Source organism: Labrus bergylta, chromosome 14, assembly GCF_963930695.1.
Source record: "Labrus bergylta chromosome 14, fLabBer1.1, whole genome shotgun sequence".
Lineage (NCBI taxonomy): Eukaryota > Metazoa > Chordata > Actinopteri > Labriformes > Labridae > Labrus > Labrus bergylta.
The window spans coordinates 14,213,724-14,357,902 of NC_089208.1; the positions used below are offsets into that span (position 1 = coordinate 14,213,724).

The 144,179-nt window shown below is 39.4% G+C and overlaps 5 protein-coding genes and 1 pseudogene across 8 annotated transcripts; 4 read left to right on the top strand and 2 right to left on the bottom strand.

Moving 5' to 3' along the window:
- Positions 1–18,900: 18,900 nt before the first annotated feature.
- Positions 18,901–22,835, bottom strand: pou4f3 (POU class 4 homeobox 3). The gene is made up of 2 exons (XM_020649446.2): positions 22,237–22,835; positions 18,901–21,876 (listed from the first exon to the last, which is right to left on the bottom strand). The coding sequence occupies exons 1-2, from the start codon at positions 22,486–22,488 to the stop codon at positions 20,935–20,937; spliced, it is 1,194 nt and encodes a 397-aa protein (XP_020505102.2). The 5' UTR covers positions 22,489–22,835; the 3' UTR covers positions 18,901–20,934.
- Positions 22,836–26,108: 3,273 nt separating this feature from the next.
- Positions 26,109–45,894, bottom strand: rbm27 (RNA binding motif protein 27). 4 transcript variants are annotated; one of them, XM_020649450.3, is made up of 21 exons: positions 45,705–45,894; positions 43,373–43,491; positions 41,862–41,992; positions 41,662–41,741; positions 40,806–41,017; positions 40,024–40,332; positions 39,190–39,423; positions 38,383–38,565; positions 37,559–37,705; positions 37,293–37,446; positions 36,820–36,973; positions 36,121–36,354; positions 35,899–36,024; positions 34,762–34,887; positions 34,498–34,572; positions 34,127–34,255; positions 32,666–32,770; positions 30,865–31,092; positions 30,698–30,781; positions 30,418–30,537; positions 26,109–28,804 (listed from the first exon to the last, which is right to left on the bottom strand). In XM_020649450.3, the coding sequence occupies exons 1-21, from the start codon at positions 45,761–45,763 to the stop codon at positions 28,703–28,705; spliced, it is 3,111 nt and encodes a 1,036-aa protein (XP_020505106.1). In that variant the 5' UTR covers positions 45,764–45,894; the 3' UTR covers positions 26,109–28,702. The 4 variants fall into 4 exon arrangements, with proteins under 4 accessions (XP_020505106.1, XP_020505104.1, XP_020505103.1 ...); XM_020649448.3 differs by having other exon boundaries at positions 26,109–28,801; positions 34,079–34,255; XM_020649447.3 differs by having other exon boundaries at positions 34,079–34,255.
- Positions 45,895–46,105: 211 nt separating this feature from the next.
- On the top strand, positions 46,106–68,107 carry lars1 (leucyl-tRNA synthetase 1). Its single transcript, XM_020649441.3, has 32 exons — positions 46,106–46,260; positions 46,592–46,713; positions 46,926–47,013; positions 47,119–47,199; positions 47,538–47,678; positions 47,803–47,964; positions 48,223–48,335; positions 48,593–48,656; positions 48,995–49,083; positions 49,211–49,436; positions 49,611–49,698; positions 50,564–50,640; positions 50,942–50,995; positions 51,125–51,265; positions 51,778–51,855; positions 52,067–52,152; positions 52,288–52,353; positions 52,556–52,638; positions 53,747–53,885; positions 54,503–54,715; positions 56,031–56,088; positions 56,384–56,447; positions 58,726–58,909; positions 59,275–59,365; positions 59,637–59,777; positions 60,877–61,017; positions 62,530–62,640; positions 63,200–63,310; positions 64,489–64,593; positions 66,348–66,443; positions 66,672–66,804; positions 66,977–68,107. The coding sequence occupies exons 1-32, from the start codon at positions 46,255–46,257 to the stop codon at positions 67,180–67,182; spliced, it is 3,558 nt and encodes a 1,185-aa protein (XP_020505097.2). The 5' UTR covers positions 46,106–46,254; the 3' UTR covers positions 67,183–68,107.
- Positions 68,108–70,500: 2,393 nt separating this feature from the next.
- Positions 70,501–73,818, top strand: plac8l1 (PLAC8 like 1). Its single transcript, XM_020649442.3, has 4 exons — positions 70,501–70,631; positions 71,247–71,479; positions 71,622–71,758; positions 72,176–73,818. Exons 1-4 carry the CDS (start codon positions 70,606–70,608, stop codon positions 72,305–72,307), a joined length of 528 nt encoding a protein of 175 aa, XP_020505098.1. The 5' UTR covers positions 70,501–70,605; the 3' UTR covers positions 72,308–73,818.
- An 18,754-nt stretch (positions 73,819–92,572) lies between these two features.
- Positions 92,573–101,732, top strand: LOC109995638 (5-beta-cholestane-3-alpha,7-alpha-diol 12-alpha-hydroxylase-like; annotated as a pseudogene).
- A 15,741-nt stretch (positions 101,733–117,473) lies between these two features.
- LOC109995644 (glutaredoxin domain-containing cysteine-rich protein 2) lies at positions 117,474–124,686 on the top strand. The gene is made up of 5 exons (XM_020649440.2): positions 117,474–117,793; positions 118,210–118,393; positions 119,725–119,834; positions 121,606–121,833; positions 123,585–124,686. Exons 1-5 carry the CDS (start codon positions 117,737–117,739, stop codon positions 123,756–123,758), a joined length of 753 nt encoding a protein of 250 aa, XP_020505096.1. The 5' UTR covers positions 117,474–117,736; the 3' UTR covers positions 123,759–124,686.
- The last annotated feature ends 19,493 nt before the right edge of the window (positions 124,687–144,179 follow it).

The window sequence follows — 144,179 nt, forward strand, 5'->3', positions numbered from 1 at the left end:
TCAGTGGAAAACAAATCGATGTCTGTACTTTTGGAGAATCTCCTCAAATGTTGCCAGTACCGGAACCTCAATGCGCCCACAAATGTGCCCACAAATGCGCCCAAAAAGAGCAACATCTGATTCAATACTACAAACAACACGATGTAATGGTCTTTCACCAGATGTTAACTTGTATCTGTCTGGTTATCTGATTTTAAACGGCAAACAGCCACTGTAAGGACTTAATAAGACTTGGAAGTAGATAATTAAAGACGGAAGTTGTTGCTTATTTATTTTTGTCATAGCATTTACTCTACTTAATAATAAGCTATGGCTTTTTTTTGTTTGAATGATATATTTATTGTAATCCTCTCCTACAGTACTGAAACAAGTGTTGACAGAACAATAAACCTCGTTGCCAATGAGTGAAGTGTGTATGGATTTGATTCATGTTGTGAGACATGCTACTGAGTATCTGAAAAACACGTTATTTTATCATGTGGATTTTTGTTGCTCTTTTACATACTTCAAATAACACATTTTCTCATTCAGTCTTTCAGAAAACATACCTTTTCAATTTAAAAGCTTTTAAATCATTTTAAAGAAACACATTGTATCGTTCCTTTTCTGTTTTTCTTGTAGATTTGACTTTAAGATTTGAACCATAAACGGGCCTTTTGAAAGCGTTCTGTTCGTTTCACTGCTCTGTTACAAACCATATAAATGTTTCTCAGTAGCAGGCTGCATAGGAGACACAATGCCTCTTTGTATCCAGGAAATCAACTTTGAAATCTTTACAAATAGGTCATTTGCTGATTGATGCTGATGTTAGTCTAGGCCTGTGTAGAACTCTACATGTTAAACCACAAAAACCTCTACTGTCTCTCAGTGGCATCAGGGCACAGTAACAACTGTTAGCCCGGGACTCTGAATTCCTCCCATACACCGTTAGTAAAAAATATACTGGTCTGTTCTTACATATATACTTAGTCAAAATATGCAGTAAGATGAAGTTGGCCTGAGGATAATGACTGTCTTACTTTTAATCATTTTGTTTCTATTCAAGGTTACATATCCTAATTTTCAACCAGTTTAAATAAGGCTCATAGGTCACGAAAACATATCTGTGAAATTTCTTGCTTAAAAAAATCCACTCTGATCCTGCATTGTATCGCGCCTATAAACCCCTCTATTTCAGCCCTGCTCAGAACAGCCTGTGTCTGCAGCTTTGAATGCAAATGAGCTGTGCCTGACCACGCCCCCCCTTCTGGAAGGGCTTGGGTGGCTCAGGCTTTCTTGCACCATGCCTGATTGTTTACGGTGAGAAGGCAGACTCAGAGGGCAGAACAAACACCTATAGCTGTGGGAGTGTCACCCACCTGGGGAAGGGGTTACTGCCCTTTGTAATGTCACAAACGGCCTGTTTGAGCACACATTTCTGAAAAGTAAAGCAAGCAAAAGATGGAGAGGATGGACTTTTCTCATAATTGGGGGGTTTGTAGACAGGCTAGGGACAAATATTATTGATAGAAAAACCTGATAAAATGTATTTTGCATCATATGTGACCTTTAAGTTTAAATAAATGTATATTCTTTCAGTTCATATATTCAGACGCATATTTCTAGAACTTTGTTAGTTAGGTTCTTCCTAGTGTGTTAAGCATTTAGTAGCATGACAGGGAGCATATGTCCTCTATGTTTGTTATTACCAGCATGACCTGGATGTTTCACTGTTTTATTTATTTGCAGTTTTTCACAATAAATTACCAGCCAATCTTATTTGAATCAAGCAAAGTGATGCTTGTGTTTTTTAACTGTATTGGAAAATATAGTGCTCCTTTTAACTTGAACCTGTCCCTGATTGGTATCTTGTTTTACATCCATGAAATATTGATCACAAAGTGTTTGGAAATTATCAAACTAAGTCCATGGAATAGTAACTAGCAGTATTTGTATTTAGAAAAAAAGAGTAAGGGTGCTGGTTTAGCTCAGTTGGTAGAGTAGGTGCTCCATGTACCGAGTCCAAAATCCCTGACTCCGTTGACAAGGGGGGTCGAATTGTCTCCCCCACTCTGTACTCTCCACAATTCTCCTTCAGCATTAAAGCCAGAATGCAAAAAACGTTTATTTTTACTCTGCTACATAATAAGGTTGTCAGCATTGGACATTTACTTGGGTTTCCATTTGCCACTTCAGTTGGTGGCCACTAACAAGTGTGTTGGGGCCCTATAGGTAAAAATTCACAGAGGGCCCCTTTAACCAGCGTTCATTAACATGTTGTTATCTGACCCTAACAAAATAAATTGTATCATGCAAGCATTTTTGCATCATGCAAGTTCACACAAGTATTGTTTTTGGGGCGTCGCTAGCCTAGTGATAACTGCTCGCGCCCCAGGCTACAGTCCTTGAGGCGGCTGGCCTGGGATTGGAATCAGACTATAGTTGCTCCTTTCCCCAATGTCATTCCTAACCTCTCTCTCCCTGATTTCCAACTCTATCCACTGTCCTATATCTACCTTAAAGACAAAAAAAAATAGCAAAATAAATCTTATCCATTTAACATTTTAAATATATAAATAAAAAGAACATTAAAAACCTAGGATTCACAAAATAAAGATAAGAAGACCAATGACAATCAGAACAAACAACATATAATTAAGTACATTTAAGTCAAAATATCGTTGTAAATAGTGCTGGGGCCCCAAGCAGTTGCCTGCCTTGCCTGTTGACAAGCAGCGCCCCTGCAAACAAGGGAAGCAAGTAAACAAACAAAAAGAGAATGATTCTGACTTAAGCTTTTGTTATCAGCTGATCAGTTACTTCTCAACAGGACCAGCAGGGACTGCAAAATATTAGTATATTCTCTTATTTATAAGACAACATTGAGTCACTGGCGCACGCCCTTGTGGAGTCAGTACAGACACAGATTCAAACAGTGTTTTTACCATTACATTTGTGATAAAAAGATGATTTACTTATTATTATTTCTGGGCTTTTTATGAGATGATGAGATGAGATTCAACTTTATTGTCATTACACATATACAAGTATAGAGTAACGAAATGAGGTTTGGCATCTCACCAGAAGTGCAAATAAGCAGAAAGTGCAAGAGTCTGTGCTATGTACAGTAATTACAAAATTTACAGATGTAGACTAAAAAAAGTGAATTATTAGGTATATATGGATGGCTGGATTAATGGGATGCTATAAATATAAATAAATGCTATAAATATAAGTGTATTTTTAGGATTATAATATACAGATTAAGGTGCAGTGAGCATGCTATACTAGTTTACAGATAATATAAAGAATATGGACATATTGTACAGGTCGATAACTTATTGAGGTGATATGAACATACTATAATACAATAATACAGGTGGATGAGAGATGTGTGTGTGTGACCAGGAGGAGTGGTGGGGGGATGATGGGTGTGAGGTGATATGCAGGGGAAAGGGGGGGGTCAGCAGGGGGCGGAGAGAGAGAGGGAGAGAGAGAGAGAGACAGAGTTCAGAGTTTGGGGGGTAGAGTTCAGTAGAGAGACAGCTCTGGGGAAAAAGCTGTTCCTCAGTCTGCTGGTTCTGGTCCGGAGGCTTCTGAAGCGCCTACCGAAGGGCAGGAGGGTAAACAGTCTGTGGGCAGGGTGGGAGGAGTCTTTAAGGATGCCGTGAGCTCGCCGCAGACAGCGTTTTCTTTGGACATCCTCAATGGCAGGAAGTGGACACCTTGTGATGCGCTGGGCGGTTTTTACCACCCGCTGTAGCGCCTTACGGTCTGTGACAGAGCAGTTTCCGTACCAGACTGAGACACTGCTGGTCAGGATGCTCTCGATCACACAGCGGTAGAAGTTCATCAGTACAGCTGAAGACAGGTGGTGTCTCTTCAGTGTCCTCAGGAAAAAGAAGCGTTGATGAGCCTTCTTAACCAGACTGGAGGTGTTAGTGGACCAGGAGAGGTCCTCTGTGATGAGGGTCCCCAGGAACTTGAAGCTGGAGACACGTTCAACAGCCATCCCGTTGATGTGAATGGGGTTGTGTGTGCTTCCTCTTTCTCTCCTGAAGTCCACGATGAGCTCCTTCGTCTTGCTGGTGTTGAGGAGCAGGTTGTTGTCAGCACACCAGGCAGCCAGATGCTGTACCTCCTCCCTGTAGGCTGTGTCATCGTTGTTGCTGATGAGGCCAATCACCGCCGTATCGTCCGCGAACTTGATGATTGTGTTGGATCCATGTACAGGTCTGCAGTCGTGGGTGAAGAGGGAGTAGAGGAATGGGCTCAGCACACAGCCCTGTGGTACGCCTGTGTTGAGTGTGATGGTGGTGGAGCAGGTGTGTCCTGACCTAACATACTGGGGTCTGTTGGTCAGAAAGTCCATTATCCAGTGACGGAGGGAGGTGTTGAAGCCCAGGTCTCCGAGTTTAGTGTTTAACTTGGAGGGGATGACAGAGTTGAATGCTGAGCTAAAATCAACAAACAGCATTCGTGCGTATGTGTTGTTATTGTCCAGATGTGTGAGCACAGAGTGCAGCGCAGTGGAAACTGCATCCTCTGTACTCCTATTGCTGCGGTAGGCAAACTGGTATGGGTCCAGTGTGGGTGGGAGGCAGTTTTTCAGGTGTGCTAGGACCAGTCGCTCAAAGCACTTCATTATGATGGGTGTGAGTGCTACAGGGCGGTAGTCATTCAGGCCTGTCGGGCTGGAGTGTTTCGGCACTGGGACAATGGAGGTGGCTTTGAAGCACGCTGGCACAGCTGCTTGGGCGAGGGACAGGTTGAAGATGTCCGTAAAAACCCCAGTGAGCTGCTCCGCACATGCTCTAAGCACGCGCCCGGGGGTGCCGTCTGGACCAGCAGCCTTTCGAGCGTTGATCTGGCTCAGTGCAGCGTGGACGTCTGTGGAGGTGAGTGAGAGGGGCTGGTTGTCTGCAGGAGGTCTGGTCGTGGTCTGCATCTCCCTGTTGTCTCTATCGAAACGAGCATAAAAGTGATTTAGCTCGTTCAGGAAGGAGACATCTGTGGTTATCGGGGTGGAGTTGCTGGGTTTATAATCACTGATGGCCTGGATGCCCTGCCACATGCGTCTGGGGTCGGAGTTGGAGAAGTGTTCCTCTACCTTCAGCTTGTAGCAGTGCTTGGCCTTGATGATGCCCCTCTTCAGGTTTGCCCTGGATACGCTGTAGGCCATTGCATCATCTGATCTGAAGGCGGTGTTGCGGGCCTTCAGCAGGAGACGCACCTCCTTGTTCATCCATGGCTTCTGATTTGGGTACGTGGTGATCTGCTTCCATGTTGTAACACTGTCGATGGTGGTATTGATATAATCCAGCACAGAAGAAGTGTAGGTGTCAATGTCTGTGTGAGAGCCCAAGGTAGCCTGAGAAGCAAACATACTCCAGTCTGTGTGATGGAACTTGTCCTGAAGTACAGAGTCTGTCCCCGCTGGCCACACTTTAATCGTTGTCACTGATGGCTTCACACGTTGGATGAGCGGGGAGTACTTGGGGATGAGGAACAAAGAAAGGTGGTCTGACTGTCCCAGGTGGGGGAGGGGGGTCGTGGTGTAGGCTCTTGCGATGTTTGTGTAAACATGGTCCAGAGTTTTGTTTCCTCTTGTATTGCAGGAAACATGCTGGTGAAATTTAGGGAGCACTGTCTTTAAGTTTGAGTGATTAAAATCACCTGCAACTATAAATGCAGCCTCCGGGTGAGCAGTCTGTTGTTTACTGATAGCGGTGTAAAGTTCATTCATAGCAGCTTTTGCATCGGCATCAGGGGGGATGTAGGCTGCAGTTACAATAGTGGAGCTGAGCTCCCTTGGCTGATAGAAAGGTCTACATTTAACCATGAGAAACTCAAGGTTAGCTGAGCAGTGTCTCCCAATAATGACAGAGTCTTTACACCAAGCTTTGTTAATATAGATGCACAGCCCTCCTCCTCTGGTCTTACCGGAGTCCTCTGCTGTTCTGTCTGCTCGGAGTGTGTGGTGACCGGCTAGCTTGATAGCATCGTCCGGTACTCCGTTGTTTAGCCATGTTTTCGTGAAGATCATGACATTACAGTCCATAAGTCTCTTACTGTGGATGATGCGAAGTCGTAACTCGTCCATTTTGTTCACCAAAGACCGCACATTGCCTTTATTAAAGACCCAGGACCGTGGATAGAGTCAGAAATTGGGGAGAGAGAGAATAGGAAAATGCGGCAGAGTAGCTAACAGGTCAGATACGAACTCGGGGTTCCCGCTTTGAGGACTGTATTGTCTGTACATGGGCCACCATCGCCCCGTTTACTCCTAACTCTTACATGAAAGCCTAAAAGAAACAGAGGAACAGACAATTACAGAAGTAAGCCTTGTACTCTTTGTGTAAAATCTAGGTCTAAACACAAAAGAGAGGATATAAACCAGGAAGTCCAAGATCATTTGACAGTTTATATTTTAACTATTTTAACAATCTAAGAATTTTTCACAGCAGAGACAGTTTGCTCATCCATCTCTGAGTTATTGTAGTGAGAGCACATTGCAACAATGAAACCTTTGTTGCCCACTAGGGGGATTTGTCTTTCACCGAGAGCATGATCACATAAAAGTCAAAATACATCAACAACTGTACAGGACCAGGGGTGTGTCCTGACTTTTTTGACTGGGGTGGCCGACCTAGGGAACTGGCTCATGCAGGTGTGGCATGAAGTTTGTGGGCACACACAAACAAATTTCATTTTTTTTACCCTTTTTTATCCCTTCTAATTAAATGTGCTTAGAAGTAACACAATTTGGAAACAGACACAGTACATCTTCTTAGCTTGATTCTTTAGGACTTAACAAAACAGATGTTTGTGCAAAGTCACAATTTTTGCTCTCAAGAGTTGCATACAAACTCGTATGAGCCTGTTGAAAACAGCCAGAATACTTGATTTGAACTTAAGTCCTGCCTCTTATTGGGCAATTAGCCAATCCTACATTTGGATTTTGGGGTGACACCTGGAGTGGCCAATCAGATTTTAAGGGGGGCCCATGGCACCTCTGGCCACGCCCCTGTACAGGACAGCCCAAAATAACATAAAACAATATCATTAACATTTTTAATTTTAATGCATCATTATAAAATAAGCATATATGCATGTATAAATATATATATATATATATATATATATATATATATATATATATATATATATTGTTTAGCTTTTTTTAACTTATATGCATGATTACACGCATGTAAGTGAGGTCATACTGCAAGTGAAATAAAGTGAAGAATGCCAAGTTCATACCATATTATCAGAGCTTATTAAGCAGCTGAATGCTCTGTACTTAATGGTATGAATATTTGATCTTATTTTTTAAAACTGGATAAACATTTTATGAAGGGTTAAGTTTAGCATTTCAAAGCTTAAAATCTTCAGTTTTCAAGAATAAAAGTTATTTGGAGTCTGCATAGCTTTAGCTGTTAGATAAAAAGACATCTTCTAACATTATATGCATTGAGTAACCTTCTATAGAACATATAAACTACAGTCCCACCACGATATCTTCTGTAGTTTATGTTGCACCAGTTACATTACTCGGCAAACTCGTTCTCATTGTATTATTGTTTAAACTGTATTTATCATTTCTTCGCCCCTCCCAGAATCATTAAGAGCCGCTCTCGCCAGCGCAACTTCCAGCTGCTGATCATCACCCACGATGAGGACTTTGTGGAGTTGCTGGGTAGGTCCAGCTACATCGAGCACTTCTATCGCATCAGAAAGAACCAGGACCAGAACTCTGAGATCACAAAGTGCAGCATCACCTCCCTCTCATCGTACCTCCACTGAAGGAAAATGACTCTTTGAACTCCTTTTGGATTTTCACTGTAAACTTTGGACTTTCTGCATTCATTTCCTTTATGGAAAATGTCCCAGTGAACACGTTTCAAAATGTTAAAAATACAATAATTTGACAGGAAAAGCATTCTTCAAGACACTCCTTCTATTCTGTTAACTGTTCTTAAAGTTTTAAAGCACAATTTAATCTACATAGTGTGGCTGACAATAATCAACTAAGATTTATTTCAAGTAATCTCCAAAACTGGAATGATACATTTTCATTTTTGATTCACTTTTAGGTTACCTAAACATAATTTGAGGTTGACACTATAACCCTTCCTCCAGTACACCAAGGAAGTTCTTGTTTGTGCTTCCATAAAAGTTCTATAAAACTACAAGTTATGATGCCATTGAATGGCTTGAACAGCCTCAAGCGTGTTGATATACACTTTTTTTGTTTTGTCATTTCGAGACTAACTTTGTTTTTTTTGTCTTTTCAATGTCCAGTAGCTGTGTGATGGCCAGACATGGCAACAGAATGATCTGTTCTGCTAAAAACAATAAGTCATGGTAATATTGCAGTTTTCAGTTGTTTCCATGTTTTCCTCTTGGAGAGCTCATTATGTTCTGTCATTAAATTTCTTGTGAAGGTACAAGCTGTTGCATATTACTGTCTCTCTTTTTACCTGAGTAATCAATTTGTTTATAAGGGACTTTTTTTTTTTTTTTACCTTGGATGGAAACACTTTTTAGATTCAGAGAAAAGTAGCTCAGTTTTGTGAAGTTTCTCATCAGCCACAGCGTTATCCAAACCAATCTTATCTCTTGTAATACTGCAGACTCACTGCATCTTCCTTTTTTGTTATGAGTAAAAAATGGCAAAGGCGTAGTCAAAGCACGTATAAAAGCATGTCTTTCTCAGCCAAGACATCAGAACAAGCTGCAAGCTCACAACTGAGAGATCAACTCAACAGCTTCCCCTCAGAGGTCGACAGGTTCACGCTACAATCATGAAGACGATGATGCTTCTGGTGTTACCTGCTGTAGCTATGCTGATTACTTTGTCGGTTTCCAATCCCACTTCTCCAAATCGTGGGAATATCAACCACATGATCGACCTGGTGAATAAATACAAAGGGTCTATCAGTCCGTCAGCGAAGGTAAGCTAACCTAATAAACAGGCACTTTACTTGCTTGTTTATTCATTGATTATGTTTTTGCATATTCTTGTTGAAACTAACTTAAAACATCTAATTCCCTTTTATGTTGTGCAGAAACTTTTTGTGGAGGATGTGTCACTTCTGGCAGAAGGCGAAGAACCATGTGGGGTAAGAAGTTTTACATACATAAATCTAAAATGTGCTGCATAGTAACTTAAGAAGACAAATTACAAGAATAATATCCATGGTCATTTTCCTAATGAAACATAATTAGAACCGTGGTTTATCTCAAAAGTTCATAGTGTTGTGTGTCTCTTAAAACAGAACAAGTTCTTCTGCAAAGTGCATCAAATCCTGGAGAAACATGAGAAGATCAAAAAGGACATTCACTTTGTGCATGTCTTGGAGACGTATATCAACGAAACCCTCAATGTAAGAGTTCCAGTTTTTAAAGTAGAAGTGGAGGGGGGGGTTAAAAGTCAAACACACGATTCTTAAATTAACTTCTTGTATTTCAGGTAAACTGTACGGAGACCCTGAAGAATGTGACAACTTCAGTGGAAAACAAATGGATGTCTGTACTTTTGAAGAATCTCCTCAAATGTTGCCAGTACCGGAACCTCAATGCGCCCACAAATGTGCCCAAAAAGAGCAACATCTGATTCAATACTACAAACAACACGATGTAATGGTCTTTCACCAGATGTTAACTTGTATCTGTCCGGTTATCTGATTTTAAACGGCAAACAGCCACTGTAAGGACTTAATAAGACTTGGAAGTAGATAATTAAAGACGGAAGTTGTTGCTTATTTATTTTTGTCATAGCATTTACTCTACTTAATAATAAGTTATGGCTTTTTTTTGTTTGAATGATATATTTATTGTAATCCTCTCCTACAGTACTGAAACAAGTGTTGACAGAACAATAAACCTCGTTGCCAATGAGTGAAGTGTGTATGGATTTGATTCATGTTGTGAGACATGCTACTGAGTATCTGAAAAACACGTTATTTTATCATGTGGATTTTTGTTGCTCTTTTACATACTTCAAATAACACATTTTCTCATTCAGTCTTTCAGAAAACATACCTTTTCAATTTAAAAGCTTTTAAATCATTTTAAAGAAACACATTGTATCGTTCCTTTTCTGTTTTTCTTGTAGATTTGACTTTAAGATTTGAACCATAAACGGGCCTTTTGAAAGCGTTCTGTTCGTTTCACTGCTCTGTTACAAACCATATAAATGTTTCTCAGTAGCAGGCTGCATAGGAGACACAATGCCTCTTTGTATCCAGGAAATCAACTTTGAAATCTTTACAAATAGGTCATTTGCTGATTGATGCTGATGTTAGTCTAGGCCTGTGTAGAACTCTACATGTTAAACCATAAAAACCTCTACTGTCTCTCAGTGGCATCAGGGCACAGTAACAACTGTTAGCCCGGGACTCTGAATTCCTCCCATACACCGTTAGTAAAAAATATACTGGTCTGTTCTTACATATATACTTAGTCAAAATATGCAGTAAGATGAAGTTGGCCTGAGGATAATGACTGTCTTACTTTTAATCATTTTGTTTCTATTCAAGGTTACATATCCTAATTTTCAACCAGTTTAAATAAGGCTCATAGGTCACGAAAACATATCTGTGAAATTTCTTGCTTAAAAAAATCCACTCTGATCCTGCATTGTATCGCGCCTATAAACCCCTCTATTTCAGCCCTGCTCAGAACAGCCTGTGTCTGCAGCTTTGAATGCAAGTGAGCTGTGCCTGACCACGCCCCCCTTCTGGAAGGGCTTGGGTGGCTCAGGCTTTCTTGCGCCATGCCTGATTGTTTACGGTGAGAAGGCAGACTCAGAGGGCAGAACAAACACCTATAGCTGTGGGAGTGTCACCCACCTGGGGAAGGGGTTACTGCCCTTTGTAATGTCACAAACGGCCTGTTTGAGCACACATTTCTGAAAAGTAAAGTGAGCAAAAGATGGAGAGGATGGACTTTTCTCATAATTGGGGGGTTTGTAGACAGGCTAGGGACAAATATTATTGATAGAAAAACCTGATAAAATGTATTTTGCATCATATGTGACCTTTAAGTTTAAATAAATGTATATTCCTTCAGTTCATATATTCAGACGCATATTTCTAGAACTTTGTTAGTTAGGTTCTTCCTAGTGTGTTAAGCATTTAGTAGCATGACAGGGAGCATATGTCCTCTATGTTTGTTATTACCAGCATGACCTGGATGTTTCACTGTTTTATTTATTTGCAGTTTTTCACAATAAATTACCAGCCAATCTTATTTGAATCAAGCAAAGTGATGCTTGTGTTTTTTAACTGTATTGGAAAATATAGTGCTCCTTTTAACTTGAACCTGTCCCTGATTGGTATCTTGTTTTACATCCATGAAATATTGATCACAAAGTGTTTGGAAATTATCAAACTAAGTCCATGGAATAGTAACTAGCAGTATTTGTATTTAGAAAAAAAGAGTAAGGGTGCTGGTTTAGCTCAGTTGGTAAAGTAGGTGCTCCATGTACCGAGTCCAGAATCCCTGACTCCGTTGACAAGGGGGGGTCGAATTGTCTCCCCCACTCTGTACTCGCCACAATTCTCCTTCAGCATTAAAGCCAGAATGCAAAAAACGTTTATTTTTACTCTGCTACATAATAAGGTTGTCAGCATTGGACATTTACTTGGGTTTCCATTTGCCACTTCAGTTGGTGGCCACTAACAAGTGTGTTGGGGCCCTATAGGTAAAAATTCACAGAGGGCCCCTTTAACCAGCGTTCATTAACATGTTGTTATCTGACCCTAACAAAATAAATTGTATCATGCAAGCATTTTTGCATCATGCAAGTTCACACAAGTATTGTTTTTGGGGCGTCGCTTCGTCCTTGAGGCGGCTGGCCTGGGATTGGAATCAGACTATAGTTGCTCCTTTCCCCAATGTCATTCCTAACCTCTCTCTCCCTGATTTCCAACTCTATCCACTGTCCTATATCTACCTTAAAGACAAAAAAATAGCAAAATAAATCTTATCCTTTTAACATTTTAAATATATAAATAAAAAGAACATTAAAAACCTAGGATTCACAAAATAAAGATAAGAAGACCAATGACAATCAGAACAAACAACATATAATTAAGTACATTTAAGTCAAAATATCGTTGTAAATAGTGCTGGGACCCCAAGCAGTTGCCTGCCTTGCCTGTTGACAAGCAGCGCCCCTGCAAACAAGGGAAGCAAGTAAACAAACAAAAAGAGAATGATTCTGACTTAAGCTTTTGTTATCAGCTGATCAGTTACTTCTCAACAGGACCAGCAGGGACTGCAAAATATTAGTATAGTCTCTTATTTATGTGTGCAGAAATAGAAATGCAGAAACGTTTAGAAGTTCAAATGATTTCTGAAATATTAATGAATCTTTAAATCATTCAGCCCCTACAGAACTTCTGAAAAACCCTGTTTTTTCGTAGAGTGCACTCAACCAATCAGAAGCCTCAGACATACATGCTGTGTACTGGGCTGTGGTGAGCTGCTTTCCCAGCTGAGTGAGGAGCTCTCACAGAAACATTTCTCACCACTCTTTTCCCCCTTGCCTTGGACAATGTACCCGTCACTCATTGACTTGATGCAAAGTGAGAGCTATGGGGAGGCTTGCTCACGGTGATGGTCGGGTCTCTGTGTGGCGCTCAGCTGTGTGTCTGTGCGCCACTGAACCGTGGCTGCCTCATTACTAAATAAATAGAATCACTCTCCTTTTCAACAGAGCTTTTTATAAAAGCGTTGGAATATTCTCAATACTTTGAGTTACGAACCCTCCCACGGTTTTCTTGAAAGACGTCATGAACAAATAAAACTCTTATCATTTTCCAATTGTGTAATGACAAAATAAACCTCTACATGCTCAATGAGTCACTTCACTGCATTAATACAAAAGACAGATACACAGTAATACTGCAGTAAAAGTAAAATTACAACGTCAAAAAAAACATTTACAAGTTCTAGGGCAAGAATCGTGAGTAAAGCTACTTGCTTATTGTCAGCAAATTATCACATGTAACTAATAACTAAAAAAATCTAATTTTTAAGTTTTATTTACATCATTAATTATTCAATTCAGTTATATCTATCATACATTACAATAAAACATTAATATTATGTGTGCAGGTCAAGAGGAAGCTCATTTAAATGCTTAATTACTTTTATGCTTGACAGTTTACAACAAATACATTTGATGACTTCCAGTTTGCTGTAATGAGAATGGACCAGCTTGGTCTATAGTATAATCTGAATAACAATGATATCAATTTAGAAATCCACATTTTTGCAACAATTTTTTTTTTTTATAGATTGACTTTAGGGGCTTTTGTGCCTTTATTGTACAGAAAGGACAGTGGATAGAGAGAGTGGGGAATGAAATATGGGAAAGGAGACACATTCCAGATTTGCACGCTCCAACAACTACTCCAACTCCCATCCACCTTACTTTAGTCTAGTTTTTCTTAATTTACACGGAATTGGATCAAACTGATTTAGATGAGGGGGGTTTACAGGAGATCAAATCTCAATTTCCAGTTCTCCAAATTGCAGTTCCTGCATCACACTTCCCCTATAGTGGGCGACAAAATCCACACAAAGATCTTCACAGCAGCTTTTAACTTTTTTTTTTTTTTTTTTTTTTTTTTGATATTTTAAGCTATTAGTTCCCTATTTCTGGGGACAACATCCATTATTTTCATAAAACCTGTCTGCCTACTTTATCTACTAGTGCAGCGAAAAAAATTTAAAAGTCCATCATATCAACAGCATTGTAAAAAACTAGTTAGGCCTATGTATGACCGATAATAAAAATTAAAAAAAATCATTATTTCTACTATCCAGTGTGAATTCATTACTCTACAAGGATCAGGATAATCCTTCCCAATCCAAAGTTTTACCCAGATCAAACTCTTGAATTGAATCTAATAATATTTCTTTTTTACCTTCTTTTTTTCTTTTTAACAACCTGTTCTCACCATTTAACTCTATCTCATAGCTCTAATTAGATATTAATTTTATTTTCTAACAACTGGGCCCTTCTCTGCTGAAGTGCCCTTAAGCAGTGCAGCGATCACCACACACACCCCAACCCTCCAAACCATCAACTACAGTAGAATTATTATGTTATCACTTGCTCTTCTGCCTATCATTGGAGAATGGACTGTTGACCTTGGCAAATGTCTGCCTTTTAAATGTTCATCATAACCTTATTTATCATATTAACTGAAGGGAGCCCCACTCCAAAAGTAAACATTGAACCCATTTTATTCACTCTTGCAGAAATACCCTGCAAGACTTCTGTGATCAGTTACAACCTCAAAAACTGAACAGTTACTGTATATTTTGTAGTTCAGAAATAAAATATTACTATTTGTGTGACTAAATGTAAAATGTTGCCACATTAGGAGGATAATATATATGTATATATGTTTTTAACATGTCTACCAATCTATGGGCTACTCCTGTTTTGTTCTTTTACCTGCTCTGATCCAGCAGGTATAACCCTGCATAAAAAACTATAGAATCCATCTCACAGCAGGAGATCCAGTCTTTCCTCACATACCAACATCATGTAAACATGAAGCGTTTTATATGTATCAAAAAACGGATTTGGTTCATTTCTTGTATTTAGTGTAACTTGATAAATATCATTATCTTATAGTCTTCCCCTTGATCTGTACACACAAACGTACACCCTCAGCACTGGCTGCCTCGGCTGCTTCTTTATTGCGTTCCTGGTCGATTAGCCTCGGGGCTATCTTCAGGGCCTGGGGCCACTGGGAGCAGGCGGGGGGGAGGAGGGCGGGTGACTGCATCTGCCAGGGGACCTCCTTCAGGGGCCTCACTGCGGTGTGGCTCTGTTTTCATGTCAGTCTTCAAAAGCACAACCCCGTGGAGATAGAGACAGAGAGAGAGTTAGAGCTGCCATTGTTATAATCCCACGTGCCCTCAGTCAGTGTACGGGTCTTGGGGTGGCGGGGTTTGCCAACATGGAGCTGCTTTTCACTTCCTTGTTTACATGTTTTACACTCAAGGCGTGAATGTACAGAGCAGAAAGCTATACGCTTGTGTTCAATGTTGTAAATTTGTCTTTGTTTGTCTTTCATCATTTGACTTGACGTTTGCAAAATCTTACCTCTGTACTTTAATGTGAGAGGTATTTTGATGCGTTGTTTGTTGCAGTTTCATCATGGCCTAATATTACCAAAGAGAAAGCACAAACAGATCGCTCTAAGGGTATTTGTTTCTGCAGAATCTCAATAGGCTGCCATATTGGTCCACAATACAAGTGTTTGCATCCATCTGTATACCATACTGCAATATCAGAGATTTATATATATTTTCCATGGTGCACAAATACAAAAGAGGTGTAGTTATAGGAGCTCGTTAACTGGAGGTCTTAATGGGTTTGGATTGGATGATGTCCGCCTGTGCAGCAGGATGTTGCCTCCTCATACTTTTCCTCCTGACTGAGGGTCTTCTGGGTGCTCCTGCTGTCACAGGAGTTTAATGTCAGACTGTTTGAGGCCGGCAGGGACGCGCTCACCTTGACATGATCAGGTTGAAAATGAAAAGCACTGAATCCAGACAGTCACAGTGAAGATATGTAAACCATCAGGGATTCTTTCTTTCACTCTTTCTCTTTCACTCTTTTACTCTGTCTTTCACTTTTACTTCTCTTCTCTCTCTTTTTCTTTTTCATTCTTTCACTGTTTCTCTCTTTTTCTCTCTTTCTCTCTTTCTTTCTTGTACTTTCTTTCTCTTGTTTCTCTATCTCTTTATTTCTTTCTCTATTTTTTTGTCTTACCTTCTTTCTTTCTTTCTTTCTTACTCTTTCTTTTATTTCCTCCTTCCCTTTTTTCTCTTTCTCTCTTTTCCTCTTTCCTTGTATTTTGCTTTCCTTCTTTCTGTCTTTCCTTCTTTATTCCTGTATTTCAGGCTAACTTCACCTCCTAGTTTTCTTCTATTTTCTTTTTTCAATTTGTCGTTCTTTTATTCTTTCCTTATTTATTTCTTTTTCTGTTCTTCTTTCTGTTTTTGTCTTTTGCCCTTCTTTCCTTCAACTCTTTATTTCTTTCCTTCTCCTTCTTTTTTAATAATAGGTTTTCCTGTCATTTTGATTATTTTCTTCAGTCTTTTCTTCCCTCTTCCCTTTCTTGCACCTCCACCCTCTTCACTTTTCATTTCCATTTTTCTTACTTTATTCCTCCATGTCCTCTTGCCACCTGTGATCAATCTTCTCCTTCCTTCTTCTGTTCTTCCTTCTTTTGTCCCTCCTCTAACAATCCTCCTCTTTCTTTCTTCCTCTCCTTTCATCATCCCTTCTTCCTCATGTCCTCAGTCTCACTACACTACTAGCACAATTTCTTGGAGAGGATTATTATGTTCAGCAGACTGTGTGGTGATTATACGTTCATATACTCTAATCTGAGTATGTGTGCAGACCTGGACCCGACCGGCTAAGTGCTTTGTAGAAAAAAAAATCACGCCACAGTGAGTTATTTCTGGCTGGGTTCATCTTATTTCTCTGGGCACTTTGATAATGGAGAGGATTTGAATAATGAATGGGGTGTATAATACTGTTGTTCAGGCCCGCTGAATGAATTAAACAAGTGCCTATAAGTGAGTTTTAACTGAGTGTCTCTAATATAGAACCCTGCTGCACCTCTTAGCTGAATCTCTTCAATGTACTTTTCAGTTCATGATCTTCATTTTGTAATTTTGTAATTGCAACACAAAATTCAGCAGTGACGGAAATACTCAAATTAAATATTGAAATTTAAACTTGGCTACAGAAAGCATTTCTTTTCTTTGTATACGTGCTTGCATCTGTACATATGTGTACATGTCTCAATAGTCTCTGCATAATGCATTGGTGTGTTAGTTAGCAGACGACTTGACCTCATACACAGACTCTGAGACTCTCAGTGTTTCTCCATCAACGGCTCATTGCTCCCTGCAGAGCTGGTGTGAAGTCAAACACCAGATTAGGGATCTTGTGTGCTGATATTTTAAAACAGTGAAGTGTTTTTAATAATAAATGATTGATTTAGTTCATTTCCTGACATGAGTCAAAAAGAAATGTGCTGTAGTTTGGATTATAATATTGTTCCATTTCTTGAGAACACGGTTAACAGAAATAGTGAGAAGGACTTTAACCAATTGATTGTAATTGATTGATTTTTCCCCTTTCATTTCATTAGGTCTTGATCATTCGTTTTAATCAGACTTAAATAGTAAACAAAGGCCAAACTGATCTGTCATTCCAAAGCTACAAAGTATACAATTCAAGGTCCTGTAAGTCTGATCTAACTTTAAAAAGTGAAGACTTTGCAGGCAAAATTTACTCTTTTCAGGTTTATGTTTACCACTGAGTTATTTCTATAATATGCATCATGGGCAGCATTATATTGCACTGTGTGGTAGTTAAAGCCATCTTACAATGCTTTTTAGATATATATATATATATTTGTGTGTTTAAAATTTCTAAATCTGCTGAATTAAGAATAAAATTAGCAGAGTCCACACCAGTTTTGCAGTAGAAGTATTTAGCAGTGTTAAACTAAAATAATTCAAACTGCACTCTGCAGTAGACAACTAGAAAAGTGCAATTGGTGATTGTCCAGCTCATACACGATTCATTTTGTCGTTATCGGCTTTGAAACAAACATAATGTGTAATTCACACATCAGAAGTGTACAGAAAAGTTAACAGTAGCTAGAAATGGGCAGCATCTCCTTCTAAAAGACACCCTTCACCCTGCCTCAGGTTTCCTTAGGGTAACACAATCCCACTGTGTGTGTGTGTGTGTGTGTGAGTTTGCATGTGTGTGTGTGTGTCTGTGTTGCACTCAGGTATGTTTTAAGACCTCAGCAGCAGAGTGGGTTGGTCCTGAGCCGGTTAATCTTCTGATGGTAATAGAAAGCGACTAATAGAGAGCGCAGACGAAGCTGTCTTCCTTCGCTCTGGTCACATTCTCATTTGTTGCTGCTGGCGGTGGATGAATTATTGAGTGAGGGGTGTTTCGGGCTTCCACCCCTCCCCTAACATTCCCTCACTCTGCTCTTGAGGATGACAGCCGTCCTGTGTGTGTGTGTGTGTGTGTGTGTGTGTTAAAGTGAGCGAGAAAGTGAGACACCATGTGTATGTGCTTGCATTCTTTTGCAATTAAACAGAGCTTTCATCCTCATTCTGTCAAAAATGTTTTTCCCTGCATGAAACCACCTCAAGCAAACACACACACACACACACACACACACACACACACACACACACACACACACACACACACACACACACACACACACAGTATCTATTTCTCTCAGACTCCTGCACTCTTTCTCTAAATTTCCGCTCCATCTCTTTCTTTCTTAATTGTTTATCAGTTTCTTTATTTTGGAAGTGTCAGACACATTTAACCCCTAAGTTAAAGTTTTAATTTGCATTTTGTTTCCATGAGCTTTTAGCCTTATGTTAAGAATAATAGTCAACTTTGACTTTACACCTCCATTATTGCATGAGAAAATGTAACATACCTGGGAGCTGCTGCTGAATAATTGAGGTAGACTCAGTCACCACATGCCGTGGACGCTCGCGCGCCTTCAGCTCAACTTACCACACAGTGAGCAGCCACGTTATGATATCAATACGGGTATTACAAAGATCAATTATTTACGCGGTGGAGAAGCTCCCTTTTTCACCTCACACGTCACAAACACCTCATTCGCCGCAGAGATATGAGTTCATTTTCAAGTTTGAAAATTGCGCAATCTCAGAGCGTATTATATATATTTTTTAAATTAAGAAGAGTTTTACAAGACGGTTGTAAAATATTTCACAACAGTTTACTTCCTTCATTTATTGTAATAAAAATGTAAAGCACATGAGATAGGGGCCTTCCAAAAAAAAAGAAAGATAGGAAGCCAATTTAATGCCATAAATTATAGACTGGTGTTAATCATCCTGCAGCATCAAAGAGAATATTAATAAGAGCCACTAACGTTTCCGTTAATTACAAAGTATTGATCTCCCGAGTGTTGAAACAACCCTCTGAAAGTCTCTCTGGGAAAATCACAAAACCGCGGGTTAGAGCCTCTCAATGGAGGATTCTGGTGGAAGCTTATCGTGTCTACTGTCTATCGTTATGTTTGTCATTTCTTTGCTCTGCGCAAACACATGGCGGATATTTTTATGGAAATAATGAAATAATCAATTTAACCAATACACCTACAAGGCCTAATTAAAATAAATTCTCCCTGGGGTGGTTTGACAAAAAAAAACAAAAAAAAAACGTTAAACGTCATACGCAGTTAAGTAATTTGTTTTTTAAACAATTGCAAAAATAATGAAACACTTCTTTTTTTCTCAGTTTTTAAGTAGGCTAACAAAAACACCTGTCTTCATTGAAAGGGCCTTACTTAAACGGTCATTCGTGACTTTTCGCCCCTAAACATAACAAAATGACTAAAATATTTTGAAGGAAAAAATACTTACTTTGTCAAACGAAAAAAAAAATAAAAAAAACATAGCCTATTTGTTTCCTCTTTTCCTCGATGCACCTGTTGTGTATCCGGTTTGTCTTTCCCATGAGTCAGCAGTCAGACTTCTCCTCCCAACTCCTCCACATTACTTCGTTTTATATCAATATATGATTAATATTGCATCGTCATTACTTAATAATTTCAAAGCCCATGCAAGGACGACACAACCCGTGACACGCGGACATTTATAATTCAAAGAGCATTAATTAGGGAAGCGCGTGGAGAGTCGCGCGTGATGCGACCTCGCGGTGTGAAAATTACAGAGAGAAAAAGGAAGCCTTTTATTTCCTCTGGCGCTTATATCATGTATGACAATACATATTTAATCCCAGCAGAGGTTCTGGGATTTATAAATAAAACAAGTGAGCCAGTTTCTGAAAACAAACAAATATTTTATCGCCTAATGGTGCTGCTCAGGATCCAGTTTGATTTCCCATTTCGTAAACTTCAAACATTATTGATATATTCTGCTGCTCAAAATGAATTAAATGAAGCTTCAAGCACACAAATCAAGTCGCTGCTTCAGAGAAATTTTAGAAAATTACCAATAATTTATTAAGTTTATACTTCACACATTTGAATCAAGTGAAACTATAGTGAGAAAAAAATAAATACTTAAATAAGGTGATTAAGGACTGTAGACTGTATATATCTTCGCTATATAATAAATATAGCTCACCTGTAATACTCCAAAACACGTTCACAGCAAAATACTAAAATATAGCAGCAGCCAAAGCCACACAAAGGTGCCTCATTTTATAAGATGGTGTCATTTCCTTTTCTAAATAATTCAAGATAAACAGACTCAGTGTGTCATACCGTGTGAACGCGTAATTATTCATATTTGTGCGTAAATGACTATCACACATTTCACGAACAGAGAAAATTAGTTTCCATCATCGACCTTGTAAATGTATGAAAAACAAATTTCGAATGTGAGTCAGTGAAGTTGAGGATAAACATTGATCCTGATTTAAAAAAAAAAAAAATCATAATTCCCTTCTCTTCTTAAAGCCTGGTATAATACCACTGAAAATCAAACAGCCTACCATTGAGGCCATTTTAACTCCATTTTAAAAAGTGAGTTAATATCCCTGAATGTGACAAACTGCCAGGGTGCAAAGTTCATATTTAGTGTGTGCAATAAACACGAGCAACAACATCAAAATCTGCCTCCTCACGGATCAATAACACAATCATTTATCAGTCCGATATTAATAACAAAATCGCTAAAAAGTGCAACAAGGAGTGGGTGACACGAACAGAAAATGTCAAAGTAAAAGTCTTTTGCAGGTAATCCCAGATGAGACGTGAAGAGCTGTTAATAATCCCTGTTAGTTAGGCTACTTAGGCTATTATTAATCACTCGATCAAAAATGTAGTAGGCTATTTTATTCATGATGATGTGTGAAACTCAGTGCACCGCAGAGTATTTCATTCGTTTCTGTTTCTGCCGCTGGTTACAAAACCACACTCGAACCACGTTCTTTTTCAGGTCCAGTTTCTCTGCGATAGCCGCGATTTTTTCCGAGGAGGGCCGAGGCTGGATGGCAAAGTAGGCTTCCAAAGAGCGCTTCTCCGGCGCGGCGATGGAGGTGCGCTTTCGTTTCCTCTCGCTCCCGTTGAAAATGTCCGGCTTACTGCTTTTCTCCCGGTAAGCAGCCTCTGCTTCCTCCAGCCAGGCCTGCAAAACTGGCTTTAGCGCGATCATGTTGTTGTGGGACAAGGTGAGGGACTCGAACCTGCAGATGGTGCTCTGGCTCAAAGATCCCACTCCGGGGATCTTCAGGTTGGCGAGAGCAGATCCAACGTCCGCCTGGGTCACTCCGAGTTTGATCCTTCTCTGCTTGAAGCGCTCGGCGAAGGCTTCCAGTTCACGCGGATCAGACTCTACGTCGTTGACGCACGCCATGCCGCCGTGCACGGACAGAGAGTGAGGGTGCGCCATTGTGGCCATCGCCTGGTGCAGCTGCCCCATGGTCTGAAGGTGGTGATGGGGATGCTGGTGGTGGTGCGCCGACGTGTTCATCCCGGGTGGCTCCGGAGCCCCCATCCCGGTCACGGCCAGGCTGTTGGAGAGATGATCCAGGAGGTCCCCGGCCTCCAGGGTCTGTCCGAGGTGGTGGTGGTGGTGATGGTGGTGGGAGGCGATGGTGGAGGGGACGTGGGAGATGGGCACGGTGGTGGAGGAAGAGGAGGAGGCTGAGGTGCAGGGGACACTGCTCATGGTATGGTAAGTCACGTCTGGTTTGAACGGGTGACTCTTGCCGTGAGAGACAATGCTGTCAGCAGCCGCCAGAGCCTCTGCCCGTGCCAGCAGGCTCTCATCAAAGCCTCCGAATATATTGCCCTGCAGCTGCAAGCAAGAGTGCGCATACTGGAGTCAGTGGGGAATTCTGTCAGGCAGAGCTCAGGATCTAAAAAACATTTTCCAAAGGCAAGCAGCGCCGAGGAGAGGAAAGAACCCTCCTCAAAGCGCAGGTCATAAAAATTAATATGAAAAGCAAGAGCATTGCTCGAATAGACATGTGGATGAGAGAGGAGGGAGGAGGAGGGGGTGTTGGGAGGGGGTGAGGGGGAACACAGACAGGAGAGAAAGGAAGAGATGGGGGGGAGATAGAAGATAGAACAAAGTCCTGTCAAATCAACTTTACAGACATTTTCCAGTGTGATATTTTCCCTCCACTCTCCCCCCCCACCCCGACCTCAAACGTACCTGCGGGCCGGGCAGACAGACTCTGCGCATGCCCTCCGAGCCTGAGTGCAGGCCGGGATACTTTGGCGGCTCGTGCAGGGCCGGGTGCATGGAGAAATGCTGCTTGCCGTTCATGGTCATCATCCTCCTCCCTGCAAGCAGCGCGCGAGCAGTGTGGCCCCTGACATTAAAGGCCGGCCGGAGGGGGGGGGGAAGCGGACGGACAGCCACAGAGCTCCTCTGCTCTCCTTCACCAGAGTGAGCTGTTAACATGGGGCAGCGCCTCCCGGCATCCCTCTCTTCTCCTCTTCCTCTTCCCCCTCCTCCTCACCCCCTCCTCCTCCTCCTCCTCCACCTACTCCTCTTCTTTCAGACTGCCTCCTCCTCCCTTGCTCCACCACTCCTATGCTCAGTTTACAAGTTGCAAAATGTTGGCCTTTGCGCGCAAGCCTTAAACAAACCAAATTAATATCGCTGTAATTTCCTTTTTTTTTTTTTTATCAAACTGATGATATCTTTATTGTGTTGCTATATGGCATCATTTTGCTCAAGAAGAACTCTGTAATTGAAGGTTTGTTGAAGTAGTTTTTCACCAAAATGCTTCAAAAAGTCAATAAAAATTCAACCACTGGTCATATATTTCATTAGTATTTTTCAGCACCATGGACAGCGAACAAGGCGAAACGTGGTGTTGCACTAGTGAACAAAGATAGATAGATTGATTCTATATATGAGGCCTTTAGATTTTTTGTCCCAGGTGTCTTGCCCTCTTCTCCCCTGGACGCACTTCCTTCGGACAGCTTACAGACTTCTCAGGTGGCCGCCTGGTTTGAACTCACCATGCTGCTGTGAACGGGCCGAAAGAGGAGCTGGGGCGGGCAGAGTCGGGCCGGTGACACAGGGGGTCCATCTGATCCTGCAGGCCGCGTCTCTGGTTCCCCAGACGATGAATAATTCAGCAGCATGGTGGCAGGCATCCATTACCACGTTGGCATGTTCTCATTCATTACACAGATTAAAACAGCCCAAGGTCTTTTTTTTCACACCAGGTCAGCCTGTTGCATGTTGGGGGAAAACTTCAAGAGCCCCACGCGGAGAGAGAGAGAGAGAAAAAAAAACCGGATTCCTTGATTTTCCATTTCCATTAACCAACATAGAGCGATGGAATATTTTTATTTTTTGACATTTAAAGATCTCCAATCACAAACTGGATGGTTGATTTATTTGATCTATGGAGTATACTTTATATGTCATGTGCCATTTCAAAATAAGGCCACATGTTGGAAAGCTGTGTCTATGGGGAGACCATTATGTCCCTTTTCTCATCCTCACATCACCCTTCCCAAGCCTTCTCCTTAATAGCTGTTAGCCAGGATCATTCATATTTTAGTGGTCATTGTTTACAACTCTGTCATCTCTGTGCTTTTCATATTCTGAAGATTGCATCTGGCATGTTCTATGGAGAGTGTTGTCATATTTGTCCCATCTGTACTGCACACACACTCCACCACATGAGCCCACTTTTCTTTCCCCACATTCATCCACTTTGTCTGCTATATTTCTCAGTCAGTGTATTTCAGTGAAATTGAATAGCTCAGTTATATATTTCCAGTTTCATAACTTATTATTTCATTATAAGCTTGCGTGATCCATGTGCCTACATATTTAGCAGTATCAAAAATCATGAATGCACTGTATCTCTTAACTACTTGAATGTGATGGTTATGTCTTACATGTACAAGTATCAATTTTTTCTAAATCTACTTAACCCTAACTTCTGTCTGTTCTTAAGAATAATTATTTTCAAAAATTAAAAAGACTTGCTTGAATGAAATTCCTCAAGAAAACCATTAGTGAATACAACAATCTTATGTTTAACTTTACATCAATTACTTCTAATAACTAAACTGGTTGTTTTAGATACATTTAATATCGCTTTAATACTGTATAGCTTTTTTTAATACTGAAGGAAGATCATTAGAAGACTGTGTACCAGACAGCTCCTTGAGGCACTCCTACAGACTGTAAGAGCACTCCAAACTTCAAAACTTCGAATTAGTAAAAAAATAAGTATTAAAATACACTGATTGCCTTCTATCAGTAAAAATGCTATTAGTAGTTTGAGAAAAACCACAACATTTTAAACAAAGTAACATTAGCTCATAATCAGTTATATCAAAAGCAGCAGAGAAATCAAGCATTAAAACACGACTCGACTCTATAGCCTTAAGCCAGTCATCAACCATTTGAGTCAAGGCAGTGGCTGTAAAATATTTTTCTCCATATTAATGCTGGAAAATTAGGATTCAACTATTATAACAAGACTGAATCTTTTCAGACACTTCTTTCCATTATCTTACCCATAATTGATTAAATACGTATTGGCAGACCATTGGAACCAGAGAAAGGCATTTTTTAAAATAAATCTTTAGGTACATTTATGATGTTTTACATGCTACAGTTTATAAAACCTATTGTCATCTTTTGGCCTAAGTAGAACCCACTTCTACCATCGCTGGTTCCTCTACCCACCAGTCAACAAGCCACCATGGTGATCTGCCAGGAGCATTGCACTGTTCAGAGGTTTCGGAATCTCTTAAAGCCGAGGGTCTCTACATTAAACTAAACAGACTTGTTTTCACTTGACTTCCTAAAGAAAGGGTCATGCATTATTCAGTGATATTTTAATATGTCGTAGACGTAGTGTGCTGTAATTACACAGACCGTCAGGAGTCCCTCTTATGATGTGGTAGGATTTGTTTAGGGAGAAGTGGTGTTAAAATGAGATTCAGATTAATGATTGGCTTGTTCTCTTTTGAAAGATGGCACAGTGGATTCTATTGAATCATGTCTACTGTCTTGTTAAATGTACCTGATCATACGGGCTCATATTTTTGCACAATGTCAACACAAGTTTATATCATACCTATATCCAAACACTAGCCCCAATTAACCACCATTCTAAAACCACTGGTCTAGCAACAGCTAACATTATGCTCCCAGAATGCAGGCCTACTCATTTTACCTACAGTCTCTAAATGTACTACAGGAAGTGGAGCCAGCAGTGATCAGGCCCCTCTCCTTTGCAATCATCTACCAGCCAGGGTCTGAGAGGCAGACATTCTCTAACAGTATATCTTCTAGTTGAAGTTGAGCAGCTCTATCATACATTGTTATTCCTGCTAATACTACACATCATTTTACATCTATAACTGGCACTCTACTTTAGCTTTTAATGTTTTATTCATTGCTCAATTGTTGTTGCTCATGGTGGATAAATGTTGGATCTGTAAATAATATAAAAAAGACTAAGATCTTTTATCTCCTCTTTTTTTAAGTGTCTTGAGATAATAAAAAAAATCATAAATTTGTGCAATGAGAAAAATAATTGACTGAAACTGAACTGATTATCTATAAATGACTCAATAAGTAGACATCAGAAATACTTACCTGCATCAGTTCTGATGTACTAGTAAATAGATGTTGATTACTGCCAAAGCTAATATTCATTGTGGTTAGTTTCAACAATTTAAACACGGAAGAGATCTAGGGTTCTCATTACTTTGACCAATCAGTTGTTCACTCATTCAGCCTCTCATCTCTGCCATTTATAAGTGGATGCCAAACAATAACCTTTGGTAGCAACTTTTAAAAAAAACATTCTGTAATCATCAACACTTATTTGTTCTTAAATCAACATTTCTCAGACACTACAGCTGTCTTCAGGTCTGTGAGGATAAGGAAATTCAGCTCACATCTGTAACAGAAATGGTCCAAATACTGACGTAATGTATACCGTTTCAGGTATCACTACTCTAGATCTACATTAACTAATAAATTAGACTTCTATGTTTCGGTTGCACACCATGAAAATAAAAGAGACCACACAAGAGTTTAAGGTTATATTTTCTGGAATGCTTTTGCTCGCTTTTTTTTTTCCATTGCCAATGTCACCTTCTTTTTTCTGGTCAATTTTTTTTTTCTGTAACTAAAAAAATGATCTTTTCTCTTTTTTTTTTTCTCTCCAAGATCCTAGTCAGATTGTGTTTTTTTCTTTTCTTTTCCTTCCTTTGTTGGTTTTACAAGCACCCCATTCCTCCATCTTTATTGGCAAAAGCAAACATGCTAGTAAATTAGAAATCCATTTTTTTTTACAAACAAAATACATGAAGAAAATACATCCACATCCTGCAAATATAAACAGTAACAAATCCAAAACTATTATTCAATAAACATTTTACATGTTTTTACACCATTGTGTGATGGTAGCATACAGAAGATAGTACAAAAAGTGGGAGCAAGACCTTCCTTGAATTCTCATGTACACAAGCAGTATGGGATTTTTTTTGAACTGCCAGAGACTTCATTTAAAGAAACAAATATCTGTGAGGAAAACATCTTAAACTACAAAGTGCCAATGGAAAAATGCTTCAGCTTTCCATTGCATGAGGGCCTCTTTGTGCTATGTCCAAAACATGAGCTGAGGTTTAAATGGGAATATGAGGTCACTGGCAGGGGGGGGGGGCTATGTCAGTCATCAGTCCACAGTGAGATATGCAATCCAACCAAGAGCGCTACTAACAATATAGGTGGGAGGAAATTACATTTTCAAACTGGTCTGCATCTTTTACTTTTGAAGCCAGAGAACAAAGGAGATAATTGGTATTGTAAAGTCTGTTAGTGACTTTCTACACATGCAGGCAAATATCTGCATGTCTGTAAAGGCTGGTTACCAGATATGATCGGTTAAGTTGAGTAATGATGAGCATACATCAAACAACGCTTCATCAGGCTGCATGTAAACATAGTTATTGGTTTCAGGGGAAATAACAGAGATGTCCTCCATTTATATACCTGCACTGAGCTGTTAAAATACAGATTTAATGAATGTGATTCCTCCCACCATTAGTATTCTAAAATACAGTAAATGTAGAGAAGGCAAAAAAAAAAAGTAAAGAAAAGAAGCATTTGTCATGAAATGTGCACATTGTAGGAGTCCTGTCTGACAGTGTTCAGATAGAGGCATAGCTGCACTAATGCACAAAAGAAATGGTGAGGTGCATGACTCCCAGAGTTTTCCATCGCTCAGAGCATCTCGGGAGAGATACTTTGAAAAACATGTGCGACTTTAATCACAAATTGAGTGAAATAACAGCGTGGACTGGCTCAACAAAAAAATAAAGAAAAAATACTCAAAACCTTCCGGACAAGCAGAGTTGAGAGCACTCTTGCTTTACCTTTCCTACTTGACAGAACTTTGCCTTTTAAAAAAAAATGAAATATGTAACGAAAATCAAAAAAACAACAGTAATTTCTCTTTCAAGCATTTACAAAATTTACAAAAGTAAATCACAAATCTTGTAAAAATTCAGCCATCAGCTGATTGTGTAAGGCAAAGAAATTATATTTATATATATTAAAATCAACTCCTCCATGTTACATTCAAACACCTGTCTTTAGATCTCACATTTCTGAAATGGATGATCAGATCCTTGTCCTGTCAGGCCCTTTGGATGACCAGGAGAAAGAACGACACAAGTGGAAAATGTTACACACTCTTAGCAAATGTAGAACCCCTGTGAAGGTGCCAATTGTTACACCGAGTGGGACTGAACATTAACTGAGCGACAAAATACAAGATGGGAAATGTTTAGTATTTACTACAAGACTGTATGTGACGTGAATGGACACTGCCATTTGTAAACATAGTTTGGATTTTTCTATTGCACTGATGTCCTTCTGTACCTACACGGGCTCTTAAATAGTCAGGGTACAGTATCAGGTGTGGCCCTGGTTTATGTAGGAATACAACATGCACAAACTAGCATGTATTCATGCCAGGACAGAGATTGCGCTGTCAAAAATATCTGGATCCTTTAACATTTTGGAGTTACCGAAAGATACTATGAGAGGAAAGTGAAATGTAAAAACCACACCATACTGTGCGCCAATACAGGTTCAGCACAGTGCAATTCTTAAGAGGAAAAATAAATTAATATCTCTCTGGTTGACAAAGAGAACGTTCTTTTGGTGAAGGAATGGCTGTCCCTGAATAGAGGACAAGATTTTTCAAAAACTGGTGAGAAAAGAGCTTAAATACAGTATGTATAAAAATACCTATTCACAGTAGACACAAATGTTGTGCATTACTGATATCTATCATCTGGTAAGCACACTGAAACTTACATAGGGTTTTCTATCTATAAGAACAACTTAACATTTATTCTTCTCAGCAAAAGTGAGATGTTTTAAATAATTGTTTAGTCGAGGGGTACAAAAAGAGTCGTCCCTCCACACTTCTTCTCATGTACGAGACAGTAAAGGAAGCGTTTACTATGATTAGTCTAAAATTACTTTGTTTGAAAATACTGGAAAGGAACACAAAAAAAAAAAAAGAAAAGAAGTGTTGAGCTCTGTTGTGTTGATTTTCTCTGCAGGCGGTGAAAAAAAATGACGACTGATTCTCCTTGAGAGCATTACGACGCCTTCATCGTCTCCAAGAACGACTCTCGTACTCGTCGTCTTCATCATCATCCTCTTCCTCCTCCTCCTCTTCCTCCTCCCCAGGCAGGTAAGAGCTAGCTTCCTTCTGGTTCAATGAAAAATGAAAACAATTAAATATACTGCATGGTATCAAACATTTGGCATTCAAGATGGTTTTTATAGTGTGTGACGTTGGCTTAAAGCAGAAAGGGGATTTAGACGAAAAGGAGGAGTGCTTGTGTTCATGTGTCTAACCCTCCATTAAATGGGAAATGACTTTCAAACTTGTACTAACTCCCTTCTTTAGATTCAGTCTTAAAGGTGTGATAGAGGGGGGTGTTATGAGAAGGTTTAACTTGAGAAACAAGCAACGTCCCAAATGAGCTACAGTCTTAAAGGACGAGCATGTCTGTAGGTGATGGCTTAGTCCGAGGAAAGAATTCAGAGAGATTTTAGACAACTAAAAGTTAAACTGGAACCAAATGGTTTGATGGTTTTGATAAACCGTCTCTCGTCTATTTTTCTTTAAGGCGTTTTAACTGGCTATAAAACACGCTGAAATGAATACTGCTGCCTTTACATGACTTGAAAAAACACAAGAGTCCATCAAGAATAAATTGGAATAAATGAGATTAAGTGCATACAAATCCAAATTGGCCTTATTAAAAAAGGCCATGGAAAAGATTTACAGAGTAGTAAATTTAAACCACAAAATGACATCAGGAGGATAAAAAAATGAATAAATGGAATACTAAGTACGCATGTATAGGACAGAATCATTGAAGAGATGTCCATAGGGGGCGCAAAAATCGACAGAAAATGAAAGTACCTCACAGTAGATTTAAACATGTCATTCAAAGAATGTTGGGTTTCAACAGGTTAAGACTTTATTCTTTTAGCATACTATCAGCCACATGTGTTTGTTGTAGTGTGAGGTTGTCTGCAGACTCAGACCATCTGTTTCCAGGTGATGCATTCATGTACTGTATTCTGGATTCAACCAACCTAACAAACACCTTTTTGATAAAGTGCAATACAACAGGATTTATTCCTGGGGGTAGTTGTACTGAAGAGCATCTGAAAGTAAAGGTGTGTGGGAAGCTTTTCTCTCTGTATTTCCAGCACAAAAGAGATTCAAGTGATAATTTGCTACCAGGGGTCTCTTGGAGAGGATAAATGAGCCCCTAACCCAAAAATATATGAAAGGATTTTACTAAAGGTATTGAAATACAAAGGTGTCTGAGTAGATCAGTTTTCAGAGAGACCTTGCACAACTTTTCTAAGTATTTAAAAATGACACTGAAGTGACCGAATCAGTAGTGACTTCACAAAGCTTTGAGTTGCGTTTCAGAGGCTTTGCACACAAACCTCAGAAATGCATCTCAATGCCTGAAAATACAGTATGAGGATTTCACCTGACAGTAATGCAGTTTTACTCGAAGGGCTAAGATGCTCTTAGTACTGAGAGGCTTGCTCTGATTTTCCACTGGGAGCTGTGGTTAAAAAATTTAGAAGCACCAGAAAGAAATGTAAAAGTAAAAATCTGTGAATATAACTAAAGCTGAAAAAAAAACAAACAAAAAAAAACTTTCCCCCACTTAGAATTTAGGATCTGCTCTCTACATTGACCTTAATTCCTGGTTTCTGGTTGGTTGTACGTTGCTGATGATAAAACATGACTCCATGTTGTACATTATAGTCTGCGTTTGTGCGTCATACCGTATTGTCCTCATCTTTAGACTCCTCCTCCTCTGGCTCTGTCGTAACGGAGGGCGTCTTGGGCTTGTACCAGGAAATCTGCAGAACACGACCTTTGAACTTCGCTCCCTGGTTAGCGGCCTGGAAAACCATACAGGAGATAAGCTGAATGTTAAAACTTCAGTGTCTGCTTCTTTTGTACCAGCAACATTATTGTATCATATATCACAGTCATAACCCTTTAAGATGCTTCATTAAAAAGAGTGCAACAGATGGTGTGAATGAGACTCTTCTGACTTACATTCTCTGCTTCACTTCTTGTCTTAAAGGTCATAATGACGGTGTTTGCATCTTGGTCACGGATATCCTCGATGTCACCAAATTTCTAAGAGAAGCAAAGATTTAACATGTGCACCTCTTGATTCTCCAGAAAAACAATGAAGAAAAAAAAATGAACACAGCTCTCACCACAAAGTGTGGCATCAGCTCTTCCTTCTCCTCCTGAGTGACACCCAAAATAGCCAGAGCTCTAGGTCTGTGGTCGACCACCATGCGGTTCACAGAGCCGCTGCGAGCCATCATGTCCCGGCTGCGTCCCCTTCCACGACCCACGTGCATCGAACCTGGCTCCAGCGCCATCTTACCTCGACCCCGTCCCCGACCGCCAGGAGCCCGAATCAGTCCCAGCCGAGTGGCCTGAGGAAGGACAGATTGGGAGGTGTAACGTTATAAATAGCTAACAGGCGGATGCTTTATTTCAGTACACACTGAGGAGAATATATGAACACAACATGACTGTGTTAAAAAAATCATTACGAGCAGATGTGGATAACAGATTGTGAGCCTTCATGATTTGCTGTTGTGCTACAAGATGTGAAAACAAACATGCCATAAAACTAAAGTGTTTAATTATTAGGCGTCCACAAAAACAAAGATTTTTTTCTCAGCAAACAAGTCAATGAAAAATCCAATAAAACACATGAAGAGACTTTAGAGTTCCGACGTCACTCTCTGACTTTCACCAGTACGTGTCACTCCTCTATATTTTAAGTGACATTTCCTCACTTCCCCACCATTCTGCAACCAACCATGCAACCACTCTCTTCCTCACTTCTCCCACTAATTGTCATCCTGCGAATATCTCACAAGGAACAGCAGCTCAAACATTAATGAGACGGGGCTCCGTCAGCGAAGGACCAGAGTCTGATGTGGCTTCGTTAGCGGCGGTTCCTCTGGGCTTGCTTAAGTGGCTGTAGTTTAATGTGCAGAAGGAGGGCTGGGTTTGGATGGATAGATGGTAGAGGGGGGGAATGCATTTTTAATAACTAGATAAATTAGGACCCACTGGAGTAGATGGGGGGGGGGGGGGACATGCCAGGCAGGGTGTTGCTAACACAAGCTATGTTCTTGTCACAGCTGACCTCGTCTGTGTTTGTGTGCACAGCTAGTTGAGAAAGGAGACAAGATGTGGGGACAATTTGCGCTGCCCACCAGCTTTGGGCTGTGACTTCATTCAAAATAGTAGACTAGTGAATTTGACAGTAAATAGATATTTGGATGAACACATTTACTGAAATCCCAAATACCTGATCCTTAAAATCTAAACAAGACTGGAAAAATGTGCACTGCACAACATTCTACCTTGATTCATATTTTAAATACCCCGTATAACACACCAAGTAAACAGATCACTAAATAACATCTACAGTTAATGAGTGATTGTGAATTCCACTGCATCTTTCAAACTTATACACAGAACAAAACCTAAACAAGCTCAGTACTACTCACTGATTTACTCTCCATAAGCTTAGTATGAGTAATACAATTCAACCATAAGAGTGGCTTCCATTATATGGTTAAATGTATTCCATTGATGCCTATCAGTTTGTATTCTTCACTTCTCTCTATAGGTTTCATCTGTTTGATTTTATGTGGTGCCTCTGTTTCCATACATGTTGTTCCCTCACTTTCCTGTTTTCCCTCTATTTTCAGGCAGGAAGTGCTAAATGACATAGTCCACTGCTATCTTGTATGCTGACTTCTTCTGAAGCATTTCAAACTTTCACATCCTAAGATTCTGATAAGTGTGACGATGCAACCTGTTTGTTTTTTCGGTTTGTCCATATATGGTCAGGTACCACGATACGTGTGTGTGTGTGTGTGTGTGTGTGTGTGTGTGTGTGTGTGTGTGTGTGTGTGTGTGTGTGTGTGTGTGTGTGTGTGTGTGTGTGTGTGTGTGTGTGTGTGCGCGCTACTGCCTGTGTGTTACCTCCACTTGTAGCTGTCCTAGTTTTCTCTTGAGATCAGTTGTATCCTCTCCAGAGATCATCTTCTTGTGAAAGTCTAGCTCAGCATCCAGCAATTCCTTCTGGGCCTGTTGTCATGTCATGTAAAAAAACACAAAAAAACATTTTGTTAACTAAATAGAGAGGGCAATGACAAACTCACACAACTAACCTGCAGTTACAGAGTCTGCAAAACAAGAGCCATTACAGGCAGAAATGAGAAATAAATCATGTCAATGTTTGTCTAACAACATCATTAATGTAGGGTGTTAAAAAATAAAGGATTAAACTAGAATGGATGACAGTTGCTAGTGGGTTGAACTACTCATTGATATTATTGCTGGTTAAATGATGTGTGTAAGAGGTAATGCCCTCCACTGCCCGGGACTTGAACTGCTCTCCCCGCTCTTCTGACTGGCAGCACAGTGTACGGATGGCATCTTGTACGTAAATGGTAAAAAGTAAATGGACTCCAGCTTTGTTTTGCTTTACTAGTTTTCTGACTTCTCAAAGCTCTTTTTTACACCACAGGTCACACTAGTCTACTCACACACTGATGGCAGAGGATCTTTTGTAAAGCGTCCATCAGTATTAACTAATCCATTCATACACCTTCAAAAGCTGCCAACAAAGCAGCCAATTGGGATTAAGAGTCTCGCCCAAGGACACATCGGACACGTGGCTGCAGGAGCTGGGGATTGACCTTCCGCTTGAGAGACGACCGACTCTACTACCGAGCCTCTGCCATAGAAAGTTTAAAGGCATGGTTGCTAATTCTGAAAATCTAGCCAGATTTGAAAAGTAACATCTCCTTAGGGCTCTGTCCAAACCCAACACCCTCCCCCCCACCCCTCCCCTCGGGGCTCCTCGTGACAGAGCTGAGAGAGAACCTCTACATTGTTCTCAACTTCATTCAAATAAGTTTTCTTGAGTCTCATTCAGTGGTAGAAAAACCCCAAACAGTATCAAACTGAATTTAAAAAGCGAGCATGGTTTGGGGGTTCTGAGTAAAATTACCAACCCTACCTTTAAACTGGCAAATAACCAGTACTGGTAGCGTTACCGTCAAACAGCAAACTAATTAGTTATTTTTTTTACCCGCAGAGTGCCATACATTTCAGCTGTGTTTAAAATAGCTGTAGATTTTGTTATTTAAGAATGTGATGAACTGTTTCAAAAAGCAATTTAACACGCTGTATGCAATATGATTTTGGACAACCAAAGCCGTGTTAAATACATTGTGCACAAGTTTGACTGTATTTGACTGTTTTCTTATCTATTAGAGTAGTTGACTAGTCTGAATTTAAATTTTGGTTCTGTTAGCGAGAGAAATTAGATGCTACTAAAATCCCTAGACTAAGTGTTTCTGTGTAAACCCAACAAAAGCTCAAGTTTACATCAATCTTGGTCTTAGGCTGGTTGTGGTTGGATTTTGCGCTGGGGACCTGGGAGGCTGGGTTCATTTCATTCTGCAGCTGTGCGATCTTCTCGGTCAGCTCCTTCAGAGTCTTCATGATGTTGGCCCTCTCCTCAGGTTTCATCCCTCGGTTCTTCTCAAGGCGGTTTATCAAGACCTGGAAGAACAAGGACAGCAGTGAGAGAGATAATGTAAAGGCAGGGACAGAAAACAGGAGAACATGTACAGATGCAAGCATTGGATTTAAGAATAGAAAGAAGCTTCACACAAGTCATTGAGGGATTTTTAGTCAGAAACAATGGATAATTCAAAAAGAGACATGTGTAGAGAGAGTTGTGTAAATGTGGAATAATAAAATGAAATAGATGGGATAGGATGGTGCATTCAGGCCAGTCTTACCTTCTGACACTCAATCTGTGTCTTCAACATCTCTTGCTTCTGCTTTCGCATGTCCTGCTGTAGTTTTAATGCCTCCTAATTGAACAAAAGCAATAAATCAAATACATTTACTAAAATTGAAAAAGACACCATTTGCTGTTGGTGGACGTTTATCAATGGTAGCTTCCCTGTGTCTGGTGGCCCCCCCTGGGAGAAACAAATGGCTAACCCTAGTTCCTATTCTGGTAGCAGTCAAAATAAGTAGTAAAAAATTAAGCAACATGCCTGCTTCTTCTTGAGGACTTCTTGTGCTTCTAGTGCTTTTCCTGTTTTCCCAAGGCTCTTTGAGGAGGACTTATGGGCTGTGGATGAGTAGGGGCCCTTCTGGGCGTTTGTCAGTGTAGGTGCCACCTAAGTGCCACAGAAAGAGAGATTATAATGCATTTAGGTAATCTGAAAGAGTTTGTAGAAAGCTGCCACGGACACCGACAATATGCATTGTCAATTTCCAACAGCTCATGCTTGTCCCATCTCGTGATGCATGAAACAAAAAGCTTTCTTACTGTATTGCTTTCTTCTTTCCGAGAAAAGTCCTCTTATTTTTTCTGACACATACTGTGAGCTATGTGATACTGGGATTTGATTGATAGTTACACTGAACTTTAGATTTCACATCTCTCATCCTATTGTAGATGAGATTTAAACATATATCAGTATATCTGTAAGTCGTATGCACCACTCCCTGGGAATCTCCATACATAGAAGAGGTGCTCTTTGTTACTATAGCAACACCATGAGCTCAGCATTTTTAGGTTTTCCTTTGACATCTAGTTGAAATATATAAATACAATTTGGTATAGACATTCATGTTTCCCGGAGGATGGACTGTAATAACTTTGTCAACCCTTAATGTTTCGTTCCAGCAGCACCATCAGTTCAACATTTGGATCAGACACTTCGGTTTAGGACCAAATACTTGTGACTTATGAATCCCCCCTCAGCCTCAGCTGGAATGTGTGTTAGGTGTTATTAAGTTAGAGTTAGAATGTATTCATCGTCCTAACAGCTACTGCTCAGCACCAAAGTTATCAGGTTTACTTGTGTACATGAAACAATATGTATTAGGCTTTATATTGTTACCAGGTTAAAACATCTCCTTTGCAACTGATTGAAATTTCAGATGCTTTGCTCTGTTTAATCATATAGAGGTTTCAAGATGCAGTTTTTGCTCGTTACGGGCTTTTAACCCAGTTCTTATCAGAATATTTGGCTTCATGCACACAAAGCTGCACAGCATGTTGGCATGGTGACAACACAATAGGCCTTCCCTTATCTGCATTTCTACTGAAGATATAAATAAATGTTTTACTCTAAGCCAACTTTTAAAAAAAATTGATTACTTGAAAATGTTCTCACACTTACAGTGACAGCGTCTGCATTTGGGTTCAGGCTGTCTTGCTTGGTTGGAGCTGTCGGGCCTGCTGAAAGGCGATGCTTAGGTAGAGTATTGTTCAACACGTAAGCAGCAGGATTGTGCTGCTTGATTCCCTGAGGTGTAAATAAGAGAGAAAACAGTTTTACAGTTGGGTTTTAGAAATACATTAAGACAAAAAGAGTCTTCATGCGTCAGCTCCTAATACTGACCTTATGAATGTTGCTGTGCTGCGGCGCTTGGCTGGGTGCTGTTCCAGCTGCCTGACTCCCTGAGCTCTGCTCCTGCTGCTGAGGCCCTGTGGCGTTGGAGCCAGGCTCACGGTGCCAATAGACACGAATGAAGCGGTTGTTGAGGACTGCTTCGATGCTGGATATGGCCCTTCTGGCCTCTTCATTCTTTGTGTACTGGATCAATGCTGCCTCTGGGTCTCCTCCAAACACCACCTGATTTTAGAGTGGGACGTAAAGGTTAGGTTTGTGTATATGGTGGAATAAATTCTTCTGCTGAGATGAACAACATCCGCTTATACTGACAATACCTTCAACTACTTGAGCATTGATGCAAAGGCAAAAAACTGTCATTATAGTTTCACTGTGAGGGACATGTCTACGAGCAACTCAGGAAGATCTCAGGGACAGACTGTGCTGACATTTTCAGGAGTGCATGTTTGAAAAGGGCCATGCTGCTTTCTATCATTCCCATATAAGGCTTACAGAAAAACAGATTCAGTGAATGTGACGTCCCGGTACATTTTCACTTGCAAATGGTGTGAATCCTGCACTGTGCGTCTATCATGAGTAATACAAAAATACCAACTTCAAAAGACTCCCGATGGACTATTAGGCCAAACAAAGTTCTCTGAGCACACAGTCCAAATACCTTTTAAACTGCAAAAATGGCCGACATACCTGAATATTAACGATGGTTCCAAACTTGCTGAAGTGTTCATTCAGCTTGGTGATGTTGTTGAGTTCACGTGGGATCTTGCGCACCTCCAGCTTAGTGTTCACATAGTGATACCTCTTTGGAAAGCTGCTCTTGTGTTGGTTGTTAAAGCCTGGCCTGAAACAAAGGAAGAAGACTGTGTTGTTGCTTACCATAGCAAGATAAATAATTCCCCAAAGAAAATGCTGATTAAGATTTTGGACAAGATCACAAGAAAAAGGGTTCCTGCTCTGAAAATGTACTAAATAAGACCTAAAATTGTTTTTGGTCTTTCTGGTGCTTTTGTGTCATGGCAGGTCAAGACACATCAATGTATTGCATGGACCAAGCTTCAGAGTTTTTTTTGTTTGTTTTTTTAAAGGTACTTTGCCTTTCAAACTTCCACATCTTAATCTGAGGTAAAACTTTTCAAATGTGCGTGTCTTTGAGTCCTTACTTCTCCATCCAGGGTTTTTTAACTGCAGGTCCCTCAGCTGTACTGGGTCCCATGGTTCTCTTCCTGTTGTCCTGCTCTGTGTTGAAGCGGGGCACGTTACTTCCAGGAGTGCTTGCTACAGTGGCAGGCTCTGTCTGGATCACTATGTTGGCAGCTTGAAGACACACACACACACACACACACACACACACAGTCAATAAACACTGGGAACTTTCCTATTACACATCAAGTGTCAAGGTTAGGTAAACAAAGTGTTTGTGTTCTACCTCTGGAGCCTTGTCCTTCGTTGGATGTGAGGCCAATGAGGTTAGAGCGTTGAGTCTGCACCCGGGGAATGAACTGCCGGTACGGGTTCCTACCTGCTGTAGTCAGGCCTGGGGATTCTGGGTTATATCCCTCTGGATCATAGTTATCTAATATCAAAATAAACAAATTAAACACATTAGCAGGTTAATGTTTTAGAGTGAGAATGGAGCATTTTAGACCTTAAACAGTGATGTGAAACAGCTGACCTATAGACAGATAAGATCAAATAAAAAAACACAATGACATCAATCTGTCCTACATTCATTAAGAGGAAGTTTTGGGTTTTCTAAAACACCACAATATACTGTATAATAGTGTGATTAGTTGATCCAAAGTGTAATCACATACAAAGGAGCTTCTATGGTGGTATTTTTTTTTTAATCTGGGTTGAATTAAGGACAAAAATGAGTTTGTAATGAACTAAAAACAGAAACACTCCATTTGAAGCAAACTAAGCTTTTACTGTAGAAATGTGTAATTATTTAAATTAGCACTCAGCACAATAAGATGAAGCAGAGTTCATGCGAGTTGCTCTTAGCTACTCTTTCTCTTAATAAACAGTGCAACCTTCTGGCCAATTACTGTTACTGCACCCGGAGGAAATAAATAACACTCAATGCAATACATTACACACAAAGCAACTTCAAAAGGCAGAAAGGTGATAACTCTAGTCTACATAAATCAATCCTAAATCCTTTGTACTTAAATTCAGATAAATCGTGAAATGAATTCTGCCTCCTCAACACACAGTCCCAATCTGAACAGGAAAAGCATCGCTGCTTACATTCAGACTGGACATATTGGGGACGAAGAGACACAGAAGAGGACGAGGAGGGAGGAGGAGGTGGAGGAGGAGGAGGAAGAGTAGGCGGCAGTCCCACACCAGGTGGTCCAATAGGAGGAGAGGAAGTGATAGCCGATTGGTGGTTTGGGGTGTCAATCCCACTGGTTACTATCAGTGGGGGTCCTGAGGGAGACATAAGCCAAAGCTGATGTCTCAGGTATATCGCAGGTATGACAGAAAGGCTTTTGTCTGAACTATTTAGACTCACATCATTCCACACAGAGAGAGTTTCAACATGACATGCTGGCTGTGACAATTACTGCAATTCTTTACCATTACAATAAAAAACACGTTTCAGATGATTAGCTATGTAAAACCATATTGAAAGAAATATACTGGAGTTTAGGTTTGTTCATTAACTCTGGCTTATGCATCACAACTTTTTTTAATTCAATGAAAAATAAGAGAATATAAGATCTGTCATTTTTTTTTCTTTTCTTATGTGTATAATGATCAAGTCAAACTGATGTCTCAGACATGACTGAGCTGATTAACACGTGAACCAACAAGCTCATCACAACAATGTGAGAAATAGATTTATTAAGTCTGACAAAAAATGTAAAGTTTCAATTGTTTGATAAGTAAACTCAACTATTTCACTCCATATATTCAAAATGTCAAACAGAAAATATTCACTCTGAGTAACTGCAAAGCTGTAAATCTTACTAAAAACATGTTTAGGGGAAGAAAAAGTAGACTTTTAAGTTTAAAAGAGATTAAATATCCCAAATGACTTTTATAACTTACCAGTCATGGGGAAAACGCCTGGTGGTGGTGGCTGGCCATAGGGTGGGGGTGGCATTGAAGGCATCCTGAGGGGAGGGGGTGGCTCAGTGATGGGGGGCATCGGGAGGCCAGCAGGGGGCATAACGGGTGGAGGTGGGAAGGGAATCATGTTGGGTAGATTGACATCATCCACAATGAGAGGATCGTTGCCATGGTCGAATGGACACAGATCTCCACGGACACAAAATCCTTTTTCTGTTTGAGGAGGAGGAACAGGAGTTAGAAATCTGCCCTTTTGAATTGAGATACTTAGGCAGGTTAGAAGTCAAGGACGGCATAATCAGACGTACTCTTAATATTAGACTTTCAAATCTTGAAGGAAGATGGGTTCATTTACAAAAATATGACTTACAGAAAATAAGAACTAGTGACAGAATAGTTTGAATAAACAAACAACACTTCAGATCGCCCAAGATCAAAGCAGCTACGGCCTAAAGAGTATGCATTTACCCAACAGTCTCGTTAAAAAAACAGTTTCCCTCGAGTCTGTGTTTGAGCACTGTGACAGAAAGCTGTGTGCTTCAGGGACAGTGGGTAACTTTAAACCCTACAGTGTCTCTGGAGAGGAGAGGACTGCTTAACAGTGGTCATTAGTGATGAGACTAAACAAGGCAATCAATGACCCTCATGGGAAGATGATGGGAGAATTTACACAATAAACAGGCACATTTTGACAAAGACCATATTAAACCTATACTACATACAATATCAATAAAAACAGTCTTTAGAGGAAGAAAACAGCAGAGATCAATAGAATGCAGGCTTTAGAGGGAAAGATGATTAATATGTTCCTACCATCGTAATCCCTGCACCGCTGTTTGAGAGAAGAAACCTTATTGTTGAATGGCTTCACCACACCATCTTGCCTCTGGGTGCCGTAATAGCCTGACCAGCTGTCTGTGGTGCTATCAGGCAGGTGAGCGGGCGTTGCTACAGGAGGGCCTCCGGCTCCTGGTACTCCTACAGAGGAAGAGGAAGAGAAGGGGTGCGGAGGTGTGGGCAGAGGCAGAAGAGGCGGTGGATGTTGCTGCGGCGGGCCTGATGTTGTTGAAGAGTTGTAGCAGTCGGTGTCCTTACGTTCCGACTCGAACTTTGACTTGAAGTCTGTAAAAGGCAAACAGGTATAAAGGTTTTGTATACAGAACATAACTAAGTATAACAGTATAGAGGTGGACGATACCTGAAATTAAAATCCTGACTTGCTTTCATTGTGCTAAAGATTTTGAGATGAAGATTAACCTTGCGGGTAAAAGTGCCAATCCAAGCTCCTGTAGTTGAATCCCCAACGATGGGATGGCAAAGTAGTCCACATTGTTCTTTATCGATAATAACTCAAATACTGCCAACAGACTTAAAAAAAGTCCTAAAAAAGGACTGCTTAAAAAAAATCTCAAACTTCAATCTCAAGCACAATCAGGACGTCTCCAGCAGGTTGTGTGCATCACTAATGCTCAGCTCAAGTGTTCTGACGGGAGTTTAGGAACTCCTACACGCCCTAATGGCGCTCCCCTGTGCCCCTGTTGTCATTGGTTGTGTGGCTTCCCGTAAGGTAAGGTGGGGTGGGGAAACGTTCTCACCTCTTCCTCCTCTGTGCTCCCTGTCCCTGCTCTTTCCTCGACTGCCGCTCCTGCTTCTGCTCCGGCTTCGGCTCCGGCTGTAACTCCTCCCGCGGGGGCTCCCCCTGCGCCGCTCGTGGCGCTCCCGTTCTCGGTGGGAGTCATTGCCGCTTTTCCCGTGCCGGTCGAAGTCACGTCGCTTGCGCTCATCTCGCCTCCTGTCATCTCTGCTCCTGCGCGGTTGGATAAGAGGGAATATAGCTGAATATTTGTCTTAATAACTATTGGAAATGCCAGAACACATTTTGAAAAGATTCAAGCGAAAGCAAATGTATGTCTTAATAATTATATGAGAAAAAGAAATAAGGCTCACTGTTCTACACACATTTATCAATATGCACCCTTACCTGTACTGAAATAGGCTTTAATTTATAAATCCTACAGTTTTTATGAAGTACCTTCAATAATGTTTCAGTGTGAAACCTCTTTCTTTGTATTTGCTCCAAAGCCTCCTAATAATCTGCTGCTCTTTAAAACACATGTTACACTTCAACTGTTGTTTGAATCAAAGTTCAGCTGGTGCTGTATTCTTGTATTCGTTGTTGACTTGGTGGGTTACAGACAAGGGACTGGCTACTGGTCACCAGGGCATCACCTTACAAGACGGGCTTGTGGGATTACAACTAGCCATGCAAATATATCCAAATGATAACATCCCTGCACAACTCAGCAACGCAACTGACTTGGTTGTTATCAGCAATAACATGTTTGAACCCTGTGAATAGGAAATGCAAGCAATATCTGCATGTGCCTCAAACGTGGTCATTCAAACTGAAATGAAATGAAGTGAAATGAATGTCTGAAGCCGAAGCCATACCTCGGCTCATTGAAGTCGGAGCGGTTTCTCAGAGGACTTCTCCTGCGCCTGTTTTCTCTCTCCTCCTCTGGAGTTTCAGCCTTATGGGGAAAGTTAAATTAAATATAAAGTATAAAGGAGGAGATGTAGAAATACAAAAAAATCACACTTTATAGTTAACAAAAAGTCCATTATCCAAATACATATTCAATGCTTCTTACCTCTACTACTTCAGGTTTGATTGTAAGTGGAGGTTTGATCTCCTCTTTAGGTGGCTCCTTAGCAGGTGGATTTCCCAGGTAGTTCTTGGTTGTCAGACATTCAAAAAGTTTATCGACAAATCCAACTGTATCTGTTACAAGAAAAGGAAATAATGTCAATGGATGAAATCTCTTATTTGAACTAGACAGAATGTTGTCTATTCAAAGCGTCAATTGGCCCCTCGGGCATGAAACATTCAGACATTCCTCCTGAATCCCACAACACCAACTTTTTCTGTCATGGAAGAGCCTCAAGAGTTTAATTAAACAGTAAGAGAATTGTGTTCCACCTCAGAACTTATTGCAATGTTCAGCCAATCATTTCAAAATGGATCTCCGAGTATACTGGGGAACAGGTGTTACATGTCATCAAAAGAAGCAGAGAGGGAAAAGTACAGTATGGTTGATTTGGTCAGAAACAGTCCAACACAAGGCCTAGCCACCTAGCGTTTTTCTTTCCTGTGTGCCGCGTCTTTTTTCAATAAGTAAAGAGCGTTCACAGCAGAAGGCGGTCACCCGGGGAGAAAAGGTGCAGCGTCCAGCGTCTTTTTTACGAGCACTCTTTTCCAATTGTATTAAAATTCCCCGTATTTATGCCTCCTATATATCTAGTACAAATTCTATGCTCCTGACTTCATTATAAGTAGTTAAGGTTTTTGTCTTCACTTTCCTGAACACAACCAACTAGGAGAGGAACCAGAGAAAATATGCTAAACAAAAATGGATCATAAAATATCAAAAAACATTGAATGATCTTATAATGCAATCTCTTAGTTCTAAAAAACATCATCTAAGGGCCGTCAAGTTCTAACAGGGCGTAGTTGCTTTTTCAATCACGCATTGAACAACAGCACATATCATCTTTCTAAGTTCATGTTTGATGTGCAACAGTCTGGAAACAGATGGGAGTACTTTCAAATAAAGTAACTCGCCCTCTGGTGGCCATTTCAGAAAACAACAAGTGGTAGATGGAGAGAACATACAGCTGATTGCATATCTGACTGTAGAGATGCATCACTTTAACTCATGGTAAGGATGACATGTTAAAAGACACCATATATATTTAATATTTTTGCATATTGGATTTTTCATGAAATAAAAATGTTAAAGCTGCACTAACATGCTGACGCTGCCTGTGAGTACAACACTAACTACATATAGTGACTTACTAAGTCTGACTGCCCTCCGGTGTGATTTCGAACCACTACTTGTAACAAAAACAAGAACCCTGGTCAAAAAGGTCCAAATGCCCTTTTAGGTTTATGATTATTGAAAAGGGGATATTGTCTATAGGAGCATTAGGTGAATTAAATAAATGTTTTATTTTTTATCTGAGCTGAATGGTGAAAATCTGTTCTTGAGAAAAAAAAACATCTGCACAACATTCCTCGCCCTCAATACTCATGGTAAATAAGAAAACAGCATGATGCATTCACTGACACTAACGGAAACATTTTGGTTGGAGTTCATACCTTTTTGTAGGAAGACATCAAGCTGATCAGCACAGAGAGCTTTCAGCTCTTTCTCTGGTTTGTCCTTCTTCACAAGAGCCACCACATAGTTGGCTAATGCCGAGGGGTCAGCATCACATCTGCAGGTTAGAATTAATGTTTTTTAACCAAATCAATACACAAGAACAAGGGAAATACTTTTAGTTTAAACAGTAGAGACAAATTGGGAGAAGACGAAAGTACAACATGAAACTTAGTAAAATATACTGCATCACTCAGCGAGATGAGCCGCCAAGATATCAATGCGAGCACAAATTTCCCAACATTACCAAACTATAGTCATTAACAAGCGAGACCCCTAACAAGACCTGCAAGGTAGAACAACAACACATTAAAAGAAGCTTCCTAACTTACAAGTAAAATTAAAAAAAAATAAACTGGCACTTTATGTTTAAAACTCATCTACACCAACAGATCACACGAAAAGGAGGAGAGAGCACTTTAGCATCAATGTGCTAATATATAACTAGCAGCACAACTGAACGGCTATCAGCGGATACAACTGCAACCTCTCAAAATTGCCTTCACTTCCATTCAAATTTAAAAAAGTTTAATTTAAATCCAAATAGCCAGAATACTTTGATAAATAGCATTGGAAAATACTGACTGAAATGATAACTTTGAATTTCATTCAAACTTGCTCTGCAAATAGGAAATTGATCTTCAGATTTAAAAACAACCTGAGTGTCACATAGTGACCTTTGGTTAGAGGCTGAAACAACATAAAAACATTCACACCCACGAGACTCGCATAAAATCACACCAAAGGTTACATAGATTAATAAAAGCACATGTGCAGAGTACATTAACAAGTTTGTATCCTGCCTTGTTTAAAATCCATATTGCAGTGGATTCAAATCTGAAAACTGTAAATCTATTTGAGGACCCTGTCTGTAAAGTGATTGAAGCCATCTCGTCAAACTTCAACTCAGTTCAGATTCATGTGGATTAAAAATGTTCTCTTGTTGCCAGAGAAGACAGTGCAGCAGCTTGGGAGCGCTTGTCAAGAGCATGGTATTAAGTGTGGGACTGCAATAGGTGCACTACTTGAACATTGAGGTTGTGTGTTAACACAGTTCACAGAGACTTGCAGATTTGCCTTTATAGCTGACAGGTAATTTTATCAGCGCTCCGGTGTGCATATTTTAAGTTTACTGTCCAGTTTAACGTACATTTGTGATAGGCTGTTTCAACTCAGTCAACTATCATACTTAGCTATGACTGCTAATTGCTACACATCATTTTACTGACATTGTGGTTATACATATCTATTTCATTCATTGTTTTTCCATCTCTTTTTTTCCCCCCTGCATCTCTCTTTATCCCCTCACAACCCAAACACAGTTTCATCAGATGGCTGTTCAACACGAGCCTGGTTCTGCTCGAGGTTTCTGCCTCTTAAAGACAGTTTTTCTTGGCCTCTGTAACATTGCTAACTCTTGCCCATGCTGTGCTCATGATGAATTATTACTGGTTGGCTCTTTGTGAAGGATATAACAAGAGCACAGTCTAGTCCTGCTCTTTTTGTAAAGTGTCTTGAGATAACATTTGTTTATGAATTGGAGCTGTACAAATAAAGACTGACAGATTGATTTTACAGAGCTTTCTATCTTGAAAAGAAAGCTCTCCAAATAAATATAATTGTTCTATAACTTTACACATCAACTCCTTAGATCACTTTCTTGTGAATGTTTAAACTACAAGTGTGTCTATGACTGTTCTTTGTGGCAATACATGTCTGAAACTTGTAATTATAAAGTCATTTAAAATAATTGAGAGAAGTTGAAAGGGAAGGGGAGGGAAGTAAAAGTATGTTACTATGGTAACTTTACATGTAAACAATTCTCTTTTGTTTTTTTAAACATTTATTTAGCTAATTATAACAACGCTGGCTTAAGTGTTTTGTCACTTATTTATATCACATACTGCAGCGTACAAGTTGGCTATCTGTTGCAGCTAGATGCTCGCTACAAAGCTGTGATAAAGTGACATTATCGTGAGTCAACTATACGTGCCTATGTACCCTAAAATAACAGAGCAACACACATGACACATAGTGGATAACTATCATTTCTTTCGCATTAGTGGTTGGGGGGGCGGGGGGGGAAAGGTCCCACGAACTCACTGTGTTGTGAAACATCAACTAGCCGCAATGTGGTGAGCTAACTCGTGCAAGAATTTACCATTAGATTCTAGCAAGCCCTTCATTGATGCCAAGCTAAACACACTGGCTAGTAAGCTAACGTAGCTACGTAGCATGCAAGCTAAATGTCATTTCAATTCAACAACTCACATTGGCTCCAGGAGTTTTGCCAGCCACGACTTCAAGGCGTCAACATTCTCTATGATCATCGTGAGGAAACCCAAAAATAACTGTCTATAAGATGAAAGTGCGTTTAGATAACCCTACTTTCATCGTCTATAGATTTAAAAGCTTTAAGGCCTTCTGTCTCTCTCTTCACTGGCAGGTCGGACAAAGTGTTTTACGGCATGGCAACACTGGTGGAGCTGTCGTAACGCAAGCCAGTAGTAGACTTGTGTTATAACCATACAGTGTCGGTATTAAAACGATGTTTGTAACTGTATATCTGTGGGGCCTGTAGTTCTGTAATAATATTTAGAGAATGAAAATCAACACCTGACGCGTAAATATCCTATTTAAAAAAAAATATATCTAACAGTACGACGCCTGAAAAATAATTGGACTACATTTCCCAGAACTCCAAGCTGTGTGTCATCAGCCAGGTACCGGCGTGGGTCTCCCTTGTCACACTGGAAACTACTTCTACTATTGCTTCTGTCTTTATTAAAGGATAGCTAACAGCCCGGGGAATTGGGTCAAAATGACGGTAGGGCCAATTATCTTATTAACATGTCTTTGAAGTATTCGATAATTGTTTACAGACAGCGAAAACGTTTTGTCTCTTACATTAACTTACATTAGCTATTAGCTAAGCAAGCTAACACAAGCTAGTTGTCGAGACAGCTGCAGAAATCCACTTGAAAGAAATCAGACTTGGCTGGTGCCGAGAAAGAATACAGATACTTTTTTTTTTAAATAGTTTATATTTTGTATCATAGTCCTGGCTATTTTATAATTAAACTAATTGCGTGTTATGCTATGTTGTTGTACTATTTTTTTTTTTCATATCTAATGAACTTACATTTTTATTCTTGAAGGAACGAAAAGGAACAGCGAAGTTGGACTTCTTAAGAAAGATTGAGCAAGAGATCCAGGAGAAATGGGAAAAGGAGAAGGCATTTGAGATAGATGCACCGACTACAGTTGGGGAAAGCACAAAGTGAGTATATGAAGAGATTTATAACTTTCTCAGGTATGTCAATAGTTGTTTCTGTGCTCCTAACACCTGTTTGTTTTGCAACCACAAACCCATAAAAAAAAAACAAGTTCAGCAACTGTGGAGGGAGCTCTGAACCTAAGTTGTGTGATACAGATGATGACACAACTTATGCATATAATACATTTTCATTCAGCTCCTTGTTTTCCTTTCAGCAAGAACAAGTACTTTGTCACATTCCCCTACCCATACATGAATGGCCGATTGCACCTGGGCCACACGTTCAGTCTGTCAAAGTGTGAGGTAAGTTCTTCTACTAAAGCAGTCAGAGATGAACCTTGAGTCATTTTTCAAGTCTTCGCTGATGATAGTTGTCTAAATGTTACTTCTTTTTTTTTTTCTATGTAGTTTGGTGTTGGATACCAGTCCCTGAAAGGAAAGAAATGCCTCTTCCCTTTTGGGCTTCACTGCACAGGAATGCCAATCAAAGTAAGTATTGTTTTTTTTTCCGTCAGTCACATTGTGTAAACAGAATTAATGACACCAAGAAGTTGAAAGTAAATTAAGATGTGATCATTTTTGTATGCATTGTTACAAAAAATCGTGTAGATTATTTTTTATGTGTTGGCATACTTCAAACACCTTGATCTTAACAAATATAACAATTGCAGAACTTTTTAATTAAACAGATATTGTATTCATCTATCAGTACTGCTTTTTGATTAATATTCTACTCTTATCAAAACAAAGCTTCATCAGCTCCCTCACACGCACTGCAACATTTTGCCTTTCTTCCTTTCTGTTCATTGGCATATTGTGTGCTTTAGGCCTGTGCAGACAAACTGAAGAGAGAGATGGAGCTGTACGGAAACCCTCCACAGTTTCCGGACGAGGATGAAGAAGAGAAAGAGAAGCCACAGACTTTTTCTGATGAAATCATCATCAAGGACAAAGCAAAGGGAAAGAAGGTCAGTATGGGGATGGATACTCCACTGAGTGATGGTCTTTCATCAACTTGAGTTTTAAACATACACGAGGGATGTTTGATTTACATCTACATTATCCACTCGCTTTTTAAAATCTCTCTCTTAGAGTAAAGCTGTCGCAAAATCGGGATCCTCCACTTTCCAGTGGGACATTATGAGATCTTTGGGCCTTAATGACAAGGAGATTTCCAAGTTCGCTCATGCTGAACACTGGCTCGAGTACTTCCCTCCTCTGGCCATCAAAGACCTCAAACAGATGGGCGTCAAGGTAACTAATGAAATTAATACAGCCCAAGCATAAACCTGTCATTGTTGAGCTTGTATTCATTTGTGTCTCTGACCTTTTAGTTCAGTGAAATATAATAAATACATCTATGCTTTAAATTTACATCACTTTAAAGAGTGCAGTAATATGAACTCATTAGCCTTTTTTATCATAATGTAATGGTCCCAACTACTTGAAAGTCTGTTTCAGGGTTATAAACTTGTCATAAACGGTCTTCATCTTGCTGTCATGTTTCTTTAGGTGGACTGGAGGCGTTCATTCATCACCACGGATGTTAACCCGTTTTATGACTCTTTCGTCAGGTGGCAGTTTGTCACACTGAAGGAGAGAAAAAAGATCAAGTTTGGCAAAAGGTGAGATGGTTAAAATGTATTTATGTAACTTGTGTGCTTTTTTTTTTTAGCATGTGTGAAAGAAAGAAGTGCCCCAAATTAAATAATATGTTAATGTATTGAACATAAGTAAAGCTGCAAAGGAATTGACTTGAATGAAAAATTTAAGAAGTCGGCAGAATTATGACATTTACATCTGCATTTTAGACTCAGGGAGATTGACATGATGATGAGGCAATACTTAGAATGTAATGTGTCTCACCCCAACTCCTTTGCAGGTACACCATCTACTCCCCCAAGGACGGACAGCCATGCATGGACCATGACAGGCAAACAGGAGAGGTACAATTACCCAATGTCATCATGTATCGATTGTGAAAAGCAAAATTAGGATTGTGTTCTCATAATTAAGCCACAATTTTCAGTCACGGATGACTTATTGTCCTGCATATAAACAAAACCTCACATTGACAACACTTGTGAGTGGGATAACTTGCGAAATTATTTAATGTAAAATCTTTCTATTTTGAAAAAAACTCCAGTTATGTATTTTTGAGAAGTCCGTTTTATAGATGTACGAGCACAAAATCAGTCCATCTCAGGAAACCTACGAAATCTTTCAAGTCTAAGAGCTGATTTTAGTCTCTTTCTTCTAACTTACATTTGTACTTCATCTGCAGGGAGTCGGACCTCAGGAGTACACGCTTATCAAGATGAAAATGGTTGAACCGTACACCGCAAAATTCAAGTCCAAAGTCTTTTACAGCAGGTAACAGGTGGAAAACACTGACTCTGATACTCTGATCCACCTTTTTTTTTTAATTCACTAAATATTAGTTTTGCATGCATGGACTGTAAACAAGGTACCAGCAATGCTAATGCTATCATTTTCACAGTGGCATGAAGGGCAAAAACATCTTCCTGGTGGCTGCTACAATGAGACCAGAGACTATGTTCGGTCAGACCAACTGCTGGGTGAGGCCCGACATGAAGTATATCGCCTTCGAGACGACCAGTGGAGACATCTTCATCTGTACCAGTAGGTCTGCCAGGAACATGTCGTACCAGGGCTTCACCAAAGAGAACGGAGTGGTTCCAGTGGTCATGGAAATACTGGGACAGGTACAGAGTTTGTTTCTTTTGCTTTTAGCTGCAAAAACATCCCAATTAAATGTTTTGGTTTTATATAAATGTGGCTCAAGGTTGCTGTAACATCAGCCATTGAGAATTTGAATTAAGCAGATTAGCAGTGTGAACATGTGTTGACCCCTGCTCTACATTTTTGTCTCCTTCTAGGACATCCTCGGCTGTGCCCTTAGTGCTCCCTTGACCTCCTATAAGATCATTTATGCTCTGCCCATGCTCACCATCAAGGAGGACAAAGGTAAGTCAGAAAGTCGGAGAAAGCTGCAGAGAGAAAAGTTTATTTAGAGGTCGTGTTTTTTTTGTTTTTTTTTAAGGGTTTCTCTAAAGGCAGATATTTGTCACGCTGTTTTTAAACGTGTTTTTCTTTACCAGCATTGCTCACGGCAGTCAGAATACCTTTGAGTGGGGGCACTAAACTCTCTTTTATTTTATTCTTGAGTTTGAGTGAAAAGTAGCTACTTGAAATGCATCCATTTTTAAAAAAGATATCTTTCTGTGTTTCAAATCAAGATAATTTATTCCTGCTCTTGTTGCTTTAGGTATTACCCCCAGCCAGAAATCTGCACTAAGCCTTATCCCTCATTCTTCCTCGTCTTAGATATGCATGGAGGGTTTATGGAGAAATAGTGGGGAGTCTCAAATTAGCCAAGGTCAAAATAGAATTTAGAAACATTCTGTTTTTTGATGTCAAAGGATGGAAGTAATGGCTGCTCTTTCGCCCTTTGGGAGATCATTTGTAAACATATAAAAGAGATGTTATAGCTCTCAGTGTGTTGCTGCTCTTAAAACTCTTCACGATCTGTTATTATAGACACTTTTGCTTGAGGTGTTCAGTTTTTGTCTCTGTTGTCATCTGCCTGGTTATGACTTTTTTGTAAGTAGGGCTGCCTCAATAAGAATTCAAAATCGATAACAGAAAATCTCCAGACGCCAGAGTGTCCTCCTGGTTTTAAATGTGACTTAAACCAGTGAGGAGCTTTGGTTGCACTCGACATTGAGCAGGTTTAATATGTTTATAATGCAGCTTGCCCTGGACTATAACTTAGAAAAATAGCACTAAATTTGTTTTCATAGATTTTAAGCAGTTTCTGTGTTTTCCTCAGGTACTGGGGTTGTCACCAGTGTACCTTCTGATTCTCCCGATGACATCGCTGCTCTCAGAGACATCAAAAAGAAACAGGTGAGGTCACAGACCTGTCAAACTAACATCCTTTTATGTCACCTTTCAAGCTTGTATGCATCAAATGAAGTCTGCTGCAGAGAAACAACACAGTAAACAGCACATCAGAAACTTTAAATGTATTGAAAAAAACCTTTGAATTGAAATTTCTAAAGCACAATATGCTGTGCTATTTGCTTATGTTCAGTTGCTCTACATTCCTTGTTCCCAAGTAAAATAAACATTAAAGAAATGTCTATTGTGTAAGCATGCATTTCATTTAGCAGTTTATGAATGTTTCTTTATTTTTGTAATCTGAAAGGCTCTGCGGGAGAAGTACGGCATTGAGGACAAGATGGTGTTGCCTTTTGAGCCGGTAAGCTGATCTGCCAACGCCAGATTTTATTCAAGGTTCATGGAACATATCAATCCTAGCAATTAGACCAACTCAGAAATGCTGAATGCAGCCTCAGTCAATGTGTTTGTATCTGTTTGTGCATGTCAGGTCCCTATCATCGAGATCCCAGGCTACGGGAATCTCTCTGCTCCTCTGGTGTGCGATGAGCTGAAGATCCAGAGCCAGAATGACAAGGAGAAGCTGGCTGAGGCCAAGGAGAAAGTCTACCTTAAAGGATTTTATGAAGGGGTGAGTCCCATTAATGGTTAATGAGGTAAATAAAAAGCAACCTAGGTCAGCATAATGCAGCCCCTCTGAAACCCCCCCCCTATGGATTGAATGTTAAGATTTGAAGCGTTTACAATTTATACTGCAGCTGCATACTGAAAGTGATTCAAAGCTTACGGCGGGACTAAAACATTTATAAACTGGCTATGGGCCACCCTGAATTTGTACCACACACACACACACACACACACACACACACACACACACACACACACAGCAGTGGGGTGAAAACTTTTTAAATCTTATTTTATATAACTCTTTTGTTCCCATCAGGACATTATATCACAAATCACATCAACATTTTCAATTCAGCTGTTGTGACTGACAGAATATTTCAAATTTGAATTACTTTAATGTTGACACAGCAGCATATCAAGCTGAGCATAATCCAAAAGTGTACACTGAGTATGTGTTCTCCATCTGAGCATTTCAAGTGTGAGTTCTATATTTATGTGTATCACTTCTTGTCTCAGATCATGCTGGTCGACGGCTTCAAGGGCCAGAAGGTCCAGGATGTCAAAAAACCCATCCAGAAGATGATGGTTGAGAGGGTAAGAAATACAACCTTGTACCTGCTGCATGGTGCATACACAAATAACATGCAGTAGAACTGTGAAAAACGTAGATTTTATTCACGATGTTTATCAAGACTGTGTGTTCCTCACTGTTTTTATATATAACTATATTTTATATATATTTTTTACATTATGCAGTCCTTAAAAATGACCTGTAATAATATTGCTCTCTACCAATCTCTCACAGGGTGAGGCCATGGTCTACATGGAGCCAGAAAAACAGGTCATGTCCCGCTCAGCTGATGAGTGTGTGGTGGCTCTCTGTGACCAGTGGTGGGTGAACTCAGATAGCAAAAACTTTATACTCAAATAAACCTTAAGTGTGTTATTCGGTAGAGAGAAGAAATGCTTTGCTCTTCTTCTTTTTTTTTTGATAAGCCATGTGCTAATGTTTCATGTGTTTTCCAGGTATTTGGACTATGGGGATGCAGAGTGGAAGCAGAAGGCACATGAAGCCCTAAAGCCTTTGGAGACGTAAGACACAATTCCCTCCCCCCCTGTTTTTACATGTGCAGTGTAATGTTTAATGTTTGGGGTTCCTGTGAAGGTCTAGACAATCAAGCATTGATTGTAGAAAGTGAATGCATTGCCTGTCATTAGTATTTGCAATAATAGTCCAAATTCAAAAAGATACATTAATTGATCTTTTACTTTTCTGCTCTCTTTTGCCTCACAGATTTTGCGAGGAGACCAGGAGAAACTTTGAGGCTACTCTGGCGTGGCTGCAGGAACATGCCTGCTCTCGTACCTACGGACTAGGTGAGCGTTCCCCTCTCTGGTTTGTGTTTGTGAGTGATTGTGTGAGGACTGCCTGGTTGCGGCTACAAAAATAATTGTCTTGTGTGTTCAGGTGGAAACATTCTGACACTGTGGTTTCTAGTCTATAGATGGAGACAGAGAACAGTCGATAAAGCCTCTCGCAGCAGTCTGCCTTTCTTTTCAACTGTCCTGGAATAGATACAGACTGAGGGCCAGCTGGCATACAGTACAGTGCAGGTCTGTCTGTTAGAGACTCCGTCTGTGCAAATACAAATAGAAGTTTTCTGACTATGAAGAGCAAGGTTTTGACTGTTAGGTGCCGGTTCTACAGATTGCCTTAACTTTCCTTAACTGTAGGAGAAAAATACTATGCAATGTCTCCCAATAAACAATGGCTATAGATCTAAAGATCAAATGTTAAAATGCAAAAAACATTTTCTTTAAATGAAGATAATATTGTTATTTTTAAGTCAAAATCAAATGAAAGTAAAAATGTTGTTTCCAAGAGTAGATGCTTTTTTGTTTATTTGATATGACGTGTAAACATTTCTCCTTGAATGTTGCACACATCTTTTATTTTTGTGGCTCATGAAAGTGAATTACTTGTGGAGCTCACACAACATTTTTTTTAAATATCCAAAGCTGTTATTGGATCATAAAGGAGGTTCACAGGAGAAACATAATCATGAGATTAGTGCATTGGAGGCTGCATATTTTCATCAATAGTCCCCCCCCCCCCCCCCCCCCCATACGCTTAGCCCTTTTAAATGATCAAATAATGTATGTGAGGAAATGTAGCAATTAAGGGAATGAAAAGTAAGTTAGTGTTGTGTGCCAAAGCAGAAGGTTAGCAAGATTACAGAATAAAGTGCATTACTTATTCTATTGTTGGAGTGATTTTATTTAGCACTAAGATGGAACCAGCTCTAAAAGACGGCAAAAGTAACAATAAGGATTTGTTAGCACAAATACACCCATTCTCTCTCTTTATAATTCAATGTCTCTTTCATCCTCTCTCTTGGATGTGCGTGTTTCTTTCTCGTTCTCACGATTTGTGGCAATGTGTGTGTGTGTGTGTCTGTCTGTGCGTGCCTCCTGGTTACCATAGGGACTCGGCTGCCTTGGGACGAGCAGTGGCTGATTGAGTCACTATCAGACTCCACCATCTACATGGCTTACTACACTGTAGCACACCTCCTCCAGGGAGGCGTGCTCAACGGGCAGGGAGCTTCACCACTGGGCATCAAGTATGGAAACAATACACACAAATGCACGCTACATAAAGACCCACTACACACACACACACACACACACACACACACACACACACACACACACACACACACACACACACACACACACACACACACACACACACACACACACTACAATTAATAAGGATTAAGCCTTAACTGATTGTCTCTGCTTCATGTTTTGCTGCCTCTCCTTCTCTTGTCCTTCTCATGCAGCTGTCGAACAAACCACCTGTGTGGTTCACCAGAGGGAGAAAAAAACTTCTCATTTAATTAATACTTTTGACATTGCACATGACAGGTGTTTCTTTTAAGAGTCCACAAAAGTTGATTTCATTCTCAGTGTTCATCTATTGAACAACAGCAAATTTAATATACACAACGTCCTCTCAAGGACAAATGCTCCCAGTTAAAAACTGTTTTAAGAAAATCAATGTATAGCTCAATACTCATTAAGTATCCCCTAATCTCTTCCTCCGCATGAGAAAAGGAAAGAGAAGTGAAACTCTGTCACACTGAGGCATTTAATCACTTCTTTTCACCTTGTTTCCACCCAATACATCCCCGGTTTTACCCTTCACACTTCTCGTCTCTGTTTTTTTGCCCAACAGGCCGGAGCAGATGACCAGAGAGGTGTGGGACTTTATCTTCTTTAAGACTTCTCCTTTCCCAAAGACCGATATCCCTAAAGAGCATCTGCAGAGGCTGAGGAGAGAGTTTGAGTACTGGTACCCTGTCGATGTCCGTGTGTCGGGCAAAGACCTGGTGCCAAACCACCTGTCCTACTACCTTTACAACCATGTGGCTATGTGGCCCAAAGACAGGTGAGTGTGCAGTATGTGATTGATCACTGCAGATAGTGGGAACAACAGAATGAGGAGCAAGACTGATGGCTTTGTAGTGTGATTTATTCAGGGGATTTAAGAGCTAAAGATGGAGTCTGTTTAGACAAAACATTGTAGAACAGAGATCGATTAGTGTACTTGTAGTTTTAGGAAGAGTGTTAACGTGGAATTACTATATCAGCAAAAATGTCGGATAGAAACATTGATGCCACTTTCATGACTGTACAGTGAATGTAAACCTACTGCAAGCATTAAACATAGTTTATCATGCCATCCAGAAACATGCAGATCGGAAGAATGATTCAAATCCTGACTGTAAAAAACTATGTCCAGGGTTGAGTTAGGCTATCTTATTTACAGATCCTTATCATGAACTGTTCGCTCAATAACTACAACGAAGTCTGTGGCATGATCCATACTTTACCTGAATTCCTGTTCCACACCTAGCACAGCGATAACAATCACTTGGAGCACAATAGTTCCCCATCACCAGTGTAGGACATAGCACTTAACAAACTCCCCTTTCTGCCCGATTTGATTTTGAACTTCGACTGTAATGTTGTATATGTACTTTGAGGGAAATCTTACATGTTAATATGACAATACATTACCCTTGTTTTCTCTTCCCTCTAAATTGTGTTTGTATTGTGATTTAATTTTTGTTGAACTCTTGCACAGACTGTTTTGTAATTAAAACACAACCCTGGAATGCAGAACTTTGTGTCAAACCACTTTTCAATACATTTAATTGGTGTTCTTCCTTTTGGTTAGGTTCAGGTCACTGTATTGTACCCATAGTTACATTTGTCTGCAGGGAGAGTCACATGTACTGAATGAAGCACAGACAATACACAAAACATAAAACGTGCAAATGCATGGTACATTGGTACATGGGTAAAAGTGGGGAAGTTTGCCGATTCCAATCGTACAATTTGATAGACATGTTGATCCGTCAAAGTTATAGAGCTTAGAATGTTAAAATAGATAATTAATAAATAAATAAATGAACCATTAAGCAGCATGACATCAGCTTCCTAGCTCTCTGTACATACATACAAGACCTTTATGAACCAACAACCACATCAAGCAGTTATTATAAATTATACGGATGAGTCAGAAGTGGAAAATATGCCCAATAATGTAATCATAATAACAAGTAATACATCCCCTAAATCCATTTTCTGCTTCAACATCTCATTTAAAAAGCTTGAGCTGCAGTCTTGAACGACCTCAACTTGTTATACTGATGATACTCATGAACTTCATATTAACCCACACATCGTTTGGTCCACAGTGGGAAATGGCCACAGGCAGTGCGAGCCAATGGCCATCTGCTCCTGAACTCTGATAAGGTGTGTCAGATATCTGATTGTTGTATTTACCAGTGAAAATCACACTAATGAATATTTCTACAGATTTGCTAACGATATTACCATTGTTATATTTAGCGGCTGACCTTTTGTAATACCAATGTGTCAGTAATTACCTTGTGTTTGATGCTGATACTTTGAGTGCGTGCTGTTTATTTACACAGGCTTTGACCTGATGGTTGTGCTTTGTAAGGGATTTGTGTAGGAGGTTTCGCTTGAAAGATTCTGCCCGCTAACATCTGTTGTCTCTCTTTTTTTATTTTTATTTTTTTACCAGATGTCTAAATCAACTGGAAACTTCCTCACTCTCACCGAGGCCATTCAGAAGTTTTCAGCAGATGGTACACTCTTCTGATTCTTCTTCTTCTTCTTCTTCTTCTTTTTCTTGATTCTTGATGTATCTCCCGCCTGTGTTCTGTTTTTTTACCTTTCACTCTTGTCCTCTCTCAACATCTCTGTCATGTTTTATTGAAATGTGGAGAAACCCATCAGGTGTCATCTAGACTAGATTGCAATGTGTTTCTATAGTCCATGGATCATTAACCTTGATTAGATTATCAGCATCTTTTTTTTCCCTCGCAGTGAAGATAATAAGAGAACGCCCCATCTTTCTATGATAGGTGAGGTGTTGATATTTGGATTGCTAAGCTAGTGAATGCTACAGATCTGTTATGTTGGTCTGTAAGTAATGAGTTTCTGTTTAATTATTTATGATTAATACTTTAATCAAACTGTTACCTGTAAGGCTGCATACACTCAGCATGATCTTTCTACAAGGAGCAATGCATTAATGTCCAGGAGCTTTTTGATCTTAGTTGAAAGTAAGTGTACCAATCAATCATTAAATATCCTGTATTTATCGGATAGTGCTTCTGGTGTTCTATTGGATAGTGCAACCCATCGAGATGTGTTACCATGCAGCTCTGTGCAGTACAGGTAGCATTATTTGATAGGGGCCATTGGTCTATCGAGATAGGCTTCCTCCAAAATGTTAAATAAATGTTTTATTAGAGAGCATCAAAACATGCTTCACAGTTCCTCACAGTGCAAATGCAACGAGTAGTGGTGTTTAAAAGTGATCCTGCACTGGTGGCATAATTTGATCGGGGATAATTGTCCATGGAGATAAGCTTCCCTGAAACCTTTCTACTAGAAACTTGCTCCCCATATTGTGACGATGCATATGGAGTGAGCGGTTTAATTAAGTTATTTTGTTCTGCTAGCATTATTTCATAGGGGATACTCAAAGCCTCTGCTATCATTTCGTGCGATGGTAATATTTTAAGACAAGGCAGCACATCTCAACGGAATACCAGAGAGGCAGCAGCTCATGTTGGTCTCTCCACAGAAAGAAAAAAAAAATGCAGAGGAAAGAGAGAAGTATAGGCTCTCAAATAAAAAATTTACAGGAACATGTGGGCAAGAATCATCCGAGAAGACCAAGAAAGAGACTAGATGTAAAGTCAGTGCAGGGAACTTGTTTTTTTTAAAGTTATGTAAGACTTCGGATAGGAAATTCATAAGTTACTTAAGATGTGATTTATGATGTGTGGCCATTGTTAACAATATCACAATACATGGATTCTGTTGTATTTGACATTGTGTTGTAGTCAAGACCACATTAACCGAGACCGAGACATTGACTAGAGTGCGCAGAGACCGAGGCAAGACCAAGACCATAAATATCACTGATAAATCCTCATCTTGTATCTTGCATCTGGTGACTCACGTAGACCGTAACACCAGGGAGACCAATTTCTCTTTTTGTTTTCTTTCTTTTGTTTTCTCGCTGTGCTTCTTTGGCCAATTTACTTCCCTTCATGTTTCCCTCATTCGTGTCCTAAGTGCCACTGTGTGTGAAGTCGTGACGTGCTAACCTCGTGATTAAAATTGGCCGGAAATTCTGTTTAGAGCAAAACATTTTTAAATGAAAACATTGATATTTGACACCAGTAACACAGATTTATTGCTGATTTGATTTTTTGTGCGACCCTTATTTATGGAAAAAAAAAACGATAGTTTGGGGGGAACTCTTTGCATTTAATAATAATTAATGACTATTCATTTTAGGGGAATTTGAGTCTTGTGATGTTCATGTCCCAAAGGTAATATGAATTTGTGTCTATGTTGATTTGATGCGGTTGGGACATAGATGCACTCTGCCTTCCTGTTTACCCTCAGGATAAGTCAATACATCCTTTAGTTGTTTCTTTTTTTCTTGTTGTTATTGTTACCCTGTGTTTTTGTGTTCTGAACAACCTGAATAATAGATAAATGTGCCTGTTGTGCCTCTAGAAGATATCCTGTCATGAGAGTAAAGAACTGACAGCAAATAGATGTATTAAGTTGACTTCCTTTCCAAACGCTTGGAGTGATGCCTGCTGGGAATTTGAAGTTTTCTCAGACTGCTGCCTCCACACTTCACTTAGGTGTTGAAGTGTTTTGACGTTGAAAAATGAGCGCTCGGTTCAGTGTTGGGACATGTATACATGGTGTTTGAGCAAATTAAACAAGTTGTCTGTGATCTTTGAAGCATTGGCCACACAAGGCTTTTTCTCAAACTACAACACGTTGCATCTGCAGGGTTGATGCTTGAATTCTCCACATTCCCTCTTCCAGGTATGCGTCTTGCTCTGGCCGATGCAGGAGACACAGTGGAGGACGCCAACTTTGTTGAGACTATGGCTGACGCTGGAATCCTCCGCCTTTACACCTGGGTGGAGTGGGTGAAGGAGATGATTGCCAACCAGAACAACCTGAGGACGGGACCTGCAGACACTATTAATGATCGGGTCTTTGCCAGGTAAATGCAGGAATAAAAGAAGACAGGATGGAAATGTTGGCATTCTTTGATAATGATTCTGTGACTAAAATTGTTGATACGTTTTCAAACAACTTATTGATGTAATGTACCATTTCTATTCATCTTTACCCATTATTTAGCACTGGTCCAATATATGAGCTTACTTAAAGGTTATGTATGAAGTGGCCAGTTGGCACCGAAAGGCAAGAAACAAAATCAAGCAGCTAAAAGTGTGCCAGTCCTTCATAGTTTGGGCAGTTCTCTTATTTGATCTTGACCTTTTTGAACCTGTAATTAACTGTGCTTAAATGTTAATAATCCACTGACCTGGCAGACTCATTTTGTGTGTTTTGTTTACTGTACAGCGAAATGAATGCAGGCATCTTAAAGACGGAGCAGCACTATGACAGAATGATGTACAAAGAGGCTCTCAAGAGTGGCTTCTTTGAGTTCCAGGTAAATAAAATGAGCTTTTATGAAGAAATATTAAAAGGTCAATGCAGTGCGTCAGTAAAAGCAATGATGCCTATCATCGTCCCGCAGCATTAAATGTGACTATTTTATGGATACTGCATGGACAAATCAAACAGAAGAAGGAACATATATTGACTGAGGATTCAAATGCCATCTTGAGCATGGGAATTGTGTGTTTGGGAGAGTTCTAATCACATTGACAAATGAAATGAGCTACATAAATCTTAGAAATTGTGTGTATGTGTGTGTGCAGGCAGCCAAAGATAAGTATCGTGAGCTGGCTATCGAGGGCATGCACAGAGAGCTCGTCTTCAAGTTCATTGAGAAACAAACTCTGCTATTAGCGCCCATCTGCCCACACCTCTGTGAATACACCTGGAGTCTGCTCGGAAAGGTAAGAAACTTAGAATTGTCCCCATAGTGTGTGATTCATGTTGCTTGTGTTCTCTGACTGCAGGTTATATAACAACTTTTGTGTTAATCTTCGCTGCATTCTTTCAAGTAAAATTAAAAAAAGGTAACGTCTATAAAACAACCACTTCATGTCAGTTTGCTGTAGTGCTGTTCACACTGCTCATTTGCGTGAAAATGCCACAAAGGCCCGTGTCCACCCAGCGTGTTTTCTGGGCAGAAAAGTGCTGGCTGTGACCTCGGAAATGTTTGCATGAGAATAAAAGCTGCACCTCCGTTCTGTCATGATGACAAGAGTCAAACGGCCACTGTATGACCGACACTGCTCTGTTGCTTTGTGCTGTATGTTTGTTATTTGAGATAGTTTTTACCCCAGCAGTGATGGAGCTAAGATGATATGGGTACAAGACATGATCCATATTCGGCAAAAATACGGGGATTATCATATATTTGGAAAAAGAGCGCCGGTGATGTAATCAGCACCTTTCTGAAAAAACAAAAGCGCTCTCTGCAAATTGAGAACAGTTGGGGAAAAAAAGATGCTGGCGCTGGACACAGGGCCTTAAGTTCACACGTATTCCCTTTTCTGCTCATGTTCTCCATGAGTTTGTATTCACACCAGGGGCCTCTTTTTCTCATCGGAATACGAGGAATAAACACAATGTTGTATGCTCCAAACGGCGCAGAGAGCAAGAAATATATTTAACACTTGAATTTATTAATATGAAGGAGTGCTCCTGCTACAGAGTGGGTTGTTTTGGTTGTTGCTTAGCAACAATAAAGGTCCCCACAACTCTGCTCATGTGTGCAGCACAGCTAGCTAAACAGCTAAGAGGCACTCAGTGGACACAGAGGGACACACATTAGTCTAGGATTCTTAACCACTTGTTATGGTGTGTGACTATCTTTATTATGAGAATGGTGTGACCTCTGGCTGTGTAGTTAATAGGATTCAAGACCTCCTGTGTACTTGGAAATGTTTTTTTTTTTTCAACAACACCTTTCGAAAACAACACATTAGCAGTCCTTCCCATTCACTCATCTGCTATTTTTTAAATCCCCTCTCTCTCCCTCTTTGATAGGCTGGTTCTCTGAGGAAGGCATCATGGCCTGTGGCGGGTCCAGTTGATGAGATTCTGATCCGTTCCTCCCAGTACCTGATGGAGACGGCGCATGACCTCCGTCTGAGGTTCAAAGCTTATATGCAGCCTCCCAAAAACAAAGTAAGAAATGTGCCTAGGCTGTTTCATAACATACTTCACTGCCACTAACCTTACCTGCTATATTTGCTTTTTTGTAAATTTGAAAATCAATATTGATTGAAATATTGAACGTTTTCTTTAAGTAGTTTGAATGAAGTCCTGCACTTGTCTCAAAGTGCATTAGGGGTATTAATTAAATCAGCGGCAGCTTTGTGTCACAGTCTTTCTCCCTAAGGTGTTGTTTAACAGTTTTGTGGGTGTTTGATGGGAAGCACAGTGAGGCAGAAAATAACAAAAACAACATAATAAGAAGCGTGAAATATCAGGCAGTTCGCTGAGAGCAGCCTTGGTGTTTAGTAGTAAAAATCTGAATCCACTTAGAAAAGTTTACAGGATTTCAAAACACTTATCAAACCATGATATGAATTTTCAGATGAAGTTGAGAACTAGAACGATTACCTGATCGCTAATCAGCTCATCAAATCAATTCATTTTCTGATTTGGCCTTGATAAAATAGTGGGGAAAAAAACACCTTATCAGCTATAAAATAATAACCTTCTTTCTGGCTATGATGGTTTCTTTAAAGACAGGGTGCAACATATTTCTATTTAAAGTTTTATCTTTACATTCATAGCTCAGTTTCACAGATCCTGTGTAAAGCACGGGCACAAAATAGAAGTAGAGGTTGTCTTATGCTGTAAAGAAAAGCTTAATAAATAAAAGTTGACTTAACCTGGTTGTAATACGTAAAGCAGTAAGTCTGTGTTATGTGCAGAGCATGGAAGCTAGCCTGCTGTTACTTTCCTGTTAGTTTGGCACTTCGATAAGTGGCTGTTGGCAGCTTAGACAAAAGCAAAACAAGTATTGACACGTTCGGAGACAGCCAGTATCTCACGCTTCCCGACTGCTGTTATTGATTTGCTGCAAATGTTTTGTTGGGAGTGAAGCAAGCTGGAGGGACGATGGAAAAAGAGGAGAAAAGGAAAGAGAGACAAAAGGTTGTTTTGAATGCTAGATGAAAGAATAATTTAATCATTTGTATTAGTGTTGACACATTAAAGGATGTATGACTTGACTCTGTATAGGTTTTCTCTTTGCACAGTATATCTGCCAGGCAGCTTTATAATAGTATTAATTATTTTATATTATTTATACAGTCCCATCAAGACTCGTTTGTGGAAATGCACTTTAAGTCGTGCTCACAGTACAGGACTAGAGTAGACATGACAGCTGTCAACTAGAATAAGTTAACAGATCCCCATCTTCTTTTCAGAAGATGACACACACACACACACACACACACACACACACACACACACACACACACACACACACACACACACACACACACAAACATTGCTTCTTTAATAATCCAGGCACAGATTGCTTCACATATAGGTCACCAGCCTCCAATGTCCCCTCACTGTAGCCAATGAATTAAAGACCATCAAAGTATTTGGTACTTGACTGTATGGATAAATGAGATTAATCTGAATTGCTCCCTTTATTTTATGCCGTTCTTCCTCCAACAGAAAGGTGACTCAAAACCCCCAGCCAAGCCCTCCCACTGCACCATCTATGTTGCCAAGAGTTACCCTCCATGGCAGCACAGTGCCTTATCCCTGCTCGGGAAGCACTACAAGGTGAGAAACCAACACATACATGTACTAACCTATGTTTCAAGTACCATCCTATAGGGATATAGGCTCCCTGTAACCCAAAACTGTTCTCCTTGAACTGTGCTGGGAGAATACGTCATGCCTGTATCTCCCAGGATGCATTGGCAGATTCTTTGCTGCATTTCATTTGGTGTATAATGTGGCTCAGATATATGTGGCTAGTTATCTGAGTAGGGCAAAAACAGTGTAGTTTTTTTTCCTTTTCTAAAAAGTTCTCATATTTTGGGATGCCTCTTCTGCTGTTGAAAGTGGAGCTACTTGCAATACAAGCTTCACGATACTTGTCAAATGTCTGCACTGATGCTGAAGGAACGTTGTATTTTGCAGCTGCATTCAACTGCATCCCAGACGATCAGAAAACACCTGCAGCCTTTTTATCTCACTGTATCCCTGATGCAGATACATAAAGATATGGTTGACCATTGACAAACAATCTCTTTGTTAGATCACACAAGTTATTTTTTGGTTTTCTGCATGTGTCTCCCTGTCTCTACACTTTTTTTTTGTCTTTGTGTCTGTCCAGAGCAACAACGGGGCCCTTCCAGACAACAAAGTGATAGCAAACGAGTTGGGAGCCCTTCCAGAACTCAAGAAGTACATGAAGAGAGTCATGCCTTTTGTGGCTATGATAAAGGTAAAACTGACCGAAGTAGCAGGGACTTTCTAGTTTCATTTTTGCAGAGCACATGCTGTCCCCTCTCCATCCGTCTATACCTCTGCTATTGGTAATAGAGCGATGTATTAATGTATGCAGATTTTTTGTATTATAAATGTTTCATTTCTAACTTAGTACACCTCATAGAGTTTTTTTCATAGTTTGTTTTTGTGCACAGCTCTGCTTCTGTTTGCTATAAAGTGTGTTTTAGTAATTCTGCAGAAAGATTGCCGTCATCATCATCAGAAGGTGCCGCTGTCTTCCTCTTTTGTGTTGAACAATGACAAAACTGTAGCCCATACCAAGAAGAGTTTTGCATTGAAGTTCAAAAGAAATTTCATGAATACGTGGCGTGCAGATGTGTTTGTATCGATTTGAAGGAGAACAAAACAAACTTCTGACAGGCTGTCTCGGCTTGTGCCTTTGTGTACTTGCTATGTTTTTTTTCCCCCATCAATATGCAGGCTGCATGTCTATACATTTTTCTCCACAACACTTACTACTACCTTTTATATTTCTTCAGCTTTGCGTTCAGATTATATGAAATTCCAGAAAAACTGCATAACTTTTGGAAGAGATTATACACAGCTAAGCACCAGGATGATTTAAATAATTGTTTCTGCTACAGCACGCTGGGTTTGAGGTCAAGTTGAAGATAAACGATCAGAAACCGGGTGCTTATTAAATCTTTGTTGGGCTCCAAGAACTAATCAAGATGTTTCTGTCTCTGCAGTATCGAAAAGAGACTAATAAATAGTCATGATCAGCTTTGTGTCCGTCCAAGTTGTTTTTTTCTCTCTTTATCTCTCTCAAGCTGTTCTTTCAGCTTCGAGTTGTTTTCTCTTCTAGCTCTCCTTTTTTGATGGTTTGTTTTAGCACATTTGTCCACAAAGGTTTCTGGTCCTCAATAATCCCATGGCGGCAGCATCGGCATAACAATGAGTTTTTTGCGTGATGCTGAATTAAAAATATGAACCATGACTTCTTCAGAAGGTGGATGAAACATTGTGTTTGCTCGTTTTGACTTGTAATTGTAGCAAATTAAAAACTTTAGTATGCTGCTTTCTTGTTTATTCCTGATGTTTTAAGATGATTTAATCATTTGTGTACAGCTTTAACTTTGTGTGCTATCTTCTGTTTTGCTTTGCGTTCTGTAGGAGAACCTGGAGAAGAATGGCCCTAGGGTCTTGGATCTGGAGCTGGAGTTTGATGAGCGGGCAGTTCTGATGGAGAACCTGGTCTACTTGACCAACTCTCTAGAGGTTTGTTTGATTATCCAACAATATTTAAATTAGACATTCCATTTAAAGATGACCTCACTCAAAAGCTTCTGTTCAAGTCTGAGGGGTATTCAGTTTTGTTAGCTAGAGATCCATCCATCCATCCATTATCTATACCGCTTTTTCCTGTTTGGGGTCACAGGGAGGCTGGAGCCGATCCCAGCTGTCATTGGCCGAGAGGTGTGATACGATGGAAGCGATTAGTGATCAGAATTCAAATGATAAAGCTTATTTGAAAGTTAAAATGCATTAACAGAAATGCTTTTTAATTTTCAGAATATGGGAGTATTATTTGACTCAAAAATAAAATGATGACTAATTTATCTAATTTGAATTTTAGTTTTCAACTTCAAACATGCGTTTCCTGCACCGTCCACACTTTCCGCGCAGGAAAGTGACGTCAGACTTCAGCTCCCAGGCAGAACCATAGGCACAACGCGCAGTACGATGGGTGGCTGGGTGCATCTTTAACGCTAGGGCAGACTTTAGTTCACACTGTGATACAGGTGGCGATCGGAGTGGTTTTTTAAGCGCACACTGAACTTTCAGCAAGCATGACGCAGCAGCTTTATAACCCGAGCTGCCAAGTCTCACGCACGACACCATGCCCACTATCTCTGACCGTGAGAGTCACTCAATTAAGCATCTTCACGCCGTGAAATTCACACAGACGTGTCCTAAAACCGGTTTATTGATAGATTATAGATCACTCTCTTCTCTGCTTAACTTAGTTACATTAAAAAAATGAATTTTCTGTTTCAAATAATCTCTCCAGCTCTGTACACAAAGTTTCAATGTCTCTCCTCCTCTGTGCGTAATGGCACACACTCTCCCTCTCGACTGACTGTGTTACTGTATTTTCATTTTAAAATTAGCTTTATCATTTGAATTCTGATCACTAATCGCTTCCATATGATACACCCTGGACTGGTCACCAGTCAATCCCAGGGTTGACATATAGAGACAGACAAGTCGCCACACACACATTCACACTTAAAGTGCAATTTAGAGTCACTAATTAACCTAACCAGCATGTCTTTGGTCTGTGGGAGGAAACCGGAGGCCCTGTCCAAGAATGATTTTTAATATCAGAAAGATACTGAGCAAGTTCACTTGAGTTATATGTGTTAGCCGAGCTGTAACAACATTTTGCTTCACTACTTCTGCAGAAGTCAAAGTCAGGCAATCCTCGGCTCGCTTGTCATCCTGAAAAGCCCTTAATACTTTTGTCTGCACAGAGGCTTCCCCTCGTCAAATACCCTAGATAACCTAGATACTGAAGTGAAACCAGCGTAGATTCACCAACAGAAATGTAGAACAAGAAACTTATACCATGATCCGATTCCCACATTTCCAATACTTTAAACCCAGAGATATGCTGCTATACGGAAGTTGTAATCATACAAAATAATGTGTCACAATCTATGAATGAAAGTCTCTCTTTTAAGACAGAAACACTGCTACAAGGATGATCACAGGAGAAGATCATGACGTCTCTGTGGACATGTTGGCCCTCCTTCCTGTGTCTTACATGTTACTTTACCTGATTCTTTGTGTGATCTCAAACTGAAAAACTAATCCTTGCAGGGATAAGACATTTGGCATGTCTTATCCCTGCAGGAACCTGGATAAAACCACCAGTTTTTGTAAGAGTGCATGCCAAACACACTTGAATACCCACTATCTTGACTCATCAGCGGATAATCGTTCTCTTTCCCTTCATTCCTCCTTTGTAGCTGGAACAGATAGACGTCCTGTTTGCATCTGAGGCTGACGACAAAGTGAAGGAGGACTGTTGCCCAGGGAAACCATTCAGTGTGTTCAGAACAGAGGTAAAAATAAAAAATTGTGTTTGTAAAGGAATGACATCAGACACTTTGTGAGCCAACTATTTATCATCTTTTACGCCAACTTTTTTTCCTGTGTTTGCATATTTTTAGTATGTTTTAGTGTCTTGTGCTCCTTCTCTGGGAGTGTTTGTGCGTTCTTAATGAATAAAAGTCGCCTGTGCGCTCAAACAGAAAATTAAATTATGTATTTGTGCATTTGTGTCTTCTCAGCCTGGAGTGAGTGTTTCCCTGGTCAACCCACAGCCAGCCAATGGCCTGTTTTCCACAAATGTTGACATCCGCCAGGGAGACAGCAGAGACAGCGTCGTCCGGAGGCTCGCCAAGGTCAACAGACTCATCAAAGGTTAGTGAATGAATGAACATACAGCTAAAAATGACCCACCCTCTTAAGGAACCCACAATGTCCCAAAGAGGATAAAACATATTAACTCAGATTACTGTCTGTTAGAACCTGTATTCATCCTCTTTTTATTGCCCTATCATTGTGTCACCTTCATGTGGCTCCCCTCCAACAGATCTGTCCAGAGTGAAGCTGATGAGGTACGAGGACCCAGTGCTGGGGCCTCGCCGGGTGCCCGTCCTGGGACATGAAGAACGGGGCAAACTGCAGATTTCCACCAAATCTGTCTTCAATGTCAATCTAGAGGAGAAGAAGGTCACTCTGGCTGACAACGGCCTCAGTGTGGACATCGGGGACACCCTGGTTTATCTCGTTCAATAGAGAAACATTCACTCTCACAAGAACTAACACACAAAGGCACATGGGGACACATTCAGTAGTGAATCCTCTGTGAAAGGTTTTAACTCATCATGAAATGTTACAACAAAGTGGATTGTTTTTGACAAAAAAAAGCCATAAAACAATGACTCAAACGTATTATGTTTTTTGTTGTAATTTGTGTTTCTGAATGACAACATTTGCTCTCTGACTTTGCATAGTGTTATATTTCAGAAACACACGTTGTTGTTTTTGTTTTGTTGACTTTCACTGCTGAATGTGATCTAGGGGAATATTTGAGCTAATGGGACCTTAAAAGTTTGCATTTATCTTCCATTTAAACATTAAATTGCAGTACATTCAGCTATGGTCTTAAAGAAATTGAGATGGTTCAAGGTTTTATTATGGTATTATTCTAAGGCAACTGGGTCTAATACATTTCTTTAATAGTTTGGGGGAAAATTACAACTTTAAAAATTATCCAAAATATCTGTAGGATTTGGGTTTGCGACATTACAACCGATTTAATGTTCTATTCTTGTCTTTGTCATCTATCGTTTAATTTTTGTCATTTGTCTCCATGTGTCGCTTGTCTTCTGTCATATAATTCACAATAAATAAGCAACTATCTGTCAAAGAGGCTTTGGAATAAAGATTTGTTTTTTTCTTCAAACGACAAACATTTTCTGTCCTTCTTTGCTGGCCTCCCTTTTTTTTTATGCATTTCTCTTGCATTTCTGTTGTTTTCATTTAGATGATATTGCGTCTGCTGTGTTGTTACAACATTGAAGGTGAAGCATATGGTTCCCTTATGTTTTCTTAGCCTGTCAGACTGCTTTCCAATTTTCTGTCTATGTATGATTCTTGTCTGACTTGTGTTTTTGCCAGAGAAATAATAAAAACAGATGAAATACTCTGCCTCCCTGGTTCCAGTCTCTCTGCTCTATCTTGTTTATTTCTTCTGGGGACATAAATAAAAGAATACTGGTTCCCAGAAGGATAAGACCCATCTCAGGAGTGTGTCATGGTTTTGACAAAGTTGTTCTAGCTTCACCCCGTTAGGGCAGATAGTGACAATAATCTTTCCCAGTGGACAGTCTTCTGCCGAAACAATGCACAAAGAGTAGCTCTATTGGGCTTTATGTTCTACCAATAAAGCAAACAGACACCTAGGCAATATTCAAGGGGCTTTTGGGGCAGATATAAGACAGCCAATATAGCTTAGTCCTGCTAAAAAGATAGAAGCCACATCATAAGTTTCCTTATTATCTAGGTCAAGGACCCATCATATTATAGTGTATCATTTAGAGGAATAGCCAAGTCACTGCTGAGAATGAGAAAACTGGTCACGTTGTAGCTCAACTTTAAGCAGGAAGAACTTTGCTTATCATAGCCTATAGCCGGGAAACTAGCCGGGAGTCCCGGGACAGGTCCTGATGTATTTCGAAAAAATAAAAGTGATGGGACAAAAATCGAATGCGCAGTTTCGTTTCCTTCGGCGTACATGGTTGACTTCCTGGAGCTTGCAAGTGTTGCTAGGCAACTGTTCCCGGTGAATTAATACTAAACTTCAGGAGGCTTACTGATGCTGTTTACATATCAAGTTAGTATGCATCGAGACTTAGGCTACCTGTAGGCAACAGGGCTAAGAGCTTAATCTAAAAATTGTAAAACTGGACAAAGACAAAGGTTTTTTGGAGGTAAGCTACCTACGTGTCATATTTGTTTGATGTTAATCAATCATAACATAATTCATCCAACATAATTCATCCAACATAATTTAACTTTTGTAAGCTACACTAAAAATATCCTCCACTCTTAACAGTGTCCCTCCTACTTAACTAAGCATGCTGTGGGGAGAATTACTTTCTATCATAGGTCAAGCATTGATTTAAAGCATTGATTTAAAGCCTTTTATTGTCATTGTATAACAGGCTATAACCAGATTAAGAACGCCACTCCTGATTGGTGCATATAGTTGCTCTTTCATACAGTGTTAAGAACATTTGTTCAGGCATGCACATTTCATACCAAGAACACATTCATAGGGTGAATTCAGGGTGATTGGGACCCAATCCCCTAAATTTGACCAGAAGACATTCCTTCCTGAAATATGATAAAACCTTCCGATCTCCTGAGTGGATTAGTAACAACTTCAGTGTTAAATACATGTGTCACGTGTTGGACATTTTTTTTTAAATTTATGCCAAGAAATCTGATTTAAAAAAAAAACAGAAATTCAAAAATTGTCCCAGTATCCCTGAATACACCCTATTAGTCAAACAAACGATTATAAACAATTCTCAGTGAGCTACATCTCCAGCTTTTTGTTGTTGTTGTAAAGACTCCTTATACTTCTTCAGAATTGTAATTTATGATCATTGCTGTGATACGTTGTGGTATTGCCACTATAATATAATATCTTTGTCATTCTGACAAAAGATACCAAATTTGAAGACTTTTCATGTAGGCTCTTAGTATTTCTACTTGACATAATGTGCATAGGCCTATGTGTGAATTGTCGTTGCCTTGTAACCATGTATGATAGTTTCAGTACGTGCACTTCCACCACTTAAAGGTTCCCTCTTCTCTCTCACTATTACCTCACACACACACACACACACACACACACACACACACACACACACAGACACACAGAACTGTATATAGTTCATCAGTCTAAAGGTCAAGTTTAACCACAATCAGGAAATGCATGAATGCAGACAAGCCCCCGCTTAGCAAGGACCACAGGGGTATTTTAGAAATAAAAGCATCTTTCACTTCCCAGCTCTTTACTAAGTGTCTAGTTCTGCCTGTATGTCAAGTGTGGGAGTTTATCTTTTCAAAACAGTTTTAAAAAATAGAAACAATGTCATTGAATGTCATCCCTCAAACTAGAAGCTTATGTTCGTGTCAATCATTTTCAAAGAAAATGATCACATATCTAAACTCGTTATTGTGCACATGTTTTTTGTGATGCTATGTATTTTACTTCCTCTCTACAATTAATAATGTCAACAAAAGTTAACTTCCATACCAGATTGAAGTCATTTCTAACCTGCCTGTGACTTTGTGTTCAGTGTATGAATGCATTAGCATCTGATTATTTTTTGCCAGACATTCATGCTCCTGCACCCTGATGTGTATCTGCCCTCTCTCTTCATTTGCTGTATAAGTGGGGGGTACAGTAAAGTCTCCGGCAGTAGACAACTACAAGACTTATCTCTGTCACACAGCTTCTGGCTGAGCCATGCGACTGCTGCTTTATCTGCTCAGACACACGCACTCACACTGGGAAGTGTCACTCCCCCCCCCCCCCCCCCCCCTCCCCCTCTACCTCCCTGTTCCTGCTGACTCCCTGCTCACCCCTCTCCTCTTTTGCCTCCTCACCTCCCCCCTCTCTGGATGCCAATATAACTTCTAGACATGGAGCAGACAGCAGTCACACAACAGTAAGTGCCTTTCCTTTTTTTGTTTGTTTTCTGTCAACACTGAGCACAATACAATTACAGCAAACAGCTCACTTATCTTTCTGTTTTCTTTGAGCTGCTGTGCGTCCTCTTAATCTATTCCTTCTTTAATGTCTCTGTGATAGATGATAATTAAACAGGAGCATTATTTAAATCTATTGCTGCTGCAGCTCCTTCCTATTAAAATTTAATCTCTATGTTTTGGCTTCTCTCTAATATGCTGTGCTTAAGTGTTGTTGAGGTCCTAAAACAGCTGAATGCAAGAATAAAAGCTGCCACACAAACAATTTTGGCATGATATTAGTAGGATACTGGGGTTATTTTGATGCTGTGCTGTTTTCATTTTCTAATGAATGGGAGCTGAGTACAAAACATGCTGCTACAGCATAATGAATTCATGCTGTAAAGAATAAATGACATTAATTAAATTTCTGCTTAACGGAAAGCAAAAAATGAACCAATTTGCTTATTTCAGACTAATTCTGTGTCCTTATAGTCTTCAGTCTAGAATTGGTGGAAAAATAATGGCTTGTCAAGGCATGGTGAATTTATAAGCCATCTTTCTAAAGACAACTACATCTTAAAATCTAATTTCAGACCAGAGCTGTCAAGCACAAAAGCCTCAGCATCTGTGCTTCAAGAGGAGGAAGTGGTGTGCTACGCTACTGGAAGTGAATACAACTTGAGGTCGAACGATGTTCCTGCAGAGACAAAAGCAGTGCTCGCACAGCCGGGCCTGGGAGTCACCACTACGACCATCACCACCATCACGCAGACGGGAGGCGATTGGAGCACCGGCCTGTTGGACATCTGTGGAGACAAAACAACATGTAACTTGAAAACAACAACCAAAACATCAACTGCATTCAAATCATTCTAAAAATGTCGAGGACTTTTTTTTGCATCTCTCATTTGCAACTGAGATAAGCTTCCTCTCACATACCCTGTGCTACCTTGTGCATGTTATTGCAGGTATTCTTGGGGCTCTAGTACCATGTTGTTTAGACCTGAGTTTGGCTCACCAATATGGTGAGTGTCTCTGCATGCCTCTGCTGCCAGGATCCACTTTTGCCTTCCGGGTTGGGATCAGGGAGAGATACAAGATACGGGTGAGCGCGCATATTCACACTCGAATTTGCATATCCCTCAAGAAGAAATGAAGAATTGTGCAGCCTCCACTTAGAGGTTCAATTTACAAAATGGTTTGCCATGTATCAATAATTATCATTTGAATGTTGAAAATAAAGGTTGCAGTTTGGTGTTTCCAAAGCAAATTGTTAGACTCAAAAGTACATGGGAAATGAATGTCTGTCAGCAGTGTATGATCTAATGAATACATTCTCTCAAAGGTTCACAAAAAGTTGTAGAAATCTATTTAATCTTAATGTCTTGTGTGTTTTCCTTGATATTAACCTCTTGATTTTCCACTTGGCCATGCTTTTATTGTTGCTGTGTCTGCATGTGTGCATCTTCTCATTTATGGTTTTGCATGCCTGTATGTGCCTGTCTGCATGTTGCGTTCACAGGGTAGCGTGTGTGAGGACTGGACCACAGTGTATTGCTGTTACCCTCTGGCTGTGTGTCAGATGATTAGAGAGATGAAGTGGAGGATGAAGACACAGACATATCATGTGTCCACTGCCCTTGAATGCTCCTGAAGAGATCCCTGACAGTAAATGAGTCCTGTCCTTAAACCATTTTACAACGGAGACTTCTGAAGGCCAGCTGAGATTACTGGTATGACCTGCTCCAAGAATCAATACTATCAGGCTTCAACTCACTTTGAAATTCCCCTGAGGATGCAATTGGCAACTTAATCAAGCCTTCTGTACAACATGCATAACACTGCGGAAATCATTTGATTAATAGCATTTTTTTGTCATAGTGTCTAGAGATTAAAACAATTCATGGACCTCTGTATTATGAATAAAAATCATAAATAAACTCTTATTTTCATGGAGAGACAGGAGCTCATCTGCTATATTTTAAGTTAATCAGGTTGCAAGATGCATGCTCTTCTCGTTTCAGTAGATTTTTCTGGCGACAAGCAGCATCAACCATCTGGTACAACTCTCAGCCAGACAATAAAAACAAAGGAAAAAAAACAGCAATTTCCTTTTATATCTTAAAATATTGTCATGCATACAGCCAATTCCCTCTCATCCCCTGAAAATAGAGACACTCTGAACTACTGAAGCTGTTATTTTAGTAGCCTTTGTTTTGATCTTAATCAGAAAACAACCAAATGCCATTCAACCCAGTTTATAATGTTTGAATCCGAGGTAAACTTCGGTGTGTTCAACGTCTTAAAACAAAGTCTTTTGTGCTTTGGATATCAGGGAAGCCCACTGACAGCAATCTCATGGGAGCTATTTATCATCAACGGGTACAAATGAAGTTAGAAAAAAGTGATTTGGTTAAACCAAACCTTTAATTTTGTCTTGCATGCCAAAAGTCACCAGACACATAATCGTCTTCAGTCCCTTTCTTCTTAACTCAACAGCAGGCAAATAAATCTAATTTCTATATTTACATTTAAACTACGCTTTGGCAGAACTAAAGAGGAACAGAAATACAAATTTACTATAGGAAGTAATTTAGCTTTATAAGAAGGCATTGATGCCTCTGAGAGATGTTTTATTTATCTCAGAGTGTGGGATAACAGGTCTCTGAGTTCTTTCTTTATGCGGAACTATACTTGTCTGATTTCCTGGAAACAAAAACACAGTGTAGCTCTGAAAACAGTCTCGAGTTCAAGTACAGTTCTGAGGATAATAAAGCCCATTTCCATTTTTTCTGATACCCCTTTTCTCCTTCAGTTACTTCTCTCACCTCAAGCATTAAATCATATTATTATACCAGTACTGATTGCTGTGCTTCCCTGAACCTGAAATGCCAAAGCAGCACAGGAGCGGATGTGGAAAATGTTATTCATACACAAAGCAGATGGGTCCTCAAAGGGCAAATATGTAATTTGTTAACTCTTACGAATGTGGGCCCCCGCCTGGCAGCTGCTTCAAATGGAATGGGAAAAAGGAGGAAATGGAATTTTTGTTAAGAAGGAGAGAGATGTGAATAACAAAATAGAATAATATTTCACAAACAGTCCGCTGCTTATTTTAAGGTGCAAGCCTGCTGAATAATAATAAAAATGTTTGAATCATTTCAATTCTTTATAGTGTATTTTTTTAACTGTACATCCTGCTCTCTGTTTTTTTGGTGGTTTTGAGTATTTGGGAAGTTTGAATCCTTAACCAACGGTACTGATTTTAAGACTTAACAGCAATACGTCTCTTATGCTAAGGTGATCCTGATTTGTTAGTGAAGAAAAAGTATTTCAGACATGTATAACATAGTGAAGTGCATATTGAAAGTGCTCTGCTTTGCATTTCATAAGCTAGTTTCAATCCCACTGTGGACACTTTGAATTCAGGCTCCAAGAACAGCTTGTATCTTCCTGCTATGTTCCCATGTACATCAAAGAAACATCTGCAAAACAGAAAACATTCTGTAATTCTCAAATTCCCTGCTGAAACCCTTGTTAAACTTGTATGATAAATATAGATTTCTGGCTCAGACTCTCACTGTGCTTAGAAGGCCTATATGTAAAATCACCCACTATAATGTCTATGGTTATTTCAAAAGGCAACTTGCCTTTTGGCATCATTGCATAAAAAAATGTGTTGTCTGAAAGGAGTGCACACAATCTGCCATGCAAAACTTGTGAACTATTTCAAAGTCAGAATGTTTTCAAGTTAAACTCACCTCATCAGTAGCAATGACATCTTCAGCTCCACAGTCAGGGCCCACAGGTGGATGCTGCGCTGGTGATGGGGCTGTGCAAGAGTGCAGTACTGGTGAAAGGTCAGAGCTAGCAACGGAAGAGCAGAGGGCGAGACTGGAAATCTTGCAGCTTTAATAGACCGCTAATTGAAGGAGGCGTTGTCAAGTGATTGTGGATAATGACGCATGTCAATTGTGAAATCAGTGCAGCTCACGAGCTCAAGAGCTGGGGCTTTACCGCTTTCTTAAAGGTCGAATGGAGTTTGATTATTCATTCCACAACCAAGGGACTACAGGAGGAGAGTCTAGCTAGCAACTTGGGGCCATGCTGTGAAGGACCATGTCTACATTAGAAAGACGCTGAAGCAGCAGGGTTATTTATATTTTCTATGACTATTCCATGTGATCTTTAATGGTTATATATAGGCCTTAAATCAATGTCCACTCAATAATTCCCCCCTATAATTTATCAGCGCTGCGTTGCATTCACCTTTTTTTTAAAGGAAGAAAGGAAGGGGAAGGATTTTTTTTAAAGATCACCAGTTTCAGCTGTCCTGCATACATACTTTTAGTATTGAACTGTTTGAAATTTCTGTAAAAAGACACCCCTTAACCATTACTTTCCATTCATTTTGCCCAAGGCCAACGAATGGAAACAAATAGCCACATTGTTAAAAAGGTCATATGTTACTGCATTAGGCTTCGGTGTTTCCTGAGCTACCCTGGATGGATAAATAATGTCGTTTGCCTACTGGGGTTTGTTAGTGAGAAGAATCAGCCTCGAGCAGAGCTGCCTGGAGGCACTGTGGTAACATCTTTCCCTCCCTGTGCAATGACTAAATGTTATTGCTTCAGCATCAATAGCTCTACATTGGGTTGGTTAATGGGAAATCTATTTTCTATGCAATTCAAAAACACACTTAAAGTGTCCTACTTTCTCCTGAGAACTATATATGTCAATTTCGAAGACTATTTTATTCACTCATACCAACATATGGACCTGCAGTTATTAGGTGCTGCTCATAAGTTGTATTTCTAATTGCAAGGGGTATTCAACAGCTCTCCAAAGCAGCCATAAAAGTCCCTTTCTTACTGACAAAGCACCAATCATCTTGTTGGGGTTAGTATTGACAAATTATTTTCTTAAACTGACCCTTAGTTATCCCACATTTAAGGCGCTTAGGGAGGCTGAGCATAAAGGGCCCTCACATGAAAAGGGCCCAAAAAGACCAGAGGATCAATTGTAAAGGATTCTCGGGGGAACCATAAAGAATGCCTTTGTACAGGACCCTAAATCTGTTTTGCTACGGCCCTGGATTTACTACCTTTCATGCATAGAGAAATTAATGCAACCTTAGCATGTGCTTACAGTTAAGCCCCAAACACATTTATTAAATACCCACACTCTCACAGGCTGTCCTTACGTCATCTCTACAGAATACACCTCCATGCCTGAACCATTTGGGGGCAGTGTTGACCCAGACCTGGATCTCCTCTGGCTGTTTCCTTGTCCCAGTGCTGTTCAGTGGAGTGAAACCAGTCTTAAGTGTTGATCTGGGGTCAGGACTGGGATTTCCAGAGCAGTAGTAGAGGTCAAGATCTGGAACAGCGAAGCCCAAGTCAGCAGTCGGACAAGGACCATAAACTGTCTCTGCTGATATTGCCTTTCCTGCTGTTTCAGCACAAAGGCGACAATCCCCACAGATACATCAGGTGTAGAGCAAAGGCTGTTATCGACTACGGCCCCTCAGGGAGGTGTGTTTGTGGATGTGGGTGTGGAAATGTGTGCGCTGTATGCAGACGTATCTTTCCCCTCAGTCGTGCTCGTTGTAAGCTGTACAGAAGAAAAATACCAAAGAGAAGATGAAATACACCACAGCAGTGAGAAAAAAAGATCATACCACCAAAGATGCACTCTCGACTTTAAAAGATGAGCTATAGGTGGAGTTTTGTCCCCAAACTCAGCACTGATATTTTTAAATGATGTCTCTTTCTCTCACTTCTTTCATATTTTCTTGGAGCAGATGGGACATGTCTTCCTGGTGCTCATTATCTATTGTTTTGCCCCTCCATCCCCTCTGTTATCTCATCTTTTCTCCTCCCTTCACCCTTTTTTTTCTCAGCGCCCCCTTTTATTTATTCCACTTCTACTTTTCCTCCTGATTCATGCTGTAATGTGTGTTTGAGAGAAAAAAGGGGAGAGGAGAGAAGGAGAAAAGAGAGAGAGGTGTGGAGAGACTTGCTAAGCTGGAGCAGCCGTCCCCCTGGTGATACTTCTATCCAGGACAACAAGCGCCACCTGGGGTTTACATAACACACACCCAGACACACACTTCCTCGCACTAGCTCTTCATATCAATTTCTTACTGATACTCAATTTTTTTTTATCCGTGCCCTTCCCATGTCTCCCCTCTGTTTTTTTTTTTCATTCTGTCTTTCTCTCTCAGACATCAGTAAAATGAGGGGTAGGGGGGAATTCAGGTGCTGGTTAGCCTGCAGCTAGGAGCCTCTGCAGTTTGTACAGTAGTCTGTGATCTGCTGCTGAGTGGAGTTGTCTTATTTTGGGCTGTGTTTGTGTTTGTTTGTGTGTGGGATGATGGAGGCTTGAAATCTGCTGTCCTTAGACTATGCAGTTGATTTTATTGATTTTTCTTGTCCAAAGACAGACAAAACTAATGTTTCATCGTAGGTATAATTGGACTTCAAAAAAGGCAATTCTATTGAGATGGCCTGGATTTTGCAGTTTTCTTTCTCAGCAGGACTCTATTCTTCTTTATAGCTTTATGTTTATTGGACGACATGAGAATGAGCGGATCATCTGTTCCACAATATAAGCTGTGTGTCCTTTGAGGTCATTAAACAGTGTTGGTTGCCAGAACTAGAAAACATGGCAGATGCCTTTTTATTCTCCAGCATTAATCCACATAAACAAACATGGGCTCTGCCGACAACTTGGTCATAGATCATACTGAATAACAAGATTCTGTTTGGGAAATATGAATGTTTTGAAATCAATAAACCATCAATTCAGCTTTGACAGCATATATCAGAGTGAACAATAAGAATCAGCCACATATTTTAAATCTGAACCCCTTATCCAGAGGAGGAGAATCGAGGTGACTTGGGGTTAAGCGTCTAAAAGGAACAATGATGAGTTGTTAATTGTTGAATGGTATAACACAGAAACATACTCCTGCTGAAAGTAACTCATTTCCTTATTGATCAATCCTAAGAATTCAGAGTTAAAACATGCAGCTTTCTTCATTTATTTCAGCTCTCCTAATCTCTCACAATTGTGTCCAGATGCTGATTCATTCACATCTTATATGTGGGAAATGTTATTTCCAGAAATTGAGAATGTTATCTCCAACAATGTTTTTTACCATCTTTGGGCAGGAACGCCAGTTGGAGGCCCTGTATAGCTCGATGTCAATATGGAGCACTTTTCCTAAACCAACTGGAAACCTGCAGGGATAAACACTGCCTTTGAAGGTGTCGTGACGGCTTCCCTCTTGCGACAACTTCAAAGTCAATGTTTAGCTCATAGCTCCTCTGGTTTGCCAGATTTTTAAATTTAATTTTTTGTTATTTTTCTACTGTGTAATGAGAAATCACTTCACAGAGCCTCTTGCTTATTTGGGTCCCCAGACCCCAAGGGCTTCTGTTCTGTGCCTGTTAGGCCTGATCAGAAATCTACTGAGGCCGGATGAATCATCCGCATCCCCACTTGACGTCTTTATCGTACTTTTTTTCTTACCAAAAATGGAATTTAGATGTTCAATAATCCATTTAATGTTTGCATTATCTGAACTGATTATAAGATCACCACATGCACCCGAAATTCAAAATACTTTTATAAAGACTAGAACGATATAAGTGTGCCATCCCTTCCCCAATAACCAGATGTAAACATAATTTCTATTTAAAACCCTTGAACTAGATCTCTTCCTCAAATATTTATTTTCCCTGTGAAGATTGTCCAATGCTTCAGTTTGTAGGATACTGTTTCAAGTGGACTGAAGACGTTTTTGAGGCAAAAGCACATCTTGTGTCTTTTAACGTCACAGATTTTTTTTTTTAACGATTAACGAGAGGGTTTGTTCCTTATTAATGAAATTAAGGTCAAAAATCTTTGGAGATATGTACAACAACTTCTGATGTGAAGCTATGTGCTGTTCATATCTCACAGGGAAATTGAGTTAATGGAGTTTTGTTTAACACCAGGGCTTGTGTTTAGTGTTCTGTTTGTGAAGATTTTAAATTGGTTACAGTCTTCATGCTAAGCTAATTGCCACTTAAATAAATTTCAATTTCTAACACTGAAAGTGATTATTTTGGGAAAAGAAGAACATAAGAGTTTGTCCCTAAAAAGGTTCCCATTATTGGCATATGTCTGCTACATGGATACTTGTTGATAATCACAGTTTCCAGAAAACAATACTGTTTTTGTACAAAATGTAGCTTTAAACACTGAAGTCTAAATGGAAGTTTAAATAAGATTGAAGGATTTTGTTAAACAGAAATGTGAACCCAGATCACCTTTTTTTATTGCTGCAAACACTAGTCAGAACTTCTAATGTTGCTAATGTTGCTAATGTTTTTAGCACAGAGTGATGTTTCACTTGAGGCTTTGGGGCTTCTATTCTGTAATGACTCAGTACACTCAGCGGGCAGCAGTGCCAGTCTTCTGCTTGAAGAAAGTCAAACCTTTGTATTGGCTTAGAGTTTAAGCTTAAGAGTAGCATCATATTCATGGAGTCGGCATGATTTCGAAGGAACAGACTGTCAGAAAGAAAGGAAGTATTTGGATTCCCAACACCGTGTCCTTACAGCACGCTAGCCTTATATGTGGCGACATTAATTATTTGTATAATTGGTCATCTTAACATCTGTTAAGCTGTCTGACAGTTTTATTACTGTACTTTTAAAAATGTTGATATGCGGGCCGCTGTTGGCGCAGCGGTTAGAGCGCGTGGCCTATATATGGAAGCTACGGTACTCCAAGAGGGCGGCCCAGGTTTGAATCCTACCTGTGGCTCCTTTCCCGCATGTCATTCCCCACTCTTTCTCTCCCTGATTTCCAACTCTATCCACTGTCCTGTCTCTCCATTAAAGGCCTGAAAATGAACCTTTAAAAACAGGCAAGGCAGCTTACTACAGCCTTGGCTCAAAATGTTCAAATTTTGCCATGACAGTAGGGAACATCCCCAAGGGTCCCTATCTAACACCAATCACTCTGTTTAAACCTGAATTATCTGTGTCTAATCTACACCGTAGCTATGCTGTAATGGCCATCGTGAGCACTACATACTTGTGCCTTCTTATTGGTGTGTCTGCGTAGCTCGGCAGTACTCTACCTACAAACAATAGTTGGCAGTGAGTGTATTTGTATACAGGAAACCATGGCGACTGAAACCAAGCATACTATGTTGGAATTGGAGCTGATAAATATTTAGCAACAATTGATTATACTTCAATTATTGCAAGGAAGAAAAGATAAGACACATGGTAGGAGATGGAATATACAGCCCCCACAAGGGGGTATATTCCGCTTGTTCGGCCCCTGAGAGACTTGACTGCAATGTGTTACGCACAAATGCAGACTGGGTGGGGGGTGAAGTTGTTACATCCCTGAAGAACCACCATCTGGTAGTGATTTAGTACTGTGGAGGAATAATGGGGGGTAAGACTGTGACAATGTGTAACGTCAGAGCCAGCAAGGCAGAACAGCGCTGTGTGTACGTGTTCCTGTCTGAGTTGGTGTTCATGTCAAGCGGCAACCTCCGCTGTTGAAAAATAAATCCGATGCGGAAATGCAAAATTCTGCAGTTCGTTGAGTGTCCGCTTGAGGCTTGCAGCAGAAACACCGGAAGTCACAAACACACCGCAGTCAAAAAAAAAGCCAATTTTTACAGCAGAAATTAAAATGTTCACAGCCTTGCTCCTAAAAACAAAATAGGTCTGATTAGCAAATGTTTTGATTGGCACACACTGTTTTCATAAGTCATCTTTTTGATTTTATGAAGGATAAGCATTATTCACAATAAGGCGCGTAGCGAACCTGATTGACAGGCGGGGGTGATTTGTCAAGAGGCTTAAAACCTGCCTCGGCTCCAGCTCTTAGCCTGTCATTTGGTTACTGAGACAGTCTTTCCATTATGGTGACCACCACTGATGGGCTTCCAAAGCCCCCTGCAGTAACAGATGGATCTGTTAAGTATAAGGGCATTATGGCGCTGTTGCAGAATCACAATATAGAAAGGGATAATGCTTAAAGGGTGTTGATAAGCACTGGCTTTATAGTGTGGGTTCAGTTCTCCAAGAACACTATTCACTTGTAAAATAAATACAGTATTTGTGTGCTATGTTTATTTTGTATTGTATATGAAGCTATTGACATCATTTTATTGTTCTATATATCACGTTCTACGAATGTGAAAACTGGTTCTTTTTCAGTAGAGCACAATGATGAAGAGTATTTGAGTCATTATGTTTTTATTGTTCTTCATATATTTTACATTTCACTTTTTTTTGTCAATGTCAGATTATTTCTAACAAAATAGTGATGAGTGCCGGTTGAAGGGGCCACCTGTGAACTCCAAAAGATTCCAGAAACGCCTACTACTTATTTTGTCCCTCTAGTTTGAGAAATAAATCAACATGATAACGGTTGGTCCAAATTACCAATCACCTAAATAAGGATTTAGTCTCATCGAATCTTTTTCTGACATTTTGGATGTAAACCCCCTGCATGAGACATAAAGACAGACATTAGCTATGCTGTCCCCATCATCATCTTTTGTGCAGATGAAACGTCTGCAGGCCATCATCAATCTGTCTATCCTGTCACATGCAGTCCCATGTTCTGCATGTCTTCTATGTGTCTTTCCATACAGATGAACCTATTTTATGACCGATACGTGTGCAGACTGTGTGTGTCTCTGTGTGTAGGGATCCTCATTGCTCACATGAAATGAAGGGGTGTTACAGGCTGTGTTGCGTGTGTTGCATAATGCTTTTATCTGTACAACACACATGCTTCCACTATGCAGCCACTGATGATGGTGTTCTTTCATCTGGCACCTCAAAAGCGTATTTGTATATGTGTGTGTGTTGCTGTGTGTGTGTGTGTATGTGTGTGTGTGTGTGTGTGTGTGTGTGTGTGTGTGTGTGTGTGTGTGTGTGTGTGTGTGTGTGTGTGTGTGGGTGTGCCTGTATGTGATTACTACATGTCAAAGGCTGCAGTACTTCAGTAGGAGTGGGAAATGCGTAGGTTTGCGCTGCAGCAACAGTTTAACCGGTGCAGAGAGGAAACGAGAGTGAATGTATGAAGGAATGATGCAAGTCTTTGGGATTCATCTTCTACCAACCTTTGCACTTCTCAACACTCCCTCCCTCTCTTCATCTCTCATTCCTTCATATGTGTGTCAACTTTTCGCATCATAGCTAAGGTATAGTCAGCAGAATATTGTTGATTTAACTATAAAGCCTCTGACTTGTGCATGTCTGCAACTCCTGGTAAGGTAATTGTATTAGAGTTAAAAAGATTTTGTACTGGAATAATCTACAGCGTACATCTTAATCAATGGGTATAAACATAAACATACTGATAATAAGATGAAATGTGTTTATATTCTGTGTCAGAATGTTTAAAAAAACAGGTCCATATGACACGGAAAAATCATTTCCCCTTCTTAAATTCAACTCTTTAATTTAAAATTAATTTTTAAATGACTCATCTGTTTGTGTAAATGTTTCTGCCTAAACTAGCTCATTCATTGTCAAATTATTTTTGGCCAAGTTTTGCACATCATTCTTTACAAATACTCTCTTTCATTGTCTGATTGTTCTGCCCTGCTAGTGTGAAAAGCCAGAGTATAGTTCAGCATTTTGGAAACTATAGATGTCTTGCCTGGAGTTGGATAATAAGATTGATGCCACTGTGATGCTTCTTGAAGTAATTAAGTTATAAGGAGAGACAAACAGCTTTCATGGCTATATAAAGCTAAAAAAAAAAAAAAAAAAAAAAAAAAATCACCCTACAGAACTTCAGATGAGCTGCCCTTTAAGGCATCTCCACATTCAGCTGTGGAGGTTTCTGCTTGTGGCTCACATTGTGCACTTGGGCAGACATTATTTGCCGGCACAGATCTTTATTTCAAGCTCATTTTTAAAGATCTAATTACAGCACACGATCTAAATGATGTCAATGTTTACATGCACTTAATAATCAGATTTTGGCCAATAATCAGAGCAAGGCGTACCTCCAATTAGGTTGCTTACATGGGTTGACTGCCCCATTAATAGTCCTGTTTCCATGCAACAGAGTGTGATTAATGGCTGAAGACACGTCCTCCGCGTAATGTTAAAATGTCAAAGTCTCTCTGCAGAATTCAACACCACAACTGATGATTCTCCCATGATGCTGCAGCGGTATAACCTTGTGGTTACCTTCATGAATATTGTAACATGAAGTTGTTTTTGTTAACTGTAAGTTTAGCTAAGTGAAAACACAAAAAAGATGTTTTCTTTTTTAGGGTAAGACCACAGACGGTGAAATGTCTTAGCATGAAAAAAACAAGTATAAATTTCACATTATTTGGGGTTAACTGGGACACAGTCAGATGATGATTAAAGGAAAAAGCCTTTAATTATGAACACATTTAGGTACACCATGAAAATGTTTCTGTTATGTTTACCTTCAGGGTAAACAGTCAGTGTTAAAAAGGCTCTTTGCTTAAATTTGATGAAGTGGTATTTTCCAATCAGATGTTCAAAAAGAAAGATGAAACCACAATCATTGTGTCCTCAGGGGTTTGTGAGGATTTACCATGAGATCAAGCTGCAGGCTGCTTTTTCTGAGTTTTCAGGAAAAAGTTCCTTGTTAGTTGGTTTGAAATCCCTAAGGGAAAATAACAGGAACTTTAGTCATTTGGCTTTTTATGTCATGACACCAAAAATATGAATAGTTTAGCAGTTGGAGGACCTATATGGATTTCTTTTTGCAAAGAGAGTGATTCTAAAACAGATGCAGGCACACCCAGAAAGCAGAGCAAAAAGAGATATGTGGTGTGTGCCAAATGCACTAGATTTCAATAGAATAAACAATAGAATAAAACATCAAACAAGCAGTAGCTCCGAGGAGCTCATTAGGACACACACATTCACACACTCAAACAAACACATCCAAAGACAGATGGACCATGGCCTTATTCAAAGACTTTAAACAATCAAAATTTAATGTCCATGTTCTGAAAGTGTTCCTCTCTGTTTTTTTTTTTCCTCCCTTGTCTTTCCAGATCTGAATCTTTTAGACAAACAGAAAGAAAGTCAACAGTGAAGTATTGTTTAAGCCCAAGCCATCTTTGCTAAACCTAGCAATTACATTTTGTTGCCTTAAAAAAAACAAATGAACTTCAACACCTGAGGCATTCCCGAAACTCAACACTTGTGGCCCTGGACAAGCACATATTGATGTTTGAGTGAAACAGAGCACAGGATTTGAAGCTAAAGCTGACATGTGCAGGTGTTCTTGGTTGCAATTAGGGCATTTTCACACCTTGTAAAAAGTCAAAGTAGGCACTGAGAAATTTGAAATAATCATGAGGATTTCATGAACAAATGAACTGTTTGACAATCTGACATTCACACTTGACCACTGAGTGAAAACATTTTACTGCTTATCTGTGTGGGTTGATTTTCCTTCTTGCTACCTACTCATAAACTCATAATATTATGATTAATTCTAAATTTGTGTGGAGAGAGAGGGTGAGTGTGTCTCTGTTTGAATGTGTGTGTGTGTGTGTGTGTGTGTGTGTGTGTGTGACTGATATGAAAGCTGGTCACCATCATTCAGTCCGATAGCAGGAAACTGACACCCTACTGTTTATGGATTAATTTATCACAGACCTCTGGGTGACTCTGTGTGTGTTTGTTTGACTTGCCTCTCTCTGCCTTAAAACAACAACAGACAGTATTTTTTTAAATGTTAGTTTACAGGTTAAGTTGTTAAAATAATTGTTGTACAATACATTTTCCACTGTTAACATTACTGAACCTCTGTTGTGTCTTTTATCATCATAAATCTCATTTTAATATTACTTTAAATTGATATGATTGACGCAAACAAAACAAGATGTCATACCCACCCCATCTTTGTGTTAGCATATTCTGGCCTACTTGCAAATTGTTATGGATGTATTTGCAAAGATGGAAGATTACAGTTCCTTTCACAGCAAGCAAGAACTTCAAGCAAGTAGATACTTCTGTCTACAAAGAAAAAGATTCGGAAAAATGAACTGACATGTCCTAATTGGTCCAGTCTGAGCACATTAGAACAGATACTAAAGATAATTTGCAACTACTGAGGCCCTGATCTCCCTGTGTGAGACATCTGATCAAAACATAGTCTCCAGAGTGTGGACAAGTATGGCAGACTATAAATAAACCGCAACCAAGCTGCATGTCTTTCTTCAAACACAGCCGAGGCTGGGATCAAGCAAGCGTGTCCAATCTAGAGCGCCTTGGCGATGCAAACATCTTTTGAGGATGCCATGTCAGTCAAACGAACAGGAAAACAATGGAGAGCGATGAGGCATGGAGGAGACTGACTGGTGGAAGTGTCACTCATTGCACAGAGGATACACACAGACACACATGTACGCAACACACATGCACACGAGGAAATTTACCTTTTTACGCCCACAAATGTGTTGCCCACATGAACAGAAATGAACACAAAGATCTGAATTATTTTATTACCAAATGGAAACCTAGCTCATATATATTTACCATTCACGCATCTAGATAGTTAAAGGAATCATGATCCTGTTCAAACATTGTATTTACATTTGTCCTAAGCATACACTGTAAAAAAAACCAAAAAAAAAACCAACTAGTTGTTATAACTTTATAAACGCAGTGTCAGGGCTGCCTTAAAAGGCTAACGGTTAAAGGTTAAAGTTAACTGAACTTAAAAAGACAAGTTGAGATAAATGTGTAATTATAACAAAGAAATACAATTTTATAGTCAAACTTGACATCAAGTCAGTTGTACTTAAATCTTTAAGTCAACAAAACTTCAACAATTCAGTTCCTGTGAAATTATCTAGTTGAGGCAAAATGGTCTATCAATTTTCTTTTGACTTGAAATTAAGAATATTTTATCAAAAGTTGAATCCACCTAAAACATAGAGTTAAATTAAGTCTTCAATTTAAAGTGAATATATACTTAAATCAGTTTAATTTATACATTTTTAGTGACTCTCTTTGCTTTTGTGGAAACTTGCAACTTCCTTTCAAATAACAATTTAAAAAAAAAAAAAGTATCATCTCTACAGGTTATTCTTTTTATCATAAAAAACAAACCAACATTAGTTCTTCAACCTTTAATATTAGATCAGATCAAAAAGCACATCTAAACATTTTTAGATGTTTTGTCAAATATTGTGCTGGCTTGTTGGTAAAAACATTTCCACCCACCCAAGAATGTGCAAAAAACTGTTTACCATTTATCGGTCACTTTTCTCAGCATTTTCATATGCAATAAACTTACAAAATAAATAATTTACACATTTAATGTGGTAATCTTACTATGGTAAAACAAACACTTCAGAAAAGATCTGAGACAATGTCTAAATATTTCTTGGCAGCTTTCAGAAAACTCCCAACCTCAGTGTAGTGCCTACACAGCTTTACGAAAAGCTGTTTTTCTCAGTCCATGGACCCTTGCAGGGGGCAGTGGTCAAAACCGATATTCATTAGGTTCTGGGTATGACTTTAAATGTATACTGCACTTCCTTTTGGTAGTCAATGTAATTGCATACAGCAGACCCATGAGCATAGCTACCATATGCAAATAGTCCTTCATGCCATGCTGAATGATCTGATCTTCCAGGACGACCTCATCTTCTATTACCAGGCAGATGCCAAAGTTTGTATCCTTTGTTATGCCGTCCTCAGTGTCTGCAGATTTACAAAAGACAGAAAAAATAGATTAAGCTGTAAAATGTTTGTAATACTCTACGAGAAACAACAGTTTTAGCCAGCAGAGCCACGTTGGTGTGAAGTAGGATAATGGTGAAACACTCGGGGACTCCAGAGGGTGTGCTGGGTCTGAAATTAATTATCATAAAACAACAAACAAATGACACAAGTTTGTTTGATTTGTTGTGAACTCTAAGTGAACAGACAAAATATGTTAGCACCCAGTAAGACAGCGGGGTTTCTTTCTTCCTGCTACAGATAGCACTTTAAGCTAGCGCTAACAACATGTAAAGACAGCTACCGAGTTGATTTAACTCACGAGTAAATACTTTAACAAGTAACCACTGTGGTAATACCTCTGTCATCCTCAGCAGAATCTGTTTTAAATGTATCTTCTAGTTTTCACCCGTTTTTCTGTCGTTTAATTAACTCAGCTCCTAGTTATGCTCTCTGTCTAACTGCACACACATAACGGGCACACAAACCTGAACAGGTGGACAGCCCTAATTGCTGTTGGTGGTTTCTGATTGGCTAAAATAACATTGTCACCCTGTTCTCAAATTAGGTGAAATTACAACAACGAATATCTGATAACAACGAGTAATATAAAATAGACAATAGAAACATTATATTTCACGCTATTTCTTAAGTAGAATTATGAGTAGCTAATTAATTATTCAAAATGTATCTCCCTCTATTTTCCTACATGTGTTACACTGTTCTCCGGGTTGTAATGTAAGCTGTCTGATTACATTATAATTATAGAAGAGGTGAGTTACTATCTGCCCTTACTCTAACTCTACATTGTATTCTTCAAGTTTACAAATGTTTCCATAGACATAAGCAGCTAATCGTGTTAGTCTCGTAACTCTGGGCTGAATTTGATGCATTATTAGCCCTATGGTAACACTGAGGGGTTAGTCAGCTGAATCAACGCATAGAAAACTTCACATAACATTGTGACAAAGTGGGTGAGATGCTCTTCTCTTATTCATCACTTGTCACTTAAATCTTCATTTGATATCAAATCACATTATTAATTACAGTTTTGTATTTAGCTTTAATTTATTTTTGCTTGTGTAACATTGCAGCACTTACTGTCATCCAGGTTTGTTTGTGTCAGCATTAAGTTACAGTTCACATCAAAGTATAAATTAACTTAAACAAACACACAGTCTTGATATAGTTCAGTCATTTTTATTTAGTTTCTGGAATTGCAAAATATCATTGTTTGTCTCTTGTCCATACTTACCTCTGTTTGTTCAATTTCCCATGTGGTCCCATGCAGCTAAAAGGGGTTAGCCCAGCACTTCCTGGGTATTTATCAGATTGATGATGTAATCGCTGACATCACTGGGGCAGACCATCTGAAGGGATTTTATTTCTGAGAAATGTTTTCTTTCTAATCATTTCTTTCATGGTTAAGTTACTGGTAGAATGTAATTCAATTATTTAAAGTTCATTTAGTTGAGTAAATGATCTGAGGTTAGTTTTATTAGATTTATTTTCTTTAAGAGAAAAGTGTAAACCCACTCTTAGAGTTGTGCTGTACACGGTGGCGGTCATTTTGTTAAGACAGCCTTGTCTATAAAGCCAGGAGACATTTGTCTTTGTTCTATGAAGAGAAGTGAGGATGTGCTGGCTTTAACATGTTTCTGATTTAATTATAAATTGCCTTATTTACATTAAACTTTTGTTGTTTTGTTATCAGTGCCTTGCTCAAGGGCACCTCGGCAGTGCTCAGGAAGAACTGAAGGGTCGCCGGTTCCAAAACCGGTGTGGACCAAACCTACTCACAAAACCCACCTCAGCCCATGGCTCACTGAAGTCATAAGAGAGCAAAGAGGAGGGCTGAGGTCAGCAGAGAGAAAATGGCAAAAATCCAAATAGTCTGCTGACCTCCAAAAATCCAAACAGTCCGCTGACCTCAATGACTATAAGCAAAGACTTGTCTCATTCTCCTCTAGCCTGAAAACGGCCAAGACAACATATTATCAGAACAAGATATGCAATGCCACAGATACACGAAAAATGCTTTTAACTCACTGCTTCAACCACCTCCTCCTCCACCCTCATGTTCTCCACCCTCATGTTGGCCTCGTATTTTACCAGTTTTCTGAGCCTGACCAACTCAGCCCAAATGCACCAACCAAAAGTGCCTCACTCGACTCATTCTCCTCTCTGACTGAGGATGAAGTCTCTAAGCTTGTGCTAGACTCTTGGCCCACCACCTGTCCTCTGGACCCAATACCATCAAGCCTCCTGCAGACCATTTCCTCTCTGCTTAATGCTGCACTTAAGCATATCATCAACTCCTCTCTGTCAACGGGTGTGTTCCCCACCACATTCAAGCAAGCTCGGGTCACCCCTCTGCTCAAAAAAACCCACACTAAACCCAGCCCAGGTTGAAAACTATAGACCGGTTTCTCTTCTGCCCTTTCTGTCAAAAATACTTGAGCGCACAGTCTTTAAGCAAGTCTGAGTTCCTGTCCAGAAACGATCTGTTTGACCCAAATCAGTCAGGCTTTAAGCGGGGCCACTCTACTGAAACTGCACTACTGTCAGTAACAGAATCACCACGAGCTGCCAGATCTGCAGGTCAGTCCTCAGTTCTATTACTGCTAGACCTGTCTGCTGCCTTTGACACAGTCAACCACAGCTTATCCACAGGGGTACCTCAAGGGTCAGTGCTTGGTCCCTTTCTCTTCTCCATATACACAAGCTCACTTGGTTCAATAATCAGCTCTCATGGCTTCTCATACCACTGCTATGCTGACGATACCCAGCTCTTCCTGTCATTCCCGCCAGACGATGTTACAGTCTCTGCAAGAATCTCATCATGCCTTGCTGATATCTCAGTCTTTCAAAAACTGAGCTCCTTGTCATCCCAGCCAGTCCCTTTATGCAACCACAGATCAATATCCAGCTTGGAACAACCAAACTCATGCCCACAAAGTCTGCCCGGAACCTGGGTGTCATGATTGATGACCAGCTAACTTTTAAGGTTCAAGTAGCCTCGATTGCCTGGTCATGTCGATTTGCCCTGTACAACATCAGGAAGATCAGACCTTACCTGTCAGAACACGCTACACAGCTCCTGGTAAAGGCTCTTGTGATATCACGCATCGATTATTGCAACTCTCTACTGGCAGGTCTACTACATGCACTATAAAACCTTTGCAAATGATACAAAATGCAGCAGCACGACTGGTCTTCAACCTTCCTAAAAGAGCACATGTCACTCCGCTGTTCATCTCCTTACACTGGCTCCCAGTTACTGCTCTCAATTTAAAACTCTGCTGCTCGCTTACAAAACAGCGACAAAAACGGCTCCTCCTTACTTTAACTCTCTCATCCAGGTCTACACTCCCTCCCGCCCACTACGCTCTGCCAATGAAAGGCGTCTGATCCAACCTTCACAACAGGGTCCTAAGTCTCTGACTAGACTCTTCTCCTCTGTTGCCCCCGATGGTGGAATGAACTTCCATTAGATCTGCAGAGTCCCTCTGCACTTTTAAGAAAAAGCTAAAGACCCAGCTCTTTCATGAATACCTACTAACTTAATGATGATGGTTTCAATATCATTGATGATGATGGTTGTGACGATTGTTTTTGTTTGATAACGATGACTTGTATGATGGTTTCTATACTGATGAGAGCTCTCAAGAACTGCCGTCAATGTTGTGCTTTGCCTCTGTGCAATGCCTGTCAGCACCTGTGTGTCCAGTCTGACTCAAAGCTGATCGTTTGCTCTTACTGACATTGTTCCCTTTTTCTAGATCCTTGCTTGTGTTGTACTTACTCTCTGATGTACGTCGCTTTGGATAAAAGCGTCTGCTAAGTCAATTGTAGAATTGTAGACCTAATCTGGAAATTGGTCTGGTAGCTTGAGAGATGCCATTTCACTTCTTGAGCCAAATTATTGTGTATGCCAACTGAAAGTAAAACCAAGTTTTGATAAAGGAAGAATGTGTAACATTTTAAACATAAATACAGAAGAAATCAAGTATATCCTCTGTAAATGTCTCTGAGTCATGACTGTCTACAATGAGTGAGAAGTCCCAGCTGTACTGTTGTTTGAGCCGTGTTTACATGGACTGGACGGCCTAGCGTATTGTAAGTTGTTTTAGTCAAGGACTAGAGAAAATAAGAATAATATACTCACGTGACATCCAAATAAGCAGTAAGTGTGTCGAGATGTCAATTTATGTTCAAGGGTACTAACATTAGCCTTTTGTCCGCCACTTGCTCTAAATGGTACTTAATTATGATGCGTTCTAATTGATAACTCCTTCGTGTGAATGTAAGTGGAGAGGGGTTGGAGGTGTACCGCTGGAGGAGAGCGGATGGTTCAGAATAGTAGAGGTGTGGCCAAACAGCAGTTTGTTTTGTTTTAATGCTGGTGCTCAAGGGGGTGACATCTACTGGATCAAAAAGTCACACATTCTTCTTTAAATTATGATGAATTAATTTAAATGTATGCTTTTAAGTCAAATCTTTCTTGGAAATATTGGAGAGATTTAAAACCATCCTGTATGTCCTGATGTATATTTTTACAACACTAATCTCTTCACAGGGTGATAAAGAAAATGTTCTGACTCATTGGATGATGGACCCTCATCAGGCCAAGATCTGCTCGCTCACTCTGTCAGCAATGGCTTAATTCCAGGTACGCTCTTGTTTACAAGTACAGTATATATATAGGTAAACATTTTAAAGGCCCTTTCAACTCCTGAATATTTATTATCATCTTATTAACATTTGTTGAATTCATTAATGGGCTCACATTTTTGGACAGTAACTCACAGTATTGGTATCAAACCTTAAAAGCAAAGGAGGCTTAGCATTTGCTGTTCAGGCTCCACGGAACGACCTTCCTGAAGATCTCAGACTTGCAACATCAGTATTTTCTTTTAAATCCCCTTAAAAGACTTCTTTTTTTTTTATGGTGAGGTTTTATTTATTTTGTTTGTCTCCTTTCGTCAGCACTTGCTTTAGTTTTATATTTTACTCTCTACAGCGGTTTGCACACATATTTGTGCATATTTAGAGGGAGAGTTTTTTTTCCTGGGTGACGATCCGCCGCCAGCACCGGATCTCAACCGGTAATGATCCTTGCGTTACCTGCTTGTTGTGGGGGAAGAGGGCAGTTTCAATAAGATAAAGATTATTCAGGTTAAGAAAATAACCAGTGTAAGAAATACACTTTATTTTGTGAAGGATGCCATGTTGTCTGGGACACAAAACCTAATTTGTGTACTTAGCTTTTACCCGAGTCATTTATTTTCCACCTCCTGTTGCCTTGCCTTTAGAGTATTCGTCTAAGAGCATGAATGCATTTTGTGCAAGAGGTCCTCACTGAATAGATGTGTGCATGCTGTAGGCCTGGTTGGAAGGAAAGTGTTTGGGCTCACATGGAAAAACAATGCTGTATGAGGTTTCTGTACGGCTCTGAAGAGAAAATAATATTTTGTGTTCACACTATATTATAAAATGCCCATTGTTTCACAAATGCTCATCTTCTCTCTCCAGATGCAATTTTAAAACATTTAGAATCATCCCTGGGCTGTCTGTGATCACTTCTGCTCCCTGCACTGTTATATATAGTTTGTTCTGTTACACTAGTTATGTGTATTTATTTATAAGAAATATTAGTTATTACCATTTTATTCACGTTTGATTGGAGAGTCCACACAAAGAGCCACATCCTCTTTCAGAGAGGGGCGGGGTCAGACACCGCTCATTTACATTTAAAGCTACAACACAGAAACAGCCTGTTCTGAGCAGATAGTCACTGGATATGCTAATATCCGCAGATATTATTGGCTGGCTGATTTATCGGTCGCGCTCTGGATGATAATGCCTTTGCATGCAACTGACATATAACCACATAGTCACACAGGCTGATCCGAACCAATCGCAGTAAAATGTACACATGCTGAGTGAGAAAGAATTGCTTGTCTGCAGAAATAAAATGTTCTTGCGATAAATTCTGACTATAGCGACGTTATTGTTGCAAATCCTTTCATTGGGATAACGATGTAACTGCACTTACTTGCCCAGCCCTACAGCCTACCCTGACCTATGTTTTCATTCTGTTTTAATTTTGTTCTTTTTAAGGAGGATAATTATGATTCCAGAGAGGTAGAGAATGAATGTCCCTGGTGTCCCACCTCCGTCGGCTTCTGGACCTGCACAAGAAATACGACTGCAGAATTTCACTTTCAGTCTTCGAGAAGGTGTGTCTTTTATGAAAACCAATTTCAAAAAAAGTGTACAGCAGAGGATTAGGGCTATGTTAAAAAAAAAAAAATCTAAAATTTATGAGATTAAAATCGGATATTTACGAGAATTGAGAGAGTCGTGGAAAAATATTTGTTTTTTTTAACGTGGCCCTAATCAAAGTTGGTACCACTTTTAGTTTAGAAGTATTATTTTAAGAAAGAGATAATGCTCTGTGGTGGTATGAATTCCATGAATTAAACTGTATTAGAATATATCTTTGCTGCCTTGCCCGTCTTACACGTTTATCACTGATGTTTTTCCGACTGCATTTTAAGCTGGTTTTGGCTGTAATTATTCTAATTGAACTGACTTTGACAGGGAAGTGTATGGAGTGTGGAGTTCTTTATGTTGGACAAAGAGCCGTCTACAGAGCTGATCGCTGCCACAGTGGAGAGCAGTATCTTGCCTCGTGATGAGCTTCTTCAGTATATCAAGGTAAAACAAAACCACTGCTGGACCATTAACCCTTGTGCCTTCCTCAAATGTATTTATATTTTCTGCTATGAACTTGCTTGAAACTACCAAAATTTCAATTATTTTTAGGATTGTAACCCTTTAAAAGCAAGGTTATTAGTTGAATGGTGATTGGAGTTTTGGATATGTGAAAGACAGCAACAAAGCTGATTTGATTGCACAGTCTTTTTTATGATCCCACTGGAAACCTTTGTAGCCAAAATGTACACACAGTCTGCAATAAAATCATCAAATTTTTCCTTTTGTATAAATTGCTGTTTCTCCTGCTTTCTTTTCTGCTGTTTTTACGGCTTTTGACGAGAGGGAAAGATCTCCATCGCCCCCGGTCTCAGGGAGCAGGTGAAAGACAGGGTGCTTTCGGAGAAATCTTGCATGAGAGTTTCTCCCTCGCCCCCGGTCTCAGGCGGGTTTGGCCAGGAACTTTTCTGAAAATGAATGGGCCGGAATAGCGAATCTGGATGTTTGAATCTGGGTGTCCAGCATCCAGAATTAGAATATTAGAAAATCAGCCACACCCACCAAATTTGAGCCAGATTGGACTGATTCATGGGTAATTTTTCACATCTTGATAAAAGAAGGTTGCATTACAGATGAATAGATAAGGTGAGACAAGTCATGGAGGATATGGTTGACCAATTTAAGCCCATGGGTCACAGATCTTTATAGTTTGCTGTAATGCAGCGCATGATACAGACATTTCATAGATGAGGAGTTTATACAAAAGTTCATGAGTTTCTGACTGGTATTTGGCTGTTAACAGAAACTCCTCAGCAAAGAAGTTTTTACACTTAATGAACTGATTAAAGAAAAGAACTTCAGAGAACAATAGCATTGGGCACCTCAGAGAAATGTTTCAATCACATCTACACCTCTGTCAATACTTTGTGTCCCTCTTTCTCGCTTTTAGAAATGAATGCTCCCTCTCTCTGTGGTGAATCTGTGTAGATTTTTATCTCTGGATGCTTTTTATAGTCAAAGGCAGGTGATTGAGGCTTCATGGTAATTTGCATATAGAGCAGGGAAGTGAGATCCGATCACAAGTGGTGACTGGAGAACCATTTAGAGTACCATTGTGATGTAGGATGTGAACAGTCATACTCACAGTATTCCAACTTTGATCAGATTTCTGTGGATGCGGTCTCTGTGATTTACTATAAAGATGCTTACAGAAGTAGCCTCTTAAATATTAGAAAATGAAGGAAATGGATAACAAGGCCAGGTAAATTGAAACAAAGAAGAGGGAATATTTAGACAAAAAAAATAAAAAAATCTTCCAAGATAAAGACTAAGGGTGAGAAATTGCTGCCACAGTGATAGAGAGGCAGTCAGGTACACGGTGGCAACAGACTCAATTACAGTGTATTATTTTGACTCCCACTCCCTAGGACATTGTCAAACAGCAGGTTGGGAGCAGTGTGTGTGTAGTCAGTTTGTGTATATGTAAAGGTGCAGTACATTGTTCTGTATGCGTGTGAGCCGCCTCAGCAGGAGCCGAAAGCTCTCACTGAAATGTTGTCTGTGGTCGAGGTGACTCTGGCCCCAGGCAAGCGCTGCAGAAAACAGGAAAATAAATGACAGGCCCCATCTCCCAGCTAACACCTACATCAGTCATCCTTTCATTAGAGTAGGTGAGAGCTTCACAAGGATAGAGAGGGGGACAAAGGACAGAGAAGTGACAGGGAGACCAAACGAGAAGAGAGGAAGAAAGACTAATAAAAATAGCACAACAAAAACAAACAAATATTCATGTAAAAAGAGATGAGAGGGGAGGGAAAATGAAAGCAACAATACACTTTCCAATCTATATTTGAAGGGGGGGGGGGGGGGGGGGGGGGGGGGTGACATTTCAAAGTTGACATCTGGCTGAAAAATTTGTAAAATGGGATGAACAGGCATGGATAAGAAAGAGCTAAGACAGGGACAGAGGTTCAGCCATATTGAGAAACAGGGACTTGCTGTGGAATCAAGGAGAACTGAGTGTATGAAGCTACTTACACATGATGGACAGGAAGGTGAGAGCACTGAAGTTTTAGTTAATTAAAAGCATTGATATATATTCACATTCTGTAGCTGTGCTCATTCCTCTACCTCCCTCTGCCTCCCAGTGATATTCACAGTAAGTCTGGGCTCAGACTACAGGAGTTTTAAAAAGGGTTGCATCACACACATAAGGAGAACATTACTGGCAAATCTCGAACATGCACACACTACAAGATTTGAAAATAATAGCACATAAATCCCTAAGGTTACTATTAAAACTATGAGTGTGAGCATTGTATATTGGCAACCAAGATTGTTTGATCGTATGTGACCTCATAAATGGTTAAACAAGTAGGATAAAATAACAGTCAAGGACTCTGGTTGTCTAATCTTCTGCAAAAAGAGGGAGTTGATTTTGAACCTGTTCTTTTTCTTCTTATGGTAGGTAAGAAGCTAACTAACATTAGCTGCAGGGGCTGGAATGTTTTTTATTGTAAAAAACACGTGCCTCCTTCTCCATCTTTCTCCCATCAGTGTCTGACTTTCTGGCACAGAAAATGCAGACATAATCATCCAGACATTAAAATTTAAATGGGGCTTTGTTGCGATGAGTCTGTGAATGGTTCAATTACTGATCTGTAAACCTTCCACAGAAACTAGAAAGTGTAAACGGACATCAGTTCCAAACGAGGTTCCAAACCGGATTCAACCTCTCGTTAACTAAGAGGTGAATTGGGTTTAACACTAGGACCACCAACATTCTAGACCCCCCCTCCAAGCGCCGCAGCCGTCTTTCAGACGGCATATGCAAATGAAATTGTTTGTGCTCAGCAGCACACAAATAATGCATTTTTTTGATGAAGTTAAGTACAACTTACTTTTATCTACAAACCAAATAGACTATCAGCATAAGACAGGATTGGTAACCTTTTAAATGTTGCATGTTAATTTACAATATCTGTCAGCTTTTTTAGTGCGCCGTTGCTGCTCCACGTCTCCCGTTGCTAAAACACATTCTACAATAATTAAACATACAGAACTTTTAGTCTATTATATTGTTGGCTATAGTAGGCTATGCATTTTAATAAAAACACTGCAAAAAAAGAGATAAACACCGATGCTCCTCCTCCTCTCTGCAACTGGGTTTGTTTCCCTGACATACAGGAAATCATTGACCAACACGCGCACAACAACAACAACAACAACAACAACATGGCTATCTATGGGCATGACAAACTATATAGCCTACAAAAAGAACTGCAGAAATCCATAACAGATGCAACGGCAAACCAACAGATGAACTAATGAACAATCAGCACCTTGGACAGCGCCGCGGCACGTAATGCACATACCTGCGGCAAAAGTGCTCAACCTTTACGGTGCACTTCCCACTCTCAGGGCGCCTGTACCCCTTGCAGGAGACAACGGTCATGTTTTTCTTGCAGTGCGTGTTTGTCTGACACTGCCTCCTTCTCAGCTCTATTGGATGCTGTGGCTCAGTGGGCACTGACATCAGACTGGCCTTGACATGCAAGTGTTCCTCTCTCTGTTCCTTTGCCGGCTCAAGAATGAACATGTATCTATCTGTCTGTGGTCTCTATCTATCTATCTATTTGTATATCCTATCTATCTGTCGCTCTTTGTTAAATTCCTGCGCATATATATGAAGTCTATAAATAGAAACAATAACTAATAAAAATTAAAACGACGCCCGAAAACAATCCAGAGAAATGTATCATTTTCAACTGCCGTCAATATGAAGGCGGCGGCGGATAGAGGTATAAATGCTCAGAAATCTTGTGTGTTTTATTTTAGTTACACATAGGCTTCAGAAAACAACAAGAGTTATTTGTATTATAAAAACCCAAACTGTCCGTCAGACGGTCTTGGCGGTTCTAGTGTTAAATTAGCCTAAAAGAGCCCCACCTTACTCCACTAAATCAATGTTCCTGTGAGATACATTTTTTCTGTTTCCTTTTTTCCCCCCATTGTACAAAGTACCATTTTTAGTTTCTCCTGTCTACCAACTTCACTCTCTACAACCTTGTATATTGTGTCTTGATGGGACCCAGCTGCTCTTTGAGATGACAAGAGTATTTGATGATATGCAGTGAATGATGCTCTGCTGTCAGGACTGCAGGATTCATAATAAAACAAATAAATAAGTGTGGTTGCACTTAAAAATACTGCCCTGGTTTCACAGTGTCAGGTACCAATAGAATATTGCTGGTACTTAAATGTAGGTTATGTAGAGGAAACAAGAATCTAGGGAAAGCTGTATAAACATTGAGCTGTTTGAAGATATGAAAAAATGAATTGTCCCCTGTGTGGTAAAAAATATAACTCTGAGATGTAAGGAAAATGTGTTTAACAGCACTGAACTTTTGCAGAATGAATAGTGTAAACTCTTTATTGTGTAACATATTGATAGTTATATTTTACCCAAAGAACAGGGGTATAAAAGAGGTGGAAGAAAGGGCTGCCTCCCATAGCCCAAAGACATGCTATAGTTACGGTGACTCCAAATTTTCGGTAGATGTGAGTTTGAGCATGAATGTTTGTCTGTCTCTTTTTGTAAGATCTGTCCAAGGTGGACCCTGCCTCTCCCCCATTGACAGCTGGGATCGGCTCTAGCCCTGTAAGTGTTTTCACTTACATTATATAGGAGTGAATTTATTAAAAGCTGTTAATGTCAGGTGAAATAAATATGGAATATGTTTTTAGTTTATCAGTTTATTTGATAGGGGGTTTGCAACAAACTATTTGGCAGGAAGTTATATGTTCAAACTATTGCTTGTATTATTCCAACCACAGCTGACTCCAGATGTATAACATAACACAATCATTGATATGCCTTGTACTAGCTGCAGCTGCAGGGTCCATGACAAATGTATGGAGAGAAGGTGGGCACCAATGGGTCTCTGGTCGATTTTCCAGACAACCATGCTAGAATTATGGATTTTGCCCTGGTACTGCAATGCATTCCAGACTAATGCTGCCATGAAATGCCCTTTGCTGTAATTTATTACAAGGAAACCACCTTTGCCTCTCACTTTGCCCTAGTAATAGCAAGCAGAGAGAGACAGCAGAAGGTAGGTAAAGAATAAGAAATCAAGGTGATCAAAGGTCAAGGGATTATATAAAGACAGGAGGAATAGATGATACTAGATTAAATTGAGGGAATTTAAAAAAATACATGTTTTTTTTTGCCACTATGCATTAATTTGACACAAGGCTTGACTGTTTAACAAAAAAACTTTAAAATGGACACTTATTACAGGACATTCTATGATTAGCTTGGATTGTGATATTAACAGCACAGCAAGGTCATTCAAATGAGCACAAGGACCTGAAAAGAAGGAAAAAATCAATACCTCTGAAGAGTGGCTTTCTGAACAACTGTCCTTGAGCTTTCTTATCTGCTCTCCCTCTCTGTCTGAACACGATCACCCCCTGCAGCAATTTAACCCTGATTAGCCCTTTAAAACGGATTTCAAGAATGTACAGCTGCCTGTGCAGAAATGTTTTCTGAGGCCTCCAATGCATATGGGAATTTAAAAATAAACTGCTCCAATGCAAATCATTGTGTATAAAGGTAATTATAGAATACTCGATATAAATCTCTATTCCCACAGGATTGGATGCAAAACATGAAAATTCCTGTTTGTATTTGCAAGAGTGATTTTCTGCACCATTTGATTCCATTTGGCTTTATTGCGATATTCTGTATAACATCCAGAACTACCTACTGATTAATTAGATTTGAATTCAGATTTTGAACTACAGGGATTATCATTCCAGGACAGTAAGACAAGAGTAGACAAATGAGCAAAAGATATTGGAGGGAACCAAGTTTTAGTGGCATGGGTACTATTCATTTTAGCAGCCAAGGTCAGGAATATGACAAATTTTAGTACAGAAACCCATTTAAGGATAATGGCATAATCCATCACTTTAGGTCTGTCTCTCTCTGGAGGAAGCATATATCTTGGTATTTTTTTGGGGGAAGAAAAACAGAATCCAGATACTATCAAACACAAAGCCATACACAGGGAATTTTCTTATGCTGTTTGAGACAAGTGTAGAGTATGTATGCTACGTTGTAACAAACTGTAAGTGATACTTATCTGAAAAGACAAGTATTAATCAACAGGATTAGATTCAGATCACGTGTGGGCTACTGAAAGCATTTATTTCTGAAAAGCTGGGTTGGAGAGGTTCTTAGGATGTGTTTGTTTAAGGCAAGATGCACAACAGACTCATGTGAGACGACTAGAAACTACCCAGCTGGATTTTTCATGGACTGTCTGATGTATTTTTCATACATCTAATTATCTGCCTGTACAAAAAATAAAATAGAAGTCCTAAAGTAATTTTTTAATGGACTGAAATAGTAAGTAGTGTTAATGATTATATATGTTTTGGGCACTATCTTTTTTTTTACTCTTCTGGACTTCAGATTACCAATGCTAATGTTTAAACAGTAAAAGCAATGAGGAGATTCATAATGGGCAAGTGTACAATAAGAGCCTTGCCCCGCATTAACCTTGATTAATATAACCCAAAGAAAAGTAATTTCAGGCACTGAATAGCTCTTGGAAGATTCACAAATATGTGTAAATTGCAAAGACAAAAACTGACATTGCCAAAACAATGTTACAATTCACTTAGCAGACGTACATCAGAGAGTTAAGTACAACACTAATCCATTCATAGACCATCACCGAGGCAGTGGGAGCAATGCGGAGTTGAGTGTCTTGCCGAAGGACACATCGGACATGTTGCTCAGCTGGGGGTCGAACCCTCAACCTTTGACCGGTTGAGAGGCGACGACTCGATTGAGTCACAGCTGCCCCCATACAATACAAAACTTCCATCTCAAGGCTCTTACAGCGGGTTGGTCACATCCAATTGCAGGACTGTTTACTTATTTGTGTACAGTTTTTGTTAGCAAAAATGACCTATTTGGACCTTCATAACATTCCCTTCCGTAGCTGTAAGAGGAATCAGCAATAACTTTGCTGCTTTCTTTATTTTTTGGTCTTCCTGCCTCCCTGATTGAAAGTCTGTGCCTTCTCAGGGTGTTTCGACAGAAGCGACCAGGAGAACCCCTTTTAGAAAAGGGACCTTCCTGGTTGGGTCATGCCTCAGAGTTTTGCATGCACCCAGTTAAATTCCTGAAGAAAATGAAGTAAAAGCATGCAAGGTATTAACTTTACAGCTGGCAGGCATGTAAATCACATTCCGTCTGGATCCTACATCATTTGAGGCATTTGTTAAAGAGAGTAAAAATAAAAATGGACTTAAACAAGTTTGCAATAAAAACAACAGAAAAAGATGATGTTGCAAAACACCCAGTAATCTTGGGTAGAAGATTATCTATTTCTTTTCAGCTACAAACTAATTTTAAGTGCTGGCTACTTGTCCTTTTTTTGGTAATTTGTTTCACAAGTCTGAAGGAAGTGCGGAGAAAGACAAATAGAAAGACCTTGCTCAACCAGAAACCTTATTTTCCAAATTCCAGAAATATGACCAATTATTTCCCAAACTGGTCTACAGACTTCAACCCATGAGTGAAAAGATGGAGGCAGAGAGGCTAAAACAATTATTCTGGAACACTCTGTCCATAGATTAAGACCAGGGACAATATCAGCTGCTGGGTGTTTGACATCCATCAGGACCATCGGGACCATCAGGAATTGGAGTCCATGACTGATTGGCACATATTAATTCTTCTCTTGGCATCTCAAGAAAATATATGAACATCAGCATTCTGGCTGCTTCCACATGAAGCACCCTAAAGCCACTGCTGGGATGGCTGAAGTAAATGAGGTTCTGAAAGAATCTGGCCAGGAGGTCAAACATGGTTGCCCCTTGATGAGTGTGAACTATGACATGCTGATTAAAAACACCAATCTTGGATAGTGCTGTAGAAAAGACCCTTGGACTTGATGTAACATGTCTCCTCTTCAGGTCAGTGCTTCAGGATATGGCTCTCAAAATGGCTGATGGATCTGAATATCACATTCCCAAGGACGACACTAGGGCAGCCTTGCCTTACATTGTCAGTCACACCAACACAGAGATCCACCCTGACCTACATTCATTCAAATACGACCGCTTTCTGGATCCAGATGGAAGCAAGAAAACAAACAACTACCAAACAGGGAAGAAGGTGAAGTACAGCGTGCCCTGTGGGGGCAGGGATCACCATGTGTCCTGGGAGATTCTTTGCACAAAATTGTAATGTTTATATCGTGAATCATGTACGATGCTGACACTGACATTTTGCACAGCAACTGAGTAATATTTACTATTCACAGAACGCTATCTTCTGACTCTATTTGTCTAAACTCTTTTGCCAACAGGTGGCTTACTTGTGTCATGACTACACTATGTTCCTGTGAACATCACAACAATGAGCTGAAACAGTAAGTTTTTTTTCTCATGTTGGTCTACTTTGAGTTTCAGCTGGTGAATCCTAATGAGAGGATACCTAATGCTGACACCAGTCTGTTTGGTTTGGGAGTAATTAATCCCTCAGATGTCCAGTTTTGGTACAGACTAAGAATCTGAAGCCAAGATCAAAACTATGTTTTCTTCTTAGAGAACAAATTTTCTACCTGTACGCGAAACGTATGTTGTTGTTTTTTATTGTTTGCTGTTTGTTAGTGCGTTCATGATCGATACCTAAAAAAGTTGCCAAAATCATGTTTTTTTTTTTAAATGACATCTCTTTTGCAGACTCATAAAACAAAAGATGTTAATTTCTTTCCCCTTTTATATCAGTCGGTGGAGGAAACAGTTATTTTGCTGATCACATTTTCCCAGCAGATTACACAATCATTTGGACAAGTATTGATCAGGTCTCAGTTGTTATTTAAGAAACTAGTCTGGGGGAATTATTCTCCAAAAGAGCTGATTCAAGATGTCCGTGTCTCGAAGCTCATGTGTATTCCAGTTATTTGTTTTCAAAAGACAGGCTGGATTAAATATGATGTAAATCATTCAAAGTAAAAAGATGTCACATTGTTAACATTGCTGGTGGAGATTTTAGGGTCATGCGTGTACTTTAAAGTCCATCACTGTCCATTTGTGTAGTAAGTCTGGATTTGCGTCAGATGACCTGCTTAAGACTTAGATAAAGCATATTTGAACTGTATAATGAATAGTAAGAAGTATTTTCCACATTTGAGATGAAACAGTAGACAACTCCACCATCACTTTGAGAGGGCAAAACAGGCCCTGCCATGCCCATGTTGTTGTGCTCAAAAGCACCATAATATCACAACAGAACAATATGTTTTGAAAAAGACATTATGCAAATAAGCTAATCATGGTTGAAGTGTTATTTTGTAGGCTGCTTGATGAAAAATATTCACATTGGAGTGTATATCAACATGGTTTAAACACCAGAAATCTCATCAACTGGAAAAGGTACTGTAACTGTTGAATCCTGTAGATTTTATCAAGCTTCATAAGATCGGTGCTTATTATCCTTTAAGAACCCAAGGACAATTATTTCTGTCTTGGTTTAACCTCTATCTCTTTACGCCTCATCATCTTTCCTTAATTTCTCTCCAACTCTGTCTTTTCTCCCCCTCCTCATGTGTACTGTCACTATGACTTTGTGTCATACTCTATCTGTGCTGGGTAATCATGCAGACAACCATGTGTAATCGAAGCTACTTTGTAGGAAGCTTGTTGTAACTCAGCCTGAGCACAGGAAGCACAAGATCTTTAGGCCAAGGTATCATTTATATTAGATGTGTAACTCAGAGGAAATACTGTTGCATTTTACTGAGATATAAGACAGAAAATACTAGTAAGGGAGGAGAATTTAGAAGATCTCTGTGATGACAGAGCGACGGGGAAAGTCATGTTTAGAGGGAGGAGCAAAGAGAAGGATTGAGGACTGTGGGGATGAGGAGGAAAAAAATGGAGGTCAGGGTGGGGGAGGTGATGTGGAGAGGAAAGGAGATAGAGGCAACATCAGCCACCATTGTTTTTTTTATAAATATGATTTGTGCTGTTAAGTCAAAATAGAGGCCTATAGAGATGATTACAGCTGATCATTTGTTTACTCAATAGCCTATTCTTCCAAGGTAACTTTTTCATATTTTCGACTTTACCATGTTTTTCCCAACACTAATGTGTCCCTAGCATGTCTACAAACCCCCCCAATTATGAAAAAAGTCCATCCTCTTTGTCTTTTACCTGCTCATTCTTCTGATGCAAAAAAAAGCCCAAGCCATCCAAGCCCTTCCAAAGGGGTGCATTCAGATACAGCTTTCTTACACTTAAAGGCTTTATATGCGATTTTTTTTTTTTTTTGATCCAGCAGATGTCGCCCTTGAGCACCAGCATGAAACCAAAACAACTCGCGCTGCATTGTTGTGTTAGCATGCTAATGCTACCAATCTTTATTATGCTCGTATCTTCACACTGCATGTAAATTTACCCGAAATGACCGTGATCTAGAAACGCACTTAAGCAGTGAGTACAGTATGTTATTCTTCTTTTCTCTAGTCCCTCAATTAAACAACTTTTATACGCGAGGGGATGAATTGGCCGACCGTCCGGGCGATATAAACAAACTGAAGATAGGACTCGGAAAGCATCACTGTCAGAGGATATACTTGATTTCTATTACATTTAAGTGTGAAAAATCGCATATAAAGCCTTTCAGGCTATGGACACAGAAACAGCCTATTCTGAGCAGGGCTGAAATAGAGGGGTTCATAGGCATGATAAAATACAGGATCAGAGTGGATTTTTAGCAAGCAACTTCACAGACATGTTTTGGGGAGCTCTGCAGCTTACTTGTTGAAAATGAGTTTTATATGTGACCTTTAATCTTTTATTTTTCCAGTGCATATTTTTATTTCACAGATTAGGTTTTTTAGAATTCTATCGTAAAGGTAGCAGTAGACCTTTTTATAAGTATGTTGGCGCATGGCTAAAAGCAGCAGTCGGATGCTTTGTTGTTTTATTTGTAAAATCCCAGCACATTCTTAGCAGGCAGACAGTTTTAATTGTCCTTGCACCATTTTTTGGCACACAGAAACTTGCTTCGCTTAAGCTGCTGTTCTATTGTTGCGAGTCTTTTCTGAATAATTTTATTCAGATGTTCTTTTGTGTGTGTACATTTGTGCGTGTGCAGTTCTCTTGTTTTAAGGCTTATGTACAGGTTTCAGGAGAAGATGGATGGGCTAAGTAGACAGAATGTGTTCGCAGACAACAGAGCCAAAGCTTCTTTTTGTATTGCAGAAAAAAAATGGCACAAAACCCACACAGGAGGTAGACAAGGAGTAAAAAAAATAAACTGCTTGCCTCGCTGCTTTGTCGCTCTTCTTACCAGTCAAGCATTGTTGTTTAGAGGCTTACTGGGTCCAGCAGTGTTTTCCTTTCTCTATTGCTTTCTCACCAAATTTCTGACAGAAATGGTTACAGGTATCACAAAACAGCAAAATAAGTCATTCTAATTTTAGTTGGAAAATGTGGCAGTAGTATAACAGACTACTCTTTACGGGGTATTTGTTTGTACCTGAGTTGGGGGATTCTTCAGGATACTGAAGGTGAAGTAGGTTTCTCAAAGGAGGTTGAAGCTGAACATTTGTTGAGATTCAGAAACCTCTGCTGTAATAAATATGAGGTGATAATTATTATGTTGTCATTCCTATTTTGAATGCTCATGTAAGTACAAATGTTGAGTGAAATCTCTGTGAAGGTTAAAATGATCTGTTTGGATTCTGAAGCCCAGCTGAGAGGAGTATTAAGAATGTTTTTCATGAATTTATTTTTCAATCAATAGAGCTTAAGTTTTGAAATTCACAAATTTAGAGGTGAAGTTACTTGATCACTGCTACTTTAGTTTAAAAAAACCACTTAATTTTGTGCATACGTATATGCAAAAAAAAAACAAATCTAGAATATTTTTTTAAAAAAAGAAAGAAATGAAACAGACTTGAATGTGGTACTTTTGTGGCAGCGAACGGACAGATGGAAAAGTGATCTCTGAACAGGAGCCCAGCAGAGACAGCACTCTGCAGGCCTCCTGAGTTCTTTCTATGATGAATAATGGAAATCTTTGACAGGCTGAAGTACTGCACAAAACTGAATACACTGAGCACGGAGTCCCAGCCACAGGCTGTCATCTTCACAGTGATTAGACCAATTAGAGGGCAGGATGAGGGAGAGGAAAGAAGAGATTGGGAAAGACATAGTTAAAAACTTACACCTCAGCAGATTTCAATGTTTTGCTTCAAAACAGATTTAATTTGAGAACTTTGCAGGCTTGTTTTGGAAATAAAAAGACTGTACTGCAGAAGCTTACATTTTTCAATTATGTTTGAGTTTTTTCTTCATTGTGTTACAATTCCATCACACACTTTAGATATTTTTATTCAAAGCCACTCTGATCTGCTAATAAGTACGTGTTGATTTTTTCAACAGTGCTCGCACCAAGCTAAATACAGCAGATCAATCCAGAAAGGAAGTCATCTGGAGTAAGTGTTTGAGAACCCACTTGGCAAAAGTTCAGAGGGACAGAAAAGTTGTGATTGTTTCTAATAAATTGGGAATGATTAACAAGAGTAGTGTGCAGGATTTTTTCTTTTCAAGTGGAAGTCAGACCCAGAAATGCATAGAGCATCTGGTCATTTTCAAAATCAAACACCATGTACGCTTCAGAAAGGCTTCCAGTTGGGAGGATCCAACTGGAGAACACCAAATGTTGTATACAAGTGTGCAATTAAAACAAAGAGTACGTTTCTGTCAATTTCTCTTGTCTTAGTTTGAAGAAGTGAGTCGTTCATTTGGTGCCACCAGATTTTTTTAAATCAAGCACTACTGCTATATTATTGCTGGAAAGTCATCCAAATAAGTAAATTAATTATTCCAATAAACCAAATCAATTGTCTTGGATTCCTAAACTGAAAGTATTTGGGGTCCTTGCAAGCCCCTTTCCGGTGTAGTACAACAAAACGACTTACCAGCAGCCATAATAGAAAGTACCTGCACTACAATTTGGACATGACCTATTATTATGTCACGGTATTAGTCATAAAAAATGTTTTTCTTTGACACAATTTTATCATATGGTACAAATCTAGATAACTTTTCCTGGTATTTTGATCTATGTGTAAGCCTTTTTTGGGCTGCCATTGTGTTCATATTGGGTGGAAGATTGTCTGTTTACTTGATTTCACTCCAGTACACTCCCTTTACTCGAGTGACATCTGCCACTACCATTTTTCTCTTTACAGAGCAGCCAGACCCTCTTGAAAAGACGCCCTCCTCTGAAGCCAAGAAAGCATTAGATTGAGGCTCATGCTGCCAAATGCTGTCTCTATTTCCTATGCTCTTTTTAGTTATTTTTGGAAACACCCAACCCTACAGAACTCTGGTATCTGGCACAGATAAAGCAAACATGAACACACTGACAAGCAAATTAGAATCTTCTGCAGAAATTCAAAACTTGTGTGCAGCTCAGTCATCTCAGGATGCAATAAGGGTCAGTATTGTTAGTAAGTACGTAGTTATCAAATGCCTTGGACAACTACTGAATTCCTTCATCTGTCAAGGAGATCTTGGCAGTTATCATTAAAAGTTGGTTAGCTTTTTCAGTCAAGCAAACTGATTGGCCAAAAAAACATTTAGGGCATGCTATCAAGTCCCAGAGTGCTTTAGTATTACAGCTTATTGTACGTAAAATGCCAAGGGAAAGTAATAATGCACAACTGTTTGTGTTTAACAATTGGTTATGTTGTCAGCCAGCACACTTGAGATCAAAGATTGCAGATTTAAATACATTATTAAGGTCAAGGTTGTCTTTATTATCCCTGCGAGAGGGCTATGTGTTCTGCAGTGAGCAGTAAAATACATACATACATACAGCCAGCAATCAGCATACAACATACGAATGGACATTAAAAAAATAAAATAGATTAAAAAAAACAGATGAAAGCAAAAAGCAACACGATTAGTTATGCAAAAGTCGATGGCAGCATGGAGAAATTAGTTTCTCAGTCTCTGTCCTATGCTGGCTCGCTGAATCTGCGGCCTGGTGACAACAACTTAAAATCCTTGGACACTATGGATGACTATGATCTTATCAACTCAAGCTCAGAATCTTTTGCCAAGCATTTTGGTAACTGTTAAGCATACTGTAGTGCTGCTTTTAAAGTTTTACTCATTTGTTTACTTTCCTACTTACTTTTGAATATAATAGTCCATCAGCCTTTGCTACTGTATAGCCTTTTTCAAGTGGTAGTTTTATAGTTTTAATGACCTTGTTAACATGTTTAACTGCTTAGACTAATATAGTGGACATTGTAAACATGATACCTACCTGGCATCAGGATGTAAACATTAGTCATAAGTTCTTTTCAGACTAGTGGAATTATTTTCTGTAGTTATAGGATATATTTTTAATTTTTAAAGATGGAACTGCTGTTGAATGCAATAGTAACGTTATAGTATTGTTTGGATCTCAGTAATAAAAGAATGACCCACTGTTATGTCCTAGCTTATAATATGTTTCTCATAATGAGATTTTCCATGGGGTTCAAATACATTTTCAAGTCATGCTATATCTTGGGCGTTCTTTGTTTCTTTCACTATTTTTTTTTTTTGCTTACATTGTGTTAGCACAACCTCTTCATCCATTCCAAAGAAATTCTAAATTTCCCAACGGGCCTTGCAACCAAACCATACTTTGACAAAACAAAGTAGAATTATCTGCTGACATCTGTCAGTTCCCTGCCTGGACTCCCCCTATGCTGTCCTAAATACCAAGCCTTTTTCACTTTTACTAGGGGGCTGGCTGGAAAAAATGTAGGTAAAAGAAATTTCTGCTGTTTGTATTTATATGTGAAGTTCATACTGAAAATTTCAGGTAATTTTAAAAACATTTGTGCAAGAGAGAAAGTACCACCATATTGTCTTTGGATCAAGTTAGTGGAGACAGTCATGCATGATTTTTTGAGAAGCATTTCTTTTTTTGTAAAAAAATAAAAAAAATAAGAGCAGTGGAGAGAAGAAGTCTTCTGAAATACCCCAGCAGCAAGTTTCTTCATAGCTTTAAGATTTCATGGGAGCCACCACCACATGTCTAATTAAAGTGAAATAGATAATCAGTCCCAGCTAATTAAATATTAACTTGACTTGAAACATCTTTCATTTGATAGACACTGTAATTAAGATAATGACGTTAAAATGCATTAGAAGTTCTATTTAAAACATTGCTGTGGAACTTTTCTTTTTTAATGACAGTCTTATCTAATTCAGTTTTGAAGGTTTCTGCTTTGTCATCATTAAATACCCTTTGTAAACTTGGAAAACTTGCTGTCAGCAGCATGTGAGTTTTTTGTCTTTGAGTATTTTGTCTTTGATACATGTTTAAATTTAGCCATTATTAGGGCCCGAGCTCCGACCTCGGAGAAACTGAAGGAGTTATAATTCTCCCTCGCCACAATGAATAATTTTGGGGCTTTAACGTGCAGGAAAACTTACCCACTTCACACAAAATTCAGCCTTGTGTGAAATTTACGCATGAAAGTGGTTCGGTGCATGGGCTTCGTCAAATTGCTCCACAGCACCCCCAAACGTCACTCAGGGTGCTGCGGTTAACCTACATGCACGAAAATTGGTGAGCCATATGAAGCTCAATGAGACGAGAAAAAAATGACCATACTCTTAAATGTACAGGAAGTGCGCTAGGTACAATCAAAGTCCAATTTTTGCGATTTGTCAGATTTCACAGCATCCCTATTATAACACACTGTCCGAGTGAATTGATCTAGTCCTGATCAATTCAAGTTTGGTATGAAATGAAAGTAGACAAGTTTCAAATTCAAAGTTGTGCGAACCACGAGGTTTCACCATAGGAGGTGGCGGGCTCTCAAAGTTTGATTATGTTTTTGGCACACCGCCAATAAAATAAATTGTTGTAACTGATATGCAGTGTTTGATCATCATCAAATTTGTCATGCAAGATACGAGGTCCGCTTTGAATACATCCACTGTTTAAATTTTTTATAGTCACAGTGCCACCTGTTGAAAACAGGAAGTCACTATTTCTGAATTAGCACTAGCAATTCCTACATGGTTGCTCAAATCTCCCTCAATATTCATATGTACCATCTTAAGACCTTGGACACAATATGTTTCCAAGCTCAAAGGCCTGAGTCACCACACGGACGCATTGTTCGCCATCGAACAGGAAGACATTTTTTTTTTTAAATGAAATTGTAATAACTCTGGCATGCAGTGTTCTATCATAACCAGATTTGTCGTGCAAGATTCCGGGCCATGCCTAAAGACATTCATATTGGTAATTTCTTATAAAGTCACAGCGCCACTTGTTGACAACAGGAAGTATTTGCTTCTGAATTAGCACAAGCCATTCCCACACAGTTGCTCACGAAATTGGTGAGGAACCTCCTAAGACCTTAGACAAACTACCTTTCCGAGACGAAGGCCTGTGTCAAATGCTGTTGCCATCATACGAGTCGTTCACCATCAAACACGATGTAGTTATTTGAGGGGTTTAACATAGTCTTATACACACAAACTTCATACACATCATCTCAGTGGGAAAATACAACTTTTCATGTGGGTATAATTAGTGGGGGTGGCTAAATGGCTCAGTAGCGCCCCCTTGACATTTTCAAAAAGACCTCCCTTTATATGTTTTTTTTCAGCTACATGCATGACAATTATTATGCACATTAACCATGCCAAAACCTACATAAAATCCTCTGGCAACCTTATTCAAAACCCAACAGGAAGTCTGCCATAATTTTTTTAATTTAAGAAAAATGGCTCAATTTTGCGATTCACAGGCTACCTATTTCAACAAACTTGACCAAGGCCCTGTTTATCTTATCATTGCCAACTCAGTGTCAGTGTGTTAGTAGACCAGACTTGAAAATGTCACGGCATGTGCCACTCATATGCCGCAGCATGTTCCACTCATATGCCACAGCATGTGCCACTCATATGCCACAGCATGTGCCACTCATGTGCCACGGCATGTGCGGGACTGACATAGCACATGAGTGGACCCTCATATGTGGCATATAACGCGGCACATGAGTGGACCAGACCGGCATATGCCGTGGCATGAGTGGACCAGAACGGCATATGCCACTCATAAGCCGTGGCATATGCCGCAGCACATGAGTGGACCAGACCGTCATATGCAACGCCATATGCCACGGCAAGGTGACTTTTTAAAAATCTGATCCATGTTGTAAATTTTAAACCATGTAAAATGTGTATTTATATCAGGTTATGCTCATCATTTGACAAAACTGCCTTTTGTGTCTGAAAAACCAGACCTAAACCACCAGTTTTAATGGTTTGTTTTAGCTAATAAACCATTCCATGGAAAACATGTGGTCATTATATTTTCTTCACGTAGAGCTGAAACAGAGGTAAAAAAAAAATACTTTAGTGCCAAAAATTATATAAAAGATAAACCATAGACTAATTTCTGAGGTTTCTTTTTTTGTCTGTAACCTTCACATAGGAAATGACATTTCTGTCTTCTGACATGATTTGAGACAAATATGGTGTTCCACATTCATCTGTAACTTTATTGCTCCTCCCTTATCTCTCCCTGGTTCCCTCTTATAGGCCCATCCATCTCTTATTCCAACCTATCATTTTCGTATTCATTTCATCTCTGTCTTTCCCCCTCTTACTCTCACACTCCTCTTCCCTCTTGCCTGACAGCCTCCTGAGGGCAGAGCAAGAAAGTCAAATAGTCAAATATCTAAGTTTGGCACTGAAATGGGCAGAGAGTAAGAGAGAGTGCAGAAAAGTGGTGGTTTCCATTTAAATTGGTAGAGCTCTCATATTGTGGCAAACAGGTGATCATTACCTCTTGTTGAAGGAACAGATCATTACGAACTCCTTGTATGACAATCTGAGTAATTCCACCTCCTCCGTAAAATTTGGCTCCCTCCTGCCTTCAGGCAAGTGAACGCTATGGAGAAATTCAAGCCAGAGTTTCTGACTCATCACTGTTCCATTGTTGCCTTAAAATAGGTGCTGCTGATATGGGATTCAGTCAATACTATTCCCCTTGGGAAAGCATCAAAAATAGCCCAGCCAAAATAATGAGTACACGTCTTTTAAAATTGGCAGTTTCACCTTGCTGCCCGTTGTATACCTACACAGGGCAAACATTCAGAGGCAGATAGAAAAGAGAGGTCATATCAAAGAATGCATTACAGATATGGAGGTATGCAGCCCTTAGGCCTTCATGGTGAGACTTACAAAGTGTGATACACACACCTCCTAAGGGTACTCTTGATGGCTGGGGGAAACAAAGACGCTTAAGAAACACCTGCTCCTATAAAAAACAAAAAAATGCAGGTCTGCTCTTGGATCCTGAAGCCTTCAAGAGTAGTATTAAATTATAGGCTCCTCTCTTTGAATAATTTACAATAATTGCATCTTTTGTTGTTGTTGCTGTCAGTAAGTCTACCTTTGTTTGTGTGTTTTTCCGTCTCTATCCATGCTTTTTCTTTCTCTTGCTCTATAACAGTTTCTGGATCAAGCCAAACATGACATTGATGGCTGTTCACTAACGAGTCTGGTTCTGCTCAACACTTCTGCCTGCTAAGGGAAAGTTTGTCCTTGATGCTTATGGTAAGTACTTGTGAATGATGCGTCTCTGTAAGTAACATATACCATGTAACATGTACAGAGAGTACAGAGTGGACCACCTTTACAGGTAAAGGGTCATGAGATAACTTTGGTTGTAAGTTTTTTGGACGGCTTGATTGACATCCACTAATGCAATTGTCAGACTGGATTTCATACAGTAGCTATAAATGGTTTGATCCACAAGCATAACTGTTGTAGAAAGTGCACAACAACCAGACATTAAAAAAAGATTGAGAGAGTCACCTGCACTCAAGGTCCCCACCCTTGCTTAATGGAAATACATAGTAGAGTTTCAGTTCTAATTTACACACAATAGTTAGTACCCAGATGCTGCATCATGAAGGAATATTCCATTAGGGTTAACATTTGTGGCTCAATGAGGCTTGTATTACACACTCTGGCCCACATGCATCATCTCTAGCACAGTGAAACCAAAACTATTATTTCTCTGGGAAAATGCATCAGATGAAGAGCTAGTGGAGAGCATGTTCTGTACCTGAGCAATGGAGCTCCTATTGCATATTGTATTTATGGAGGATAATGGGGATAATAGGATTTACATGAAGTGTTAATGTGGAAACACAGGGAGACAGAATTACAGTGGCAATCATTTAAACTGAGAGCAGCAAATCCTGGCACATTAAACGATTCCTTAACAGCGATGCACCCAAAACAATTTCCCGCCTGGGTGACCATACTTGCTTGTTCTGCAATCTGATTAAGCCGACCAGGAAGGAGACAAGAGAGAATCTTCTGGCAGCACTCTCTCTCCTTCTCCCTCTTTCTAAATCGTTCATTCACCCTCAGCTTAATATCAGTCATGTGTAACAATAATTGTAAGATTGATCTTGACATGCATGAGGTTAATGGCATCCATTTATTAAATTAAAAGGGCTCTTGAAGGTGCAGGGAAAGTTGCCTTTGCTCTAAGGACATTCTTAATACTGAGAATAATACTTGCAAAAGTCTGCAAAAAGAGAGCTCAAATATTGTGTTAGAAATTATAGATTGAATTATGCATAAATATTTACACTGGCACTTAAGACAACAAAATTGGTTGACAATGCACACACACACACACACACACACACACACACACACACACACACACACACACACACACACACACACACACACACACACACACACACACACACACACACACACACACACAAACAAACTGATTGAAGTGTTAAGCAATGATTCATTTGTATGTGATGCTACTGAAATGCAATTTATTATTAAAATTTAGTTCATCACAGTTGGTCAACAGATGTCTGAATATACTGGTAACTTGCCTTTAATCCTGCAGCATTAACTGTTTTATTAAAAACAAGGATTTAAGCACATTTCACAGAGGGCATTTCTACATCATAGGCTGCATAAAAAGATTGATGGCATAATATCCCCCTTTAAGTGAAGCCAAAACATTTGAAGCACTGCCTACTGATTGCCTCCAGAAAAGGTCATAAGCTCATCCCCTCAATGCCTGCTCCTTAGCCAGGTCAGTGAAATATGTGCTCTGGTTAACAGCTAGGGCCTAACTTCAATTCCTGGCTCTTACATCCAGATCCCATCTGCGCATGTCCTACTGTATGTGTTCACCAGTGCTCGTTGCTCGTGGCTTGATTTGTATACAATGGGAGGAGATGTGTCGCCCATATTTGTATACAGAAACTCAGGGTTAAAAATTTCTGATGTGAAAAAGGACCTGTTGCCTGTCCAACAGGAAAAGGCTCCTCTACTGTATCTTATGAATTATTTGAATTTGAGTACTATTGGTATTGTGTTGAATTTATTGTCCCTGGTTAATGATGAAATACCCAATGAGTTATCTGGAATACTGTAGTGCAGATATCTTTAACTCTTTAACAAAAGGTTTGGTGGTAAAGTTTGCTATTAAGAAATAAGAGTATTTGTGGGGGAAAACATCTATTCATTCCAATTTTGCAATTAATAATTTCTACAACTCTGTATTGATGAAAATGTCCAAAAATACATCTAAAGTGGTTGTTTCTTTGTTGTAAGTGAGTTTTCCCCAGCAGCCAGTTTGAGCATGCCACAGCCACTGATGACATTTACTGCTCTGCCCCCTCTACACCTTCGTGGGTACACCGATGCAGCAGGGGTTGTGTCAATCCTGACTAGGCAGCCGCACTGCTAACAAAGGCTAACTCTCAGGGTTGGAATGACATATTACTATGTATTGCCTTGAATGCTTTTGAAACAGTAAGACATTCAGCCCATCCGTTTTCATTGAAGGCAAGCGTTATGGCGCACTTTGTATTCTACAGTCACCTGGGTAGGAGGAAGATCGGTTTCATTTCAAAATACCTTTTTAATACTAACAATCTTTTATGTAAGTTGAATGTTGTAAGATTATTCAATAGTGTTCTTGTCAATACAGCATGTGTGAGCTTAAATGAAAGTAGTGGGGGAACAAATCAATGGTGAAAAGCTCAGTCAGGGCTAAAAAGTAAAATCTGAGGTTGTAGTTTACAGTCCTGTATTGTGTCACAACAGACAATATTAGCTTGCACAAAAATGTTGTTTAAAAGTATGTTTGAGGGTCGCTGTGGCTCAGTGGGTAGAGTTGTTGCCTTTCAACCAGAAGGTCAAAGGTTCAATCCCCAGCTGAGCATCATGTCCGATGTGTCCTTGGGCAAGAAACTTAACCCTGCATCGCTCCTGCTGCTTCTATGGCGGTGTATGAATGGATTAGTACTTACTCTCTGATGTCCGTCACTTTGGATAAAAGCGTCTGCTAAGTGAATTGTAACATGTTTGCAAAAATATAGACAGGAGGAATCATTTGAAATATATATAAACCATGACTTTGTATGTGAACATTTCAAGTGAAGCCCCACTTGCCTTTACTTCTTATAATTCTGTGCCAAATCCAAGAGCCTCTGTGTCTAATGAATGGTAACCTTTCCTATTGGTCACACTAAGTAGTAGGTAATTGGGAGCTAAGTATGGAATTAGAATATGTAATTAACCAAATAATTACAGCAATTATACTAGATAGAAAACACTTAGCATGTGGTAATTTAGTTAAAACACTAAATGTGCGACTCATTACTTCAAGTTAATGCACTGCAGGATCATGATGAGAATTAAGCTAATAGGGCATTTTTACTGATTTGTCCTGAATTACTTAAATTAAATAAATAAGGTGCTCCATATAAATTCATTTCTTTTGACTTAGTAGAACAAAATAAATTAGTTTATCTGCTTTTTCTGAATTTGTTTAAATATATTTAACTTTTCATTTTTTTATTCTTCAGTCCAAATGAGGTCTCCAAGGTTTTCTGCTTTATAAAACTTCTCAGTCATTCTCAGGTATGTGTTATAATCTCAATTTTTATATTTTACACTATAACACGTACTCAGTGGATTACACTTTTTTTTAAAGAATGACACAGACTCCCTGAGTTATGAACTCAAAACCACTGAAGGAGCGCTGCACTAAGATCTAGATTTCTCACCTTGCACTGACACATACATTAACCATATTCAGACAGCAGCCAATCTCCTCTGATCTCATTCTCAAAGTAGGAAGCTCAAATGTTATCATGTAAAACTGAAGTGTTCCAGGTTTGCAAACCAGATAAAGTTTGTTCTGATTTTTTTCCCATTCCACCAGAGGAACAACAGGCAATATTCCAGGTTAAAAAAACTCATCTTAAACATTAATTAGTTGTCGCCTACACAACAGCAACCGTAAGCCTCTAAGCCCTTCATTCAAAACTTTGACATAATAATTTCATGGTATTGCTATCAAAATATGGCTCAACAATGAATAACATGCCAAATTGCTTAAAAATAAATCTACAAATCATTGTTTAATGATAAAACCTGTGTGAATTGAATACTTTTTCAAAAAACAGAATTTTCCATCTTTAAAGGGGCTATATGTAACTTTCAAAAATACTGTGTTTGAAGCAATACCGCATGGCCGTTAGGTGAACTGCACCAGTAACCTGTTGCTCGCTCTCCCTCGCGTGCTTGTCATACGTGCTCGTACGTACCATAGACTGTACTTACACAAACGAGCATCATCATCGGCCGCGAAACACTGGATATTTAGCGGCATAATGTTTACAGAGGAGGTAAGTGGTCATACACATGTGAAAGTCTGTGAAGGAGTCTGTGTGTCTGTATTCATTCTCAATCCTACAAACGACAGTCTCTGCAGGCACTGGCTGAGAGCAGGAGTGTGTGATGAGTTTGTCCGCCTTTGAGAGCTCTTAGAGCGGATAGAAGTGTGTGGAAGACGGCCTCTGGCTGTAGCGGGAGTGTGTGATGAGTTTGTGCTGTTGATCTCTGTAAGCGGAGCGGAGAGAGGAGGATGTTGAAAACATGTATAAAATGTCACTTCCTGGAGCTTTCGGGGAAAATACGACCCGTTGAAACTTTTTATACAGTCAACACAGATACACAGTGAACATCTACTTTTTCACATCAGTTAACCGTTCACTTATTATTGGGCGATAAAAAACGATTTATACATGTAAAAAGTTACATATAGCCCCTTTAATCTCATTGTACTATTATTGTTGTTGATTAAAATTACACAAGGAGGAAAATATTTGCTGCTTGTCAGGCAACTGCTTTTGGCCCCAGGGCCGAAAAAACTTAAACCAGAGCAGAGGCTCAAATTGTGCAAAGTTTGCAATGACAGTAGGAAACCTCCCAACCGAGCCCAATCTGACAGCAGTCAGTCTAGTTGCACTGCTAAGAGTTGCATGCGTTATTAGGTAAATGAAGATAAATTATCTGTCTGGGAGTGAAAAAAGAAAGAGAGGAAAAACGAAAGTGGTAAGTGAAGCAGATAATGATGATTAAATATAATAGTAAATGACTGAGTGCTATAATAAGGTGGGAAACATTTGAATAACAAAACTTCTGCAAGCTTTACATTATGGTGCTTGTTCTTTGATGTTTTATATTAGTTAACGTAGCTAGAAGAGCAGCCTAATGTTTCCAGCTCTGTTTGCTGTGACCAAGCAGAGTGTGTGTCGTCAAGAGTTGGTGTCGCCCTTTGAGAGCCAATGCATATGTTTTCTTAGGGCCCCAACAGACTAGAGAATTACTACTGAATTATTAAAAATACAAAAAATGGATGTGTGATATCATATTACTATGGATTATTCTCAGTAGTCTATGATTAGGGTATTTGTTTTTATTGTATATATCTGACTGTAACTGTGAAAACAAATCATGGTAAATTACACACAAACACAGTTTTGGCAACAAACACTCAAAGCACAAATGTTATTGGAGTGTCTTATAACTCTATAAATATCTTGATAAAAGCAAAGGTATTCATTACGATAGCAACAGAATTCAACTTTCATGTTTACTTTTAGACACTGATGCACTGGGCTCCGGTCCAATGGCAGGCACTCCTACAACTCCTACATCTAACAACTCCCACGCTTCCACACATAGCCTCACTCTTCTTTGCTCTCCCTTACTCACAAAAATACACAGTGCTGGGCTGCAACTACCTCCTATTCTGGTGGTCATAATTATTTGATGACAGAGCTTCTAGTTTCTCAACTACGCTTTTGTACACTCGATCTGTCTGTGAATTATTTAGCAAGGAGAACTAGAAAGGTGCTCCCTTAAAACAGCAGGTGCAGTCAAACTCAGGAGGCAGGACACACAGAGAGAGCTTTATCTCAACTACTCACCCACCCATTCTATACGCACAGCTCTTCAGTCGTGTTCTCATACCCTGGTCTTCAATCTAGCTGTATATCAATCTTTTTTCTTCATCGATACATCAGTGCATCTCTTCATTACCGTGTCCAGCTGATGTTATTTGGCCCCAGGTAAGGACTTTCTCAGATGGACTGACCCTCCCTCTGCGTCTCCGTCCTCTATCAGCCACTATGGAGGAACTCCAGAGAAAACTAAATCAGCGCTATGAAGACACCAAGCCCAGGAAGGTGAGTTGTTTACATTCATTTCTTTCAAATTCATGGGTTTTGAAGTACTCTGATAACTGTACTCTGCTGAGAAAAAGACATATTGAGGTCATAACTGAGCTTTCTGTTTAAAAGAGTTATTACGCTGTTGTATTAGTAGTGGCAGATTTCTTCACATCATAGCACATAAATGGTTAAAACTGTGAGCTTCAATATAGTTCTCAACTTCATCACAGGATGTTACATTTAAACATGCAAAAATAGTTAGACATTCCCTTTCTTGTCCGATCTAGCAAGAATGGTTGTTTCCTTTTGGTCAATGCAAGCACACTGTCCTTATTAGTCACTACACAGTAGTCAACATGAGTGTGCCTTCTTTCAAGAAGTTAAAACTTGAGTGTGGAGTACAATATGTCACTTTTGACATTTCACCACAGGTGAGATTCAAGCTGGCATCGTCCTACAGCGGTCGGGTGCTGAAGCATGTGTATGAGGACGGTCAGGAGCTGGACAGTCCAGAGGAGAAATACCCTCACAGCTTCGTTCATCGAAAGATCCCGCCCAGCCACCTGGAGATGGAGCAGCTCTGTGGGTTTGAGGACACTCATGAGGATCAACAGGGTGAGTGTTTATTTGTGTGAAACTGTATACTGCAACACTGTGTCTAACTTCTATGTGTGGCCTTGGTATGTTTTTAACCATGGAGACCTACAAGATGTGTACATTTACTGGCTACATGGTACCTACAACTATTCATAGCTTTCAATCATGTGGCTGACACCATTGAAAACACTGTAGAACTGCAGCATGGGCTTTTTCATTTTCCATCTCTTCAAAATGACGCATGTTTACATCACCTGACAACCACAGAAATACAGAGGTGTTACGATAAACTGCAAGTTTTTGGTGCTTGGCACAGCACACAGGACACTATTTCAATCGCTAGAAAAAACCAAGTCCTACTGCGTATGTTACGGTGTACCCATGATAACTGGTAACTTTCAACCAAATGCATCTATGGTTGTAGGACAAAAAGTGTCACAATGTATGTCTCTTTGTTTATCTTTTATAAAAAAAAAAAAAAAAACATCAGATAAGTATTTTTGGCATTATGATAATACAAAAACAAAGATGCATTTGACGGGACATTTTCAGTCATGTTTGTATAAAACTCAATAATTTATCACTCTTTAACCCATGGCATCAGAACGTCACTTCAGTGCTTTTTGCTTATATTAAAGGAGAATCCCTCTCCTCATACCGCTGTAGGATGAAAGTCTACAAAAGTATGGACATTTTTATGTATTCTTGACATAGCTGGGTCAATAATGCCCATTTGGGAAGTGAAGGGAAACACATTTTTCATCATCAAAGCATCAGTGAGTGCTAATTAGCTAATATCAGCTAGTTAAAGTTGGCTAATTATCACTATGGATAGTGCTAAATTCCACATTTGATGTGTGGGACTGTTTCATGACTGGACAGTAACTTCCTAGATATTCCACCGGCTGCCTGTATGTCATGTAATGTGTGTTATGTAATGTGTTTTAAGAATGAACCACTTACTGTAGGCTGCTAAACATGAGTAGAATAAGTATATTGTAAACACTGAGGATTTGGTAACCTTACCTTGTTATGCTAGATGACATAGCTTGCATGGGTAGTTGTAATTTGTTGATGTAGGCTGTGTCCAGTAGTATGACTTCAAATCAATTAAATTAGCACAACATATCAGAAATATCTTCTGTGTTAGAAACAGTTAGTGTTAGTCTGATGTTAGAAACATTATAATGCACTTCCTCTCAGAGTCACATGACTAAATCAATCACGTGTTTGGTTGAATTAGAAATTTGATGTCATATGATGGTATAAATAGAATGTAAGTATGTTGTTTTGAACACAGCCTTTCGTTTCTTAGACTACAACTTCTAACTCCATGTTTTGTGTTGTAGGAGTCTATCCTCCAACAGGGCTCATTGCTCAGAGAATAAACGTGTACAGAGGAATGGGAGGCTACAAGCCTGCTACAGGCCGGACAGAGGAAGCAGAGGGGGACGGCACAGTAAGCATGCTTTGGTTTAGCTGGTTTAGCTTTGAATACTAATAATCATGAACTTAGATCAGATCTCTCACTCGCAGAGCCAGTTTTGCCTGTCAGAATGTTACATGTTTAGATTTGTCTTAATGTCTTGATTAGTCCCTGGTGCAGCTTAACAAACTTAAATCAAACATTTAATCCAAGTTATAACTTTATCATGGCATAGTAACGGTTTGAATTTGCTATAAAAAAAGGTTAAAACTTAGATCGTATTATCACCTGAGTGAGTGTGTTTATGTAAATGGAAACCTTTCGGGGTTTTTTTTCAATACAGCTTAAAATTGTGATACAGCACCAGAACCATTGTTAGTTCAAAATACAGACAGTACATACATATTTATAGTCTAAATGTCTAGAAGATGTGTCTATTCTTTCAAACTCCTCCAACAGAAAAAAATTAGTAAACACATTCAATTAATGCTTTCTTGTGTCTCATTCAACAAAGCATTGAATGGTAAATTACGGATTTGGAAGTGTGATCATTATACTGTTTCATTGCGTAATATACTTTTAAGTTAGGAGCATTATAGTTAATCATAACAGCACCTTGGAAAGATTGGTATACCCTGCAGAGCATTACAAGCCCACATATGCTGAAAAACAGACATGCCAAAATAAACACATGCAGACTTCCCACCCAAAACAATGTAATTAAGTTATTCCCACATATTTAGAGCAGAACAAGCAATCAAGACTTAAATTAGAAAATTGGAACAAACCGTGGGTGATCATAGCATCAACAACATGCTGTTCAATACAAATTGTACAACATTTAAAGTGGAACAATAACAGCAAAAGAAGTAACTGATCTTGTGGGAAAAGGGCGATGTTACTGAGCTGCTGTGACAGTGGCTTCATTAGTGGAGCAGGCTGGGAGGGAGGTCAGCTTCATCACCTGCTGGCTAAGTGTCAGTTTCATTCTTTTATCCTCTAAACAAAGGCATGCTTGGCCCTGCAGACCAAGGCCAGCATTTATCACATTTATCAGTGGAAAACAGCGATGTGGATCTAGTTTTTCTCTCTAGAGCATGATGATCAAAGGGGGATCAACGCGATGTTATGAAGTCTCTAATGAGTTCCTCCTACATGACTTGGTGGCTTATGTCTGTGTTTTAAAATGAGACCGATTCCTCAAAGAAATAAGTAAGAAATAGTCTTATCAGATCATAAAAAAATATATAAAAAACTTTGTACCAAGAAGTGTAATTGAAAAGCCAATAATATCATACGAGCAAAGTTATCACTATGTAAGCAGTTGCAATTGATTGAAATAAGCAAAACACTGTTGGAGCTCTGGCTACTCCATAGCTCTGTGCATGCCAAACTGTATTGTTCAAGGAAAATGTAGACTGTAAACTCAAGTATATTCATTTAATGTCTGTACCAACATGGTTATTTTGTTCAAACAGGTTATGGAAATTGAATTAAATGCAATTAAAATAGGAATAAACAATTTAAAATATCAATCAAAACATGTGCTAGGGGAAACAGAGGAATTACTCTAGTTTAAAAATCTTCCATCATCAGACCAGAAAGCAGCTGTGGTGCATGATGTGTTTTGCACAGTTGTTGCACACACAATCTCTTCTCACTAACACATAAAGCCCACAGCTAAATGTGCCCATGCTCTCGTAGAGATAAAGGAATTGAATGTTTGAATGTGTAAGTGTAGGAAACTTCTACGTACTTCTGCACACATTTTTTGTTGTATGATTATGTTTCTTCTTTCTTTCAGTCATCAGTTTTGGATTTTGGCAAGATAATCATCTACACCAGCAATCTGCGCATCATTAGAGCGCCACCGAGGAATCATGAAGTGTTACGGCACCACACAGTACCTTCTGTAGACTTAGAGGAATACCCAAAGGCCAGGGAGAGGGGGAGCAGGAGGAGGGCTAAAGCTCTCTGTACACAGGACGGGGGAGAGAGGGAGGAGAAACAGATCAGTGACTCGGAGACTAAGGTAATGATCCTTGGCCAAATTATTCTCAGTGGTATGGTGGCGTTTTACCACCCTGTTTTTGTTTCTAGGTGTTCCTCATCTCACCATGTGTTGCCCCCTCCCTCATTCCCCACTCTATTTCATTGCATATGTCTCCAGTCGTCCTTTCTTTACTTTATCTTTGCTTTCAGGAGAATAACAGCAGGGTCTTCTGTGCAGCCATATTGTTGCAATTTGTAACCATTCACTGATGGGTTTTTCCTCTCATCCGACAATCTCCTCTGTGTTTCCTTGTAACTGCCACCTTCTTTGTGCCCCATCCCACCGCAATAACCACCATCCCATTGTCCTGGTGTTATCTGTCAACTGTGAACAGATAGTGATGAGTCCACAGTTTTCACTTTGCCCTTGCAGCATTTGCTTGCCACTTGCCAGCCTGCAAGCATACCCAGCTCCAGATATTATCCTCTCCCTCTCACCTCCCCGTCTGATTACTGTTTCATCTTCAGCTCACTCCCTCCATTCGTTTCTCACCTCTCTTGTTATTTTCTCATTTTCTCTGCCCCTAGAAGACAAAAAAAAAGTTCATTCTCAGCGTTTTTCTTCATTATTTGGCAATCTCACTCCTCTTTTATAGTTTCCCTTCTTTATCATGTTTGCCTTTGTAGGCTGAACGTTTGTAACACGGGCTTGATTTTATACCTCACATGTGCATTTTGCAACTCTTTACCCAATCAGGGTCTTGCACTATTGTTCAAAAGCTGAACATCAACATCAAGTTCATTAGAACATAAAACCTTTGTGCAACTTTTCCTGTCGAACATCAGCTGATTTTACTCTTGCCTAATTAATTCTGAGAAAATAATACACCCCTTCCTCCGGCTGTACGCAGAGACATATTACTCCGGTGACATGATTTCTATCCATAGTTGCACAGTGGATATTTACGTGGTTTTTGACATCCTACCCCTTCCGCTTGCCAAAACACACTTTTAACCTACTGATAAAACACTATAGATCCTTCATTCCCTTTTGCCATTTCTCTTCTACTCTGCTAATCCACTGCACATTGCACTGAAGGAGCTGCATTTATCCCCTTATCTCTCAATTATTGCATTTTTACCCCTTTTATAATATCACTATAATGCATTATTACCAAACTTCTCAGAAAAAAATGAACACTCTGGCATAAATCAGTACAAAAAAACAAATTCAAAAGGCCAACAACAAATAAAGAAAATAGTATTTGACGTGTATTTTGGATTGTGCAGTTTGACCTATGCCCATCTTTAAACATCGAGGACGCAAAGCTGACCTCTCCGCAGCAAGTCAGTTGACCGAGCTCCAAATATTTCGGTTGCACCTAGAGGGGATATCGTGCTCTCCATCTTTTTGGAGAGCAACAACAAATGCAATTATCAACAGACAATACTGAGAAATATCCTTCCTGTTTTTACCAGCAGCTAGGCTGGAGTTGTTAATGTTTGCTCTTTTTAGTGGACTGGCTTTAGGTGTTGCGTTGGAATTCTTTTAAAGACAGCTGCAGAATATTTCATATGTTTATCAGTGAGACTTTGACATTATATTTAATTAGATGATATGGTTTAACTCTTACTGTACAACATCCCTTTTGAGCTAAATCTCCATGCCTACTTTTAGTGTCTTATTCACTTATTCTTCCCCCTTTTAACCCTTTGCCAACCTCACGCTTCTTCTCTTCACCTCCGCTGTCTCCTCCTCTTCCCTCCTCTAACTCTTTTTTCTGTCTCCAGGTGGCTGACAGCTGCCAGCATTGTGGCGGCTCGGGCTGCGCTCCCTGCTCTCTGTGTCACGGCAGCAAGCTGTCCATGCTGGCGAATCGCTTCAATGAGTCCATCAGTGATCTGCGTTGCCAAGCCTGCTACCCCCATGGTCTGGAGAAGTGCCAGTCCTGCTCCAGCAAATAGCGCTGTTTGGCTTACACCCATGTCTGTCAGAGAGAGAGAGAGTGAATGAGAGCGCGTAGCTGTGCTATCAGTTAGTCAGGATTGTCTCAGCAGCAATATTGCTCTAATCCAAAATGTTCTTGGTGGGGCTTTTCGGAGCATTTCTAGGAAGAATAAGCCATCATTGGAAAGGGGAATTGTGACTGTGCAGCAAGCGTAAAATCATAAAATACAATTACTTTGTGTTGTGAACATGGCGTGTGATAAACACATAATCACTTTTTTTTTTTTGTTGTCACAAAATGTTGTATCGGCTTTCCTGATAAAGCTGGCTTCCACAACAGAGTTATTATTTTAATTAAAATGATGCAAATGTTTTGCATTTCATTTTCAACCACTTGGCAGACCCGCCTTTCCCTATCTCCGTTCTCTTTTCAACACAGAGGATGGAACCCTTTACATCCCAACATGATGTACTGTATGAGGTTGAGATGTGTTTTTGTTTAAACAGAGGTCCACTTCTACAAGAACTGAGGGAAAGAAAATATAGAAGTAGAGATAAAAAAAGAACAACTTAGAGTCTCACAGTTTTGAAGTGAGAGTGAACAAGATTCATGAAATGATAAATAAAATAAAAGAGCAAAAAGAGCACTCTGTCTAACACTGGTGAAATACACAACTGCTTTTAAAGCCTTAGGTCTGAAATATTTGGAATTTTTTAATATGTGAAATTTTTTTTAAGCATTATAGATTAGACAATGAGAAGAAAGATTAACATTCACATGAATGAACTGAGTAGTGAAGATTTGCTTCGAAGGGTAAATAAATGTAATGGTGATGTTTTGTTCATTGATAATCTTGTTCTCAGGTTATTGTCAGTCCAGTTTAATTTAAAGCTTTATTAACAGTTTTGGTAAATTATTGAAATAAACACCTTTATTCATTTCAATATCTCATTTGTCATTGTGTCCTTGACTTGTTCAGCACTGGGTTATAAAGGATGGATATGCACATCTAATCCAATGCACCTTTTGTCTAATGCCAACCCCTCGGTCACAAAAGTCACAAAAGACAATATCTGTCACTTAGCAACAGTCAGCATTCATACAGCACTCAGACAGCTATCTCTGCCTACTACCCTTCCTCTTACAATACTTTGACCTCCACAGCATGATAGAGAAAAAGCTTTCCTTCATTGACACTAATTACTCCCAATGAGTAGAATAGTCGATTCCTGGAATACTGCCTTCTCTGTAGAGGTTGTTAAAGTCTTTTTTTCTAGAAATAATAATAATAATACTTTATTTGTATAGCAATTTTCAAAGTAACAAAGTGATTCACAACAGACAATAAAAGCGACAGGCAGAAAGTAAACAGACAATAAAATCAGACTAATAAAAATAACAAAAACAAAAAAGTAAAGCATTTTGGTAAAAGAATGTCTTAAGTTGAGAAGTAAAATGAGGGACCGGATCTGCAAGTCTGATCTCCTCTGGCAGGCTGTTCCAAAGTCTAGGGGCATCTTTACATTAGACGATTTATTTGTTAGCTGGTAAGGTTGGTAGGTTTAAAGTATTTGTGTGTTTAAATTTAGGTGGTACCTTGAGTCGACACAGTCCTTTATAGTTACAAGAAAAACATGCTTTAGCTCTAAATGGGCTCTATTCTTAAAGCCTAAGCACAGAGGCATCACCATTCACTTTAGTAGTGTAAATGAGTGACAGGTGTCACTTAATTTCAAATTCATTCAGCCCACAGACTTGTCCAATAATACAATAGCGATAGAGAATGTGGAGATGCTAAGAAACTATCAGGCATCTCTGAACTAAAGACACAATCTATTTTACTTAACATCAATGAAACAGATTTTATTCAAATTACCTTCATTGCAATGCTTTTTGTATTAGCCTATTGAAGGTTATTTCAATCATGTGTTAGCATCAAGCTAACAAACTAAGATAATAAGAAATTGCGTCCCCACCTGGAGAATAATGCCACCACTGGGAACACCATATGATACAAATAACAGCACAAAATATCTATAATAATAAATATTTTATGATTGAATGTAGCTGATCTAGTCTATAAACACAGTGAAGTTCACCGACAGTCATCTTATGTTTTCGCTCTGTGAGAATAACTCCAGAGGATTAAGGATTGATTCCTCTTCTGCTCAGAGCCTAAGATAAGTCACAAGTGTCACTTTCATATCAAACATGTTTATGGCAGTAATCTACACAAATCTAAATGCATCCTGCAGTCAGAGCTGCATCATAATTCAAAGGCAACATCTGTGACGGCTATGTGTGAAAGTCATCGCTCAGACATTCAGTGTGTCTTCACAGCAGGTTAGGGATGTTTGTGTGTGTGTGTTGGCAACTTTAAAACTAAATGAAACAACAATCAAGTCAAATGAAACATGCTGCTGTTTCATTATATCTTTGTCACTTTGCAAAATTAACAGCATTTAACTACATTGTTTTGTGTCATAAAATTGCACGATGAGTTAACACAACTAAAACATTAGCTCTAAGTGATCACTTTCATGCAATTATGCATTTCATCTGTGGGGACATTACCATCCCTTGGGGTAACATTAGCCCATTACGAGCATTATTATTCCCTGAAGGGTTCCAACACAGCAATGTGTTGAAAAGGTTGGTCTGTTGACTTCTGTTTGCAGATGGATGGAGTTTGGATGCTAGTTTTCAGATATGATCTACCCTCAGCCATAGGATGTTTTGCAGTGGCTGCAGAAACTGCTTTTTTTTTCATCACTATCCTCATGTTGCATGAGCGAGAAGATCGATCAAAATCAGTGTTAGCAGTGGAAGGCACGGACCAAATCATTGAACCCATCAGAGGCCTAAAGTTGAAAAGAACAAGCAACCCAGACCATTACAAACCACTATTCCCTGCCCCTGTACTTTGTGCTGGCATTTCCATTATTTTGTCCTATTATGTAAGATAGCCTCGCAAAGGGCAGACTATATGACTTATCAGCAGACTAGCCAAAAGTCCTATCAGCAATCAAACGCCTGCTATTTTTAGAATACTAGTAGGAGTCTGTATCTCTCTCTCTTTTTTTTTTAGGATACATCACCTCTCTCTCTCTTTTACTGACAGTTTTGTTTAAAAGTCTGCCACCCATACTTGAGGTAAACTGAGTTTTTTTTTAGCTTTGTCATTTCAGCTCCCATTCCCACTCAGTATTCCACAAGGGAGACAAAGTGGGGGAAAATTAGGTCACAGAACTGCAAGACCTCAAGTGATAAGGGAGCAGGTAAAAATGCACAAGTGTTACAGTAAATAACTTTTATAGACCTTGGGAAAAGGGGGGACTGAATGAATGGCACTTTGGTTGCTGTAATAAAAACCACAGAGGGAACTATTAACTATTAACCAAGATATAAGACTTTAATGCTTGCAGGGCAGCTTATAATGTATAGTAGCTGTATCATATTTCTTCTTGCATGTAAAGGACACTCTAGAAAAGGACACCACTATGGTTATCTACCAAGGACATGTCCTTCAATGTTCTATTTTATTTTATGCATCTATTTATTTTCTTGTAATCATTGATTTACAAGCTGACCAACCACATCAAACATTTGGATGTTTCATCAAATGAAATCATTCATAATGGAGACGATGTGTAGGGACTATAAGTTTATAACTAGGTTTTCAATAAAAATAAGACCACTGGGAGACAAGATGCTAAGAACATATTTTTGACAGCTGCATAACCCCAGTCTCTTTTGGGCTTCTTTACCTAGAAAATATCTCATATCTCAAAATGTATATATTGGGAAGGTGTTTTTTTGAGAGATGTTTTTTATTCCAGAAATGTTGCCTGTTTTGTCTCAAAAAGTTCAGCTACTTAATATCCATTGTGGTGTTGTTTAGTGTTTTTCTGTTTGTTTCTCCATAAAACACTGAGGGGAAAAATGCTTGGTGGAACACATCAATACATTCGACCACAATAGCAATTTTCTATAAAGCACCAAATACATATATTACAGGTTGATACTTCTTAATCTTCCAACTTTTTTTTCTTCTTTTATGGTGGCTGGAAACAAGCATCACCTTCTTTTGTGAAACAAACGCAGTTTATTCAATATAATCGTCATTTATTGGAGATTGTCATAATCAAATAATTGCCCTGTTTAATCACTGCAGCAAGCAAACAGATGCATATGAATATAGAGCGAAACCCTTTCCCTCGGTGGCAGCATCATCATTTATGATGCTTTATAGATATATCTGAGATCTTTTAAAGGCCATTTGTAATATCAGACAGAGGAGGCAGACTGTGAGCATACAGTGAACATTAATCATAAACTCTCATGCAAGAATCTTTGGCACAGTACGGGGAAGTGAGCTACATTAAACCTGCAAACACTAAACTTTCTCATTTAGTCAGTCCTGTTGGTGGCTTTATAACTCACTCCCTCTCTAACACTTTACTTTCCTATTATTATAATGGATGAATCTCTCTTGTGCAAATCACCAGCAGAAAACCTAATGAGCTCATAACTTACCATTTATAAACAGTTTAGTTTTTTATTATCCCTGTAGACATTCCAATCTGCCATTAGAGCAAACAAAAACAGCAGATAAATGAAGTTATTTTGCAATGCTAAGGTAGTCCTAGCGGTCCTCAGACAAATGCAGACAGTCACTGCATTGTCCTTATGGAGCAATACATAGCTCCAACAGGTTATGTCCAATTTATTTTAAGAGGATTCAAATGAAATAAAATCGATGCATTTGCATGTTTGTATAGTTGATCAGGTTAATAGGAGGGTCATTTGTATTGTAGTATGAAAATTCATTATTTTGTACTATACGTCACAACTATTCTGACCTCTTCGATGTTCAGAATTTGAACACATTTATTTAGGGTGTTGTGTTGACATTTAAATGTATTTATTTAAATGTTAAAATTGGGTAATATTGTTTTGTTTATATCTATTTTTTATATTTTTGGGGGCTTTTTATGCTTTAATTGTAGAGACAGAAGAGTGAATAGAGTCAGACGGTGGGGAGAGAGATAGTGATGAATGACATGCGGGAAAGGAAAGAAACAGGCTGGATTCGAACCCCGAACGCCGTCTTCGAGGACTTCTGTACCTCTGTGCATGCACAAGCTAACCGCCGGTGTTTGGCACCAGCCTGTCCAACAGAAAGTAGGCCAACTCCACGTTCGTGGGTGAAAGCCAATCTAAGGATCAATCATGATTTGGAACAAACTTTATCTGCGTTGCAATTCGCCTCACTTTGATTTTATTTTTTCTTCTTTGCCTCTATGTCTGCATCCACAATATTTGCTGATTTGAATGGCGTCTAGGGCACAGAGAGAGAGAGAGAGAGAGAGAGAGAGAGAGAGAGAGAGAGAGAGAGAGAGAGGGAGAGAGAGAGAGAGAGAGAGAGAGAGAGAATAGGGGTGTGCGTGATCGCATGTGGACAGAGGGGCAGACACAATATGAAAAAAGCCTGATGCAACTCTGTAGTTACCGGTATCAACCCTCTGGTATATCACTAAAGTTAATGAACAACATCTCTCTGTTTACAGTGACAAACAGTGACAACTGTCTCTTTTGAACAATCCTCCGCCGACTGAAGAGACGTCGGTTGATCCCCAGTGTTATTAGGGGTAGAAAATATTTCAAAATAATCATCTTCTTATCATTTTACCTGGATGTATTAGATGTTATGTAAACAGATAATTCACAAATATGTTCATTATCAAGCACCGTAAACATCTTTTGAACATATTGGGAAAACTTTGTAAACCTGTAATAACGATGAGCCCTCTGTTACGTTCAGTTCTTCTTTTCTTTCAATTATTTTGCTCACATTTATCAATAAAATTGAGGGGGCGGGGTCGATGTTCTAAGGCACATATGTTGATTTAAAGCGGAGGTGCGTGCTTCTAAAATGTATTGGAAAAGCGAGCTGCAACTTGTTAATCCAAACTATTTTAACAGACTCAACAAGTGAAAAAAGGAAGCCGACTGTGACAGCATGACTTTTGGCCAACAAGCTGTTCTTCTGGAAAGCAATGCATTAAATATGTCTGTCCATGAGCTTGACAGTACTCTTGATACTGACCAGTCATGTACCAGTAACAGAAAGTACCGGTTTTCAGTTCCCATCCCGAACAGCTATTCAGACAGGGTTGTTTTCTCCACATAATTTTTCTAGTCTTTAGAAAAAAGAGTGATATGTCAGGGTAAAAATATGCTATACTGAAATTGTTCCCAGCTCTTTCATTTTCCATCAGCCAGCCATTTTGTTTTAATACTACTTTGTTGCACCACATACAGCTGTTTGGGCAAACTTCAACAGAGACAACAAACACAAATCTTTTGAGTGTTTGAAAACTGTCCCTCTCTGCTGCTGTCAGTAGTCATTTCAGTCAAATCTATGTGACCCAACACCACCTCATTCACCTCGACTCCTCACCGCACTCAGCACCCAGGGGTCCTTCAACAGCACTACTCAGAAGTCCTGCTCACATCACATCAGGCCAGATCTTTTGCAGGGCTGAGGGAGGAATAAGAAGGATGGTAGGTGCGAGTCCACCATGAAATATTAACATCAGGAAAGAGTATAATCCCCAAAAACTCCTCATATCTCAATTTTGTTAAGCATCATATTAATCCACATATAGATACTTCATGCTGCTATAGCTTGTCTCCTATAATAAAGAGAGAATTATCTAACATACCACAGTCATTTAGGTAAACTGCATATTTTGCTAAGTCTTTCTCAAGTGAGTTTCCATTCCATTGCATTCTGTTTTGTATCGCTGCTTTTGCTGTGCAGCTCACCACTAAAAGGATTTATTTTCCAAAATCGCCAATCAACTCCATAAACTCAACACTGTCTCAAGTCAATGCGTAACGCAAATCCTCAGGGCTGCAGCTCAGAACATCAGCATATTCTAATATTAGCATTTGCATATGTTACCAACTAATTTCACAGCCATTATTTGATTAAAATATCCTCTCAGTGCATGTTTTATCATTCAGGCACTGAAAGTGCGGGGGGCGGGGGAAGGGGGAACTAAACCATGCATTGCGTCTTGAATCCAAAGGGCAACTTAAACGGTTTTTAGCCTGAGAAGCTGGACAGTAAAATATCTTGCCTAAGCAAACACAGCCCTATGTAATCACAATCTCCAACAGACAACTTGCAGCAGCGTGAAGCAAATGCAAAAATGACATCACACTCTGAATATTTATCGGCCAGAATGTGTGTCTAAGCAAAATCAAACTTAAAAAATCAAAAATAAATGCCTCCGAAATGGCTGATGGAGTTTCAGAACTATCATGCATACAAGAGTTTCCTGACAAGCGAACTGGAATTCATTTCTCTCTCTAAACATTGTTCAAGGTTAAATAAATGTGACTGCGATTAACCTTTTAATGCACAGTGATGTTGTTTCTCTCAGTTCCCTCCTTTTCATTAACTATTATTTGGCACAACTTACTTTCAAATGTCAGAGTCGAGACTGTACCATCATTGAAAAACTGTAAAGATTTTTAATAAAGATGCCTACATGTTTTCTGATATAGACCTTGAGTTGGAAATCTTGTAAAACTTCAGTTATCTCTGCCTTAGGTTAAAAATATGGCTTTTAAAAAAATACTTTTAATCTGTCAGACAAATAAAACAAGAAAGACCAGTTCTTATCCAACAATTGGTTTACCACTTTCTCAATGATGAAATAGGCCCTGCTCCTGAGGGTGCTTCCGTGCAATCTTAGCAGCAAAGTGAGACAAAAACGACCCGGTGACACAGAATAGAGCCCAAAAGACACATAACAACAACTATCGGAAATACAAAATTCACAAGATAAAGTATATAAAGCCTAATGTGTAAAGACAAGAACTTGGAGGAGCACAGTGGAGTGAAAAGTCAAGGCATTAAGGGGCGTTATTATTTAACACATAGGTGCTGATTCGATTATAAAGATGGACTTGTTGTCTTAGCAATAATCAAATACATTTAAAATAACTTAATGTGCATTGTTTATGAGTTACTGCAATGCCTCATTAGTTATACTGTGGCCTCTGATCTTCCCTCAGAGAGCTGAGTTTACATTTGCTTTATCAATTCTCTGCTCATTATATGAACTCCCATCACCATCTGTATTGTGCAATGTAAATTTGAAGGGTTTCATTTCTCTGATGTCCAAACTGATAAATATTTAAATTCTTTGTTATTCATCTGTTTTTTTATTGGCCAGTTTGATGTTTTTGCAGATTGTTGTTGTTAAATTGTCTATGAAATTTTTCCTTTTGCCTGTTAAACAGTTACATCTTTTCTTGTGTTGACTGCAATTTCTACTTGAGCTACAGCATTGATGTGTGTGCCAGAGAGATCACATTTTAATTAAAAAGAAGATTTTCTTTTTTACTTATCTGTTTGATGAAACATAAAAGAATGAAAAAAGTTGCAATCCAAGAACTTTTCTTTAAGATCAAGGCCATCACTTTAACCACGATAAAACGGCTGTAGCTAGTACTTACCATGTCTTTCAATTTTTTGTACAAGAATCACAATGTGGCACGTAACACCTTTTTAGAATAAAAACTGGAAATCATTAGGGTTGTTGTTCAGAGATGTTTGATTGTGTCTTTGAACCTCTCCTCTGCTTGTGACGCTGTCCCTTTTCCCTTCAACTTGTCAACCCACAGGTAACGCCTGCTGTAAGCCAAAAGGTGAGGGGAAACTAAGCATCCTCCACACTCCTGTTTATGACAGAGCCTACCTTCTGTGTGTGTTCCATTTCATATTCCTTACAATGTATTTGACACTATTATGGTTAGAGATGTATAACGCACCAACAAATGGAACGCATTAGCTTACCACTGTGAAAAAAGATACAATTCATTGCTGCTTATAGGGTTGAAAAGCCAATGCACTCAAAAGGTTCTTCATCACATAGATGCTGTAGTTCAGAATATTTCATGATATCTTTTCAGATACAATAATGCTGCCCATATGAATAGCCTTTGCATAATAAGAACTGAAATTATTCTAAGTGAAATCAATGGCAAAGGAAATGGAAATCCCACTCCACTGAAACCAGCCTTTTGTATTCAACACACCACTTCAGATCATGGTTGATGCAGGTAGATAGGACATATTTATTGACCCTGAAAATAAATATGCCTGGGGCATTTGTATTTTATGAAGCTGTGTTCACTTCAATACATCGAAAGTAAAACAGACCAATAGTTCACTTTAAGAAAAAGATAATTATTGCATATATCCATTGGTAAAGGTTCAATAAGTTATACTCAAACTGTTTGTTGTGGAGTCCCTCAACTTCTAACTTTACGTTAACAATGCAGGTTTATTTGAACTTTTTCTCTGCGTGCCCGCTTGCAGAAATGGCTTGGCCCCTGAAAGGCACAGTGCATGGGACCTCCCAGGAAATGATTTAATTGTTGACTGAAATAAGTTTGTTAATAAGTTCTTGTTGGGGTCAGATGTCCTATCCAGCTCCTTCCTTTTCTTCTTCTTTCTTTTCTGGCATCCTAACTTTGTGCAAGTCCTGGAAAGGCGTTACTCATTCCGACATATGTGGCACAACAGCAAAGGCTAACGTTACTGCTTACATGTACATCTGTAACATTAGAAATCAAAAGGCTCATTTCATTTTAAGAAGAGGGGCATGCGACTGGGCCCCAGAAAGCTTTCCCTTTTATCCCCCCTTACGGGAAGCTTTGGAGCAACTGTTTTTACATCTCATTTAACAGTTTTAACAAGATGTTTGTTTGGACCATCAAAATGTTGGCACTATTTAGTTTCAGAACTATACTATGAAAGAGTGACTGACAGACTGATATGACTTGGATTGGGCGACCTCACCACTGCTTGTACCCCATCTTCGAGCCATCTTGCCAGGGCATTTATGGCCATTGTCAGACCAGATACAGACTGATTCTTGTTTTACCAACTTGACTTTCTCTCGTGGATTCCATTCTATATTTTTCTCTCATTTGCACAGGTTTAGCAAAAGCAGCACAATCCTTTCGGGCATCTGACCCTAAAAGTTTAAACCTCTGAACACTCACAAATAGACACAATAGAATGAAAAAAACTCCCCCTTCCTTTTTTTTAAACAAGGCCCTTCATAGAAAGAGCATGCTGAGAGGATCAGCTTTAATAAAAGCTGAGTTTTCCAATCTGGTATAAAGTGCAATAAAAGGCAGGATGCTTATATGGAGAGATAGTTGAGAGACGCCATGGTAAGGTTTTTTATTTGTATGTTTCTATCCAAATCCACCCTGTCCTTTGCCATCACAATGACTTTGTAGAAATCCAAAGACTCGGTGTACTTGACAACTCAGATGACACGTGACTGACAAGCCGAGATAACATGGCCCAAACAATAAACTGTGTCCCTGAGGATACAATCCAGTCCATGCTTCCTTCAGTAGTCTTGGGATTAAGTAAATAGATGCTGCCAAAATTGAGACTGCTAAAAAAGTTAAAAATGTTCACATTTTATGTATTTCAACTGTAAAATAAGGAATTGTGGGGAAAAATGTGAAATTTGTTAAATTTAAAGGGTCTTGAGAATTAATGAAAAAAACAAACACTTCATACTTTTCTTTAAAACATTCCCTCAAGGTCGCACATGCCCAATTGTAAGGCATCAGTTGTCACCACTTGCTAAACGTATCACCCCAATCCCACCAAACCAGCCTTGGCATCTCCAACCAAGCTGCTCTGAAGATGCTCATCTTCGCGGCGCTTAAAGGGGCTGAGTCTACAATTTGCACCCATTTGGGCTACTCTCCAACCCATTAAGGGATTGAGACTGAGTGAGAAAAACTGATGACAACACAGAGTGAGAGATGTCATGGTTGTAGAAGCAGCTGCAGCCGTAGATTTCATTATGAGAGAAAGGCTGACTGATTCAGAAGGGTTGTTAGTTGGGATGGCAATGTCTGTCATAACAAAAGTTTTGAGAGCTGTGGGGCCACAAGTGTGCGTTTGAATGAGCATGTGGTTCTCTTTTATTCAGAATGTGATTATTTCACAGCTTTCAGGTACTTGCAGTTCCCAGGATTCTTTTTGCTCAATAACATGGTTTATAACCTTCCCCAGTAGGTCATATTCAAGACTATTTTGAAAGTGAAGGCAAAAGTTCAGAGTTCCTTGTTTAATATTGAATGTTTTCTCTCGTGTGTTCACTTCAATTTTTTCTTTACACAAAAGCAATAAAGTCCACTTTGACTCCAGTTTTTGTCAAGAATGTATACATCTGGAAATTAAGCAGATTCCCTATTCAAGCAGGTAGACATTTACCAAGCTGATAATGTTATCCAACAGTTCCAGCAGTTGTTGGCAGGTAAATATTTAACTCTACCTGCAGTCTGTTTGCCAACAATCTGATTTGTTTTGTCTAGAACTGATCATCTATGACGATGAACAATTAGCCTGAGATGGACAGTTCTCACCGAGAGTTGCTCCACTACTGCAGAGACGTACAGATGAATCGAATGAGAGCTTGACTTCACTTAAATTCTTTCCAGCTTTATAATTAAGGAAAAGTAATGAGTGTGTGCTTGCCAGTGCTTTTGATCCCCTGGCTCACTTTTTTTCTCTGGTGGCTCCTTCAGTGGCACCTCTAAGTGATTTATTTGCTGCTGATTTGTTGTCTTGTTACAAGTGGAAGAAGGGAGTAAGTCCTCCTTTCAGTCATAGTTGCCTTCTGATTGGGCGTCATATTCCGCAACAGTGAAGGAGGGAAATAACTGACAGGATGTGCTGAATATGGAAGACTGCTGGCAACCAACTATGGAAGTTAATTATCTAATGGCAGCATATCAAATGTTGACCTATTTCAAATATGTTTTTCATTTTTCCAAACTGTTCTGTAGAAATCACAAACAATATTCAAAAGACTGATGAATTTGGTCATCAACACATTAATAGGAAGACAGTTGGCCACCCTCAATACTGATGATCATACTGTCTGGCTGCTTAAATTATAGGGCCCTTAGAATAGTTATTTTCAAATGTCAGAGAGATCTCCATAACAAGAGAGCATGTATGTATATATTCTGAGATCTACATATATCTTTTCTAAGTGCAATAAATGTATACTCTGAGATTTACATGAATCTGTAATGTATATAATGTTTCTCTTCACCTTGTGAATACATATTTACCTTGTTAATATAGGTTATAATATTATATTTTATATGTATTTTATATTATATTATTACCCTTTTAAATGGAGCTTCTCAGTCTAAGAATTTCCCACCATCGTACCTGTATAACCAGAGTGACAATAAGCATCTTGGGCCCTATTTTGACAGCGTAAAGCGAGTTGTCTAAAGTACATGACGCACAGTATTTGGGGAATGTCAGACTATATTTTTTGTATTTACGCAGCGCACAATCTCGGAGCAGAGCGCAAAGAGGAAGGAATATGTGGCTTGATTATAGATAGGTGTGTTTTGTGTGCAACATGAATCAAACCAATCAGAGTGTCAGATCCTATATCCTTTAACTCTCAGACGTGCCTGCAGGCTGCTTTCCGTCTTTCAGCCCTCCAATCCATTAAAAACTGAATTTGAATGTATCTGTAAATGCCCTGATATCAAAAAGGGGAGTGGGTGCGCTGTTGTGCCTCCTGTGTGTGTGGATTAAGCTCAGTGGACGTGCGTTCTGAACTTGTATGTCCATCTTCCTAATGCGTCCTCTTATTATCAGGAACACACTGTGCCACAGACTTTAGACTCTAAATCAGGTTTTAGGCAGTTTAGGTGCCCTCAAGATAGAAATGTGCAAGCTATACACGTACGAGCACTGAGCATTAAATGACAACTGTGTCAGGAGGAAGATAGGAAAGACACCAGAGCTGAGGGGACCAAGACCTTTTGCGATTGGGTGTACGATAGGGCCCCTTGAATCTTAAATCATGTGTTCCTCCAGAGCATTTTTCTCTTTTCGCTTTTTATATTTCAATCCAAGTTGGGGAAAATCTCTAATTGCAAAATGACATTCTGGCCCACTTATATTTGATTCTTATACATTTCTGGATTTCAGTTAAAGATGTTTACACTCAATGACATTGACATGACATTGCACCTTGTTATAGTTTTTATCTATAACAGGCCTGCCCTTTATACTCAGATCATCAGACTGAGTAACAAATGTTGTGCTTCATCTGTTTCCATTATAGAAATCCATATCACTGTATACTATACATACCTCTGCAATGTATGTTTTTATAAATTACATTTTTGAATACGAGCATTTTTATACTTCATTTTTACATCAACGGGGAAAACTCTTTAGCACTGCTGTTTGGATAAGTGTTGTATAAATAAAGTTTTAGACTCTCCATGCTAGTCTCTGAAAACTCTTGGGCTGAGAGCCTTGAAAACTGTAGGCTATTCTCACTCTAATCTTTTTTGTGTATTGGCTTTTCTTTTCTGTCAAATGGCCCAATTGAGTTGAAGTGAAGCGAATTTTCAAGCTGTTCTAGTCTGCCAACTTTAAAGCCTCTGGACTGCTTTGGAGAACTTGATAGGATAAAGCGAATTCTAAAGGAGAAGAGACAGTGACTTGTTTACTCTGAAAAACCACTAGTTATCCTCGAGACTGCTGACTTCATTATCTGTCTAACAACTCCTTTGGGAGGTAATGGAACAGGGTGTGAATGTGTGTGTGAGAGAGACAGAGAGAGCCCTTCTGTACTTACAAGAGCCACAGCTCTTCGCAAGGAAATTAAGACGGGAGAAAAAACTTCCAGACTGTGGACACAAACTTTGGTTTACCTTTTTTTATGTGTTAAGGAGGTTGTGATTTTTGCCTTATGTCCAACACTGAAGTTTACCTTATGTGTAAAGTGATAATAGGCAATGCATCTAAAATTAAGATATTTGCATATTGTTATGAAGGAAATGTGGTTAGAGTTTCACAAAAACTGGATAGAAATCTGAGTGCTGACTTAACTTCTCTTGACAAGTTACACACAGATGGATCATCTAACTTTGTAAATTTGCTGCGGTTAATAACACATTGTTGAAATGATAAAAAGTAGCTGCAGGACAGTCAACCATTGCAAATCATTTTGAAATGTACAAGAAGAGAGTAAAGAAGAATGAGGAACATTAAATTGAAGTTAGTTTGATGATAATCACCAGCTTGACCAGCTGTTTTTCCTTCCATACCAGATGTGTTTTTGGCAAGTAAATGAAAATATGAAATGAATGGTCACATTACACCGCTAAAGTAATTAGCTTATCAAATTATCAAATTGCTTGTGCAAACATTAAGCTACAAAAATATCCTGCAAGGTTTACCTCCAATCAAATTATTTTTCTCTAAATGAGCATTAATGTCTTAAATGAATGCCTTTCATATCGTATCTGTGATTCTCAAACGTCAATGTTAAACAGGAAGAAGTGGTGAAATACTAACGTTAGTGGTAGCTAATTGGTTACCAAAATATGTGTTTTAACTCATAATATGGCCCGTTGTGTGTCTGGATTTTCAGATATCCATTGTCTGTGTACTTTCTCATCAAATCAGGAAGCTTTGAAATGGAAGCAGTTGCTCAGATTTACGATGTTAACAATGATTTAAACCTGGAGCATAACAGTAAGACAGGATAACAACATTAGGGCTTCCCACCCACATGATGAACGTGATGTCACAGCAACATGGCCGCCATGGGAATAAAGTCTATTCATTCAGTTAGCAATTAGTTTGATGAATATAATCTACTCCTCCCAGTCTCTCTCCTTACATTATTACCTGTTTGCTCGTAAAATACTGATGAGGGCACAGCATCTTAAATGAATCTGTGATATTATGTTTATATCCTGAAAAGTCTGTTTGACACGGCTGATTTTACTTTGGAGTCACAGATAATACAATTGATTAGTGATTTGGGAATGTCAAATCTTTAATAAATTCAATAAATTCATTCATTCAGACTTTGACCTAATAACTGTTGCTGGCTATACAGCTGAAATAATATGTTTCATGTTGTACTGTGTGTAGTTGTCATAATTACAAATAAACGAGAAGCACAGGCAGCTTGTCGGATCACAAAGTCAACTAATTGATGTTCAGATGAACACAATTTGCCGCAGTATACCTCTCCTTCAATGCGGCACAAGTGATGTTTTTTTCACCGCTATAACTTCAATGTATTCATCATCCCTTCCCATTTTTTTCGGGCTTATTATGCCTTTATTGTGAGACAGGAGAGGAGGGTTTATTGGATTTTTTCCACTTGGATGTTGTTTTTATCAGAAGGCGTTCAGAGAGCGTGAACTGTCTACTTTCACAGGGTTCTGTGAAGCAAATCGACAGATCAGAATAACCACACCCCTCTCCTCATTAGCAGCTCTGCACTAGGTCAACCTTGCAAAAGTTTAAACTTCCTCAAGACCTCTGACATCCCTAAGCTGCATCAACTGCCTGTGTTTGTACGCTAACCCTGCTTTTTCTTTTAACAAAAAAGACAAAAGATAAAATAAATAAAAGATACTATACGTCCATAAAAGAAACTACTGCAAGTCATATTCCTCAATGAGGATGAAAAAAAAGAGAACATCTTTTGAAGTGAATATTTGTGGTTGATACAAGACAGGAGGCTACATCAAATATCAAGTTTGTTGGGATGTTTTTTCAATGCTTATCTTTTCAGGGTTAAATTGTATCATGAAAACTATTCATAACTGGTTTGTAAACATAAAAGGGCAGAGACAGGGAGGAACATAATAAAAGGGAATACAAATCTTTCAGGATCTGCTTTCACTGTAAAGAGGTAAAATGCATTTTTTTCTGGGTGCTGTGCTCTCTCTGATTTCTTCAGCAAGGAAACTCCAGCTAGCAGTGAAGTGGCTAGCTGAGCTGAAGTGACAGCAGGAGAGACTTTAGAGAGTGTAGCAGTGACTGCTGGGACTACAGGACTGCTGCTGAATCCAACTAGAGAGGCAGCTGGTGACAGACTCTGCTATATTATAAAAGTTTAACAATAAAATGTAAATATCTAGGTGGGATTGGAGCTAGGACAAAAGCAGATCATTCTACGTTAAATATGCTTATGTGAAATGGCTAACAAAATATATGCTAAGGAAGCAAGCATCTCTGTCCAAGTGGAGACACACTGGAAAAATCCTTTTCTCTAACAAAAGCTTTCAGTGACGTCACCAGCGTGGAGGGCTGGAGGGCAAAAAACGGAAAGTAACAGCTACCGTTGAAACGCCTGTAGAACTGCAGCACAGGCTTTTAATTTAACATCTCCTATAAACGACACGTGTTTACATCACCTGACAACCATAGAAAACCTAAGATATTAAGATAAACTTTGAGTTTGGGGCACTTGCGATACTTTAACAGCACACGGGACACTATTTATATCCCTAGAAACGGCAAAATCTGTGCCGGTGTTACGGTTAAAACAGTTACCGTGTTAACTGGTGACTGTCAGCCGAGTGAGTCTGGTGGTCGTACGTTATGTGTCCTACTGAAAGCCTATTAGTTTAGCTTTCATTGAAACAAATGTCATAAGTAATTTTGACATTATGATAATAAAAAAAAACGGATAAAAGAGGCATTTGTTAGGACACTTTCAGTCGCGTTTGTCTGAAAGTCATCAGTCAACATGGTCACTCTGTAACACCAGAATGTCACTTCAGTGATATTGCTGATATTTAGAGGAGAATCCCTCTCCTTACACCACTGTAGCATGAAGGTCTACAAACATACAGGCAGCTTTATGTATTATTGATCGGTCTGGGTCAATAATGCTGCTGTTTGAGAAGTGAAGGTCATTCAGGCATCGGTGAGCGCTAATTAGCTAACATTAGCTAGCGTTAGTCAGCGATAGTGTCAGGATAGTATCAGCTGTCAATTTTAGTGTTCTGGGGCAGTAATTTGAGTTAACGGTAGCAATATTTAGATTTAGTCAACACTATAATTGGTCAGGATGAGGAGAAGTCTGATGTTTCCCCTCACAGGGGGAGGGTCTAACTGCATTAATCCAAAAACGTCCTCCTTTCTGTTTTTTTTCTCGGATTAAATTCTGAAGAAGCAAACCCGGGCTTGTCTCCTTGTCGGTTCGTGTATCATATTAAACAACATATGTATTTTATTTGAAAAATTTAGAAATAAACAGATAAAAACACGTAGGGGTCAACTGAGACCAGTAACTTCTCAGTAGCGTACAGTGGTAGAGAGCCTTTCTTGCCCTCCAGGTGGGCAGTTCCATAAGAGTGTGACGTCACGTGAAAGCTATGAAATGTGTATGGGCAAATTTGAAGACATCCAGAAGGGAAACAACCAGAGGAAAAAGAAATACTCACAAATCTAGAAACCAATTTTTTTCTGAGCAGAGCTGGGAAGTTGGTGGCCCTGTGGTCAAAACAGTACATCTTATCTCTCTGACGATCATGTTCTGTACATACTGTATGTATGACATGTTTTTTGACAAAACATGTCATCCAGCTTTCTTTTAACAGTCATTCATATCACTCACTGTAAGTAAAAGCTGTGGAAAATGTGTAAAAAAAGCTGTTTCTTGCGCGTGCTTGTCCGGTGCCTATACCCATAGCAACTGTTCTAGGCATTCAAAAGTTGCTATACAGAAATGGTAAATTTTCTTGCTGATTTTTTTTTTGCGTTTGTAATTCATACAGAGGCATCAGTATTAATGTCAGTCTAAAGATGAAAAGGTTGGCTTAAAAAAAAGACAAAGTAAGCAGAGCCACTGGTCAGTCATATGAATGTAACTACATGCTGCTGACAGTGAAGTTGCCCAGTTTTAGTTGTAGAGAACTTTGTGGTTGGCAGAGTGCGCATACTGTTCTTTTTTGGGCTCTGCTCTATGTCACAGTGTTGCCAGCGGACCTGGATGATTGCATGAACTAATTTTCAGCAAGGCTTTTAGGAGGTGCTGGGATTTGGGCTCAGGTGTGTCTGCTTCCATGTGTCGATTGGATAGATGCCTCACCTCAATCTCAGTGAGTTGCCGCCAGGAGCCGCCTGCAGCACTGGATTTGGAGCCTCTTAATCTGGATTCTCTTAAGGGCAATTCAACAGTTCAGGCTGATGTTGTTCCCTATGGGGCACACACACACACACACACACACACACACACACACACACACACACACACACATGACTGTTAAAACACTTTAAGGCAAACAAGCTAGGTATCAGTCCTGAATTAGATGAACACATTGCTTTGGTGCAGACATGAATCTCTGCAGTCAGCAGTGAAAACAAGCTGTGGTTCTGTATGTATGTACTTCTCTGTAATGAGCCTTTTCTGTTGTTCTAACAATTGAAGCATGCTGGTCTTTGGAACTGGAATTCTAAAAATATAACTTTTTTGTCAGCTATAATAAATGAGCCTCTTCATTTAGGCCAGAGCTCCAACATCATGATTTCTATTTTTACAGCCAATCTTTAGAGTTACCCATAAACACAAGAATAGATTGAGGATTCAGATTTAACACATGACAGGCTTAAATCATGAGATTCCACTGAAGGTAGAACACGGAAGCTGGGAAGGAATTTATTTTCTGTCTATGGATTACTTCCATAAAGTTGTATGTGTGTAAACCTGTTAATATTGTGCCATATTTCCCATTTTAATTTATGCAATCTGTATGCTATCAGTAGTGAGGGCCCTTAGGTCCCTGGCCATCACACATTTTTAGGCCCTGAGCAACAGAGTGACTCCGATGTATAACATCACCTTTGAGCCCTGTATCTCAGAGGGAAAGAAATAAATCTTGGTAGAAATGTCTGTCTTCACTTTATGACGAGAAGTGAAATTTATACGTTTCAGTAGGTTGTATCTTTTCTAGTTTAATGACCTCATAACAACAAAGGATTCCCGTCGTAAATTTTTTGTCGTGGGACCTGTGGTCCTGTGGGACCTCTTTGCTTAAATTACTTTTTCTGTTCATTGAACAAGACAGGTGGGGATGAATTTGATATAAAATCTGCATGATGGATGAAGATTGGTTTTATTGTATTTCGTGAAATCTATTAGTTGTGCCGCAGACATTTCCTGAAGGGATGTTGTAAGCGCTACAATACAAAAGACTAACCGGTCTTTACAGTGAGAGGAAACTGGAATTTGATAGATGCTCAAGGAAACTGATTATTTTCAGCTGTTGTGCTGTGAAAGACTTTGGCACCACATGGAGGATATATATATTCTAAGAGCCACGATACCAGAAACAGTCACTTAATTTTCAATTTCAACCCTTTTTCCCTGTTCTGGAACAAATCAAATGCAAATGAAACACAATAGATAAAACAGTTCTTTTGAATTCAGTGTATTCACCTGTTCCCAGAATCCTTGACTCCATTATCGTCTTTCATTTACAACCTTATTTCCACCAATAAAACTGTAAGCCGCTGTCTGCAGGGATCCAAGAGATTATAATTTGCCAGTGCGCCTTGGTTGAACAGATTCCCATTTCCTGTCTCTTCTTTTTACTGCAGGCCTCTGCGTGAAGCGAGTGACAGTGCAGAGGATCAGGACACCCCTGCACACAAGGAGAACAGGTGATTAACGAGTGTTTGTGGAATCATGCTGAGAATATGAGGGGTACATTCATGTGTGTGGATATGTTCTGTGAGTGTGTGTTTTCACATACTAAACGGAAGTAAAAAAGCTTTTTTAAATTTATTAAGGAGATTTATTTTGAAGATTGTATGCCTATATTCAAGAGGACATTGGCTAGAGTAGGAAATCGAGGATATACAGAGAGTGGGGAATGACGTGCGGGAAAGGAGACGATCCGAGACTATCCGAAATATAGCCTCTCTCTACATGAGGCGTAACCTAACCACTAGCCCCAACAGCTGGGCTTTTTTGAATTGCCTTAAAGACTCTGAAAATTAAAAGCTGCTTGTTTTTTAAAGTGTAATGTTGTGTAGATAGGGGGTTATTAAGGCAAGGGCAGCCACTTTCTCTTGAATGGTATAAATCTGTGTGCAGTGCTTTAATTAATCCCTGCACAGAAGTACTGCATGATCAATTAGAGGTTTATTTTCACGAGATAATGAAGAATTGCACTTAGAAGAGGAACAACTAATTGCTTTAGCAAATAAGTATGTGATTGAGGGGGAGACGTGCTTAAAAACACAACAACTAAAAGGCGGAAATGAGTGTAAAACCTTTTAGATATACCACTATTGGATTGTAATTGTCTTTATTTATCATTTTTATTGGTAATAGTCCTTATATATTTTAGTTAACTTTATTAAGGTAGGCTGCTGCAGGTTTTATGCCAGTAAATAAACCCTTCAACAGAGGCAAAGTGTACAACAACAAAAACAACAACAACAACAACAACAACAACAACAACAACAACAACAACAACAACAACCAAAACAATCACAGTCCATTTAAAGGTTTCCCAGACA

Bases quoted from the DNA above. Each gene is read 5' to 3' on its own strand.
- pou4f3 (XM_020649446.2), bottom strand. From the start codon at position 22,488: ATGTTAACAGCTCACTCTGGTGAAGGAGAGCAGAGGAGCTCTGTGGCT. The intron at 21,877-22,236 runs GTACGTTTGAGG...TCTTGCTTGCAG, and splicing joins TCTGTCTGCCCGGCCCGCAG to CTGCAGGGCAATATATTCGG.
- lars1 (XM_020649441.3), top strand. The intron at 46,714-46,925 runs GTGAGTATATGA...TTTTCCTTTCAG, and splicing joins ACAGTTGGGGAAAGCACAAA to CAAGAACAAGTACTTTGTCA. The intron at 49,699-50,563 runs GTAAGTCAGAAA...TGTTTTCCTCAG, and splicing joins CACCATCAAGGAGGACAAAG to GTACTGGGGTTGTCACCAGT.
- LOC109995644 (XM_020649440.2), top strand. From the start codon at position 117,737: ATGGAGGAACTCCAGAGAAAACTAAATCAGCGCTATGAAGACACCAAG. The intron at 118,394-119,724 runs GTGAGTGTTTAT...TTTGTGTTGTAG, and splicing joins CACTCATGAGGATCAACAGG to GAGTCTATCCTCCAACAGGG. The intron at 119,835-121,605 runs GTAAGCATGCTT...TCTTTCTTTCAG, and splicing joins AAGCAGAGGGGGACGGCACA to TCATCAGTTTTGGATTTTGG.
- rbm27 (XM_020649447.3), bottom strand. From the start codon at position 45,763: ATGATCATAGAGAATGTTGACGCCTTGAAGTCGTGGCTGGCAAAACTC. The intron at 37,447-37,558 runs GTAGAACACAAA...TGTGTCTTCAAG, and splicing joins CGAAGGACAAGGCTCCAGAG to CTGCCAACATAGTGATCCAG. The intron at 31,093-32,665 runs GTAACACACAGG...GTCCTTCCTCAG, and splicing joins TAGGACAGCTACAAGTGGAG to GCCACTCGGCTGGGACTGAT.
- plac8l1 (XM_020649442.3), top strand. From the start codon at position 70,606: ATGGAGCAGACAGCAGTCACACAACA. The intron at 71,480-71,621 runs GTAACTTGAAAA...ATGTTATTGCAG, and splicing joins CTGTGGAGACAAAACAACAT to GTATTCTTGGGGCTCTAGTA. The intron at 71,759-72,175 runs GTGAGCGCGCAT...TTGCGTTCACAG, and splicing joins GGGAGAGATACAAGATACGG to GGTAGCGTGTGTGAGGACTG.